The sequence below is a fragment of the Eutrigla gurnardus genome, assembly GCF_963514095.1.
Source record: "Eutrigla gurnardus genome assembly, chromosome: 21".
Lineage (NCBI taxonomy): Eukaryota > Metazoa > Chordata > Actinopteri > Perciformes > Triglidae > Eutrigla > Eutrigla gurnardus.
Window position 1 is genome coordinate 9434847 of NC_139932.1, and position 141988 is coordinate 9576834.

Here is a 141988-nt window from a genome sequence, read left to right on the forward strand (position 1 = left end):
CCAGTAGAGCTTTATGTCTAGCAACGCCCCTGCCGCCATCTAGCGCCAGGATTTTCATGCCCCGCCGCACCATAACTCAGATTGACATGAAATTTTGCACACATGTGTGGACAAGTGCCCTCTACAAAAATTCCTCTTGGAGTAACAAAGTCCGGCGACCGAAATTTCCCGCCATCTTGGATTTTATGAAAAAACGGTTGTTGCTTTCGACGAAATTTGGTGTGCATACTCGTTAGACCTAGCTGGGGTCACACTAGGGGAAGGAGGACAGATGGCAGGGAGTCATGGACATGTGTGTGAGCTCTGTGACTGAAATGTAGTTTCACTTTGGATCACACCAGATCAACAGTCATGAAACTTTTAATTCTTTTTTTTAAATTCCTCTCATTTCAGCCTGTAGAGAGGACACAGGGGGAGGGGGAGGGGTCACACTAGGGGAAGGAGGGGAGATGGCAGGAAGTCATAGACATGTACGTGAGCTCTGTCACCGAAATGTAGTTTCACTTTGGATCACACCAGATCAACACTTATGAAACTTTCCACATCTGCGAATGATTTTATGCATTGTCTCATCTGCTCCACACTTAGCACACACCTCAGACAGCAGTCAGGGAGACAGATGGCTTTGAATGTCAATCGCTTGTGTCTTAACTTGCACCACGAGGAGGCGGCCGCAGCACAGGTAGGCATCCACGACACTGCCATGTGACTGCAGGCAAATGATCGAGGGCCTGTCACGATACTGCTTGCAGTTTTAATTATGATTGTTATTAATAGTATCAACCACAGGAGATATGTTTGTAAACAGATTTAACTTTAACTGCACATCATGAGACGAACAGCCCACGATCTAGCATTAAATATTAGACTCAGACAGGAAATTTGCATTTTTTTCTAAACGTGCTGTTTGTTGTCAAAACTAAGAGCCAATCAGGTCATAGATGAGGCGAGAGCCAGGCGTTTCCCATCATGCCCCGGGGTTTGCAGTTGGTTGAGAGCAACTGCAGCGCCTGGCTCGAAAAACTGCGGCCGCCTTGATCTCGTAAGATTATCGTTGCCCACGTGTTCATGACGACAGAGCAAGTCAGAATCAAGTCGGACACAAAACTAACCAGCATGCATTGTGCAGCGATCGCTGGCTCATCTCGGACGAGCCTAAAGACTTTGCATGGGATTGCATCACATTATGCCGAAATTAATTGCGGGTTCGCTCCGTTGCATCGTTTGCATGAAAATAAAAGTTGATTAAACTTTTCAGGTGCCGATGGATCCGTCAGCCAATCAGATTGAGATCAGAGCTGGCTGCGTCCGCAAATGCATCTCCCCATGCCCCAGAAACGCCTTCCCTCGTCTGGCAATGGTCCGTCAACGTAGGTTTAGTGTGAAAATGGCCTTAGGCCTCAGCTCCAGATCCTCGGCCCCACCTCTAGACAGTGGGTGGTGCCTCTGGACACCTGGAGCCCTGATCAGCCAGTAAGAGTATAAAGCTGAGGAGGAGTCGCATCAATATCTCTGCTACCTGCGCTTGCTGCTCGGCACCCTGTGATGCTGTTGCTTGCTGCCCTGTTTCAGACTGAAACCTGTGTGTGTGTGTGTGTGTGTGTGTGGGTGTGGGTATAAGTTGAGAAGAGCAGTAGTGGCTGTTCCCTCTGCTCCCCTGTGAACTTTTTAACCGGTATTTACCCTAATACAGGAAGCCAGCTATGGGAGAGCTGCCTTTTTTTACTCCTGTTTAACTGATGCTAGGAAGGTTAAGACTTTTTACATTTTTTGTTTGTGAGACAGTTGTATTTTTGTTTAGTTAGGGATGGTTTTTGTTTGTTTTTCTTTGGCCTGAGTTTTCCCTGAGGACACAAAGCTTCCCGGGATGGCAATAAAACTACAGAACTGGACCGCTTGACTCCTGCTGTTTTTAATCTGTTTTTATGTTTTATCCCAGGCTAATTTTGGGACGTAACAGTCCCCATCATATCCTTTACATTCTCCCACCTGAAGATATGGAGTGACCAAAAACACAGTAAGACACTTTATTTATATTATGGACAAAAGAGACTGTTTTTAAGCTGGGTCCAACGCTAAAAGGAAAGCCTTTTGGCATTAATCAGCAGTTTCCTACTGAAATCGTGGACAGGAGGAAGGCTCTGCTTCCCATTTTTCGAGAGGAGAAAGCGAAGAAAAAGGAAAAAAACAGAGTAAGGCTTGTTGCTGACAAGTTATACATTGATGGTGAGCTATACAAAGATAAATCTGTTACACCCTGGCTTTATTAGCTACGAGTTGATGTTGATCTATGATATTGATGACCTGTCTAAAGAAATAAGCAATAACATATAGACCTATATTACTTCCCTTCGATTACTATTATTATTATTTCCTCCCCTCCACCGACATGGCCTGCTGGTAACTTACGTTTAGTTTTTGTGTTTTGTTGTTGTTGTTGTTGTTTTGTTTTTTTAAATCAAGGCAAATGTTATATGTGTTTTGGTTTTTTGTTTTTGTTTTTGTTTGTGCATATAATGAAAGAAATGTGGTGCAACCCTTTAGTAATAAAACTTTATTTGCAGATACTATTTTTTTAGCTCTCAGTTATGATGAACTTTGAATCCCTATGTATTGCCAGCTATAATTGCAATGGACTGGCCAATGTTAGTAAAAGAACTGAAATATTTATTTGGTTAGCTAATAAGAAAGAATTAGATATAATATGTCTACAAGAGACGCATTCCACGCAGGAAGATGAAGAAAAATGGAAGAAGGAATGGAAAGGGTCAATTTTTTTTAATCATGGTTTGAAAAACCAAAGGGGAGTTCTAGTTTTGTTTAGAGAACATCTAGATTTTTCTGTGCATAAAATAGAACGTGATATGGATGGTCGAATAATTATTTTAGATGTTGAACTTGAAAATATAGGCCTACGCTTTTGTTTGGTTAATATTTATGCTCCAAATAATAATGATCCTATTTTTTTTGAGAATTTATATTCGATGATTCAGCATTGTGATATTCCTGTAATTCAGACAGGAGATCACAATACTGTTCTTCAACCATCCAAAGATAGAACTGGTGAAAAAGATGATCATCAAGGTCAAAAGCGATACGCTCTTACGTCCATGATGTCCGCAATGGACTTAGTTGATATTTGGAGAATAAAGAATCCGGATCTAATTAGATACACCTGGCGAAGAAATGCATTGGCAAGTAGAATAGATTTCTTTCTTATTTCTTTCGCCTTAATGGTAAAAGTTAGTCAAGTAATGATTGACGAAAGATTTCGGTCTGATCATTATCTTATTACATTAAAACTAGATTTTACAGACACCATGAGGGGAAGGGGGTATTGGAAGATGAATCAATCATTACTAGAAGATGAGACGTTTATTTGTAAATCCAAGCAATTTATTTTGGATTTTTTTTCCTTTAACGCTGGTTCTGCAAATCCACATATTGTATGGGATACTTTCAAATGCGCTTTTCGAGGTCATGCGATAAAGTACTCAGCATGGAAGCATAAACAAAATTGTAACAAAGAAAAAATGTTGTTAGAAGAGGTGCAAAATACTAGGGATCGTATAGATGCAAATAAATCAGGCTGTATCGACCAAGACCTACAGTTACTAGATGATAAAGAAAAAGAATTGGAGAGGCTGAATCAGAATAAAATAAAGGGCATCATATATAGAAATAAAGCAACATGGATGGAGCATGGAGAAAAATGTAATGCATATTTCTTACAGCTTCAAAATAGAAATATATCTAGGAAGAACATTTCAAAACTGATACATGATGATGGAATGAATATTACATCTGCAAATGATATACTTAATGCGTTAATGAAGTATTATAATGACATTTTTAATGATACTTCTCATTCAACAAATCCTTCCTTGTTTGAGTACATAAAGCCATGCTCATATCCAAAACTTACAACCCCACAACAGTTATTGTGTGAAGGCCCTATAAATGAAGAAAATGTATATGAAGCTATATGTTCATTTCAAAATGGAAAAACCCCTGGATTAGATGGACTGCCAATAGAATTTTACAGAACCTTTTTTGATGAAATAAAAGATCCCTTACTTGCCTCTTATAACTTCTCTTTTGATGTGGGTCATCAGTCTGATACTCAAAAGGAAGGTTTAATCTCATTGTTATTAAAGCATGATGCAGAAGGACAGGCTAAGGATCCGGTAAAATTGAAGAATTGGAGACCCCTTACACTCCTGTGTTGTGATGCACGCATATTAGCAAAATGTTTAGCACTTAGAGTAAGAAAGGTTATAAAAGAATTAATACATTTTGATCAAATTTGATTTTCTAAAAGGTCGCTTTATAGGTGATAATATTAGACGTCTCCTGGAAATAATCGAATATTATGAAGAGAGAAAATTGCCTGGTCTCGTGTTCATAGCAGACTTTGAAAAGGCTTTCGATATGATTAAATGGAAGTACATATACCAATGTTTACAAATTTTTTATTTTGGTGAGACCTTTATAAAATGGGTTCATGTATTATATAAATATCCTTGTAGTAGAATTATGAATAATGGTCATATCTCAGATCCAATTACATTGTCTAAAGGTGTCAGACAAGGATGCCCCCTTTCGGCATATTTATTTATTCTTTCAATCGAAATGTTGGCCATAAGAATAAGAAATAATGTTAATATTAAAGGTTTGGAGATTAATGGTTTAGAATCCAAATGTTCTTTTTATGCAGATGATGCTTCTTTTCATGTTAAAGCGGATAGCCTCTCTTTAGGCTCCCTTATATCGGAATTAGAGCTCTTTGCCTCGTTATCAGGATTGAAACTAAATTATGAGAAATGCTCTATCCTTAGAATTGGATCATTAAAGAGAACTGACTTCCAAGTTCCATGTACGGTGCCGATGAAGTGTTCTGATGGCCCTGTGAATCTATTAGGAATACATATACCAGTGGACAACAGTCTTTTGGTGAAATCTAATTTTGATTTAAAATGGAAGAAAATGGATAAAATTCTCCAGGCCTGGAGAGGGAAACATCTTACTATTTATGGAAAGGTTACTGTAATTAATTCACTAATACTTTCACAATTTACTTATCTTTTACAGGCTCTGCCTTCTCCTGATACAACTTTATTAAAAGCATATGAGAAAATAATTTTTAATTTTATTTGGAATGGTAAACCTGATAAAATTAAACGTAGTTATCTGTATAATGTACAGGAGAATGGAGGCTTGGGATTGAAAAGCCTTTCAATATTAGATTTAAACTTAAAAGCTGTATGGATACAACGATTATATAATAACCAAGAATGGTTTTCATCCAAATTATTTTCTGCTCAATGTGGTCCCTTAATTGGAAAAGTGTACCCTTTTTTTCAGTTGTGTCCGGCCTCGGTGGTACGTTTATCTGCTTTTTTGCCCGATCTCTCCCCCTTTTTTAGAAATTCACTTTCTTTATGGCTTCAGTATCAGTTTTCTTTACCAAATAATTCCTTGGAGATTAGACAACAGATATTATGGCTAAATGAAAATATCTGTATAGACAAAAAACCTGTGTGCTGGCAAAGATTGTTAAATAAGCATATTTATTTTGTAAATGATTTATTGAATAATGAAGGAAAATTCCTTACTTTTGAATCTTTCATTTTTAAATATGGAGATGTGTGTTCAGAATTGAATTATATGCAGATACTTTCCACAATTTCTTCATCCTGGAAATCAAAGATAGAAAAAAATCCGGAAGATTTAAGAGTATGCCGCCCTCATATTAAGAATTCTAAATGGTTGGGGCAGAAGAAGATTAATTTTGACATGTATAGGTTTTTTATGTGTTCTAAAAATATAGCCGCCCAACCATATTATTTTCAAGCACATTGGGAAAGTATTTTTGATACCCCACTTCCTTGGTTGGATTTATTTAAAAAATATGTACAAATCTTCTTGTTCCACATATTTATGGATGTTTCAGTTAAAAATATTCTATAAGATATTACCAACAAGGAAGATGCTTAAAATATGGAGAATAACAGACAATGATAAATGTAGATTTTGTGGGGATGAGGAAGAAGACATTATGCACTTATTTTGGTATTGTCCAGAAGTTGCTCTTTTTTGGCATTATGTGGCTATTTGGTTATGTGACCAAGGACTTGTTTTGTTATTATCTCCAATTAATATTATTTTGGGTTTTCATGAAGAACAACATGTGCTGTTAAATACTGTTGTTCTGCTTGGGAAAGCTTTTGTTTTTAAAAATCAAGGAGAGCTTAATTTGAGATATTTTATATCGTTTATTAAACATCATTATTTACTAACAAAGGTATTGCCAAAAAACAAGAAAAATAATGCAGAGAGAAAAAGATGGGAAAGCCTCGCAATAACAAAAACTTGGGATGAAGATTCAATATAGTTCATTGTTTTGTATGTTTTTGTTTTGGGGATTGTTGTCGTTGCTCTTATGGTGGCTGTAGAGTGAACGAATTAATCCTTTATTTATTGAGTTATGATATGAATTAATGGTGCGTGTAAAATATGTAGTATGCACTTAATGATTATATGTTTTGATTATTTTATGCTGTTAATGTAGGTTCCTTTTTTTGTTGTTTGTTTTGTTGTTTTGTATTTTGTCCTCCTTGATGTTTTATGGTGCTGATGGGTTTTTATGTTACTGCCACCGGATTATTGTGTATTTTTTCTTTTCTTAGAATGGAAAAAAAAAAAAGACAAAAAAAAATGTCCCCATTAGGGGGGGTGGTGGTGGGATTATAAAAAAAAAGAAAAAAAAAAAAAAAAGACACTTTATTTGAACCTTAAACTGTTGTCTCTAAAGCTAGTTTTGAGGCAGGTGGAACATTTTTACAGATTGATCCGTTTAGTTTGTGAAAGAATACATTGTATATATATATATATATATAATATCACAATCAGTAGGGATGGGTACCTTTCACATTTGAACTGATACGGTAGCGATACTCAGTACATGCAAATCGGTACCGGTATATATCGGTACCCGTTTTCTGTACTTTTTTGCATATATGTGTTAATTAAAGTTATTTTGTGTATATAATAAATAGACAAAATTTCTGAATTTTGAATATTTATATCTCAATAACATCAAGGAACTCCAACATAAAACCTAACAGAACTTGAGAAAAATGTGTGTGGGGGAAAGTAAATAACTTAAAAATAAATAGTGAAAAGAAATGACTCTGTAACATTTGTCACATTAGAAACTAAAACAAACCACCCATTCAAGAATGAGTAGAAGAGTTGCATGTTCTCCCCGTGTAAGCGTGAGTTCTCTCTGGGTTCTCCGGCTTCCTCCCCCATGCAGGATTTTTATAGGTTAGTTGTTGACTCTAAATTGCCTGTAGGTGTGAGCGTAAATGATTGTTTGTCTCTATATGTCAGCCCTGTGATAGACTGCCAGTGTGAACCTTGAAACCCTCTGCCTAAACTGGGGAGAGGCAGTGGAACATCTCGGCCTCATATTAAAAAGAAAATACAATCAAAAGTCTTAGTGGTAGGAATAGGGATATATATATACACACAGTAGTTTATCTGCTTTTGTAAATCAGTCGCTGGTTTGTGATGGGCTACAGGTTTACCTGTAAACATAAGGTGTGTCAAGGCTTTAAGTTATTCTGCTTGAGTAGAAGTTTATGTTGTATTATTACGGCACAGTTTGCTTGACCTTGACCAGTGTCTGAATCATGTGAGGCTGAACCATCCACATCCACATTCAGCAAGGTAGTGCCTGTCAGTCAGATTTGAGGGGAGCGAACGTCTCTTGCAACACAATTAATGTAGTTCACCGTCTTCAGCTGATGGAATGAGTGTCAATGCATTGTCCAGTCAAATGTTGTGTCTCAATCAAATGGCTCTATTCTCTCTCCAAAGGTGAGCCATGACCTCCTCAGCCTGCCACCGGATGTCTCTGCGGCTGTTTCTCTTCAGCAGCCTGGTGGTGTTGTTCTTGTTCATCCTTTTCATAACGTACAACCCCGACATGAAGTACCCCAATTTTGGCATTAACACGGAGAGAGGCCGCCAGTTCTGTCCTAAATTCCTGTGTGCAGAGAGAGCACAGAACCAGGATTCAAACCCCAACAGTTCTACAGAGCTGCACATTGACCCACATCCCAGTCCCACCCAGAAGATCCAGGCGGCAGCAGAAGTGGACGCTGAGCCTGACACCATTGTACTGATCTGGATGTGGCCTTTTGGCTACAAATATGATCTCAGCTGCAATGATTTCAATATCACAAGATGCCACTTGACGGACGACAAGGCACTTTTCCATAAAGCCCACGGAGTTCTCTTCCACCACAGGGAATTACATGGAGATACATCAAACTTGCCGACCGTGCCGCGTCCTTTTTTTCAGAAATGGGTGTGGTCAAATATGGAGTCACCTGCAAACTCGGGTCGAATCCCTCAACTTGATGACGTATTTAACTTGACGTGCAATTATCGCCTTGATTCAAGTATTCCCGTGCGTTATGGGTATCTGTTGCCAGTGAAGTCTGAAGACCGAAGCTTCAAATTGCCAGCAAAGGACAAATTGGTGTGTTGGATTGTGAGCAACTGGAACTTGCAACATAGGAGAGTTCAGTTTTACAATAAACTGAAGGATCACATCAAGATTGATGCTTATGGAAAGGCCTTTGGCCAACATACAAGTGACCAAGACTCTTCAAAGATAGTTTCTAGTTGTAAATTCTACCTCTCCTTTGAAAACTCTGTCTACAAAGACTACATCACAGAGAAGTTATACAAACCTATGATGAGAGGAAGTGTACCAATAGTTCTGGGCCCTTCAAGACAAAATTACGAGGACCATATCCCAGCTGACTCCTTCATTCATGTAGATGACTTTTCCACTCCAAAGGAGCTGGCTGAGAGGCTTCTCTACCTTGACCGAAATACTTCAGAGTACATGAGGTACTTTGACTGGAGAAGCAGATTTGAAGTCAAATTGTCTCAGTTTGGAAGGGAACATGCTTGCAAAACATGTAAATACTTACAAAACCACAGGGAGCACCAAGCTTTTCATGGTCTCAACAAATGGTACTGGGCAGGCCCGGACTGGCCATCGGGAGAACCGGGAGGTTTCCCGAAGCGCCGGCCTATGATTGGCCTACTGGCCTGCGTCTCGCTCTCTCTTTTTTTTTTTTTTTTTTATGTCTGCCGGTCAGCTGGCGCCGCGGCTATCTGACTTTTTTTTCTAAGTCAGAGATGCAGGCCTGGCCAATCAGAGGCCACTCAGGCCAGTAGCATGTGAGGAGGACAAGGCGATTGGTTTGTTTTGATTAACACCCGCCCCAACAGTCCGTATCAACCACACAGACAGCGTGCGGAGGAAGGGCTGTGTGTGACACTGATGCTGCAGTCGCGGTGTGTGTGTAGCGAGCGCCGAGCAGAGAGGGAGAGTCGAGGCTTCGACTAGTACTGTAAACCATGGACCCCAACTCCCCGGGTAAAAAAAAAAGAAAAGGCGGTGCCGAGAGGGAGAGAGAGAAAAAAAGAAAGGCGCTGGAGGAGGATGCGGCCAAATGCCGTAAACTGACAAATTTATTCAGGCCTATATTAGAATATGAGTCAATATTATGTGATTGCTTATTAGGAACTATACTCTCGGACTGTATTATACATTGCGTCTATCAGTGTGTGCATGTTCTGTGAACATGTATTCAAAGGCTGTCCCCTCATAGCTGATTAATTGTTTGATTTGGACTTTGTTGTCTTTGTTTATTAGGTTATATTGTAGGCTACACATACAAATTATGCCAAAGAGGCAGTTGACATTGCACATGATATGATGTTTAAGTAACCTTGGCACTGCGTTAAACCTTTATTCTCTTCTAGTAAGTGTGTTAGTGGATTTTGCTGAGGATTGTTGTTACTGTACTTTACCAGCCCGGCCCCAAACACAAAAGTTACTGTATATTCCTAACTTAGTTTGTACATAGGTCCCATATTTGAACTTCTATTTGGAATGCAGTGTGTGTGTGTGTGTGTGTGTGTGTGTGTGTGTGTGTGCATGTGCGTGTACATGCGTGCCAATGCATGTAGGTGTGGGCGTGAACGTGCGCGTGTGGGCAAGGCCAGGGTGGCCTGGTTACATGACTGACTCCTGGCCTGAAAAAGTCTCCCAGTCCGCCCCTGGTACTGGGGTTAAGTTGTTGTGATCACACACTTCAAAATTCTACACATTGTGTCTTTAATTATTTCTTTGCTGAAGTTGTTATAGTGGTGGCTGTGGCTCAACCCCAAATTACCCCCGATCGGGTGTGAATGTGTATGTATGAGTTTGATCCTGACGTACATGTAGAAATATTGCAAAAGGACTGGCAGAAAAGCTTTCAATATACAGCCAATAACATTTACACCAAATTATGTAATAAACTGTAAAAATATGAAGTTGAAAAACACCTGTACAATACTGGTGGAGCTGGATAAACCGGTCCGAGGGCTTTTTGGGCGTTGGGTGGGTGGTTGTTGTTGAGCCCCTGTTAAGAGGCAAGAGTTTCAGTCGCCTATTTTTCCACCAATATATCGCCCTCTCCTGATAAAATAGATACAATATTACGGCTGAATTAGATTAGCTAGTGCTCATGAAAATGAATGATATGATAATAAGAGTGAGGGAAATTTATCTCGGAGTACTAAACTTCATATTCACCATGACATCTATAAAGAGAGCTTACAATTTAGTCTTAAAAAGTGTGAGAGAAACATTCTTTTCCAATATCATAAACAACAACACTAATAAGGCGAAAACCCTATTTGCAACTGTTGACAAACTCACCAACCCCCCAACACAAATACCAGCTAAATTCCAATCCACGCAGAAATGCAATGAGTTTGCATTCTTTTATACTAATAAAATTGAAGTCATCAGATGCGGCATCAATATCTCAAACAAAAAAGTTGGATCACCACCCTGTTGAGGCAAAAGTAACACAGCAATGATGGCAAGCTTTAATGCCATAGACTCTAAAACTCTAGTGGAAACGGTGACAAATCTAAAATCATGCATCTGCTGCCTTGATGCTTTACCTACCAACTTTTTTAAGAATGTTTTTGACTGCCTATCAACAGACGCATTGCAAATAGTTAATAACTCCATTCAATCAGGCAATTTCCCAAAGGCCTTCAAAACTTCATAAGTAAAATAATTGTGAACGTTGTCCTCCAACAACTAAATCACTTCCTGGCCTCAACGGGCTGCCACAACAACTTCCAGTCAGGATTTCAACCTTTTCATAGCAGCGAGACGGCCCTTATTGAAGTTGTAAATGCCATCCGTCTTAACACAGACTCTGGCAAAACTTCAATATTAATGCTATTAGACCTCAGAGCTGGTTCAAGTCATATCTACAAGATAGGAACTATTTTGTTTCCATTGGCGACTTTGTATCAGAACCTACCAATGTAACGTGTGGAGTCCCCCAAGGTTCAATCTTGGGGCCGACTTTATTCAACATCTACATGCTCCCACTAGGACAAATCATGCAAAATAATAACATTGACCACCATTGCTATGCCGATGACACCCAAATCTATGTAGCGCTATCACCAAACGACTATCGCCCCATAGATCTTCTGTGCCAATGCATTGAGCAAGTCAAAGACTGGATGTGCCAAAACTTTCTACAACTAAATGAGGATAAAACTGAGATAATTGTTTTTGGTGCTAAAAAAGAAAGGTTTAAAGTAATTCAACACCTTCACTCTCTGTCCCTGAAAACCTCAAACAAAGCCAGAAATCTTGGGGTTATTATGGATTCTGATTTACATTTCGACAGTCACGTTAAATCAGTAACAAAATCAGCCTACTATTACCTAAAAAATGAAGCAAGACTTAGAGGGCTCATGTCAGCTCAAGACTTAGAAAAACTTGTACATGCCTTTATTACTAGTAGGCTAGACTACTGTAATGGTCTCCTTGCAGATCTTCCAAAAAAACTGTCAGGCTGCTACAGCTTGTTCAGAACGCTGCTGCTAGAGTTCTTACAAAGACCAAAAAATGTGAGCACATTACACCAATTCTTAAATCCTTACATTGGCTCCCTGTATGTCAGAGGATTGATTTCAAAATCCTCCTGCTCACATATAAATCACTACAAGGTCTAGGGCCGAAGTATATCACTGATATGCTCCCACTACATAAGCCTGCTAGACCACTAAGATCTTCTGAGACCAATCTGTTAGTGATTCCCAGAGTAAACTCAAATCACGGGAGAGCATCATTTAGGCACTATGCAACAAATAGCTGGAATAAACTTCCTGAAGATGTAAGACTTGCCCCAACTCTGACCACCACAAACAAAACTGAAAACTTTTATGTTCGCCATAGCTTTCTGCTAAATCTTTTAATGTCTGCACTGTTTTTAATTATTGCAAAAATGTTTTTATTGTCCTTGTCTTTCTGTAATGCATTTTAATTGTGCCTTTATTTTCTTTTAATTCTTCTATTTTTTCACTTTATTGTATGACATGTTATGATGCGAAGCACTTCGAGTCTGCCTTGTGTATGAAATGTGCTATACAAATAAAGTTGCCTTGCCTTGCTCTAATTTATATATACAATATTACTCAGTCATTTAGAGAATGTTAATGATTCAAACTTGACTGGACTATATATTCTCTGGGAACCACAAATATAATTACATTACAGAAACATGCTCATCACTGCCTGTCTCATCACTGCCTGTCTCATCACTGCTTGTCTCACCACTGCCCTGTTTACACATGTTAGGCAGCCTGTCACTTTATTTAGCATGGCTGATCTACCCGTTGCTAAAAGACCTACAGAAGCATGTCTGAATGTGCGTTCACACACGTTTCTGTTAGAGAAGCATTTTAAGAAGGGGGGGGTGCTTTGTTCCACACTGTACAGTAAACATAACTTGCTAGCAAAGAGCTGTGTACCTTTGTTAGAATTGGCTCTTTAGATTCATACTTGTTCACTGAACTCAAATATATCACTGGTTTTGCTCATTAAATCATTGTGACAATTAACCTGATACGCCCATCGGAACCCATCCAAGGCCCTCTTTGTTCTAACAGTTAGGTTTGCTAGATACACACCTCAAGGACAACACTCACACAGGTTTCATATTACATTCCTTATAAGTTCACGTCAGAGATAACTGACCAGTAAGGCTCGGTTGCGTGCAAGTTTGACCTCTGTACGGGGCAGGCGCAGCCCAAGAAGATAAATTGTGACCACCAGCACCCAGAAACGGGGCCAACTCTGACTGAGATCCTGCGGGAGCTCTGCCATTCCGAGCCCAGGCCTTTACCTGTGACCTGAATAAATACTATATCTGTGAACTGAAGAGTTCTCCGGTTTATCCTTGGACTTCCAACAAAGAACTGGGGGTTAATACAATACTGACTGAATACGTCTGTATTGCTCTTTGACTTACTTTTTGAAATAAAACAGGAAATTCACAAGACAAAAACTAAGACAAGACATACCTCACTCACGGCACTGAGCCTGAGGTTAGAGTTTTGCACATGTGATCAGGATATGAACTCATTCACACCCGATGGAGTGGTATTAGAAACACTTGAGGACGACTCTTTCTACCTCTGAGCCACAGCGGCCCTTAACAACTTCAGCAATGAAATAAGTAAAGACACAATGTGCAGAATTTTGAAGTGTGCGATCACAACAACTTAACCCCAGTACCATTTGTTGAGACCATGAAAAGCTTGGTGCTCCCTGTGGTTTTGTAAGTATTTACATGTTTGGCAAGCATGTTCCCTTCCAAACTAAGACAATTTGACTTCAAATCTGCTTCTCCAGTCAAAGTACCTCATGTACTCTGAAGTATTGGCCAAGTGGAGGCTGTACGCTGACACAGATAAGTCATTCCCTCCGATGAGAATCTCTATCTCTCATATAAAACATTGGTCTCTGAACACTAGCTCTCCTAAGAGACCCTCTCACGATCCACTGAGCTTCTTATGCTGATGCCATTTTCCAAGAGAGCTGATTGGTCAGTAGGCAGTTCTTTACGTTGATCTCTTATCAGGAATATAACCTGCTCCAGAGCAGGTTAAAGCACTTTGAAATGTTGCTGTTTTCATGACAAAAGTTGAGGAACCCCCCCCCCCCTCAGACTAAAAATTGTTGGGTGACCCACCCCTCAACAAAGAATATTAAGACATAACCCCCTATTTTCCTCCGGTGGTCCATTCCATAAATCCAGAACGGTCCCTAAACAAACTAAAAAGACCAAGGCAAAAATTGAAATATATATATTTTTTATTAACACAATAAAAATAAATGAGATTACCAAGTAGTCTAGGCCTATGTGAACAAATTAGTTGTTCAAGAATTAAAAAACAAACAAACAAACAAACAAAAGAAAAAAACAGCACCACTTGGCTGTCATTATTGTGCAAAGATTTCTTTTTAAATCAAATTGAAAAAAATTACTCAAGCAGCACATTAGCCTATTAGAACATAGTACAGGACGGTGTGGATTTTGTAATCAGGAAGATAATTTAGAACGTGATATGTTTTACTGTCAGGACTTCGATGGTGAAGGAAGGGAATTGATATCGAGTAAGATAATGGAGTGAAGTTGGGAAATGATTTACGTGATCTCCTTAGTTCTGACAAGTGTTATTCATTTTTGTTTCAGTATCTTGGGAGAACAAAGTTGATAGAGAGAATATGACGTATACGTATTTATTTAAATTCTTATTTATTTATTATTTATATAGAATCTGTAAATAATAATGAGAATCCTGATTCACATTCCATACCAGTTGGTGGCGGTAATGCGCCGTAACGTTGTTTGCAAACCGCCATTAAACTCGAAGAAGACAACGACGAAGGAGGATGTTTACGTCACAGGGAGAGCTCGCGATGGCGGTTGATTTGACTCCTCGTTTCAGAAGGTTGAACAGCCAAACGAGAAGTTTTCGAGAGAATTTACAGAACGGTAAGTCCTGAGAATTGACGCAAAACAAGTTTAAAGTTAGCTTATTGTGCGTGTGTTTCACTACAGCCACACGAACAACGCGCAGTCGCGTAAAGAAACGCTAAAGCGTTGGAGTCTAGTGTTGACAGATAGACCCAACGGTTGTGTTGTTAGTCGCTGATCATGGAAACATGAGATCACAATATCCCGATATGATTTAATTGATAGATGATAAATCATCATATCTATACTGTTGATACAGCGTTTACTGTGCTACTTTCATTTTTGGTATACAGTAGAATAGAAGCAAACCTATAGTAAATATACCTTTTATATACCATTTACGTACTTTTTTTTTTTTTTTAAAGGTACGTAAATGGTCTTATCCAATCACTTAAAAAACCCATTGGACCTGTAGGAGTTCCATCATAACAGGTTACTTCTAGGATTCAACCCGTTTTAACCCCTTTCCCTCTAACCGTGTCTCCTAATAGGCTTTTCGGGGCCCTTCGGCGCCACCCAGTTGTGGCACAACATCATCCAGGCCCTGCAAACCCAGGTGGAGGTGCGCCGCTGTAGAAGGCATCTACGTGTACATGCCGAATGTTTCACAGGCTCAGACGCCGTGGACGCGGTCCTCAGTTATTTGATGCAGAATGTGGTGTTCTGCACGAGTGAAGTGTCCCGCCTCAAAGCTGCTCGACTCTGCCAGGCTCTGATGGAGGCCAAGGTGTTCGAACCGGTGGGCACGAAGCTGTTTCGCAGAGACAAGGAGGTGACCTTTGAGGACAGCGGCTGCAGCCTTTACCGCTTTCTGGAATATAAAGTGTCACCCGACTCAGCTGTGAAGGAGTGCAATAGTGACACAGAAAACATGACGCCAGAGAAACAGGGGCTTAAGAGGAAGAAGAGCTCCAGGTAAGTTTAGCTTTAAGTCCCCTTTGTTATAGGTTGGCTTAACTGACTTTTGTTCAGTGTAGAAGCCTGATTGCAAAAATAAATTGACACTATGTACTTGGCATAGTACCTAAATATGTCAGATATAATATTGGTTTTGGCATAATGCTCTGGATAACATCTTTGATTATGTTGTATCTTTTTCATTATGTCTTTGCCTGGTCGCAAAAGGCATTATAGTTGAATGATAATACATTCAGAGCTAAAACCAACCCCTAATTAATTGTTAGGTTGTTTGTAAGCACTAATAGTCCTCAAAATCTTATCACCCTTTTATATAAAGGTCCAGCTTCTCGACGGAGACTTGAGTGCTCATTAATCCCCATAATACTTCTTGTTGTATCAGGAGGCTGAATGATCTGAGGACAATCTCTAATCCCCTTGCTGTCGGACCATCGGACAGGAGGTTTGAGAGGCTGCTGAGGACCATCAACCTGCGACCAACCTTGTCTTCAGCTTTAAACACAACCCCCAAAACGACTGCCTTTCTGTCCAAAGCTGGTAAGACTGAGCAAATATGTCCTTGATAGTTTATGGTGGACAGATATTTAGAAAAAAAAAAAAAAAACTTTTTCCATTCTTCCCTAGTGGTGGATCAGGTTTGGAAGCAGCAGACGCTGTTGCAGCTGCTGCAAAAAGTAGAGTTACCCGTGCTGGATTGCATCCTGACATCTCCTGCCAGGGTTCAGCTCCAGGCCTGCAGGGCTCCTCTGGCCACCCAGGACCTGGTTTTCTCTAACACGTGCCTGGAGAGAGAGCTGCCCAACGCCCTTAATCTGCCCAAGTCAGTACGCTGATTAATACTTTAAGGTTTTTTGCACAGTGGACACTGATTCTGTTTCTGCGTATTCCAAAAGTACAGAAAAAGTGATTTGTAAGATTTGGGGTGTTGATAGCAACAACGGTTTGCCCATGTATTCCAACTCCCCTAGAATGACAGTATGTTTCATCACCCTTTACTTTCAGGATGGATGGCTGGCTGTCGGCAGCGGCAGACTGTTTGGAGCTCTTTCCCGACCAGCTGATTGTGGTTGCAGGGGAACAGCTCGGCCAGCAAGGAGTCGGTGCCTTTTCAGAAGATGACCAGACGGAGCAGGAGGCGCGCCAAAAGAGACTGCTCTTTGACACCATAGCCAAGTACTACAGTGGACAGGAAAAAGCTCCTCTTCTCTCAGGACGCCACCTGGACATACATGCTGCAATTCTGAACTTGATTGGTGAGACTTTTGACTACCCATTCTGGCACAGTTTAGATCAAATGACAAAGTGTGAGTACATAATGAAGTGAGTGACAGTGTCTCTTTGATTTTTAATTAATTTTCCTGTCATAAAGGTTGTTACTTTTTTGTCTCTCCATGAAGATTAATCCTTTGCAAAGATCCTTTTCACCTCCTGACATGACCGCATCTTTTTTTTTTTTTCCAGATGAGGAGAAGATGCAGGATGCCATCAAAGCATCTCAGTTGTGTTTTCGACTGCTGGAGACGAGCGTGAGGGATGAGCTCCGGAGACTACTGACCTTTATGGCTACGGCGGCTCACCCAGATGCTTGCCGTCTTCAGAAACAGGTTATTTTTCCCTCAAAAAAGCTGAGGAAGGAGTTGTAGCGTGATTGAAAGGCTGATGGTTATTATTGGTAACACAATACACTTCACAATCGGGCTCCAGACATACACTTTTCTAGTTGTTGAGGTCATTAAAGCATCTGATGCAGCTCTGGGATTCTTCACTCACCCATAGCTTGCTATGACTTTCGAAGATGAGATCCTAAATGGATTTAAGATGGCTGAGCTTGTAGTGTAGATTTGGCTCAAAACACTCCTTCCTGCCCCACAACTATCACCCTCTCCTTTGTTGTGCCTTATCTACTCACTTAAGGAGCAGCCTGCTGTTTTTTGTCTGTCTGGACTAAAGTCTAGCTTTATTTTGTAGTATTATATCCTGTGGTCAGAGGTCACTGTGTTTGAATCTGACGTTCTGGTGTGTTTCCTTTCAGATTGATAACAGGGCCTTGCTCTGCCGCACTTTTCAGAGAGCAATTGTCCAGAATCATGAACTGACTCGACCCCAAAGCGAAACCCTGGTGCTGTTCCTCATGGACAATAGCACTGAGCTCTTCAAGGTACCCTTCCATTTTTTACATGCTGTTTTAGAAATGAAAATGTTCACATCACCTGAAGGTCTTGATAGAAAATTACATTGAATTAAGTAACAAAAAAAAAACTTAATTCAATGGTTACTTTATCAGAATAGAAAAACAGTGAAATGACTGGTTTGATTCAACATTTGAAAAATGATGTTCACTCCTTCTTCCTGTATTGAATACAGACTCCCACATCCCTTATTGAAGCCGTGAGGAGAACACTGAGGACTATGCAGCAGGGAAAAGACCCTGACTCAATTGCCAGTAAGTCAAATAAGACTAAATGATAATCAACATGTCCAGAAAACTTCAAGTTGTTGTGTCCACTGTGCATGAAGCTTCCATCCAACCACTGATGTCCTCTTCACCGTCTGTGTCTTGTAGCGTTCACCTTCTGCCAGCAGGTGGCGCCACACGAGTATGAGGATCAGCGAGAGGCTACCACCCTGGAGAACCTCAAACAGCTTCTTCGAGACATCTCCTCAAGCAAAGCCCTGTCTGTTAAGGAGAGGAGGAGGCTGCTCAAGGAGTTTGAAAAGCATCACCCCGTGGTCTTCCTCCAGCATTTCTGCAGCACCTTCTGAAACAACTGGAGGGTTAACGCTTTGACTTCCTAGGTGCACTTCACAAAGCCAGTTTGCAGTGGTACAGCACTTACACTGGATAATAATTTAAAGCACATTATGCTCTTTTTAGGGATCGATCGGTGTAGGTATTCATAAGTAAATTGCATTGCTGTAGACTTCCCAAATGATTTTAAGTCACAAGAGGCCTACGTTAGTTAAGGTCGCAGATGTACTGACCTTGTTTTTTCTTTTTACATAATTCTTACAGTCGTGCAGCACTTTAATGAAGCATTTATGTGACTGTTAGTCGGAGCTGCAGGTTTAGTTATAGATGTGAATGGTTTTGCACTTGAAGTTGTAAACAATGAAGTATCAGCTCATCTAACGGCGGTAGTCCGCGAGCCGTGGAGGCTTCAGCTGTTGGTAGCGGATGCCATTTTGTGTCGAGAGGACACATTATTTTAATTGTACATTTATGATTTTATCTTAAGATTAATAATGTTTTAAAGAGGGCATTTCCTGCCGTTCGCTTTATTCTCCTAGCATCACTGTAGAATAAAATATTTGCAAAGTATAAAAACTGGAAAAGGGATTATTATTTATAGTATTCCGACGGCTGTTTGGAGGCTGCAGCTGGTGAACGACTTGTGTACTAAACAATGTAATTCTTGGTCCGTGTGTGGATGCTGTATTTGGAAAAAAAACACTGGAAATGCTTAGGAAATAGAAGTGTGGTTTGCAGAAGTAATGCTGTGCACTTTGATCAGGCATTAGTATTTCTGCACGTCAAATGAAGAGTAACGAAATAATGGCAGCCGCTGTTTGTTTTCCATGTTCACTGTGCCATGATGTCGTGTGGTTAACGAACAACACTGGTAAACGCAGGTCTAATGTAGCTGAATAAGGTTTAACACTAACTTTTCTGTTGGAGATGAAGACATATCTTTCTGTGAAGATTTTTAAAATGAAAACTTGAAAGCAGAAAAGGGTACGATAATGAAATAGCCTCAGGTTAATATAATACATTTGATTTTTCAGGGGTTTTAAGCATACTTTTAGTGCCAGTATCTTGGTCAAATGCCTTTTTAATTGTTGTAAATGAAAGATGTCTAATAATTGAATACTTACGTGTCTGGACTCAGTAAACATGCATACTTCAGGTTGTTGTGATCATCCTTGTTCATGTTGGATTTCAATCCCATTCATGTTTGTAACACAACTTCCTTTTCATTTGTGTATTTTCCATTCTACCATCCACAGTCATCCAAGGAGAGCGATCTTCTTTTTGAATTTCCTCTATCAAGTTATCGTCCATGTTTCTCCCATTCTGTCATTTAGTATTTTGGGAAGGTTCTCCTTAACGTAATCGGGAGCTTGAGCTCGGGTGGGAACTGTCGTCGCTGCTGCTGTTGAGACATTGACCCCACCATCAACATAACATCTACATTTTCAGTTAGTCATTCATACAAACAACGCCAAACGCAAGCCTTTAAACTCTCCACACACGACCACGTTGTTGATTTTCCTCCCCTCCAGCGGTAGAGTTGTCGCCCCCTGTGAACTCTCAGTGAAATGTGGAGACAGGGAGCAGTCCTCCGTCAAAAAGCTGGGATAAAAACAAAAAAAAATAGTGTTCTTTCTCATCCCCTTGTGCCCCACTGTTAGACCCTGTTATAATGAACTGGAAGTCATTAAGAGTCGGCAACACCACCTCACTTCCAGGTGGCGGCAGCCGGGCGAACGCCGGCACTCCCCTTGGTGCCCTTTGACCCTAGGGACTGACCCGAGCGGCTCCGCAGGTCACGCTCTGCATTCTCACTCTGCGCCTGCTCCTCATCGTACCTGGTGACACGCAGAGGGATTCGGAGCAATAATGCAGGGAAGAAATACGTGTGAGGGAACTCCTGTTGCTCCCTGAACTATGGATTATGTAAACAAGGTGCTTTATTCAAACAATACCCTGCTAAGCACTAAACCCACATTGCCCTCGCTATTGTGTTGACACAGAATGAAATATTGCTACAGCACTTTGACCGTGGAGTTGGTAGAGCGGAGGGGTGTGGTGGATCTACCAGCCATCATTCAGTTCTTGTTCAATTCTGGATCGAAGGAGTGACTTTTTAGTGAAAACCTGATTATAACTGTTCTTATTCTATAAGATGTGTTCAGTAACTCAAAGTATTTTATTGTATCAGGAATCTTTTCTTATATCAGTATCATGTCATAGTAGTTTATTTATGAATTTATGAAATGCTTAAAAGCTTCTCCTTCGAGCCGGATTTGAACCAGCGACCTAAGGATTTCTGGTGTAACATCTACAGTCCTCCGCTCTACCAACTGAGCTATCGAAGGGAACCTGTCCGCTGGGGAAAAGGATCTCAACTTGTCTTTTGACGACGTGAATACTGTCATTTATGGGCTGAACTAGACAGCTGTTTAGCCACTCTTAATGCTGAGAGAGCTAAAAGTGTTTGCCTGAGGAAACATTGAACTTAATTGCTGCAACAGTGGCGTGGGGAAAATTTCCGAGGAAGCCAAGTGACACAACCTCCAAGCAGTGTATGTTTTACGGGGTGGGAAAACGGATGTTGCAGTCTATATGTTGCTATTTCCCGTGGGCTCTAGTTTTGGTGTTGGCCGGCCGTCAGATTTAATCCGGAGTTGCTGTTGTAGAGGCAGTTTAGTAAAATTATTTTTTACTAAATACTCTAAATAAACCTTCCATAATCGCGCTTAAAAAATTAGCTAGTTTATCAAGAGATAAACACAAAGCAACGAATCTTCCGTTATTTCCTTCATTGACGTTGCGGTCAATAACGTACTGTGATTTGATTGGCCTGATGCCAACGAGTTCGCAGCTTCCCTTTACACTGTCCTGACCAATCACAGGGGAGCAGTGTCGTGACAATAGCCTCACCTGATTGGTCAATCATTCTTTTTTTTTTTTCTCCACCAAGGGAAGCCAGCGCTCCTCACAGACAACAGGGTGCAGTAACATGTTTTCAACGCTCATTCACCCCGTAACATTTAGAGGGGCGCTGTTTTACACATCATGAAACGCTCAATAATTAATGAAGAGAGACGAGGAGGAGACGACAGACACATCACAGAGGGATTACGGAAACTGCTAAAAAAGTGATTTTATTAAATGATGGTTATAATCTGAAAAAACTGAGGAAGCCTGGCTTCCCTTGGCCTCTGCAAGAAAACGCCACTGGCTATCAATGCTATGAATGACATATATTGGTCGTTTAGGTATTTTCATCATATAATAAAACTCTACAGTTTAACATGTCCTTGATTCAGGTGGGATTGTCTAATGTACCATAAGACACAGTTAAAAGCTTCTCCCTTAAGTCACATTTGAACCAGCAAACTAACGATGTCTGATATTTCCACTACCCTCCACTAGTTTTAAAATAGACACTTGCTAGAGCTAAGTAACTGTGGAAGCTACACTTTCACTTTTGACTGATACTTTTAGCAGCTACGTGGCCCTCCTGAACAGTTAGAGGTTGCTTACGTTGTCTGAATGCCACCCATAGATTTAAATGTCACTCACAGGACTTGATAGTTGCCCAGGGCCTCCCGGGGTGGGCTGCGATTCCAGCGGCAGTCTGGGATGTCCCCGTTTGGCGTGACGATGTTGAGGGTGTCGTTGATGAGGTTGTACTTCAGGATGCGGTCGTTGGCTGTGCTGGAGGTCAGCGAGGGAGAGGCATTGACCTGAGAATGACATGGACACAGATATCTGTGTTTACATTTGAAGAGAAGGTAGGACCCATACAGGCATCATCACATTTCTTCCAATCCCCACAAAGAATTTCTTATTGGCCAGGAAATTCTGCTGGTGGGTGTGAAGGAATTTTCTCTATGATTCCCTCAGTGTAAGATTAATACATATAATTTTATGAATAGGTTCACATTTAATCTTATTAAGTGTGTGCTTCTCCAGGTGAGGCAAGGTCACAAACAAGACAGCGTGTCTCTCAGGGCCGGACACAGAGTTCTTACCTTTAATGTTGTTTTAAGCCTCTTCCTCTGTTTCCTCAAATCTGGCAAAAACTTTGTAGTTTGCTGCATCCATAAGTTTTGCACAGAATTTGTTGTAGTCCTCTCTTTTTTCGAAGGCAAAAGTGAAGAATTCAGCTGGAGAATCCTCGTCACCATAGTAATTTCCCCATTCTTGCAGTGAACTGAGGATCTCCGCTTGTTCCACTTTGTCCATCGAAGGGACAGCAGGAAGTTTGAGTCTGCCTTGGAATTTTTCTTTGCTGCACCAGTCAGCTGCATTCACGCAATCCCTCAAAAGAATATTTTCCTGCAGAAAACAAAAAAATTCAGTGTGGTCAAAGTATATAGTAGGCTACATATTTGTGTTGTTCTCAAATAATGCATCAAAATTATTGAGCATTTGCAGTGCATAATTTTAAACGGAATACTGTTTTAATCAACATTTGTGTAATTCAAGACTTTACAGTTGCGAAATTCTGTATTTCAAACATCTACTTCATTCACCTCCCAGATTCAGCTTGCATATGAAATACTTAATCTGCCAACATGTACAGGTGTCTATCTAAGCTTCAAGGTTCATAATGTCAAACTAATGTTGTTGTGAACGTTATGTACAACGTCCGCCATCAGGTGTCGCCTTTGAGCAGGTGAAGTGGGCTCTGGCCACTGAACAGCTTTGATGGCAAAGCCGTAAAACCAGAACAACTTTGTTGTTGCTGTGTATTGCATTTAATAGTAAGAAGCAATTTAGTACTTTCAGCAACCCAGTTTTCTGGTGGATCAGAGCAACTTCACATATAGCTAGTTTTTGTTGCTGAGTGCAGAAATGAAGTTACTGTCAGTCAAACTATGTCAAATCTGCCTGTATTTGTCTTCAAGACACTGACACTGTTTTCATATATGAAATATATGTTTCACATGATTAATCTCCAGAGAGAGAGAGAGAGAGAGAGAGAGAGAGAGAGAGAGAGAGAGAGAGAGAGAGAGAGAGAGAGAGAGAGAGATTGCGTGTGTGTGTGTGTGTGTGTGTGTGTGTGTGTGTGTGTGTGTGTGTGTGTGTGTGTGTGTGTGTGTGTGTGTGTGTGTCAGAGAGTCTCCCGTTGTGATCTCTGCAGCTCTGGAAAAACAGTTAAAGATAAGGATCTGAAAATGAATCCATACTACATTCTGCAATTATGTTAACTTGATCTGCAAAACTAATTTATGCCAAGACAGACAGAAAAGATAAAGTAATGTTGTGCATGCACAGCCACAACACAAACCATTACCTTGTCTTGTCCTGGGAAGATGTGCTCTTCATAAGCAAAGATTCTGCTTGGTATCGGCACATGTTGCTGTTGTTTTGCAACCACTTAATCAAAATCTACAAAACAAACATGATAATCAACAATAACAATAACAATAACCATATTAACAGTTTTTCCCAAAACATATTTTGCATTACTTACCACATTTTCCTACTTATATCGGGCTTGAAATGCCAGGTAACGCCCAGACAGGTAAGTCTTCTCTGACAAAAACAGGGGTCACCCCTTTGATACAGGATAATCCAGTTGACGCCCGGCGGGGTTGCCAGGTTTGGAAGCTAATTTAAATATTTAAGCTACAAATCAAACAAAACCGTCCAAGCAGAAAGCAGTTATTACAGTACATATTATAATATATGACTAGTGGTGAATAGTTGATCTAAACAATGATTACAAGAAGTGTTTGTATATGTTGTTTAAAGGAACTGACGGTGTCAGCAATGAGGGAGGAGAGGTCACTGCTGCACACTGGAAGTGTTTGTTGTCATGGATGAGGTGATGGAGCAAAGACCTGCTATTACCCCACTACACGCCATCTCCTCAGCCATGATGCCAACCACTGCAGCAGGGTCTCTCCTCCAGAGCAGGAGGGAAATAGACCTGCAGGCCTAAAACATGAGTCAACAATCATATATATTCAGATATTTATTATTTAGATTTGTACAGAACTTAATAATCGTAAAACATTTAACAGGAAACATTTGTCTGTAAGAACTACTGTGTGGTATTACTTATAAACTGCACTACTGATAAACAAAAATAAAACCTCAACAATAATCATGTTCCTGCAACAGGATCTGGACATTTGGAGCAGACACTGCAGCTGCGAGCCTCTGAGGATGTCCCAGGACTCATTATAACCGTACTGATTTGGCTTATAAAATTAGATTGTATAAGCTCTCCACATTCATTTTAATTATGTTTTTTTTCAGCAACATTTCCTTGGAACAGTTGGAGGGGAAAGTGCAGGGAATGCCATTCGACGTATATGACGGCGAGTGGCAACAAACGATGTCCTGTCCCAGTACAGCCTGAAGGGGAGAAGGGCCATAAAGTCCTTCCGGGAACTGGCGCTGTGCAAGATTATAACAGGTAAGTGTTTATATATTGTTCACATCAGTTTTATGCCAAGCTTGACTGATGAGATTTAGATTTTAGATGAGATTTTTTTTACTTCTACCTGTAGTGGCCTGTGTGAAGAACTTCCCTGGCCAGACAGAAGCCGAGGTCGAGGAGTGCATTGGGCAAGCGCAAACTTTCAAGTCCTGCCAAATTTGCCTGTTCATTCATCACTGTCAATATTCTCAAGTAAATAGTTGTCATATGCAACCAAAACATAACAAAATACCATACTACAGACATTACAACGTTAGGGGAACATTGAGAGAACCAACGTTATAACCAACAAGGTTAGGGGAACGTTAGGAGAACATTGAGGGAACCAAACAGCTGTTTGTGAATTGTTTACAGAACGTAACAAAAACTTTCCGCTGCAACCAAGTGGCAACCAAAACCTAACCAAAGGTAACGTACAGGGAACGTTACTGGAACCAAAGGCTTACGTAGAACGTTCTGGGAACCAAAAATGGCCAGTAGGGATGTGCTTTATTTTCTTCTAATACAAGTTTATGTTCTCCCAAACAAGACTTTGCTGTCAATTTTTTTAGTGCATCTGTCCCAGTTGAGTCCATGGCTTTCCAGTGGTCCTTGTTGTTGTAATGGATCTGCTAATAAGAGACAGTTAAAATAAAAAAAAGTCTTCCAGAAGCTTTACTTTAATGGCGGTATGAAAGAATAAGATTCCCCCCATAAGATTTATAATTTCAGCCATATTGCCATCAAAGCTGTTAATGTGTGGCCCAATCTGTATAATTGGGCCTCACTTGGTTACAACCTCATAAAATAATGTAAATACTGATTTATTAATACATAACATTAATTTGGTCCCAGCTACCACATTGTAACATATGGACATTATAAATACTATTGCAATAGAACTGCAATTTGTAAACGGGACAAAAACAACAACAACAACAACAACAACAACAACAACAACAACAACAACAACAACAACAACAACTGTGTTTGTGATGTTGTAACATTTGAGTTGGTGTCCCTTATAATTTATTAAACTCTCAGGTGACGTCGGTGCGTCTGACAACCCGGAAGTAGGGTTGTTCATTGACTTCACTAGCGCACGAAGCTAACGTTAGCACATCTCGATTGCCACTGGAAGACATGGGGGCTGTGTTTCTCAGCCATTACTGACAGCGGTGCAGCTGAGAGTGGTCTTATAAAAACCACGCCGAGCCCTTCACATCAAGGTACGTAGCTGGAGGGCGACCGAGTGACACTTTCGGACTGAAATAAACGCTCTTTGACAGCAACCACCAACGTCACTACTTGCGCATTGTTGGCTAGATAGCTGGAGTATGTAGCTAACGTGATCTGTTTGTGTAAAATAAAGTCTTTAACGGTAGCCAGCGTATTTCAACGATGCTGTCAGCCTGCATATACGGGGTTCAAAGAAGGATTGGAGATGTAGCTGTGAACTGCTAACCAAAGTGTCGCGGCGATTTGCTAGTTTTGTTGTGTGCGTACAGGCTAAGTAGGGCGATTAACTTGGCTAACACCAAGCGAATTCTCAATCAAACGATGAAAAAAAATCAGATGACATTTCAGTCAAATTCTTGTTCAACAGGACACGAGTAACCTTTCAAATCATAACAACGTAAGTAAGCTGGTATAAACCCTCTGGTATCCTGGCGCCTAGCTAACATAAGCTAGCTAACGACTGGGCTAGGAAGGCTCGTCTCCTTTGCAGGTGGTTTCGGTGAGGTGGATGTCCAAAACGCTGTCCCCAGTTTACCTTTATGTCCACAAACTAGCCGGTCTGTTCGTGTAACAAACTGACTGCCATCACGAGATAACGTCACAACAATATCTGTGATATTTGGCAAACGCATCCGTCAAACCTGTTGCAGATAAACGCTCTAGACAGCCTCGTACTAAGGGGGAGATGTATTGTGTGTCTTTTAATAACTGGGCCTTGTTATATTTATAGATTGGCGTCTGGTATAGTGACTCCTTTGACGTGCCTTTTTTGACTCGCATCCTCCATCCATCCACCACCAAGTGAATGATGAGCAATGGCACAATGACGTTCTGATTCCCCTCACAGTTGAGGATATCAGGTCAGAAACACAGCAGTCCCTCCCAATACAACTCCACTTCATGAAGTGAAGCTTCCTCTATTGTTTTGGGTGAGGCTAGAGTAGATCTGTCTTTTTATAGAGAAAGTACAACATGCTTATTGAGAAAGACTGACTCATACTCGCATAAACGTTGACAAATTAATACATTAACAGAATAGGCCAGGGTGGGTATTGGCAAGGGCAAATTAATATTTTCTAATGCTGGAATCTGTAAAGAACTAGTTATGCATGCTGTATGATGTACATCTCAATTTATAGGCAAAATCGTATTCAGCCGCAGTGAAATAAACATCAAAGCGCTCAATTGAGATGGATAAATCCCCGAAGAATCCGTTCACACAGAAATGATTTGGCTTTATAACTATCTGCCGACTTCTGCTGTCTGACTTCCTGTTGTCCGCTTTCAAGTCGCTCTGAAGTATTTTGAAAGAGAGCCTTAATGCGGTATGCCTGAGTTTGCTCTGAGTCATTTTATATATCGGGTGCTTATTCTCCTCAGCCAGCACAGGCAGTTTGCTGGCACTTTGATGTGCAAATTTTTTAAGCAGGTGTATCAGAGTGCATATCGAAAGGATTGTTGCAGGCTTTCGCTCATCTAGAAGGGGCTATGCTACACCTGCCTCTTTCACTCAGAGCAGAAAACTTGTTGTTTTTGACATTCTGACTGGTGAATCACTGCATTTCTCTTTAGCTGCTTACCTGACCTGGGTGGTCTGCCACCCACCCCTCTCTCTACAGCTGCCAGGTCAGGCGTGAACATGGAGTCTATGCTGAACAAGCTAAAAAGCACCGTCACCAAGGTGACGGCGGATGTCACCAGCGCCGTCATGGGCAACCCGGTGACCCGGGAGTTTGAGGTTGGACGACATATTGCCAGCGGAGGTCCTGGCTTGTGCTGGAGGATCTACAATGGCACCAAGAAGTCCACTAAACAGGTTTGTGTGTTAATCTACTCCAACAAGACACACTCCAATTTGTAAAAGATCAAATTAGGGCTGGCCGATAATTCAAGTACATAATGAATCGATTATGTCGTCTAAATTAATAAAAGCAACTACTAACGGAGGTTTTGAGAAAGTAAAAGTATCGACATATGAAATATATGTAATACAAATTTTGGCCATATTCAACAAGAGCAACAAGGATTGTCCACAACAAGAGTAGCAGTGGGAGGTGGTGAAGCTAATTTCAGTGCCTTGTTGTTTGTCTTTGACCCACCAGGAAGTAGCAGTGTTTGTGTTTGATAAGAAAATGATTGATAAGTATCAGAAATTCGAGAAGGACCAAATCGTTGATTCGCTGAAGAAAGGGGTACAACAGCTGACTAGACTGCGTCATCCCCGTCTCCTGACTGTGCAACATCCTCTTGAAGAGTCACGGTGATTAACACACACACACACACACACACACACATATATGCACACACATGTCAAGGGCAAATTGAATGAGTTGGAACGCAAAGAGGGGTTTGACATTTATGTGAAAAGTTGCACGACGAATGTCTGCCTCTGTGCAGTTGTGAACAGAAGCTTGTCATGATCAAAAGACTCAGTTTTCTTTCTGTGACTGGTCCCTGAATAATGAATGGCTCCCGAGGGCAAAATAGGAGGCTGTGTTGTGCTTACTTTCTTTTTTAACTCTTCGTCTCTCTAAAACTTTCCTCCAGGGCAGCTCTAGATTCAACATACTTCTCTGTGTTTGCCTTTTTGCTTTTGATCTCGGTCTGTTCAACTCAACATTTCAAAAGCAGTTGTTTCAAATGATACTGATGTTATTATCTGTATTTGGGCCTCAGCGACTGCTTGGCGTTCTGTACAGAGCCGGTCTTTGCCAGTCTGTCCAACGTGCTGGGCCAGTGGGAGAACCTGCCCAGCCCCATGCCCAACGACCTCAAGGGGTACAAACTCTACGACGTGGAGACCAAGTATGGCTTGCTACAGGTGAGAGCCCAGACAGGTTAGCTTGCTGGATGCAGGGCTAAATCTCAGGATTATTGTTTATTTTCAATTAGGTTTTTCAATTCACCAATCAGTTTCTTTCCCTTGTAAATAATCAACCTCTGTACACCTGTCAGATGAATACTGAACCCACTTGTTTGTTATAATAAGCCCATTTAGTTAGTTGTCTGGCAGGTTTAGTACCGTGTAATCTACATTTAGAAGTCCAGTATGCATTCATATGCTATTACTTGTAAAAGCCAGTTGAACCAGCTTAATTTCATGCCCTACCTTACAGTGTTGTCGTTGCTCCAACATTGTAATTAATTTTTCTCACATTCACCCACATTCCTGAAGTAGTAGTTGATTTAGAATTAACCTTTGAATGCCTTTCTTGATATTATTTACGACCTCACCCTAAAATAACTTTTAATTTGAATACAGTGATTGACTAAATCAAGTTTTAATTTTTTCCCATCCCTTCAGATCTCGGAGGGTTTGTCCTTTCTCCACAGCGGGGTGAAAATGGTCCACGGCAACTTGTGTTTAGAGAACATCATCCTCAACAAGAGTGGAGCCTGGAAGATCATGGGCTTCGACTTCAGTATCTCTACTATCAACCCCTCAGATGCCGAGGTGTGTTGGAAGACGTTTGCTTTAGTCTCGAGCTCAGCGCCTTCAAGACGCTCTACCACAAATAATATCTAGCGGCGTTGTCCCGGTATCTTTTATATTCTCCTGTTCTCTCATCCTCTTCAGCCTAAGTACACATGTAAAGAGTGGGAGCCCAACCTCCCTCCGCTCTGTCTCCCCAACCCTGAGTACCTGGCCCCTGAGTACATCCTGTCAGTCAGCTGTGACTCTGCGTCGGACATGTACTCGCTGGGCGTGGTCATGCACGCCGTCTTCAACGAGGGCAAGCCTGTTTTCCAAGTCAACAAGCACGACATATTTAAGAGCTTCAGCCGGCAACTGGACCAGGTGGGTGGAGTTGTGCCTCATGTGAGGGCAGTGACGAATGACTGGATAGACAAAAGGGTTGTATCTCGCTGCTACAACCTGCTGATTTTCTCCTTTTGCCCATACTCGTATCTGTCTCATGCATGACTTGATTTATTAAGAATATCTAAAACGTGTGTCACTATTACTAATCAAACGATCTCTGTTCTGTTCCATTCTTTTCTCTGTCTTTCAACCATAGCTGAGCAGCATAAGTCCAGCAGTGTTGAACAAGATCCCAGAGGAGGTTCGGGAGCATGTCAAAATGCTGCTCAGCGTCACACCCAACGTCCGACCGGACGCAGACCAGATGACCAAGGTGTGCATCGTCACAGCGTGCATGCCGATACAAACAGTAGCCTGTTTTCATAGTGCTGACTGACACTGCTAGTCCGCAGCAATGCACCTGCCAAGTGGGAAATAAATCAAAGCAGTTCTTGAGATATGCGAAGGACATACACACAGAGACTCCTCGCTTCATAATTCGATGTGCTTGTGTTGGTAATATCCGAAGACTTGACTGAGGATCATTTCTGTCGTTCAGATTCCGTTTTTCGACGACGTGGGTGCTGTGACCCTGCAGTACTTTGACTCCCTCTTCCAGAGGGACAACCTACAGAAGTCCCAGTTCTACAAAAGCCTCCCCAAAGTCCTGCCCAAACTACCGAAGGTAATTGTTATTACTTTTTGTGTGAGAAATATCAGGTTTAACATATTGTATTACAGTTTTGATGCTCTTTTTCATGGCTTCTGGAACCCACTCTGTTTTTCTTCCCTCTCAGAGAGTGGTGGTGTATCGAATCCTGCCGGCTCTGACCTCCGAGTTCGTCAACCCGGACATGGTTCCCTTCGTGCTGCCCAACGTTCTGCTGATCGCGGAGGAGTGCACCAAGGAGGAGTACATTCGTCTCATCATGCCCGACCTCACGCCTGTTTTCAAGCAGCAAGAGCCCATTCAGGTGTGATTCCCCCTCTTTGAATCCTCGCATGGTATCATTAGTGACACTAATCAGTCGAATATAACTAAAGAGCTCTGTTTGGGTTTTGTCCGCTGCTTCATCAACACTTGTCTTTCTCTGTATTTTTTTCTTTCCACGCTTCTTCAGGCTAGTAACATGGTGAGTGGTCTCTGCTGTGAATATGCTCCATTCACATCAGCTAGTTTGTCTGTAGTGTTAAAAGCTACACTAAAGCCACTGAAAGCACCGTCTCTGTTAACTTCCACTTACTACTTTACTCATATGTAGAAAATAGCATCGAGGTGTGACTCTTGTTCTCCTAACTGGACCCCTGTGCTGTGCTGCGCAGATCCTGCTGATATTCCTCCAGAAGATGGACCTACTGTTGACCAAGACACCCCCGGAGGAAATTAAGAACAGTGTGTTGCCTATGGTCTACAGAGCTTTGGAAGCCCCTTCTGTACAGATCCAGGTACAGGATTGAACTCCATGTTGTCTTCTACCATGAGAGCACTGTAAGAATGAATGCCCTTGTGAGCTGTCATAACATCTTATCTGGGGCTGAGCAGGAGCTGTGCCTGAACATCATCCCGACGTTTGCCAACCTGATGGACTACCCGTCTATGAAGAACTCCCTCATCCCTCGGATCAAATCTGCCTGCCTACAGACCTCTTCACTCGCTGTGAGTCTCCGTCAGCGTTATTTTCTGCTCTCAGCCTTTTTTCTTCTGTATTTAAGTTGTCTCTACTTTTGGCCTTGTCCTTCTCCAACACTGTTATACTCTTTAACTTTCACCAGTGTCGACTTCCAACTGACAAATATTATACACATTCTGAATTTGACTATGCATGTATCTTCGTTTATTATCCTGCAGGTACGAGTGAACTCTCTGGTGTGTCTGGGGAAGATTCTGGAATATCTTGACAAGTGGTACGTCATCGATGAGATCCTGCCCTTCCTACAACAGATCCCTTCCAGGGAACCAGCAGTACTCATGGGCATTCTAGGTAAACGATGCGGGCGCGCTCAACCTCCCTATTCATGTGATTGAAACAGTTAATGATCGGTTATTTGACTTCCCCACTCCCCGCTTTAGGAATCTATAAGTGCACCTTCAGCCACAAGAAGCTGGGCATCCCCAAAGAGCACCTGGCCTCCAAGAGCCTGCCCCATCTGGTGTCCCTTAGTATAGACAACAACCTCAACCTTAACCAGGTACTTTACATCCAAACACCCGTGCATACATCATGTTTATGTAATTCTATTTGAATGGAATTCCTCTTGTTTTACATTCCTCTTGTCTGATGATCTGAGAGATAATCTGATGTATATTCCGTGTTTCAGTTCAACTCGTTCATGGGGGTTATACGGGACATGCTGAGTCGCATGGAGGCTGAACACAAGACCAAGTTGGAGCAGCTGCACATCATGCAGGAGCAGCAGAGGTGGCCGTCACACTTTTAAATCACCCTGTACTATAGACTCCTTTTTGTTCTCTCTGATTAAAGTGGTTAGACATATCAATTGTACCAATTAGCTAGAAAATCAATTTAGCATTTGATGGCCACACGGATATGTTAAGGGTATGACTAACCAGGCTTTAAATGCCTTTTCTTCAAATTCTTTTTGTTGATTATGTTCATTGCGTCTCTTTTAACAGGAGTATAAACATCACAAACCCAGGGAACCAATCAGAGCAGACCAAGAGTCCACCTGGCAGTAGCAACCAGGTGAGAGGTGGATTCTGTGACAACGTGGGTAGATTAACAGTACTGTGTGAACAAAAATATTTTCAGTGATTCCATTTGAATGTTTCTGTCTTTCAGATTGATGATATCTTCGGAAACACAGGGGTTAATGGGAAAGAGAATGGATCTGCAGCAGCAGCAGCAGGCCCACAGCCTAACAGAGTAAGGACAATGTCACATCTCATTTACACAAATCTTCAACTTTGTCCATTTAGCATGCAGTCAAATTGTTCATGGTCTCTCTCTATTCCTTTTCATCTCCCTAGATGTCTCTGACTCTGGAGGAGAAGCAGCGATTGGCTAAAGAGCAGGAGCAGGCAGCCAAACTGAGGAACCAGCAGCCCTTAGCACCACAGACTATCAAACCAGCGAACACCACCAACACAAAGGTAGCGCTTGGAAACATCTACATACACAAACACCTGAATAACCTATGGCTTGTGATGATTCGTCTCACCCCGTCTCTTGTTGCAGACTAAGGATCTGACAAGCAGCCTGCTCAACAGCATGACATCTCTAAACAGCATGTCCATGGGCAACACAGCACGACAAGCCCCAGGGCAGGGCAACACCATCTCTGCCTTCCCCTCCTCTGGCCCCATGCTAGGCTCCATGGGCGCCCCGGTCTCCAACGGCTTCAACCCACCCATGGGCTTTCAGACAGGAGGCATGGGGATGGGAATGCGGCCCACAGGGCCCGGCCTCTACAGCGGGATGGCCACGACTACCAGCACCCCAAACTTTGGAGCCCTCACACAGAGTCAAGGACCCATCGGGCAGACGAATAAAGCCCCCGACATGTCAGCCTTGGACAGTCTTTTTACACCCAACCACCCCAAAGTCACCCTCAACCAAATGGGTCCAATGGTTACGCCTGGCTCCAACTCCCCTTGGGGCAATCAGTTCAGTTCAGGCCAGAACGCTCAGACTCAGATGCAGGGTGCGCCGGCGGGAATGGGCGGAGTACCCAGCGGGTTTGGGATGCAAGCAAACCCCTTTTTCAACCCACAGAACTTTTCTCAAGCCGCTGCTGCCCCTAGCCTGAACCAAAGTGGAATTAAACATAGTGCATCTGTCAACAATGATCTGAAAGACTTATTCGGCTAAACGTACACTTTAGAAGAGAAAAAAAAAAGATGCCAGGTTACGTTTATTCTTTTAATAGCTTTGGACAGAAGAGCCTTGAATACTCACAGAACAAGACACTGATTGAATGTGAAGATTTCCGTCGCTGTCTACATTTTTAATACGACCTGGTATAAATTCTGACTCTCGCTCACATTCAGCTGGCAAATTAACCTGCGCCTGAATTCCATTTCTACTTGACCAGAAAGGCAAACGTCTTCTATGCTGTGTTCTTTCAATTCTGGGGTTTTTTTCCTACTGTTTTGTACTTGACGTTCTTGGGAATGTCCAAATGTTGTCGTCGGGGTTGAGATGAATCCCAAACTCGGCGTATTCAGGAAGGTTTTGTGTTCATATCGGGAGTGGATTTCACATCCTGAACAAGTTGCATCAGAATCGCCCCTCATGATTGGCAGAAGAAGAATCGGCTCAGTTCTAACCTTCTCGATCTGTGTTGCTTCTCCAGCCTATTTGAGGATGTTCTGCATGTCTAAAGTGATCAGAGAGTTGGCTTAAAAACAAACAAAAAAAAATGTCTGAGCCCTGTGGGTGGTAGCTTGATGTGTAGCACTGACAAGCCTGCAGTCATTGATCTGCATCCAGGAGGCTCCTCCATGGAGACTCTCTGAAAGGGGGTGTAGAGAATTAACACACCAAGTAGCCCCACTACAGACCGTCTCCATGGTTTCCCTGCAGTTTTGTGAACTCAAACTGACTGATGTTGCAGCCTGCTCATATTTTCTACTCTTTGGTCTCTCTTTTATCATCAGATTCTAAGGCTCTAAAACTTAATTAATATAATTCTTTTAACTTAATTTGACATCTAGGCAAGCATGTTAAAAAAAAAAGGGAAGGGTTAGTTTAGTTTGGTCAACATTTGTTGTATAAGTTACTGTAAATGCAGTATGAATGATTTATCGGTGTCTTATAGTGGAATGGGATGTGTGGAGTAGCTATTACAGCTGCTAACGATGCTAACGTTAAAGGCGATGAACAAGGAGCACATGCACTGCTTCGGCTCTCGTGCCTTACATGGGTAAACGTGTAGGACGAGACAGACACTCTCATCTGTTACTCCAGTATTTCCCCCTCCTTGTCAACCATCTGGCACTTGCTTCTTACATGACTTGCTTTGTTGCATGTTACTGAACTTGACCACAAAAGATCTAAAGTTTGATTTAAAAAAAAAAAACTTTTCCAACATTGATTCCTAACGATTCCAACGACCAACAGCATCGTTTCACGCATCCAGCTGAATTTGCTCCGCGGTTTGTGCAGCATTTCTGTTGACCAATTTGTACAACGATGAAGATTTGTCACTATATATTTTGATTTCAGCACTATTCAGCAGTCCGAGGACCTGTGCTGGCGACGTGTTATTACGAAGTGTAAATATAGTTATTTAAAGATGGTTTGCTCTGTGAGGGCCTTGGCATTTTTATGGCCTTGTGATAGCGGTTAAGAGGCCTTAGATGAGTCGTGTGCAATAATCCTTATTGGTCGTCAATTAGTCCGTTTACTTCACATCCACTGACCTGTCCGATTTTTCTAAACAGCCCGTCATAAATGTGTAATTGTAAGAAATCCTACATTTTTCAAAGGCAGTGACACCATTTTAGGGTTTTTTAGACGCACCTTGGTCACACTGTGTTTCTGCTGACAATGATTGTTGTTAACGATGCTCAAGTGTAACGTCTGTTATTGGATCGACTTACGTTTTTGTGCACCGGTGCCGCCTGTACAAGGTGAGCCCCTCCAGCCGCATGGCAGTGTTTCCCCGCTCGTGGATTTGACTCGTTAGGTTGCGTTTTCCATCCGTAGAGTGCAGTTTTGACTTCATCACAAAGTGGATGTGATCTGTGAAGCGTGCGTCACATATCCTGGCAGAACCCCAAAGCAGAAAACTAAAAGCTTATTCTTCTACGAGATTGTTTGTATACCACTGCTGTCCATATGTGTGTAGTGTGGCCCTCGTTTTCTGTGTTAAAGTGCTGCTCTCTGAGGCGGTTCAAAGGAAATCTGTACATATAAAGGAAAGTATACAATCTAATACGCTCAAAGGGTGGTCGGTATGTTTTGTCTTTGCTTTAGAACACATCAGACAGTGGAGGGTATACAAGTTTAATTAAGAAAATAAGTTTAAAGTGCACTGATTTACATGGCAGATTTAATGCACATTTGAAGATGGAAGCATTAAATGAGATATCAAAGGTTAGTTTGCTTTTAGGTTAAGACGGGTATCCTCTCAAATGGTAAACTTTTGTTTTAAGTGCTGTGATTACAAGGCAGTTTTCATGAATCATGAACATTTGAAGATGCACAAAACAGTCGTATTAATAAACATCTTTGTCTTTAGGTTTAAAGAGGTGTTTGAGTATCAAACAATTAGCATTTCATTCCCATAACCATCGGACTCCTAGGCGAGGAGTAGGTCTTCACTTCTTTGTAACGCCACACCTCCAGATTAAAAAAAAACTCCACTTGAGGCAGTTTAGCAGATTTGAGGCAGCTATCTCTAGTAGTCGCAAATACTTTGATTTGTAAAATCAGTGGACTCAACACAATATATAGTTAGTATGTTTTTTTTCTAAGGCCTTCTGTTACATGTCACATGTTTGTAAAAGTGTGAGGTCAGCCAATCAGAGACAAGGCACTTGTGCAAAATCGTATCAAAGCAGCTGAAGTGAATCTGTCGTCCCACCGTCACTGGTTAAGTCGCCGCACCGATCTGCTGGTGTTTGTGGAAAGGTTCCTCTGAGACATGGCTGCAAACGACAGGTTAAACGTAAGTCTTGCTTCACAGAGCGGTTCATTAGTGCAACATTACGTGAGAAATCGCCACCGGCGACTTCAAAAGTGGACGTAGATGTTTGCAGCTCACCTGAGAAGTTTAGCTCGTAGCTGAACTTCTTGGTGGAAAACTTCATGGTGCCTGATGGGTTCTGTTGGTACTGGAGCTCGATGTCCTGACTGGAAACGCTCCTTCTTCTAGTGTATTCCGTCCAAATTCCATCGATATCTTGAAACTGCCACTGTGGCAATGAGCCCGAACTTAAAACAGAAGGATTTAAGTTGAAATATTGTACATATACTGTTCAAATATGATTGCCAAATGAACTGAGCTGGTTCATAAGAGACAGAAAAAACAGATGTAACATTAACCTCACAGTAAGTAAATTAAGGGGTTTATTGGGGCTGTTTAGTTAATTCAATTCAAGATGTTTGGTATATTTTCATGCTTAGATCGAGCATCATTTTGTGGTATTTTAAGAGAGTCTTAAATGTTCATCCTGACCTGCTGTTCTGTTGAGTCCCAGAGTCGGCGGTCCTCCTCACTGCTCTTGTAGTCCCGATCTTGTCATTGACTTGACACATTGCTATGATAAACCAATGTACACACAGTTTTAAGACATCAAAAATAGTGTGGTTTAACAGAGGAGTGTCTTCGTAGCTGTACGTGTGATTGTTACCTGAGAAATCCAGCGTGTACGAGTATCTCTTGATGTTGAAGCGTAGCTGGCCCTGAGGATCCAGCTGGTATTGTCTCTCAATGGCAGCGCTGTCAAATGAGCATATCTACAGACATACAAACAAGTCCACCTTATAGAGCATATAAAGCAGATCATAGATAGATTGATAAAAAAGAGCCAGATGTCACTGATGACTGACGTTATTCACCAGGAATAATAAAAAAAAAATAAAAAAAATAATGATTAAAGTTAAATATCTTGCACAACCAAATACGTACCATAAAACTTTTTTTTTTTAGTTAACCTCACTAGTTTCTGCTACAACTACCTGACATGGTTAGTTGCCCTACTTACATGAGCTTTGTACTCCGTCCATACCCCCTCCTCTCCCATGAACTCCCACTTGTAGCCTCCATCGGTGAGCTGGGAGGAGGAAGCTGAGGTGGGGGGAACGCTGCAGAGAAAAACAATCTCTCATACGCGGCTTTGGTGCTAAACATTCTCTCTATCAAATGCATGACATAAAAACACGTGACTCTCTGACTCCAACAGGTGAAACGACTCACCTCGCTGTGTTGGAAATGAACTTGGGACGCCTTCGTACGTTCCTTTGCAGACCCGTGCTGCAGTTTTTTTGCTTCATGGCTGCCGAGGAAAAACGCCATCGGTTAGACCGAGCCGCACGCAATGAAATGAACAAGCTTGGAATAGAACAGAAAGGTCCCATACTGGAGAAGTCGAGCGAGTAGCCGGCCGAGCCCACCGCGAAGCTGAAGGTTCCCTGAGGGTTCAGGGTGAACTGGCGCTCCACGTCTCTGCTGCTGATGGAGGACGACAGCGTGCCGGACTGGTCGTTGCTCACCTGGGATCCGTATTCACGCCACAGCCGGTCATCTCTGAAGTACCAGCCTACGTCCTCCGTCTGGTCCCGGGGGAGGAAGCTTAGTCTCTGCACCTTCAGACCTGCAGTCTGAGTCTGCAGCGTATCGAAGTCGATGAACACCTGCCTGTGGAGACGCATACGACCTCTTTGAAACATATAGAGGTTTGTCTGCTCATAAAGAGGCAACGACCCCAACACTAACCTATCGCCCATGTTGAGGGTGATTCCTTTGGCTCCAGGTTGGCAGTAGTGGGTCTCGATCACGTGGTCATTTTCGACCGGCAGCCACTGATGTCCGTTGGACAGCTGCCACTCGTAATGTTTCCCACTGACTGTAAAATAACAGAGTAAGGATTCAAATCACGCCTTCGTGTATTACGACAACGGAAGCAGACTCTGTTTGACACTATGGCCAGATCCCAATGTCAAATGGTCAGCGGACTTCTTCAGCACTTTATGCCCCCTTTCCATAAGTCAGCATCGATGCTGTCTTTGCCTGAGGGAATTACCCACAGTTCATAGCGGTACGACGTGAAACACGGGGTTACCAGGGGACGCCCGGAGGAATTAAAAGAAAATGTAAACAGGCTGGCGCATGTGTGGAATATTACATTCAAGCAGAAACCATTTATTTTAATTTAGCTTACTGAAGCTGTTTTAACTAAAACAAGTAAATACATTATTTGACAGTTCAGATCAGGGTGAAAAACATGTCAAATAAAACACTTTTAGATAACATGTGTTGTGTCATCAAACTAAAGTGACATACCGAGTGCTGTCCCATTTGTATTTAGCATTCACACTCAACCATTTACCGGGTGACGTCAGTTAAGGCCCTGAGGGTTCAGGTTGGGCCTATTTGTGTGTTTCGTCACCGTTTAGGACAGGTGTGGATCTAATAAAAGTGGAGCCAGGTGCACTGTGGGTAATGCAGTTCAATGGATGTATTTGTAAAGGAAACTAGTTAGTTTGCCCTATTAATGTCTGCCTTTATGTAAAATATGAGTTCATGTCATAATTGTTTCCTCAAATAAAGTTACTTTTTCTTAAAAACAAAAAGGAAGTCAAACCGACCTGGACTCTCCTGCCCATAACTCGCGTCCTCTTCAAGGTCCTGTAAGCGACACATACACATATTTATTGATCGGCTACACATCACAAAGACGGTCCGAGGGGACTCCGTGAAGTGGACTCACCATGCCGGGAGAGAAATACATCTGGAAAGAGAAACAGAAGAGCACCAAAATCCCCTTCACTCGCTCTCCTTACTCAGAAACACATATTAGTTTCATTTCGGTGTTTTGCTTTCGTTTCAGGGCAGCCGGACGCGCGCACGCACACAGCGCACGTTGTAGCTCCCCTCGTGGTGGGTAGGCGATACTGCACCATTCTGTTCGATACGATATCAAGACATACTGGGCCAGAATTGCCCAGTATTTTTCAGAATATCTATTAATGACTGTGCAAATAGAAGCGAGTGCATGCTTTGTTCATCACAGTCACGTTATTTACACAGACAGCTCTAATATTTAATGAAATGACTACAACTAGAGGAGATAAACTGGTATAGATCCAATTCACACTATAAGTCTACATAAATGTGATTTTTATGCCTCTTTTGAGGTTTGCTAGTCTTTAATTTGGGAGAGTAACTATAACAATCTCAGTTTAATTGCAGTCCATCAATGCACAAGTTATATAGCGATGCATTTAGATCGATGAGGAGGTTACATCTTATTTATATAATAAGAACCAGGGACGTTTATCTGCCCTGCCTTCTGTCTAACATCGTCATTGTCTTAGTTAACGGATTTTTGTTTATAGGACAACGATGCTGTGGAAATTCTCCAAAATGAAGGGCAAAAACAACAACGTATTGTTATCAGATTTTATTGCATTATTGTATTAACACACACACACACACACACACACTAGATGCATTTTTTTGTTGTAAAAAATATCAATTTCCATTACAGACTAGCTTATTTAATATCTGTATGACATTGGTACATCATTTTGATTGACATGCATTGATTTAAGCAGAATAAACCTTCAAAATGTTAATTAATTAATTGAACAAAAAAAGTTGGCAATTTGGAGAAGCAGCTTAACACTCTTTATAAATGGCCTTGCATTCGGTTCTAATCTAAATTAGTGAGCTCTGCTATATGAGGAGAGGCAGTGTGTAGATATGTGGCAGCATGAATGTAACAATTTAAACAGCGCTTCACCCTTTGCATCTCCTGGTTTGGCACTGCAGGTTGCTTTCGGTGTATTTTGCAACCGTGTTTTAATATACAAACTTCAGATCAATTAAATCTCTTCATATACCTTTCTGATGTAAACATTGTAAATGACATTTACCAGGAAGAGGATTATTGCACGCTGGTTTATGGACTTTTGTTCTTGAGGTCGTATTTAATTCTCATACCGGCACACGCCTGATCTTGCGTGTACGCTTGGTCTTGAGGTTGGTTTGGGTCATCGCTGCAGGGAAAGAAACACAAATGTAAATAAATGCTCATAATAATTATTCAAGGAAGTTACAGTTTAGCTGAAACTTTGCAACACTTTATTTTACAGGACTGTAAATTCCTCATAATTTGCAGTTCTATCACAGAGTCTCTATTTTCCATATAAGGAAATATTGAACCCGTAAAATAAAGCATCCCACGTCCCCTCATCATTTAAAAGACAAGTCCACCTTTGAAGTCCAGCTTGTACTGTGCCTTTACTTTGAAGGTCATGCTGTCGTTGGGGTTTTGCCTGTACTTCCTCTCAATCTCGTCACTGCTTACTGAACATTCGGTCGGGGTGCCGCTCTGCAGAAACAGTCTGAGTCAGCATTGTTCATCTCAGCATTTTCATTTAAAAAAAAAAAAGACATGAAGTTGAACGGGATAACCGACCCTGCGTTTGAACTCGTGCCACGAGCCGCTGTCTCCCTCAAACTGCCACACTGGTTTGGAGTCCAGAGAAAGTTGCTGAAGCTGTGCGGACACTGGAGAAACTCTATGAATAAAAAAAAAGTTTTGCATTAATTTAAAAATAAGGAACAGTTTTGTGCTTATTCAGTGTTTTCACTCACCCTCCTCCCGCCTGTTGTTGTCGATACAGCGGTCGACGAGTCACCCTCCTCTTTCTCTTTCCCGCCACCTGTTGCATTTCTGCAAACAAAAGAATAATTCTGATAGGAAACCAACAATGTAAGTGGAGTATAGTATTCTGTGGAGGAGGCGTGAGTTCACCTCTGAATTTAATCTCGAAGGTATCAGCACCGATGATGAAAGTATAAGAGCTCGTTGGGTTACTCTGGAACTTGTTCTCTATTTCGGAGCTTTTCACAGGACCGGGGTTGCCCTTTGAATCCTGTCCAGAAAAAAACAATAAAAAAATTAAATCAAAATAAAAACAATGTCAAACTTGAGGACAAAACCAAAAGTTCCCTGCTGTCGATTCCTTTCACCTTGTCTCCGTACTTCATCCACTTGCGGCCCAGAGTGCAGTACCAGATCCACACGGTGTTTCCGTCGTCCAGACGTCTCACGCTCAGGTTCTTTCCGTGCACTCGCATCCTGTTGAAGTCCACACTCACCGCCCTGCAGAGAGAGAGTGAGACACGGAGTGAGAGGTGCAGCCACGCGGCTGAAAGGTCTTACTGCGTCGTCAACTCTTACCCGTACGGCGTGTTGTAGATTTTAATGCTTTTGCTGTGGGGCAGCGAGTACTGGGCCTCCAGAATGTGATCGTTGTCCACATCCTTCCAGCCCTTTCCATCGTTCAGCTGCCACTGGTAGTATCGGCCGTCAGTCAGCTTCGGGTCTGGTTATAAAAAACAACACAAAAGACGTCACAGAGCCACTTCAAGCCTTCTTTCCTCCCGATGTCTATAAATCTACTCTTAATATTCAGAACTTTAACGATCCTCTCCTGTATTATCATGTCTATGTATTATATGCAGTTCTATCTCATCAGGGGTGACATTTGACATGTTTTTTTAGTTCGTCATGGATGTATCACTGTAATGTCCTGGTTTCAGTGCAACGTTATTGATAACTGTGATTATTTGATTTCTAAGCAGCGTTAATTAAGATGCTATAATTAAACATTTATCTTTTCTTCTAAGTGGAATGTGAAAAGTGATGGTTGTAGTGACTCAAAAATATTAATAAAATGCAGGATCCGTCTATCAGCAGTGACCAGACCCGTGACGTGTGCAGAGAAGACAGAAGAAGCAGTAGTAAAATTAAATGATAATAAAAAATAGAATAAGCGGTAAAAGAAAAGGTATAACTTAATGGCCTCTTCTGTCTTCCTCACCATTAGAGGTGGATCGGGCCAGACCCTCTTTGCGTGGTCCTCCGGGGTGGCTCAGCTTACACTTGGACCCGTAGCGGCAGCTTCCTGATAGGGCATACTTGCAGAGGTGCAAGTAAGGGCACCTGTCGCCATCCCGACACCCGCCGCTGTTGTAATGCTTGCAGGGCTCTTTGCCGTGGAGCTGCACATAAAGAGGAGAGACATATTCAAACGTTGTATATCGTAGAGTTATGGCAGCAAACTCATCGGCATTTGAGAATAAGTCGAGACTTGACCATCGAAACAAACCTGACAGTTCAGTTCAGTTTCTACGTCTGAATCTTCACTGTCACTGTCCGACGCGCTGACGTCAGACTCGCTTTCAGAAGGTTTTTCCTCGTCAGACTCTGGAAAAAAAACAAAGGAAAAACTTGACTATCTTTCCGAATGAACTACTCTCAGTTGTTATATTATCGCGTTGCATTTTCTGTAGAGATATTTGTTGTTTTAAAGTGTAAGTAGTGACAGTTTAGATACAAGTATGTGTATCTGCTGCCCCCTGCTGGATGATTAAATGACATGCTGTTTGTTGCATGACCGTGAACAACAAGTTTGAAAAACAGTTAATAAATGAAAGTTGAGATAACAAGGGCGCCGTGGATTCAATGCTGTGTTAACGAGAAAGTCATCTGAAGCATGAGTTTTAAAATACAGGTCTGGGCTCCACCTAGACCCCGTAAAGGATCTCCATTAGAAACGAAAGTGAAACTGTAAATAATCTCAGAAGAACTGTGATCGCCATTTCTCATAAATCTGTACACCGACTGATATTTCATACTTTCAATATATTCCCATAATATAATATAACATATATGTATATAAGATTACTGATATATATATCAGTAATCTTACGAAGTTCTGGTTTGTTATCAAGATCTACTATAATGTTTCATATACATAAATAATTACATAACCAAAAGACAGCGATCACATACAGTCCTTTATATTTATAAAGGGGAAATAGCATGTGGTTAAAACACACCGCAGACAGTCATAAGTACATACATTAAAGTGACATTGAAAGGGAACTTACGATACGCGGTCGCCATTCTTCTCGCCTTACAGCCCACTTTGCATTACTTTCAGTTTCATTACACTTTAATATAGAGCCATTGCCACACCCACACAATGTTTTCCAAGAGGGTGGTCCTGCCTGCTGCAGTGAATCAGCGTAACAGCTCTATCTTGAAAGTACAAATACAATATTAACAAAGGGGTGGTATAATGAAGGCACCACTAATAACAGAAAATATACTAATATTATTAGACATCTGATCCCAAAAACACAGAGCGAAGTAAACAAAATATATCCGTATATAGGTAAAAATAAATATAGATATGCATGTATTCAAATGGACAAAATACAACGTTTGTATGAATATTCATATTATTGTGAACTATATATAACGGTGATTATTGCAAGTGTAAGTGGAGAGCTTCATTATTGTTTAGGTAATTTAAACACTACGTTAGTTAATACATATATAAACACATGAATAGTCAGCTGTATGACTAATATATTTATATCAACAGAGTGGAGTACACAAAATACACATTGGAATATTATTTTCTAGTGCGCTTAACCTCCACACCGCGGGGTGGCGATAGAGAGCTGATTCGGCCATTGCCGCCTCCCCGTCTGCAGCGCCATTTCTCAAGCGCTCCTGTTACAAAGCAAGTGAAGAAGAAGCTAGGGTCCCTCGGAAGGAGGAACGAGTAGTCTTTTCTTGCGAAGGGCACTTGATAAAAAGGTTAAAACGAAGAACAGAGACTAGGGAAACATGGAAATCAACGACCACGCGTACACGAGCACTACCTATGACAAAGTCAGCCCCGTGGAGTTCACGTACAAAAGTGAGTACAGGCAGCAAGAAATGTCATGTTTTTAAATCAAGCTAGCTAACCGTACTTGAGCTAACTTGGGCACCTAGCAAACTAGCGAGTTGGCTCCACGGCGAAAGTAAACAAGTGGATGTAGCTAGCGCACATCTTCAGCCGGCCTCCACCGGTGAAGTGGGTTGTATTTTTTTGTATTTAAGACAACAACACACCAGACTTAGTAATACACTTCTAATGAGACACCTGTTGCAAAGTTCATCTAAAAAGCTGAGCAGGTTACAGGATATGAGGGTGATAATTATTCACCTGAAATAAAAATAGGGAAGTGTCTCAAGTTTTCTGTACACCTTTTTGTAATTATACAAAAATGAGTTCCTGAACAAAATATGTAATTATAGGCTGAATTGCACAGCATACAGCTTAATAACCAGTAATGAATGTCATACAGCCTAATAACCAGCTTTGAATGCCATTTTAGTAAGTATTTATGTTTAATTCGAGTGGAGATTTGTGGATCGGTAGTCATTTTTTACACCATTTACAACTAATTTCTTCCTCTCTCTCCCCTTTAGTGAGTGCAAAGGAAATCGAAGATTTTGTGAAGCTGAGGGTTTCAAATAATTACCTCTTCTCTGGGAGAAGAAATACTTCCATGTGGGCGTGGAGGTATGCCAGAAAGTTAAAGCTCTGAAAGACATTACTGTATGAAAAATAATAAAAAAAAAATATATGTAGATCCATGAATGGGAGGTACCTAAAGAGATTTACACTGAGACGCTATAAAATTAGATAATTCAAAATGTATTTTAATATTCACACTTGAGTAGTTGAAACCAGGCATTTCTACTTTAAAGCAATGGCTGACAATCAATGCATGATCATTAGTTGACAAACTTTTCTGTCGATTGACCGCATTGGTAAATCTGCCAATTGTTTCAGGTCTTTCAGCTTTTGTGTGATTATATTTTCAGGGCCATCCTGAAACATATGGGCTTTCAACACAAGATGACCCACAGTCAAGCATCGAAAAAATGGGAGAACATGAAGAAGAGATACAAGGTACATTAAAAAAAAACACACTTTAGATTTATCATCAGTTACGACAATTCATTGTTCTCTCTTCCTCCTCAGGGGCTAAAGAACCCTCCAGATGGAATGAAGGTGTTCCCTGAAACGTGGCCTTATTTCAAGCTGATGGACGATGCCATGGAGGGTCATCTGGAAGGCAGCGCCCCCATCCTCAAGGCCTTCCCCACCGACTGCAATTTCCCACCAAAACCCAAGAAGAGGAAGGTATCCATGGCGACACACTCCCCTGCGACTTCAATATCGGGGGGACCAGAGATTGAGGTTTCCCTGAACGGTGATGAGGACGAGGACGCTGCGGATGAGGGAAGCCAGGAGATACACCGCGCCATGCAAGAGATGGAGCGCGGGAGGGACAGGATGGATAGCGAAAGACAGGTGATGGAGAGGGAGAAACAGGTGATGGAGAGGGAGAAACAGGTGATGGAGAGGGAGCGGCTGGTACTGGACAGGGAGAGAGCGGCGCTGGATAGGGAGGTCGCCGCCGTGGACCGAGAGCGAGCCTCCCTGGAGAGAGAGAGGGCCACAATAGAGAGAGAAAAGGCACTGATTGAGAGGGAGAGGGCGGTGGTGGAGAAGGACAGAGATGCTGTGAACAGGGGCCGGCTGGCTCTGGAGCGAGAAAGAACTAGGCTGGACAGACTTTCTGCAACCAAAGAAAGGACTGAGGAGGTTACAGAAGACAGCAGCAAGGCGAAAGACTCGGATCTCACGGACAGGAAGGAGCAGTTCCTCAATTTGTTTGAAAAACTAATTGAAAACTTTTGATTCGTATTTCTGAGCGGCTTTCAGCTGTAATTCAAAATGCACATACTCCACCTACAAGGTGTCAATGAACACGTTGAGCCACTCCTAGTTTGGAGAGGTCTTCAAAACAACTTTATTCACTTGTGGTTATTCCATACAGAGCACACAATAGCAAGCTATTAGCATTATTCTTAACCCCATCCACAATCAAAATCCATAACCCCCGCCCTCCCAAATCAAACAATAGTCCTTATTTGATCGACTCTAGACATCAGAGTCTTTGGTATTAGCTATTGCGCACGGATAAAACATCACTTTTTGAAATGTAATATACCAAATATTGCAGTTCATGTAAAAAATCTTTTTTCAGAATATATATTTTTATATTACAGTACAGACTTTACAACAAGTGATTGTGTTTAAATGCGTCTTTTATTGCATTAGATACTCAAATTACCTCTTCATTAAGCTCCAGCTTCAATAAGTTTATGCTAGTATACATTTCCAAAAGTGTTAGATTTGTCATTAATATTAATATTATTTTTATTTTTACAAAACAAACATATTTAAACAATATTACTGGTTGTGTGTGTTTTTTATTTTTTTATTTGCCAGTCATGAACACTGACACTAAACAGACACATACATGCCATCTGAGGGGTTTTTAATAAACTGATTTCTCTGAATGCCACATATCTTTTTCTCTTTAATCAAGTTGCGGAACAGCTTGGCTTTTGAGAAAGTCTGTGTGTGTGTGTTTGCGTGTGTGTGTGTGTGTTTGCGTGTGTGTGTGTGTTTGCATGTGTGTTTTAATAGGTGTGAACAACAGGAAGAAGTAGGGCAGTGTTTCACCAGAATCTGACTCATAACTTGTGTTTGTGGATGTTTACAGGACATACGGTAAATTTCCACACAGAGTTTTATTGATCCATAGTCTATGTCAGCAGCATGCGCATCGGTTTGTGATTGTAATTAATGGATGGCTTGAGGAGTGATAAATGGTGTGCATGTCTGCGTGTGTCAATATGTACAAAGGTGTGTGCGTGTGGTTGTATTCGTGGGAGTCAGTGTGCAAGAGTGTAGGTATATGTGTCTGTGTGGTTAGATGAGATCCCCGATGGGTATGCGGGGCAGGCAGACGTAGGCCTGCGGGGTCCTGCTGAGGTTGATGGGGTTGCCGTCCAGACGGATGTCCTCCAGTGCGTTCCTGATGTAGTTGAAATCTTTCAGGTTGCAGAACGTGTCCTCGTGCATCGTTTGAATATTGTTACGCTGCAATAGAAGATAGGGGGATGCTTAATGAATAATATTTTGCATAAGATGCATATACGAGAACTTGGATTATTATAGATGCATGTAGGGTTTTCGCAGCATTTTCTTTTGAAAAGTTATGCAGTTTGGAACTGGTTCCAAGTAAGAATATCTGGATTTCTTCATGTATCTGGTAAAACTTCAGGTTCAGTGCTTTGAATGCCACATCTTAATTCTGAAATGTAAAGTCTTTGTTGAAGCAGACTGTCAGCATTACTTGTCTTCAAGTACTTCCAAGGTGCATGGTGTAGATTTTTAAATTTAATTCAATACTATTGGATGCCAGTGTTGGATAAAACAATAACCCAATTCCACTCTCAGGGTTTCAGGGTTTTATTATTTTGGAGGGGAGTCATGAATCCATATTGTTTTATGAGCTGTTCAGTGACATGAGCAGATACCTCGAAGGATTCCTCCATTTGAGTTAGCTACTTAAAGGCCACGCACATGGCCAAGCCCCTCCCACACAGGTGTTATCAATTACTTTCCACATTGTGCAATTTCAGCGTAGCCCCGCCCACATCCACATGAGCAGAGATCTAATCAGACCAAAGTGAAAACACCCATGTAGGTAGGAAAAGCACCTTTAATATTATTCCAGATTTCCTTCACAGTTACATTTATATCAAATTACAACTAAACAGATCCATTTAGTGACTTTGTTTGAAATCAGTTTTGCCCATATTCTCAAAAAGATATTATTCAGACTAAGCTGATTACGTTGGATAATGAAAATTAATATTACACTGATTCTCTGAATTAAGTTAAACGCACCCTTTATATATATTATCCTCCTTTGCTCCACATCGTTCTGTTTTGCAAAACTGTCCTCCAAGCTATTTTTTTTACAGCTATGAAAATTAACATCAGATGCACATAACTGCAGCAGAGGAGAGGCCGTGTGTTGCAAACTGGGTTTAAAAAAAACAAACAAACACATTTGAGATGCAAAAATGCTATATAGATGTCAGGATGCTCCTAAAATAATATCAGTAAAACAACCCTTACCCGCTAAAAAACGTGATCTTTATAATGTTACACTAGGAACAAGGCCTGATAAGGGATATGATGTTATATGAGCCATATCAAATTTGGAATATTGTCATATTCGGATGAATAGTGGACTATTAGTGTGCAGTGATGTGACATGACGTAACAGACGTACCTGTAGGTGTAGAGATCGCAGGCTGTCTGGGAGAGGCACGGGGATGTAGTCAAGGTGGTTGTCCGTTAGGTACAGGTACAGCAGGCTCGTCATGTCCTGGATACGAGGAGAAAAAAGATCCAAGTCGTTATCAGGCCTCGAGAAACACAGGAAGTGCCCAACACATTTTAAGGTAATGTTGACAATACATCATTGTTTTATCAGTGCTTTTGATTTTCTATACAAAAATGTTATCTTTGCAGATAAGCACTTCAAGATATTGTGCAAATATACATGTGATACATAGATATATCTGCCTTCATTGGGCTGAAGGTGTGACAGCATGCTTGGAATGGCAGGTGTACGTACTTTGAACGCCTCTCTGTGAACACCCTTGCTGCCGATGTTGTTGTGGCTGCCATCGATCAGGCTCATGGTCTCCGGGAGAGCAGGCAGCTGTGAGATGTGATTTTCTCGAATCACCAGCTCCTCCAGCTCGGGCAGACCCATAAACGCTCTGTCATCAACGGACGCTATCTCGTTGGCGGTCAAGTCGATCCTCTTCAGTTTGTCTGGAAGAAGGCGAGAAAAAGCACCAAGATGTCAACTGTATATTTGTCCCTGATCTGCATCCGCTCTGATGCTTCTACGTTTTTCAGTCAGGCGTACTCATGAAGGCGAAGTCGGACTTGTTGATCTTGGTGATTCTGTTGTAGCGGGCGTAGAAGTGAGTGGTGTCTTTGGGGAGAGGTGGGACGCTAGTCAGCTTCAAGTCATCGCAGTAGACCGAACCACCGAGGCACGTGCACAGAAGGCAAGTGGGCATACCTGGAGGAGGGGAAGAAGAGGGAAAAAGTAAGAGGTAGAACAGCTGGTTGGTAATGGAATCAGTCTTTACAAAGCCACGGGACAAAGTCGGTAAAAATTCAGAGTTTGCGCGTTCCACCATCCTTCTCTGAATGGCTTGGAATAAATACTGACCTCTCGTGTCAGGCTCATCAGGCTCGTCAGGTTCACCAGAGCTCACTGACCCTTCTACACCGCCAGTACCCTCCTGAGGGGTTTCCGGTGTTACCGGAAGCAGCCCCTCCTCTTGTTAGAGACAAGATTAGGTGTTAAAAGAAACAGGTTAGATCAGCACGTCTGGCAGTCAGCAGCCCACTGTTTGCCGCAGTGAGTAGTTACACACACAGTATGAATAGCAGCGTTTAAAGTGTTTATGGCATTTAACTGATGGACGCAAGTTAAATGAAAATGGCATTTTTGGTGTTAACACGACAAGTAACAATGTGCTTGTTAGCAAAGAAAAACAACAACTTTTAGTGGAGCCAGTTCAAATAACTCTTTGTCTTTTCTGCCTCTTGGCGAGACAGACCACAATGGATGTGGCATGAACATTCATGTGGAAATAGTTCCTGCAGTGAATAACTCAAATCGTTGCTTCGAGTGACACTACCAAGACTTTTCTGCAGACTAGGTGCCGGTGCTGGAGCCAGTTCCCACAATAAATCTTACGCCGCAATACACGACAAACTTCTTTGGAAGTGTTTCCAAAGAAGTTTCTTGTAAACAAACATGTTTACTTTCAATGTTTCTTTTGAAATGATTTGTTTGAGTATGCAAAATCATGCAAGGTTCACATCATGGATGTATTACAGGAACTGGATAGTGGACTCAACAATAAAGACCCCTAGCCTCTGGGGTGGTTTCTGAGGCTTTTCTAGGCTCTGGGAAGGTTTTATAAACATGTTTTATAATGGCGGTCTATGGGGGAAATGCGTTTTGGGCCATAGAAGATATTTTTCATTGCAGTACTAAGAATGGCCACTGGAGGTTTAGGTCGGTGTTAGCTCGCTAGCAGTCTCTTTGTTCTTCTGCAAACAAACCTGGTCTCCAACCAAGCTAGCTGCGATATTAAAAGAGGAGAAGATGAAAAAGATTCATTGGCTGCCTGGTCCAGCATCGGCACTGGCACCTTGTTTTTTTGGTCTGTTTTTTATGTGTAAAGGCCAGCTTTTACCCCGCCTTTAACAAATCTCACACACGTCCAGATTGGATACTGACCTTTATCAATGTCAGGGACCAGAGTTACCTCAGTGACTTCTGGGTCTCCAGAGCCAGAGACACCAGAAGCCCCAGAGGATCCTGAGAACCCTAAGTCTCCGGAGACTCCGAGATCCCCGGAGGCCCCTGAGGTTCCCGAAGCTCCTGAGAACTCCCCTGAAGCACCCGATGCCTCGCTAGGGGTAGTCTCAGGAATGAGGGGCAGCTCCTCCTCTTGTTAGAGCCAAGGGTTGGGGTTAGGAGACGCGACATTAGGGAGGGTTGGAGAGTGAGATGGACAATCAATCAACCCATTAACCAGTCAATCACACTCAGCATGTTAGGAGAACATTGATTATGAGAAACACAAACAAATAAGTATGATTATAAAGCAAAATCAACATTTAACTACATTTAAAAAAAGGACGCAGTTAAATGGAATAAGACAGCAAATCAACATGAATCACATATGCAGGTTATTTCTTCACAAGCCTCGATTACAGGCATCTACTAACCTCCAGATAACAACGTTATCCCTGAGTCACCAGACTCATCAGAGTCCCCAGAAACCCCAGAGCTTCCAGAGGCCCCTGAGATCAAGAGATCTCCAGAGAACCCAGAACCAGACTGGTCCCCAGACCCTCCAGAGCCCAGGGGGAATTCAATGGAAATCCCAGAGCCAAAGTCCCCGGAGGCTCCAGAAATATCCCCGGATCCCGAGAGATCCCCGGATATCAACAGATCCCCGGATACCAAGAACTCCCCAGATCCCCCAGAGCCGAGGAGCTCCTCGGAGGCTCCGGAGATCAGGATAATATCACCAGAACCCCCGGAGCCACCGGAGGCCAGTAGGTCTCCCGAGCCCCCAGACCCAGAAGCCCCAGAAGCACCTGAGGCCCCAGACCCTACGGAGCCCCCAAAATCCCCGGACACATGAAGGATGTCAATGGGCGTCAGACGCAGCTCCACCTCTTGTTAGAGACAAGATTAGGTATTAATAAACAGACAGATGAAATGGATCATGAATCAGTTCACAATGATGATCAGGTTAAGCAGTCGAGTGTTGACAAACGGACACCGTGATTGGACAAAAAGACACATTTAACCATGAGCAGCTCGTTAAATGGAAGACATGCACATTGAAAAGATGATTGTTGGAGATGCAGACGATGAGTTTAGCCAACAGATTAGTGCCTTCGTTGTGGACGCGTTTTATCATTATGGGTGACGCTGTTTTAACAACTCCACGGGGAGAGCGAGGCCCTCTCTCAAACCCAGCGGACTTACGTGTCTCTATATTTTACGGGTGTGTGCTTTTTCAGACCTTTCTGTGTGTCTGGACCCATGAGGACCCCGGATCCCCCTGAACCCTGAGGGCTCAGTTGGGGTGTGAGGGGCAACTCTTCCTCCTCCTCTTCCTCCTCTACTTGCTCTTCCAACGAGGCCTCGGGTACAGGGTAGTTATAGTCGGGCGGGGCCAGTGTTCCAATTTCTATCTGAGGGAAAGATGGCAGCAGTGAGTCAGAAACGGTTGAGAGTTTGGCTCGAGATCGAGCCTCAGAAAGTGACATTTAATGTTTGTCTGTACATGAAAAACTCCTGTGTGATTATTCCATGTTTGCTGATCCTGATTACTATTTTTCTTAAGCAAGCTAACTTTATCCTGCTATTATTGTATTAAGGAAAAATACAGGCCAAGACATTTCGCTCTATTCCTAAATGAAAAGTTCATGCTGTATAATGAAGCATCAGATGATACAGTCTAGACATTAAAACATCTTCCACTGATTTCAAGAGCATAATAAGAAAAGTAGCTCCTTTATTCAACACAGTTTATGTACTGTATATGCCTACTACCTAATATGGGCATATAATGATTTTGAAATCTTCTGCATTTCATAGTCAAACTCTATTACCAAGTATCATTTCATAAATAAGTATTGTATTAATCCCATCCACTATGTGTCTTTCATCCATTCCATCTCCATAAACGGGAATATATAATAAGTAACAATAAACTAATATCATAAGTGGATACAGAAAGGAGAGGATGGCTTGACAAATACAAGGCAGGCAAGTCAGTTTGATTGTCTTTCTGGAGAAGTCTCCAGAACTGAGATAGTAGGATCTGAGGCGACACAGTCCAACAGAACCAAACAAAGAGCCATGATAGAACCACGAGATGGCAGCAAAGTGTGCGGTGACCGCTCACATGCAGCCTCTGGGATGCACTATAGTGGATCTTTTAGTATAATTGACAACAGGGAGTAACCTTTTTTTTAATGTATATCTGTATATCTGTATATGAAATGTGCTCCCTATATCAACAAGAGAAGACTGACAGAGATTTTGCCATCGAATGTGCAAAATAACTGTCTTTTCAGACTTTTGAGCTCTTGTATTCTATGTAATCAGTTAAATTGCTTTTCTGTGAGGACAGCAAATGATGATTTTCAATCCTGCTTAAACCTCAGACGTTAAATTTGGTATTGAAAGGCTTTCAAATCATCTCATGGGAAGAAGTGTTATATGCTGTATACTAAACTGGTAGTAGTCAGAGCAGAGGTTGTATCCAAGCGCGCTTAGTAGCCTTTGTGTTTATTGTCAGGAAATAAAGCTTTATAAATGGCAGCGCTTTGTGGTTCCTTCATTAAAAGCTTCAGGTATATCTATGTGGCATTATAATGGCATTTGCAGTCATTGCAGTCACTCTTTGATGTTTGAGCAAACCCTGCAGTTCTATCATTTTCCAAACGAGGGCGATGAACGCCCACGCACCGCCACAGGTAATACCTGACACTCTCACGCCCAGCGAGGCCGACTCAACCCTCCCAACAGGGAATGGTCCTTGTGGAACCAAGACACACATGGTAGCTCCACCAATCCATATTTTAGTCCTTTCAGCTACTTTGGACACAGTAATCAGGTGTCGTGAGCCAAGAGGTGCCAAAAATGAATGTTTATCAGTACAATAAATCCGGTCGCAAACAAAGTGCAGCCTTTGAGTGATGAGGTTACAATAAATATAACCGAGTTAAAGTCCTGCAGAGGCTTTAAATGCAGCAATGAAGAGATGTCCAGTCAAAATTTAAAGCTTGGCAGAGACACAGTTTGGGATACAACAAGGTAGGCCTTTGAAAAGTGTTGTGCAGAGTTTGCTCGCTGCAGTTCTCCCCTTCATTTCCCCCTTTCCCCAAAGCAAACATACACCCGGGGGGGAAAGAAGAGGCGAAAGGCTGGCAACTAAAAATACTGAAAAAAAAGCCCTGGAAACAGCATGGGAATAGAGAATTCACAGGGAGAGATGCTGAATGTGAGCATCAAGCTGATGCCAAATTCGTGTTGCTGCTGTAGTGTATAGTGTATCAATCAGTAGGCGCATTCAGCACGGTGAGAGCAGTTTCAGACTCCAAAATCCTCATGCTGGTTCGCCAGCTGCTTCCTTTACAACAAACAAGTGATCACCGCAAAGAAATGAGCTCCACGATATCACCCATCCAATGTCATTCAATTCATACAAAGTCTGAGGCACATTTCGAGACACATTTACGAGGCTCTCCTGTTCAGAGAGAATGCTAATATTATATCTGCACTTTGTACCCTTAAAGGAATAGTTCAACATTTTGGGAAATATTCTTATTCGCTTTCTTGCTGAGATTCAGAGGATCGATGACCCTCAAGTCTGTACTTGATGTTTAAAAGTCTGTTACACAATAATATGTAGTTTGTTCATTCATTTTTGGATTGAACCTTTATTTATCCATATATGAGATTCAGACTCTCTTTACCAAATGAGTCCTGACCAAGATGGCATTGAGAAAGTTTCACACATGAAAAAAATAAAAAATAAAAAAATAGACACATCTGGTCTTTAGAAATGCTGATAGGCAGATTTTGGACAGAACAAAGCTAGCTAGCTGTTGCACCTGTTTCCACTCTCTATGCTAAGCTAACAGGCTGTAGCTTCATATTTAACACACAAACGTCAAAGTCATATCTGGGACCAACACAGGAACAAAAGCCTATAATAATATAATACAAATAGAAAGGATTATGATATGAATTATTGGATAAGGGTGAAACATTGTATTTGTTTAGCTTATTATGTACTGTATTACAACCCAATACTGCAGCACAAAATTACCGACCAGAGATGTACAATTCTGGCTCAAAAGGACGAAAAGCTTATTGAATGTAACTAAGATGACACCAAAATTAATCTAAAATCTGTGATTAAAGGACTTTTGAATTCAACAGGCTGAAGACAATCGGCATCACAGATGAGCCGTAACTCCTCTCCAATGAGACAAGCCCTGAGGAGGAAGAACCCAAATACCTACAGAGAGCTGGATGTGGAAAGTAAAGAGTCAGCATTCCAGAGGCACGGAGGTCATCATCGCTCCATTTCTCCCCTGACATCTGATGTGTGTGAGTGAATAAAATCCATTTAATCCTCACTTCTTCTTAAAAAAAACATCTGTCATGCCCTCTCACCTTTTACTGTGCAAAACAAAACAACATGACAGATTGTTGCAATATGTTTCTCGACACGAAAGGCTGCAATGAAAACTTTGTGTTTATTCAGAGTGAACAAGATGGGAAACATTCTAGTCACTACTTTTTACAGTTTTTCCTCTTTCCGCTCCCACAACATCTTATGCAATGTGCTGTGTCACATCCAGGCTTGTTAATAAGCAGACAGCCATTGCCCTGCAACACATTACAGCTTTCCCCCCGCACCGACACCGCTGTGCACTCGTGTGCAACACTCAGCTGTAAAACACTGCACCGCAGAATTCAACGGTTTTAAATATAGGCAGAACTTCTTTTTTTTTTGCAACGGCGGTGGAAATAGTTTACTGCTTTGTGTCGTTTAGTTCTGCTACATCTTGTCGTATCTGCTAAATCTGCAGTGGGTTGTGGGGGTAGGTATTTGATAACAGCAGTGGTGTGGGAGCAACATGAGGTTCAGATTAAATCGCTGGCTCAGGAGAAGCCTCATGACGATCCGGCATCTCGACAAGCCTCGGCCTAAATTCCCTGTTACAGAGGTATAAACGGGAACATGAAGTTGGGAGGAAAAGCTTGCCATCCCAGCGTGCCCTGCCTTCTTGCCACATGGCACTTCGACTTCGGTACTCCATCATCCAGATAGTGAGTCCCAGAGGGCACAGCAGTCCAGGAGTTTGAGCACTTTTGGATAATGTTCCCCCCTTGTTACTAATAGAAAATATATTGCAGGAGCACCTTGGCACCTTGGGAACTTGGTTGGATGTCAATAAAAATCTGAAAATGCCCATAAAAATCTGAAAAAAAGGAAAAACCTCCAAATATGCACAGCAAAATGTGCAGTTGCTTCTTTCTTGGATTTTTGTAGGTAAATAAAAAAATATATATCCATCATTGGGGCATAAAACATACTCCAGATGCAGAAGAATTCAACATGTGGAGACTTTATTCCATGTAACTTAAATGGGGGCTGGCCAGGGTATGAAAGTGAAATACTTTGGCCACAATAGTGCGTAAAGCCGAAGAGCAGTTTGTTCAGTATCCAAATGGCCGCAGTTGGTATCAGCAGGATGCCTGTCTGCTTCATGAACCAGGTGACCTTGCTTTGACGCCGCTGTTGCTGTGATTTGTGTAAATGGAGAAAACCGTGACTTCTGGGAAGTTGCAGCAGTCTGCGTGTATTAAAACGTGAATCACGTTGCACCAACTCATTTACTTGAACTGCCATTAAAGGTGACCAAATACAAGAAAGATAAGTGTAATAATGTAAATGTGATAAAAACACAAGCTTTCCTTTGTAATGACAGTAGGAGACGTAAGGGCCAGTGTATTTGAATGTTTGGGACAAATACATTCTCTTGACCGATACGGTTTCTTACCTGAGGATCATCAATTGTCAGCCCATCTTCGTAGTCGTAGATATCCTGGTTCTCCAAATTTAAATTATCTAGATCCACGTCATAGTTGGCGCCGTCGTATGTGTCCAAGTCCACCTGTCGGGAAAATCTGGGGCCGGCCACCGCCGCTTTGAGGACGAAGAGTCCCAACACAAGCCGCACGAGCATCCTCATACTGTATCCCACCTGGACACGGACAGAGAGATGCACAGTCAAACGGGGAACGTCCAGTCAAAGATTTACGCTTATAGACGCAGGACAGGATGTTAACTCTCTTGTCCTTTGTCCCACATAATGAAAAAAGGAACAAACAGGCAGAAACTGACCTTCTTGGATACATGTGTACTAGACTACTACAGAACAAAAGCATCTGCTGTTCGAATGGAGGGCAAGTTATGTATTAAAACACAGTTCCACATGTTCAACAAGGCATGTCTTCATGATACTGGCTGCATAGCTGCATATAGTCAGACCAGGGCTTGACATTGTGTCACTTCCCTAAGGTCAGTGATTTCATTACTGAGGTGCAGACAGCTGGAGGGATCCAAATATGAGGGCCTCTTGCTTCGCTGTAGCCAGAGGCTCAATTTTCCAGGGAGCAGCCATCTTGGCTCAAGTCAGCGCTGGCTCATGTCAAAGGTCAGAAGTCAGAGGTGATCTGATAAGGAACCATGAGAACTTTTTCATCAGTCTGCAGTGCTCAATTCGTTTTTTTCTTTTTTTAAGAAATCTACTTTCAGCTTTGGATTTAATGTATTTAAAAAGGAGAGCTGGTTCCTTTCCAATTTGAATTTGTGTTTTTGGCTTCAATTATTCCCCCCCCCAAAAAATTACACCAAAAAGGCTTTGGCAGAAAGATGCAGCACAATTGGGTCACAGACAACAAGTTCTTTTCTACTTGAATCTAAAATGAGCGTGAATGATGTTCACCGGGAGCAGACAGGCCTCGGCGCATAGACCTGACCCAGATAGCTGCTGTTCATAACGTCGCTCATTTCTCCGGCAGAACGGATCTGCTGAGCCCAACAAGGTTGGTCAAATTCATAAATGTGACTCCCTCGTGGGAAGTGCAAATAATAAGATTATCATATGTCCATTAAGTCATTAGATGGCAGCACGGGCGTCATGCGTTGGGGATGAATCATCTGTCGGCAAAGGAATTTCATTACTCGCTAATAGCAGGTGTAGCCACACGTGAGCTGGATGATGTGAAATCTAAGGAACGAAGACGAGTTTAAAGAGAGTCCTCCAGGCAACGGCAGAGAAACGGAGCGCGAGGGAAGAAGAGTGAGAGGGAGAGAGAGAGAGAGAGAGAGAGAGAGAGAGAGAGAGAGAGAGAGAGAGAGAGAGAGAGAGATGTGGACAAGATGTTGGCCCTCAGGGTTAGATGGAGATAGAGAGAGAGAGAAAAAGACTGAGTGGCACAGAGAGTGAGTGAGAGAGAGAGAGAGAGAGAGAGAGAGAGAGAGAGAGAGAGAGAGAGAGAGAGAGAGAGAGACAAGTTCCTAAGCTTACTCGACCCCTCGCCCTTTACAGAGGGCCTTTATGAGGCCCGGTCACTGCCTGTCTCAGCACTCAAACTCCAAATTCCACCGAGGTTTGTGGACAGGATGGCAGTGAGTTACAGCTGCAAGCAAAACCTTCATTCAGCAGTGAGGGTGCTCAAACACACAAACACACACTCACACACACACACACACACACTTGGAAAGACACGTCTTCTCACAGATACACACTGTCTTAACACACCTATCTTTCAGAGAGAGAAAATTGAGAAACCTCTGCTGCTATTTTGGGGATGGGGACAGTATATATATGTTTTATATGTATATAAAACACCCCCACAAACCTTCACCAGCTATTTAAGTCCTGAATCAAATCTTTGTTGGTATCACAAGGATATAGACTTAATTATACAAGCCAATCCAAGCCATTATCTCTTGGAAATGTCCAACATGAACTGGGTGCACTCTGTTGAGCAAAAAAGTTGAGCTGACTGGTCAGCATCCCAGCTGAAGTGGCCCTTCTGTCACGAGGCTGTGAAATCCAGCGTGGATACACTGTAAGAGGGACTATACTGGAGACAGAGGTGTGCTTATACAGGCCATCACAGCGTACAGTGTGTGGAGACCGTGTTTGTGTGTATGAGTGTAGCCTCCAGACTACCTCCGTGTTATGCTTGGCTTCGTGTTGGGCATTCCTGATAGCCAGTGATTCTACCCTTCTTTACCTTTAAGCAAACTTGACAGACGTCCGTTTGCTGCCGGTTGCTCAGCAAACAGGCGACTGGTACATTTGTATCACTTAGCAAAAAAAGGCTTTTAACGCAACTTAAAAATCCTCAATCAAGCAGGTGACAAAAATGTATATATTTGAAATATGTACATCCTTCAGAATGTATACACATTTGATCAACTGAATAAAATTCTCATCACATTCTCGGAAATTGGAGAGAGCTTTATTTTAGCAAAAAGTGACAAAAAAAGTGACAAAAAAAAGTTCCACTCTTGTAAAATCTCTTGAGGTAAAAATGAATGCATGCTTGATTAGATGTTGCATCAAAAGCCTTACAATGCTGCAGTTGTCAAATCTGCAAAATAAGTCAGTATCATCAAGGTCGTCAATATATATAAAAAAAATAAATTGACACCTGTCGACTCCTGAATCACATCTCCTGAAGCTTAAAACAAACCAGCCAACATAACACATCCACTAGGTTTGCCAAAGGGCGACAATAAAGGTCCATATTTTCGGCCACCAAAGCAAATCCCTGAGTGGAAATAAAGCAGCTGCGCCACCAAGCAATTAGCCAAGTAGCCAAGTCCTGAATAGCAGTGTTTCTGGAGGGGCAAGTCGAGCCTAATCCCCCCGTCTTACAGAGCCATTGAGCAAGCACGAAGATAGCACCAAGAACGCTTACCTCTGTCTCCTGCTTTCCCGAATGGTCCCTTCAGCCGTGATGGAGATGCTGAGGGCTCCGGGACTTGGCCAATGGTGAGAGGTCGCGCAGGGTGCCTTGAAGAGGGGAGGGTGCCTGTGTGTGAAGTGTGTGAAAGGTGTGTGCGTGTGTGTGTGTGCGTGCGTGAATGTGTGTGTGTGTGTAGGTCCGTGCGTCTCTGGCAGACCCGAGTGCCCTGCCGCTTATGTGTGAAGGTAGGCACTGAGGCTGATTGGACCAGAGCACATTGCTTTTTGTCAGTCGGACTGCACCCACCCTACACCGTACACCCACACGCACAACCAGCGCAAACACCACACACGCGTACACACACACACACACACACACACACACACACACACACACACACACACACACACACACACACACACACATATACAGACACCCGATGCACAGAGAAAGACAGACCGAAGCCCCCCCTCAATGGCAAATGCCTTTTTTATCCCCTTACAAGAGTATCCTTTATTTTTCTAAGAGTGGGGCTCAATCAGACTGAAATATTTGTCCGCCTTTTCCTGAGGTGAAACTCTGGCATGTGTTGCTTTCATGTATGGGGGGGATCCACGGGGCCCTTGTACACAATGGGACCTCTGTGAGGAGCCCCTGTTAGCATGGTGCTGAGAGGAAGTCCCCGCTTGGAGGAAGGCCTCTGCCCTCCCTTTTGGTTGAAGCTGCTTTTCTCTCCGTTTGCTAAACGCTAAAACCGCCTTAACTACAGATTGGAGTTCAGTCGTGGGATACTATAAGATGAGCGGACAGAGAATGAGCTGATCTGGGGAGAGAGCCGCAGAGACCCGAGGGAAGTGATTATTTTGCTGCTCTGCACCAATGTGGGTGTGAGATGCTACATACGCTCATCCACTGTCTTCAGTGTGCATTGTTAAAAGAAAAGAAGAATGGGGACACACACACACACACACACACACAGGATGCTCCTGGCTAGCTTTACTCTGTCGGCTGTTTTTGGCCACACTGTTGTCTCGACCTGCCCGCCCCTCTCTCTCACTCCCATGGTAACTCTAGACCTTTTGATGAGTGAGGGGAAAAGGACGTAGCGGGAATGCCAGAAATCCTTCTGCACCTGCCATATAGGCTGAGATTTACATTCAGGGCTTCTCTCCTGCGAGACATTCTCAAAAGACAAAGGACTGAATGCCCCAAAATATCTTGACACAATGATTGATGCACAGTGATGCAGTTTATTGTCAAAGAGCCTCAGAAGTCCTGCACTCAACTCTGCTGAATAATTCATAATTGACCGATAAGATAAGATAATACTTTATCGTCTGTTTCACGAAGGTTACAGATTTTTTTTCTTTGACAAGGCTCATCACAATATGAAGCATTCACACATATTGTGTGCTGTTCAGTATGGCTAGTGCAGAGGGGATGAAGGATTGGTTGTAGATGTTTTCACTGCCAATAGTACGTTATTAAGTCTGCCTGATGGTAGTAGCTGGAAGGAGTGATTGAGGGGATGAGAGGGATTATTATCATAAAATTATTTTAGTTTTTAGACAATGCAGAATGAATTCGACATGTAAAAAAATATGTGATTTTTAGTCAAAAAGTCACGTAGATGGTAGATTTGTACATTCACCATCTCAAGTCATGGCGGGCCCTCGAACTGTGACAGGTGCACGTGTAGAATTGAACTGCATTGCTAGGCAACAGCTTGGGGCCATGTTTACTTCCTGTCAGCTTATGTCATTCACATAAGCTTGAGCAGGAAATACACTGAGACACATTCGGAATGTTTACGTTCGCAACTGTGGAGGAACTGTTCATGTCACTGTTTACAGGCGAGGGGTAACCTGCGTGTTATGAATGAGCATGCATAATGATGATGGCGTGGCTGTTTTGTGCAGGTCTTTTCTTCTTTTCTAGGAAAACCCTCACAAATCTCACATATTTCAGTCATATTTTTTTCATTTCGCCCCCAGGCTTGAAAAACAGATTTGATTTTTTTGGCCATATCACCTAGCTCCATCTGGAGCCCTCAAATGTTTGGGCAGAGCATGTTAATTCAAAGTAATGTAATGTCATAGGTCAGAAGGATCATTCAAGAGAGATTAGTGTTATAGCTACACGGGCTGGATTCTACTGTTACTGGTTTATTTAGATCATTTATTCACTAGTTCTCTTTACAAGTACACCTTGATTTTTATTTTTTATTTCATGTTATCCCCCTAGGTTCTCCTGCCTGAACCCGAACCCTAACCTTAACCCTCACCTGCCCTGCAATCAGCTCATTCCCCCCACCTGAGCTTCCCCACTCATTTCCCCAACTGGTTCTCATTAGCCTCATCAACCACTCTTTCATATACCAGCCCAGATTGCCTAACTCTGCCGGATTGTTACCTGTTGGGTCTTGCCTGCCCGACACCATACCTGTTGTATGATGTTAGCCTGTCCTTCCTCACCTTTGCCTTCCTGACTTGCCTGCATGTCTGGTTTGTGACCTCCACCTGCTTCTTTGGATTATTTAAAGAATTTTGGACATTATTTGTATTTGTGCATTTTCAGTGATTTCTAAGTTATTATCAAATATATCCTGAAATCAGTTTGGAGGAAGGAACAACTACCTCACACCACACATATTGTTTAAATGTGTACATTTATGTTGCATTCAATCAACTGTAATCTAAATGCTGGAGAAAAGAGAAAAAGAGACAAAATTGCACCAGGACATGGTTCATTTTCAGATATTTTATTCAAATTGAAGACAGTTAAAATGAAATATCTTGCTGAGTTTATTCAGAAAAATAATGCCCAGAATTAAAAAGTGTGTTGGCATTCTTCTTTTTTTTTAAAACAATTTCGTTTGCATACAAAACATTAAGCAACATTTTCTGTGGATATTCTTTTTTCTAAAATATTAAATAAAAATAAATTACCTACAGTAAATATGCATATTTGGAGAAGTAAATAAAAACAAAGCTAGAACACAAGACATTCATTTGGCTTCAAGTCTACATGTGTAAAGCAAAGGTTTTCCTGAAATAATAGGAAAAAAATAAAAAGAGTGATGAGCTTTGCCTCCTGCTAAAGACAACATGCCAATTTACACATTTTCTTCTCCAATCCATCAATCACTGTCATGCTGAATCATAATCAAATTCTGAATTGTAAATGCAGATGTTTTCATGTTGTTTACATAAGGCACAACGAGTGTTCAACATATTGTAGAGTCAATAAAGTCTCTTATCTGTCAGTTCCATGTCAATTTTGTACTTTTTAAAAATATTTTTATTTAACTTAAAAAACAATGTTTTCTGGAACCGAAAGGAACTTCTCCCCAAGTCACAGCAATAAAACAAGTTTATGCCAACGAACGTCAAACATTTGAGCTTCACAAAACAATCAAATATTTCTTGTGTCACCATTGTTGTTGCATAGATTCACAGATTATCATCAGTTGTGGGAAATTAGAATTTGCGTATAACATGCTAATGATTTTTTTTTTGCCTTAGATGACGATGGACCTCAGCAGACGGAAGCACAGGATGACATCCCTGGGGATCGGTGGCTTGATCTCGTTGCCATCCAGTCTGAGGTAGCGCAGTCGAGGAACGCTGTTGTCGACGGAGTCATCCACAGCGTCGACGGCAACAGGACAGACGTCGCCACTTACATCTGTAAATATGCAAAGGCAGTAAATCACTTGCAACAGCATTACAGGATACTACTGTGTTAAACAATCCAATTAAATTGATGCATATAAGAAACGCTATGTGTCGGCAGCTCAGATTAATTATTACAATTAGACAAAAAAAACAGGTGCTTAAGGACTTACTTTTGATGTTGTTGTGGTCAAGGAGAAGGTGTTCAAGGTCTGAGGAAATGAGGGGAATCTCAGTCAGATGGTTGTGGGACAGCTGCAAGTCCAAAATGCTGGTGACATTGAAGACATTTTTGGGCACGCCGTTGCTGCCAAGCTTGTTGTGGTTGAGCCTCAGAAATGCCACTTTGGGCAAACCTTTGAAGTAGGCGGCCGGGATACTTTCAATGTTGTTGCCATCGAGGAAAAGCTGGGTCGTGGTGGGTGGTAAACCAAGAGGCATGTTGCTTAGCTGGTTCTTGGCCAGATTGATCTGCACCAGGTTGTTCAGACCCTTCAGGCTGGCCTCGGTCACATCCTCATCCATCAACTTGTTCCCCTGGAGGTCCAAAAGGTTAAGCTTGTCCAGACCGACGAAGACACCAGCAGGGATCCTGGAGATGCGATTGCGTGAGAGACGTAGATGCTCCAGGCTAGCTGGCAGGGGGGATGGTACGGTGGACAAGAGGTTGTCGTCCATGTAGAGGTGTTCCAGGCGAGACATCGCCCTCAGGACACCTTCTTCAACTCCCTTGCGGGTGATTTTGTTGCGGCTCAGGTTCAGCCAGCGCAGCTGGGTGGCGTTGCGCAGGGCATTGGCTGGCAGGACTTCGATTAGATTGTTCTGCAGGTGGAGATACCATGTGTGTGGAGGGATGTTGGGAATGGTCTTCAGGCCTTTATTGTCACAGTAGACAGCACGGGGGAAGTTGGGGGGGCAGTGACACTCTTTAGGGCAGGCTTGGATCTGGGCCATATATTCCTCATAGGGCATGTCCTGGCTGAAAACTTGTCCAACCAGGAACAAGGTGCACAGAAGATTCAGGAGAAGTGCCATGTCGCTGCTCAGCCTATGATGTGAAAGGGAGACAAAACAATATTATAGATGGCTGTGTAGTGTGTTTCATGATTCTACATAATCAGTGTTAGTAAGACCTTTCATATGCTAGAAATCTGACATTAACATTTTGAATCCTGCAAATTATGTGGAATCAAATACGGATGAATCCGTTGACTAAGCATTCACTGAATGCACTCATTAAAACTCTGGCCCAAATTAGCCACCACAAGCATATTTTGCCGTCTCGACTACTAATTCAATTCCAGTGGCAGCTGCCCAACAGAGTAGGTTAACCTGCTTTTTCTGGGTCATTTCTTTGCCTGAGCATGACACGCAAAGCTCCGAAGACAGGATGCAGGTCAACTTTAATTGTATTAGGACAATCCTTTTAAGATCAGACTCAAAGACTTTGCATGTCAGTTGTGAGATGCACACCCTTCATTGGGCTTTAATTGCAACGACTAAGCATGCCACATCATCATACATTTGCACAGCTGATACAATCAATCATGGAAATGACACATGCAATCATTCACTTGATGAGAGCTGAATTCTTCCCACTAGAGATGAGAAGAGTTAGAAATGGAAAGGTCAGGGAAAGGACAGCTGACCTGATACAAGACATCGACAGGGGCGAAGTTAGATGCAAAAGGTGGGATACAAGGGATGCCAACAGAGATGCAAAACAAAAAAAACGAGAGGTCAAATGCACAAAATCTGAAGTGAGCTCTACCATCTTCTATCCATCTCTCAAGACTCTACTTGATTCCCCCCAGCCGCCATCTGGTACTCGTTTAAATTCTTGATGCACTCCACGTTTGTCTGGAACTCATTTTCGAGTAGACCAAGCTCTTCCATGGATGGACGCACATCAAAGACCAAGCCGCCACACCTGTTTTGATAGATATGCCCCTGCTTTCTCACTGTAAAAGGGTCAAAGCTTCTCGTCACGTCGTAGGAGCCAAAAGGCAGATTGTTGATGATTGACTAATAAGCAAATGGCCATGATTGAAATCCATATGTAAAACAACAATAACGGGTATGTTCCCATTGAGTGAGAAGGAACTGAAAGTATTTGACAGCTTAAAGTAGTGGCAGCTCATATTTTCAGTAATATGAGTTAAATGTTTGATTCCTTTCACTTAAAATTTATTTAATGACCTCGAACTTGAACTTGTCTCTCTCTCTCTCTCTGACATGATTCCTTGCTTGAATTGGATAACTTTGTAACTTTGGAATTGGACAATTTTTTCCCTCTCTTTTCTCAGGTCAAAGCAAATTAATGAAACACTCTAAAAGCATTATTGGAAACCCACACCTGGCTTTGGGATACCAGGTCTACCGAAAATTATAAAAAAGAAACATGATCCGTAGCATAAAAGTAAGACCCAATCACCTTGTTTCCAGACAAACATCCCCCAAACTACCAATCCTCTCACCCAGCAGGTTTACCCCAACTTACCTTCAACTCTATTTGTTCCCTCTTGCCTATGTCCTTCCTTCCGCAAGTTATCAGGCGTAGTCCAAACGATGAGGCTGTACCTCTGTCCTACCTGTATTTATACCACTAGCTTTTTCATTCAACCTGTGCCAACCTGTCACTCATGATGACACCAAAGCTTGTCTTGGCCAATGAGGTTCTCCCTGGATCAAAGGCCAATCCCATGCTGGTGTGTAGTGTCCTGAGCCCTTTCAATACTTGAGACATGACCCACTTGCAAAGGGGCTAATACAAGCCTACCTGTTTTTTTGTCTGATGACTTCCACACGTAAAACCCTTCCTTCTTTGGTTTGCATGCAACTCCACTCACAAATCCCTTAGTATCCTTCGCTGACCCTTTGCGCTCATTTTGTGTTGCTGCCGTCCACGGTGCGATCAGATCAGTATTCATTAATCTGCTTTGCGCAAATGATGAACTCTTAGTGTGTTGCTGTTGACACAGAATTTGGACTCTTTGGACTTTACTTGGGAGGATGAGGCCTTTGGCACATCCTGCCTTGTTTCAAACAGATTGGATGTGGAGGTGGTGGCATGCGTTGCATCCCATAATACTGACCAAAATATGAAGGTCACAGCAAGACTTATATTGCCACACAACAATACTTCAAGGGGTGTCAACACTTTCGTCTAAACCTAATGATGTACTTTTGTAGTGTTTTTTTTGTTTTTGTTTTGTTATAACTGCGACTGAAAAAAAACGTGTCGATGTAAGAGTGCAGTTTAGTTTAGCTGAAGGGTTGAACTTCAGTTCGAAGGCGGCAGTGAAGCTGGATCTAGGGCTGTCCTCTGTGGGCTGGTTGCTCAGGCCCTTTTATTGTGTTTTATGGTAAAATATTGGAATTTTGGGGAGTCCCTCAGTTCACATTGTTGGGAGAGAAGGCACATTATTCGGGCTTGATGTTGCACTCTACTTCAGTACAAAACATTGTCTGCAGACATGAAAGGTGATGGTGAGAGAGGTCAGGTTTAATCTGGGGGGATTTCACTGCACGTTTGCCAAGGCAAATTGTTTTTGTGCAAGCTTGCCAGCATAAGGCTTGGTGACCTTTCAACATGCCAGTGTGAGATTGCGCTAATTTCCAGTGATGACGGCAAAGGCTTGAATGCAGCAGGATAATCCCAGCTGAGTTGGGTGAGCATAGGAGCAACACTTATCCGTGATCTGCCACGCAATCGCACCAGAGCTCCTCCTCTGTTTGCCAAGGTGCATTTGTTGACGGTGATGTAATCTTGTGCGATTGGTTACTCGTCCAGATGATAGTTCAAAGCACATGTATAGGAACTGTACGTCAAAGACAAATTAGACTGTAGTTGAATGGACGCATGTTTGCACACGTTTGCATACAGTCCTAACAAGCTTAGCTGGTCAGCCTAAGGTGATTTTGCTTCATTGCATGCAATTATCCATGCCTTTTATCTTTTAAAGTCCTAAGATGACCACAGAGCTGAGCTGAAATAAAACAAGTGCCCTTTTAACACTTTAAAATCACGACCCATTCATATTGTGCACCTATTTAACTACAAAAATCTATGTCTTTGTATTTTTATACAAAAAAATCAAATAAAACAATATCATCACATCCATCCATCAGCCTATTTCAACTTCTGCACAGAGGTAGAGAAGGTCATGAGCTTGTCCAATCCCAGCTAAGATACTACCACGATCAAATCACGTTTCTCTGAATGTTATGTCCTGCCTGCCAATCCTGTTTCACTTGGAAATACATCACTGTACGGAAGCTAGAAACTCCCGAAATGCCTATTCAGCCTGACTTTAACGACAGCGGTCTCCTTATTTACAGACAAACCTAATATTTGCTCTTGAATTAAAAGGCATATAATGCCTTTTTGAGCTTATAGTCAATTAATGAAGACACATGTCCTTGCATGTCTCTCAGCATAATGCAGTTAGCTGTCAGGCAACTGACAGTTACAGTTACTTGGCTTGCAACTCAGGCTGTTAAGCAACAGGACAGCAGCTTGTAATCTCCACACTAAGAATGTACCTCAATTCAGCCTCTCTACTACTATTGCAGCAGTATAAAGGGTTTGGGTGCATCTGTGCATCTTTGTATTTGATTTAAATGAAATAAGTTGTGATTTGATAGAAACAGTTACTGACTTGCACAAAAACAAAAAATAAACGGAGTAGCCTATCGTTCCAGTCTCATTACAACACAAAAGTTGTTAATAATGTGTGTCAAGATCTAAAATTCAATAGTCCAACTGTGGAAAATGGTGATTTAGGGCTTCACATATCTCCGCAAGATGGAACTGAAAGCAAATGTTGGCTAGCATCTCCCTGAAACACTAAGGAGAAACACATGCAGAGGAATATGATAATGCTCATTTCCTGCCAGGCGCTTTGTGTTGGAGCCAGCTATGTTAATTATACAACGGATTGTATTTGTGCTGCATGGGTTCTTTTTGCCGGATCGGCTCCAGTCGATGGCTTTGCTGAAATCCACTTCATGACTTTAAAACATTTGGAAGTGTTTGCATGGCTTACTGCATCCAGAGCTGAGAAAGAAAACTGTGTTTATGGATAATTATTATGTGGAGAAAAAACAACAGGTTTGGCAGCGTAAGTGACTTTCCAAGACATTTGTCATTTCCAAACTTGAACAGCCACAGTTGATTTTTCTTGGTTCATTCATTTCCAGGCCTGATTTTTAAAACTACTGCAAATTGATTGGATGTGTCCATCAGTCAATCAATGAGCCAATCAGTCTTGATCCTGACATTAAGCATCCTCACTCATAAAATAAAGTCTTTCTCTGACTGAAAGAAATACTGCATGTTACAACTGAGACATTTTACATTAGCCTTTCAGAGTCCTTAATTTTCAAAGGTTACTTCACCACCTTCACCTGCAAGTTCTGACACTGAAGCTAGTAAGAAGATCAATCCAATCAGATGTAAACCATATAGAAAATGCACTGTCCAAGCCTTTCACCCCTCCTTTCTCAAACAGATTAAATACTTAAGAAAGAAAAGATCATCTTTACCTGCTCCTCCACCTGCTGTGAGTGGTCTGCATGCAGCCAGTTGTGTTTTGCTTCGGCTTCTCCAATGAATAGTTCTGCTGCTTGTCCCCAGTGTCACAGTCTGACCCAGTAAGACTTCTACTGTTGTGGTTTGATTCCCCCAAGGCTGCACCTTGGACACCGGATGAACCGAGAGGATGGTGCATGTGTTGTTGGTGGGGGGAATGACTTGATGTGAGTTGGGTTGTCCTTTGAGAGTTTGTGTTGCCTACTTTTCTGCCAGCCCAGCAATTTTGTCCGCCTCTTTTCTTACTTTCTTTGTATATTTTTTTTCTTTCTTCACAGTCATCAGTGTGATGTTAAGTGTGAAATTGCTGTCACTCCACCCAAATTAACCATTTGGTCTAAAATGGAAGATTTGCACTTTTTTCTGATTCCTCTGGGGGTGGGGGGGTGCACAGACGTTTTTACGACTCATTTCAGCTAACAGGCCTTGGGGTGAGTTTACTAGGCTGTCAGGTGAGTTTATAGAGAAGCTTAGAGGGGTTTCCTCTCAGACATTCACACCAAACTGTTGATAGGAAATTTCCCCCAAGTCTTTTGTACTTTTACCCATCATGCCTATATAATCAGTGACATCACTATAGGGAACTTTTACACCTGGTCATGGCCAGAAACGGCTTCTCAATACAACACTGTCCACTGCAAGAGCCCCAGCCTACTATTAAAGTTACCATTTATAGATCTGTTGGCAACATAACCTTAATGTTAATATGGCACACATGATTACCAAGAAAATTAAAAAATGGCCCCTCATATGAAAAACGTTGCTAGCCCCTGCTCTTGGGTCTATCTGCCATTAGCTCGGCCCAAAGCTTTGGTAAAGATTTTAAAAAAACGATTGGATAGATTGCTGTGAAATCTCCATACAGACATTTGTGGTTCCCAGATGATGAATTCAAATTACTTTAGTGATCCCCTGACATTTTATGAGGTTGTTTTGTGGAAAAGACAACTATGGTCATGCCGTGAAATTTGGTACACACATTCATGTCCCTCTCAGGAAGATGCTAACATGCTAAACTAAGCATGTTAGCATGCTGCCATTCACATTTAGCTCCTTACGTTGGTGTTACTTAGCCATTACTGCTCTTCAAGTATCTGTTCTTGTTATAAAACTTATTTGGCATTCAGAGCACAACACAAAAGAAGAACCTTTGAAGATGGATTATGTTGATGCCTTTTGTCAACCCTCCCCATCTTCTCAGCCCGGCCGTGTGCGTGTTGGCATTAAGGCCACAGATGGGACATCTGGCGCCGGAGTCTACACTTTTGGGACAAGTGTGAGAAAAATACAAATGTGCAAAAGGTGGGGAGAGAGCTTGAATTAAAAGAGGGAAGGGAAATATCCAGCAACAATTTGGAGAGAACTGAAAAGTGTCAGTGTGGAGGAAAATCCTTAGAGAAAAGCACGTGAATAGCATGAAACAAAGAGATAGATGAGCTGGAGATGGTCTGGACTGAAGGTGGGTCTTTGGAGTTGGGCTGCCAGGCTGCAACAGCTAATTATACTTTCACTCACCGTCTCAGGCAGGAGGACGTCAGGCTTAAGGCTTTATAAAAGGACTTTATTGTCTAGACATGGGCAGCAGGAGCTCCACTCGGGATTTAAATAAGGGCGACCCAGGAGGAAGAGGAGGAAATTGTCCAAGATTGAGAGTAGGTACAAACGACTGTATGAAAACATGTGTAATGTGAAAAAAGCTGTTAAAACAAACATGTAACATGTTGTAATGGTAGTGGCAGTGAGTAGACTAGCTAATATTTTTTGCCTCCTGATTTGTATTGGATGACATGGAGAAGTGTTGGGTGTCTTAATTACCTCCCAGCACCACCAAGAACGGCAGCTCCTGACTTTCATTTAATATAAGTGGGTCAAATTTGTAGTAAAACTCAACTTTACAGCTGGATCCAGTTACAAACACCTAGCAGGAATCAAACACCCACATCTGGAAGCCATTTACATAATAACTATAAATGCCATGACGCTAATCAACTATCCTACCAATTTTGAAAATAGTGTCTGCTCTAATAAGGACCTCTTGACTCTTGCGCTGAGAAGAAGCACATGTGGAACACATCAGCCAGGATTAGTTGGGCTCTTACAGTTTTACAAAGCACTGTTGATACTGTAAAAAGAAGTGACGAGTTAATGTCAAGTAATACGCCCAAAGAGAGTGACCGTGAATCTTTGTTCCTGATTTATTATCCGCAGTGTCAGTGCATTAATATATCACAAGAAAGCTCTTTAGAGGATGTAACAGGGTTTTAGTGCAATTCCCTGAAATGATGACTGTTATCTGTCTTGTCTTTTACTGTATACAGTGAAACGGTGTATACTAGAAATTGCGTTTTTTTCTTTCAAATTATTAAGTCCAAAAACTTTTTGGAAATGATCCTGAAAAGCAGACTGTTTAAGCTTTTACAGCATCCAGAGCTTTTTGTGATGATGTGGGCACAATGTGGTCCACTTTGGTGGGTATTAATACTAAATAATACAACTTGACATACACAACAGCTTGTTTTGAGCTGCAGTTCAACACACAATATCTATAATTTACCATGTATAACTGCGTTTTAGTTATAAATGTCACATCTGTTAATGAGCTCTTGCTAAAAACATCAACATTAATTCCATTTAGTGATTTATTCAGCCTTCCTGTTAAATTGGACGTTAGCCCTTTTGAAAGATGGTGCAGAAACCGAAAGGAATGTGCTGATTTTTAAGTTTTATATCCCTCTGGCACACCATGAAACACATTTCGTCTGATCATAAGCCGAAAACTACCTCACCACTATGAAGGGTAAAAAAAAAAAAAAAAGAAATCTCGTACGAAATACAAATTTGTATTTCTAATTTGGTTTGAAGTGACCTGTTGAGATGCTAAACAGTGGAGAAGAAAATTGCTTGGCTATGGGTTCCTTTTCAGGAAAAGACGTTTTGATGAACACCGCACGAATCATTCTTAAATACGGTTCAGCAAAGAAATCTTTCGACGGAGTGTTTTTCAGAAACAATAACATTTATCAATTTTCACCACAAGTGAGCCTGACAAGCCAAATATGCAGAGTGAAGTGTTACTGGAAACTGTATGCTGGGACAGTCCGCTTTAAAGACAACACTGACTGTTTGTATTGAAGCTCCACAGGGAAGCTTCGTCAAAAGAAGAAAGCACTTTCCAATGATCATGGGATACTTGTGGTTTCTGTCTGAGACGGTCGGAACGGTGGATTTACACAGAAAATATCTCAAAGCTGCGGTATTGTGCAAAACCCTGCAACCCCTGCATCCCTTCAGGACCCACAGTTGTTTTTTTTTTTTTTGGTTTCACATTGAAACATGGGACAGAACAAAGATGAAAGGTTCTCTATGTACAGTAAATACTATAATGAATGACAAAGGAAATTTGGGGGATACAAGCTACAGACGAAGACCACAAGGAATAGCTCTCTGCAACAGTTGGGGCCACGAGTGTAAACAATACAGCTGAAGCTCAGTAACAGGCCTCGAAGAATAAATAAATGCATCCTCCATCCGTCTTAAAAACATTTTTCACAGGAAACATTATGACATTATCGCAACGGAAGGAAGGAAGGTGGTAGCAGCCAAAAATGACAGTAGTATAAAATGTGAGACAGGCTGCTTACATACACAGGACTTAAACCAGGAGACTGGTTTCCCAAACTGTTGTCGTTTAAGTTGCATTGGTTACATGTGTTTTCCTTGCGTGTTTCAGTTTACGTACTTATCTTAAGCCCAATCACAAAGTATTTTCCAAACCTAACTAAGTGGTTTTGTCACCTAAACAAAGGCTCAACCCATTCCATGTTTGAAATGTGGCGTTAAATGACGCAAAAAAAACCCCCTAAAACGCATGTGTTGTGTTGCTACTTATGTGCCTTCCCATTAGCAACTAATTATGCCCAGTCTTAAGTGGCTGTGGACTGCAGCATGTATCATTTCTAATGTTTATTATTCATCACCTATGTGTTGAACCATTATTGAATAAGATTCTTAGTATTCTAAGTTTGGGTACAGTAATCAAATCAGTGCAGAGATTTGCAGAGAATACCAAAATGTTCTTTACAAACATATACTGTTCATGGTTTTATTACACTAGCCAAATGCAATTTGTGTGGCCCAAAAATACAAATTTTGCTTATTTTTCATCGGCAAATACATTTAATATACAAGGCCATCCTTAAAAATAATTACATGTATACTGAGTCAAATAAGACGGCTTTATCAATTTGTTTCCAGACATACTTGAGATTAATTGCAGCAGGCTTAAAAAGTGATATCATACAAATTTGTTGGAAACATAGTTTATTCAACTGTATTTGATTTCCTCACAGCAAATCCAAGAGCAGTTACCGAGTCAAAGACCACATAAGAAATCACGATAAAATGGAAAAAAAGACAAAATATGATATTCTAATAACATAATTTCAACCAACATGACACTGCCGCCAAGTTGACTTTGCAAGGGCAAGAAGCATTTATCCAACATGTTGAACAACAACGTAACAATGAGAGCAACTTAACTGCAAAAAGCTGTAGTTTATTATTAAAGAATGGTACCATTGGTTGCATGCAAGTAATGGAAATGTATACAAATCAGCAATGCACATCAAAGTGGACAGCCAGGAATTAGGTAACGAAACAATTTGACTTGCGATTTCTAGAATACATCATCCCATCATCTAAAGGTTTAACCATAAACCTTTCTTTGCTGAAAGATGTGACTTCTATGTAACTGCTATTTTGCATGTGTTCATCATTTCTCACATAAGGCATTATACACTGAAATCTGAGTATGCAGTCTTTAATCGCTGGTCCTTTGCACAGCAATGGAATAATTATTGTACCTAACTTATCCTAAACATGCTAAACATTGGAACATACAAGACGGACAACAAAATGATGACTGATGACTGAATTGAGACATTGGAGCCATTGTTTACTCCCTTGTGTCTGCATTCAATACCATCAAATGCAACTTTGGAATGTTTAAAGTGTGTGTTTTCTCAATAAAAGCATGTGAATGCTTTTTATCCGTAGAACTTTTGGTCCTTTTTATATAGAGATTTTTTTAATTATGTGTTTCCTTTCAATTTTTTTTTGCTTTTGTGTTTATTTGAACAATGACAAAACTCATCCATGTTTAGAGCCAAATGTGTAAAAATCTAAATGTTGGATGAATTTAACAATCTATAGCTTGCCTTGCGACCTACTGCATCGAAAATTTGCCCAGCTCTTGAGTCATTCAAGATATATATATGATTGATGAAGATACCCTTACAGTACCTCAGATTTCCAAACTACTTATGTGCAAGAACATGTGAGTACTAGGACAGGAGAGATATTACATCATTTAAAATCCAGAAGGCTTTGGGCTGAGTTGTGTCATGGTAGTGGAGAAGGGGGGTCATGGAAAGGCCATAGATTTGAGGGGAGGTCCTTAGTCAAAGATGATCTCTAAGACTTGGCGCAGGCAGATGGAGTAGTCATGGGGCATTTCGTGTTGCGTGATGTTGTTGCCATCCAGACGCAGATGCTTCAGGCGGGAAAAGTTGATGGATGTAACAAACTTGCAGAACCTTGACAGGTCAATCTCTACAGAAAATCAAAAGTGGAGAGAAAGTTATGGAAAGACTAAATTCTCAAAAGTCATCATGTATTTTACAGTCATTGTATACTGAGGGTCAATGGTACCCTGTGGAGTTTTTGACCGGTAGTACAATTGCATATGATACACATTCCTGTGGTTTCATGCAAGCAAGTATGTAAACAATGCACAATTGGAAGTATATAAAAAAGTTGGCTTTGCAAATGTTTTATGAAGAAGGAAATGTGACCCTTTTGTCATACATGTGTTTTGGGGATGTAGTCACAACATTAAAAGATATCCACAATGCACCTTAGAGAAAATAGACCAATAAGACATTCAGAGAGAAAGATTCCCATTTGCCACTCACTGTTGATCTCGTTGGCCTGGAGGTAGAGTTGCTCCAGTTGCTCGTTGATCTCGGGGACGGACTGCAGCTTGTTGAAAGACAGATCCAGCTCCACCAGCGTTGTCACGTTGAACACGCCAGCGGGGAGGCCGGAGTCCACCAGCTTGTTGTGGGCGATCCTCAGGTACCGCAGTGAGGGCAACTTGCTCAGGTATCCTGCTCCAACACTATCTATCTCGTTGTGATCAGCGTAGAGGATTTCCAGAGAATTGGGGACTCCAACTGGCAGCTTCTTCAGCTTGTTGTTGCTCACATCCAGGGACAGCAGCTTCTTCGGCCCTTTGAACGCTCCCCCGATGCCATCGGTGGTCAGCTGATTGAACTGTAGGTTAATGGAAGTCAAGTTCTCCTTGTCAGTCAAGAGTCCAGAGGGGAACTTGGATATCTTGTTGTGCATCATCTTCAGCTCATCCAGGGACTTTGAGGGAGGGATGACAGGCTCCGTCAATTCATTGTTGCTGAAGTATAGCTTCTCCAGGACTGTGAGCTTGTCGATTGTGCCCTTCTCTATCTTAGCGTTGGTAATCTGGTTGTTGTCAAGTACCAGCCAGCGAAGTCCATCAGTAACGTTATCAAATACTCCTGCCTTGATCTCTTCTATCTGGTTGTTCTGCAGGTACAGGTACTTGATTCCTGTTGGAACCATGGGAACAAATTTGAGCTTCCGGCTGTCGCAGTACATGGCACTGGGGAAGTTGACTGGGCAGTCGCATTCTCGGTCACAGTTGGGCCCTGAGGGTCCTAGCATGGAATAAGGCTGGTAGTCGTCCTCATACTGGCACAGGGCCACGGCAACCAATATGGCCAAAAGGGGTACACGGAGAGTGATCATAATTTCTGTGGAGCCAACAGAAGGGAAGGAGAAGCGGGGAATAAGATGTAAAGGTTATAGGGGTCAACAGCAACTAAATACAAATAACAAATGAGACATAAATGGGTTTGTTTTTGTTGAAAGCGCCTAGTAAGAATTCTTTTGGCAAAATGGCTCAAAGGACAAAAGAGCTATAAAACACAATAATCCCCAAACAAAATCCATCAAGAGTTCTAGTCAACCCAATGGGAACCAATGAGTCCAAGATTCAATTCTCTATATCCACATCCACGGGCCACATCATTACAGCTGCATTTTGCATCAAACTGCATTTCTCCCAGCACCACTTCATCCATTAACTTGATGTCTAAATAAACCAGCAATGAGAGCAATAATGCAACACAGATGACGAGGGTGGCCAATATATGTGCACATGCATAAATGGTACCCAAAGTTAGTTTTGTGAATGAAACACCAAATAAATGTGTTTTTCATCCTTTTTTTCAGAAACAACGAAGCAAACACACAGAACAATGAATTATAACCAGATATAAAACTGGTTTAGGATCGTGACTGTACAACATCAAGCCTGCAGATGGTGCAGAACCAGAATGATTCATTCCAGACACATGAAAAATGCAGATAGGAACTGGATCCAAGTGCAACAGATTGTTTCCCAAAGAATCTTTGAAACGACACTGCAAATCTGTGTAAATGTGCAAGATTCAGGCTAATACCCTGTTTTCTTCAAACAATATGCAAATCTTAAAAGTTCTAGCAGTTATTTTTTTTGTTCCATGCACTGGTAATCCTCCCTTCACTGTTGTAGCACTAGCCACTGCCCAAAAGCCGAGCAATGACAGCTGACAATCCCATCCGGGTAAACAGAAATAAAGAGGACCAAACAAACAGGAAATCCCAAATCCGTGCTTCCACAGACAAGCTTACCTGTGGTCGTCTCTCTTTGTGTAGGTAAGAACAGTGTGGTGTTCAAAAACTGGAGGTCTCTGGAGAAAAATACAGAGGGAAAGAAGGAGAGAGGGGGAGGAGAGAGAGAGAGGAGGGGGGAGATGGAGAGACAAAGAGGGAGGAGGGGAGGCTTCTTCAGCAAACTGGAGTCAGGTCGTCATATAAATTGAAGGTGTCATCAGTGAAATTTTCGGGGAGCATCATCTGAAAACTGCTGTTAACTAACCAAGAGCAGGTGCAACACGGAGTGGTAATAAAACACCACGAAAAGGGATAAAAACATGTACGACACTCCTTAAATTACCTCTTTGTTCTAATGCGTATCACCTTTGCAGACGGCCACTTCTTCTGGTAATTGTCCTCCAAAACAACAATCCAAAAGTATATGTGCAAGCAGAAACCTCAAGCGCGAGTTGGGGAGGCTGGTCATGGAAAAAACTCTAAAAGAGTAGAGGAAGCTATGTGTGGAAAAATGGGAAAACGATCTCTGGCAGCCATTTAATCCAGACGCCAGTTATGAAGAGGAATAAATTCACCTTTCAAGCTGTGAATGAGGCTTTGGAAAATCTGACAAAAAGGGTTACGAGACGGCCAGAGAAGAGTTGCATAACACTTGACGCAAACATTTCTTCTCCTTTGTTTTTACCATGGCACGGCACTGTAACGGATGAAATCAGACCCAATTAATCACATATGTTTTTACAATTATTTACTCTACTTTTCATTCTTTTTCTCCTGCACGAGCCAATGACAAGACAAATGACGCAAATGGACAAAGGGTGGTGTTCCACTCATCTGATAGGTGCGGTTGAGGAAGGGGGGATCAATGGCCAAATGTTTCTCCCATTTGCCTGTCGGACGTCCATCACACCATCCCAGCATGCCGGGAATTGACGCCTGGATTCAATTGGTCGCAGTGCGGTCTGTTACTCTACTCTACATACCTTTCGTAGAGACTACTTTGGACAAATTTCTCATGTGTGGAAAACGCTCATACCTCAAATTCTGACTCATGATATCTGATTTGCCAAGTTATTTCTCCCACACCAGACAATCAGTGAAGCCGTCATTCAACTGCCTCGTTAGAATTATTATGTCCTCGCTTGCATCCGCAGACTCGGTTGACTCACAGAAGCAACTTTTTTTTTGTAAGAAATAACACCCCCCAATTTCATTGATCTAAAAAATATTTTTTGGTAATTTCAAAAATCATTTTTGTTTTTATGTTCATTTCAAAACTCACTAAAGCACTAAATCTTTGTCTGTCTCTGTGTTCTTTATATATTAACAGTTCATCTGATCTACTTCACTCTTGGTGGCTGTATTGCTGTAATGTTGAAATTAGTGCATGTCAACACGTGATATGTTCAACATGAATACATTTTGATAAAAAAGCATCAGTGCATTGTGCAGCTGTGGGGGCGGGGCTCCAAACAGCCCCCCCCCCCCCCCACCCGCTCTGAATGGGTGTTTTTCGCGAGATGGTCATGCCAAGAATGGGCACCGTGCTAGTACATTTAAATCTTAGTAAACGTGGTGAAGTGGGTGATAATCTCACGCAGCACTGAAAGTAATTTGTGAGCTATTTTGTTTTCATGGTCTCCTACATGCATTTTAACCTGAAGAAAAATGAGGCATGAAGGCAACATCGAGGGTTGTGTTGATTGGCCAGAAGGATGCTTTTGCAGACTCCCCATGCGTCTCCAAAATCGGTGGATTCAAATTGCTTAAACTGTGGTGAAATGAATGGAATGTTCCTTTTCAATATAGATGTGGAGAAAGTGTATGGAAACAGTCTGAAGGCCAACATTAATGGTTTGTTATTTGAGTAGTATCACAAAACCTCAGTCATCAAAGCAAACTTCCTGCATCTCTCTGGAGCAAATTTCGGCCTATTCAGCGAAGCTTTATTTTCTTTATCCCTGCCTGATTTCTCTCTTGAGAACTTTTGTTTCTGAATAATAGATAAGACACTCCATCGTTTTACTCCCTCGTGTGTCATTGACGTTCAGTGATAGATGCCTTTAGAGTCAATGCTCCAAAGGCCATGTGAGCAAGTCATTAGTTGGGTCAATAGTTTAAAACCCCTTAAAACACTTTACACAGGCAAGAAATTCAGAATCCACACAAACGTTGAAACCCACTGAGTTCACTCATTTCAGTTTATGTCCTTCATATTCAGAAGATTCAACCCTTGAGATCGTTCGAAAGGTCGTTCATTAGAGTTAATGAGCCACACCTGGTGTCACACAGGCTCATAGAGCACAGGTGCCTCATAATGAGTCGCTCTTTTCTCCGCGGTCTGATAACACCTTTCACGTTCCATCTATTGTTGTCAAATTATTATTGATCAGAGCCATTTTAAATAAAGAATCATTCTAATTTTATATGCACAAAACAACCATTGATACTTGGTGTCGCTGTATTTTAAAAGGCAAAAAATGGACCATCCCCTCAAACTGAATAAAAACAGCTTTCCATTGGTCCACACACAGTTCACATTTGTGCCTTTGTCATGAGTAACATTTATTTCTTTGAGGTTGATGTGTTTTTTTACCACCGGTACTGGCAGTGTTTGTGTGCGAACCCAGACTTGAGTTGTTCCAGACGGCAGGCTGGAAAACAGACAATTTGCTTTGTCACCCGAGCTTCTTCCCGTCCAGCGTGTTGATGTCTGCCGTATGCTCTCACATCCTTTCCATTAGGCCAGATGGCAGACGTTGGCTTCCAGCGCCATTTTCCTAATACTTTTGTTTGTACTTAACTGTAACTTGTTTAATTTCCCCCATAGCAATGCCAAGTAATGAATTATATTACAACATAAATTCACGGAACAGCAAAACATGGATACAACTGTTTCTCATGCATTGAAAGTATTTAAGGGGACGACCCAGATAGATTTAGATCTTTGGAGTAGACTCCGTCTGCAGCTCTGTTTAGCTGCTTTCAGTCTTAGTTGAAGAACAAAAACAATAGTTTTTTTCTCAGTTGGTGTCCTGTTTTAAGGTTCATTGAACCATACAATTTATTTTCTTTATTTTCAAGTTTCAATGAACTAAATAATTAATTAAATATTTTTCTAGCTCATACAGTGAAAACTTTTTGTGTATAAACATTATGTTCTGTTATTTCACTTTAACTGTGTCCCAGAAGTTATAATAATAAAAAAGATGTGACATATTTTGTTTGTTTGAAATGTTTATTTTATTTCATATGAGTTCCATGAAAATGGCAATGTTCCAGATTATGCCTTATTTTTGTCTCCAAGAGGTAAACTCAACAAAATCCTCAGATAAGAGAAACTAGTTTAGCCTACATTCAATCCTCTTTTTGCCCTTCATCTGTTACAACGTGTCCGTGGCCTTTAACTGCTACTGGCTGTGTTGTTTTGTGAACCAGAGTGAAGCTGTTCCAAACTGATTTTATTTATTCATTCTCTTACAGTCCGTTCCTTGTAATAATGTCATGTGATGGATGACATCCTTGAACAAAAACGTTAGAGATTTGGATTTCTTAACTAATAAACCTACTCCCGTTTCAAGTCTGATTATTATCATCCTTTCTGCAGAGATTGAGTTTTTGTTCACAGCAAAGCATTTTTCTTATATCCTCCAAGATCGTATGGTTTTTCAGGGAAAGAGTGACTAGTCAGGAAAAACTTGCTGGTTGTTGGGTCAGTAAACACAATAATTTTATTAATAAATCACACAGGCTGTCTCGTTAAATTCTCAAAAAATTGTCTACTACTGCAAGTACATTTATGACTTTTATTCAACATCAACACAACATAATTTTGTAGTAGTCTTGTGTGTAATTTCTGTTTTCTCAGTTCATTTTAGCTGAAAGTCACATTCCCTCTGAGTTGATTGGGGGGGTTATTCAGACCACCTGTTGTCCAAAATTAAGAATTGAGTGCAGCTTGGTGCTCCAGAAACCTTTGAGACTCCCTGCTGTCTTTTGCTTTTCTGATTGAGGGTGATGTTTGACATTCTGAAACATAGAGGGAATTAAAACGAGACGTTTCCACGTGGGTAGACCTTAGTGCTATTAGTCTGGGAGTTTGCCATAAGTAGCTCTGCTCACACTGTGCTGTGTGGCGTGAACCCTGAACTCTCCCCTGAATACGACCTGAGACTTACGATCTACAGCTTCTGCGGAATAAATATTTTATAGGATATAATGCTAATTTTGTCCAAAATGATGGGTGTTACTCCTGCGTAGCCCTTCAGTAGTAGACTGAACATATAACAAAATGCCCACATAGGATAGTTTGTTGTGGGTGCAACTATCCATAAGGCATAATTATTTTTACCAGACTTCCTGAACACACAAGCTGAATTTGCTCACGTTTGTAATTTTTAGGAATACATGTGTGACAAATCATCATTCAAGAGTTTTCTTGCTGTGTCCCAACAGTTTAATATCTATCTTTTGTATTATTATTTTTATTAACAACTGTATTTTCACACTGACTTCTGTATTTCTGGAATCTTCTTTCTTTTGCTGGGTTATTGGTTGCCATTTGAAAGAAAAACTTGCCTGACAGCATCTTATATAAATCTATATCTCAATACATGATATGAGCACACGAGCAAACAAAGCAAAAACTATATAACTAACTAAATACAAGTGCTCTGACAGTACACAGGATGGAGATCCGAGCAAGAGTATTAGCAAACAGGGATATTTTTGGACCTTGGCACAGACACACAGAGGCTACTAATAAAATCTCAGACAGCACCCAGACACCACCTTCTGTTCCTACCATGTGGCCGTGCGGTAAGCACTGCACTTGAAACCAGAGGGACTCATCCCCAGGAAGGCCGACGGATTCCCTCACCTTGTCGCTCATGGGCTCAACATGTGCTGCAGGAACGAACAGGAGCCAAAACCTGCTTTACGCAACAAGACCTCTGCTCCTGTGCGTTCAAATGACTGCATTTCACAAATCAACCTTTTTCTTATGATCCCAAAATCCAGGGATACAACTGAGGTGTATTGTTTCCATATAAAAGCTTTCTGCACATAATAATAGGGTTTAACACAGTGTTGTGGCGTTGAAAGGAGGATTTGATATCAGACAGGTATAATCCCAGGCATTTGTGGGTACGTTACCTTCGATTAATTTGGATTTGCAGATTGACGTCCATCTGCATGAATGTGTAACACATCTGCTCTTCGGCAAGATCTCACCAGTCTTTGCTTTTCAACACAGTGAAGCGGCTCAGCTTACGTTGGTTACATAAGCGCCACTTCACACACACACACACACACACACACACACACACACACACACACACACACACACACACACACACACACACACACACACACACACACACACGTGCATGTGAAAACACTCACACTGCACAGTAGGCCTATGTGCAAATATGCTCTGGATTAAGTCGTTGGAAATGGATTTGCACACAACTGATTTGTTTTACAAAGTAGGCCTACTTCTTCTCAAGCTTTTTTTTTTTGCACATTAACAAGAACCTTGCAGACTACATGCACCAACACACAAATACTGGCAACTAGCCTAAAGCAATATGTCTTAAGTGCTTCTGGTCGAGAGAAAATAGACGTTCCGGGGTTGAGAGACTGACAAAGAATATAAAATGCTCTACTAATATCCGCCACATGGGGGCAACAGATAGAAGTACATTCACATTGCTGTATTCTGACTCTGAGGTGCTGGGATGAGAGCCAGAGCTCAAACACTGATGCTTTTCAGTCTATCCTTGTCCGAGAAAAAGACCAGTCATATCAGAGGGGGAGGATTTTGTACCAATCATAACTATGAAATATTCTTCTTTTCATAGCTCATTTTTTTTGGGAAGGCTGTCTACATTATTTCTAATTGAATGCCACGCAGTCCGCATTTTAAGTGAGGGAAGACATTCTATGGAGGCCCAAAGATGACAACTTTGAACAGTTTTTTGATCAGTTAAGTTGATGAAATAAATGAAAAGTTATATACTTTGTCAGTCTTAGCACATATTCTATCATTTATCTGCTTCTACAGAGCATTCTATTGATCCCTCACACTTCCCATTTTTGTTGTTGCTGATATGATAATAAGAATTGTTTGAACCACGTGTCTAACATTAGTGGCAAATCAATAATAGAGAAACAGAAGTGTGTTGAAAATAATTAAATAACTCTTATTGTGTGTCAATTCTAAGAATCCAAAATGCAGCACAATGAAAAATTGTTGAAAGTCAGAAAACTATTCTTATAAGCATTGATCATTGCATGCTGTACACGTTGCTTCCAGAGGCAGGAGTCTCAACCACCATTTTATTTCTTTAACCCAAATATTCCCATTACAGTTTCTTAAATGACTGAACGACTATAAATCACTGGTGGCTCAGATGCCAGAAATGGTCCTTGTGCAAATATATATACAGTGTGTGGTATGTGTGTGTGTGTATGTGTGTGTGTGTGCATATATATATATATATATATATATATATATACCTCAGACCATAGAACGCATAAAACGCATCAATAAGGGTTGGAGGCTGCAGAAGTAGCTTGGAATTTATCTACCATGAGATGGATTTTCTTTTTTTAACCTTCTTTAGACCCTCCACCCAAATGTTCTGACTCCCCACGTGACCTGAATGTGTCACGAAGGCTTGGTGATTCACATTGTCCACCCACAGCAAGTCTGTTATCGAACCTGCTGGCCCTGGTGGAGTTTGCATGTTCTCCCTGTGTCAGTTCGATTCTCCTTGGGGAGCTCTGGTTTCCTCCCACAAACCACGGAAACGGTGGACTGGAGACTATAAATGTGTTGTCTGTCTATTTGTGTGTGTGTGTGTGTGTGTGTGTGTGTGTGTGTGTGTGTGTGTGTATAGAGGCATATGTCCTGTAAATGTATACAGTACATCCTGTGATGCACCCTGACTCTTGGCCAATGCATGCTGGGAATGGCTCCACCCCTTATGAGCCCTGCACAGGATCAAGGAAAAACAGCATGTATATTATAACCTAATCAACCACACAATAAGTACTGTATGTTGTCTCCCAGTGGTAATATAATTAAATATTTTATTATAAAGGAAACTGAAAGTTCTCTAACATTCTCACACCCAACTTGTCAAATACCGATTTTTGGTCAGTGGTCAAAGCTTCAAACTGTGACGCTCTAGGTTCCCTCTCTAGTGTCAGTTATGGACACACCATCTACTCGTTACATGTCTTTTCAAAAATAAACCCTCATATTCACAGGAAGTTAGGTTTAGGTATCAAAACTTTGATTAATGTAAAGAGCGAAGTGACATTAACTTGAGTGACTAACGACTCACGTGACTCTTGTGACAAAAAGTCATTGTTTTCCTTTAGTTTCCTACAGGACATGAACAGTGGTCTCCTGGATGAAAGTCCTTCCTTGTTTGACTCATTTTTATTCTTTGACAAGTCTTGATGCTGAGTTGCAACATCTCTAATGTGACTTGTTACCAGATAACAAGAAACTAGTGTTTTGTGAAGACAAACTAGATGAAGTGTCTTTTAAAGTTATAATTTCCACTTTTATTAAAGTCCTTACCAAACATTAATAAGCATGAATACCTCACCCTTGCAAACTTATTAGACATTTCAAGTCTTTGTCGAGGTTTCTTTTTTTTTATCATCTAAAGTGTATGTTTAGTGTTAAGGTGTCTCACCTGTCTCTCAGTACATTTTTAAGTACCTGTGCCTCCTCTTGACCTTGTTCGCCGGGAAGCCACTGCCTTCTTTGTATTTGCGCTCTATTGCAGCGCCATCCAGTGACCGGAAGCACAAATCTCCATTCACTGTCATTGATCATTAATTCACGTTCTGGTCATTACATCCATCAAAAACGGTTACTTTTTCCATTAGTATTTTTATTTTGTTCAGGACACCTTAGCTGGAGCCCCTGCTCCGGGGAGAGAAAAAAAAGAGGAAAACCTTTTGTTGCTGATATATTAAGTCTGAGCTATGGTAAGTGCTAGTGCCTTTAAGCAAATGAAAGTTTTTTTTTTTTTTATACAGCATTTATATACAGCGTCTATACATACAACATTCACACCAACATGGTTGCAGTGGGCATGCCAGTCCACATACACCATCTTTTTTTTTTTTTTTTTTTACTTTGAAAAAAAATAAAAATAAAGGGCAGGCAAACATGGAGAGAAATACATACACAGATTAAAAAAGATATTCCAGAAAGCACCAGGTTTAAGTTGAAAGAAAAAAAAAAGAGCATGCATATAAATCTTTGGGAATGGCTTCTGTTTTAAACATGGTTTATTCTACATTTTTATAAGCTATTTTCACCTTTTTTCTTCGTTCTTTTTTTTAAAATGGAACAACATACACTGAGAGGAACATGAGAGGAAATGCGATGAATGGAAAAAGTGTAAAAACACCCGGAAACTAAATGGACACTGAAGTAAGCACAAGAAATCACAATGTGATAGAAGTCACGGTTGCTTTTTATCTCTACTAGAATCGAGTACAAAACAAATAGAAACCCAGAGTTCTTTCAAGAGTGCGGCGTGGTATTGATACACTCTGAATGGTAGTCCTAGTACACAGGTAATATCTAGTACACTCTAATATACCAGTTGTTACAGGTATTGTAAAACACAAGTCAACCCCTTGCTGCCTGCTCTACAGGTCAGCTTTCTTTATAATTCATAGCTTGGCTTAATTTCGAGAAAGTTGATCAAAGTGGGATTTTATTACATTTTCCACTGAGTGAGGTTTCAAATCTTTTTTTGGTCAGGGATCATCTTCTGAATGTTTTTAATTTGTCCACTGAAATGAGAATAATATTGTACTGCATGTATATGAGAAAATGACTGTAATGATAACTGGTTGCTAAACTGCTTCTATGAATGATGTGCTGTGTGTGAGAGCATCACCGTGGTACGCTGGTGTTTGCCGTAAGCCATGTGTGTACTACTGCTGCTCCAACCTTGAAGCTGAATAATGAAAAGGACATGTCCCGTTTTGAGGTCCACGTCCACTATCGATTTGAAATGAGTGCGCGGTTAATGACATCATCGTTTGTGCGGGAGGGGTCAGTGTTGTGGGGCTGCGGTCGAACACGCACACTTAGAAAACTTTCACACACTCATTTACAAAACACACACTTCCTCGCAGAGGTGTGCGCGGGGGTGGGGCGGGGCGCTCTACTTCTTCCTGTAGTTGCCGAGCTGGATGGCGGAGCGGTCGAAGACACAGCGGAAGGTGATGGGCTGGACTTCCCAGTAAGGCACAGGGTTGCTGAACAGGCTGATGCCGGAGTACATGGCCTTCTTGTGGTTGAGGCCAGGAGGACAGAAGTCTTCTGTTCCCACAGCAGCGATCTTGTTGGCATGGAGGTAGACCACCTAGAAAAAGGGATTTAAATAATGACAACCCTCGGTCACTGAGTGGGACGTGCATGGCAACAATTTAGCTTTTCCAAAATACGGCAGATAAAGAAGATAATCATAAGTCACCCAATAAATAATAGTTAGAGAAAGCCCAAAATGATTTTTCCACTCTTTCGGATGTACTATTATTACATTACATTACATACAAAATTATTCATCCAAATAAATTAGAGTTGATGCTGCTTGATACTTGAGAACAAGTTCAGCTTTAGATGCATATGAGAAACAGACGCACATAAAAAAAATAAAATAAAAGAGCATAAGAATCATGCTGAGTATTGTGTGCACAGTAGTTCTCTGCATTATGGTTAAGTGGGATGAGATGGATCCTAGAAATAAGAACGAAAAGGATGGAAGCTCTCACTCACTGGGTCAGACAATATAATGCTAATTACAGATTTCGAAAACCTCGCAAACTTCACATGGAGAAAAGAGTGAATTAGGGAAGTAGAATTGCCATCTTATACAACGGAATATGCCAAGAACAGAAGACCACAAAAAGAGCTAAAATCTATATTAAAAAAAAGAAGAAATCACCAACGTGAAAAAAAAACAGAGCACATAAGTTCCACTTCCGTTGTGCGTTGTGTTATAATTGTTATGGTGAAGTTTTGATTTCAACGTCCTAATTTTGAGAGTGCAGGTTATTATTATTACTATTATTATTATTATTATTATTATTATTATTATTATTATTATTATTATTATAATAATAACTACTTCTTCCACCACTACTGCAATCCGGAGTTATTTCTCCAAACTTTTTTCTTACCATACTTTTGTTTGTTCTGGCTGCAGAGAACAATACCATGAAAACGTCAGTCCCCGACAGCAAAAAGGGTTTATGGTGATGTGATAGAAGCAGCAGTAACTTAGCCATGAGAAGCCGAATGAAAGCATGAAATAAACTGAGGTCAAACTACAGTTAAGAACCTTGACTCAGGTCTGCTTTACACTCTACTGCCAAAAGCTGACATAGCACGACAGGCTACTAACACTCAATAAACAACCTAAATGAATCCATGTGTCTTTTGTTATGGAAGCATTCGTTGACTTGTAATCGAGCGGTGTGAATCTAAGCAAACCAATTGCAAAAAAATGAAAAGTCAACTTTTCCAGTATGGTTGAGATCAGAGTAAATGAGCTGTGTGTGTGATCGCGCCATGAGAAAATCAGTGACACTGACGAGTTAATTTACCGAACCGGTACATACCTGGATGTACTTGTGGTCGGACAGGCCGGCAGGAACGCTGGTCAGGGCGTTGTTGTCGAGGTGCAGCTCTCGCAGGTGGGGGACGTTAACCAGAGTTCCATTTTCCACAGAGCTGATCTCATTGTAACTCAGACCCAGCCTGCACGGAAAGAAAAAATCAGCAATAGATGAGACGTGGAAATGTGTAGCAGCACAAAAGCACAATCAGGCTGCCAAAATTACCATTAGCTAACAATATGGGAGGAAAAAAAATGAGCTGAGGAAATGAGGATACCAAAAAAAAAAAAAAAATCTACCTGTCATGGAGGCCATTACTTTCCCAGTCTTTTTCCTAAATTATGAGTGAATGGAAAATAAAAACTATCCTTCTCTCACATCCTCTCCAACCTACTCGAGACTTGATGCATCAAAGCCCTCTTTGTTCTCGTCTGGTATGTTTGGCACAATCGGGGCAGTAATCTTATAAACTGTGTATCCACAATTTTTGAGCAAACCGGTTATTTTGATAAAACTACTGCTGAGGTCTCGGGTTTTGTTATACAGTAAATCCCAATAACTCTGATACATGTCAAGCCGGTGAATAAAAACATGACACGGCATGAAAAACCGAATAACAAATGTGCCTCGTGTTTCTGGAGGGGAGACGATGTAACATTCGCAAGAAGAAATGGGGAAATTCTCTTACAAGCGAAAAGCTGAGCTTGTAAGTACTAACTCGCACCTTGCCAAATTCAACACAGAAATGCTACGGGTAGCTAACAGTGGCTAATGCTAACACACTTGAAAATGAATGGAACAAATGAAAAGCTCAAATCATACTAATATGTAAATACAAAATAAAATGGGGTTTCTGCTACAACACACCTGGTCTGGACCAGCAGATCATAGTGGCTACTTGCTAGCAAATGTTAGCTATCTTAGATAGACTGACACCGTTAGCAAACTTTGGATAGCTTAGATAGAGCTAACTGACATTGTTAGCTACATTGAGATGGAGAGAGCTGTGTAACTGACATTATTCAGCGAATGTGCTACCTGTGCTACGTGTTGGCATAGCACAGAAACGTTGAAATGGTTATATATAAAAAGCTAACACATCGTACGTCACAAACATGACTCGAAAATATTAGGGAACCGCAATGGCATTGTAATTGCCATGAGTGGCCACGATGGCTGGAGTTTACCTATACTGTAGTCTTTCTGTTAATGTAAGTTTAAAATAGAAGACAATATTAGGGAGAGAATGATAATTCGGATTACTTGGCCAGGGTCTTCAGGCCCTTGAGGCTGCCCGCCGTCACCTTGGAGATCTTGTTTCCATCCAGGTGGAGCTCAGAGAGAGAGCTCGGCAGACCTGTCAACCCACAAGACGAGTTACCACCATCAATCAAACGATGACTTAAGGAAGTATAGTATTTAGTTTGTTAGCAACTTGCAACGTTGACTTTCATCAAAAAAATACAGATTGTTTATCAAGGGCATTAAGTTTCCAAGTCTATTAAGTCCGTACCCTTTCACTAAATACACCAGACACGTTCCCAGCCTGAGAGAGGCCAGTTTTGAATTACCATGCTGCACAGTTTGTGCGTTTCCACATTGAGCCCATTGTTATGCAGGACACTTAAATCCAAGCATGCATAGTTGTGTTTGGTTGACCCTGACTGGATAAAACCTGGATTAAGCCAAATCATTCGGGGAAATAGATATCAGAGATTTACCTTTGGGGATCTCTGTGATGCCCGTGTCTGCAATGCGAATGTAGGAGACTCTTTTCAGGTCAGCAAAAGCACCGGCCTCGATTCCTGCACTCTTGAGAGGGTTGGAGCCGAGCTCTGAAAATATAAATGAATAAAATAACAATTGTGAGCACTGACTGAAAGGAGAGAGAGAGAGAACAGCAGTAACTGATCACATCTGTGATTCCTCTGCTGGTTTGTTACAGGAAAATAGAGCTGAGTCATGAATAAACAAAGGCTTGGGGAAAGAGAAACGCTTGTGTAATGTGCCTTGCACCACACCGGAAGGGCCCTATTTGTCACGGATCCTAATTCTGAAATAATTGCATTTTAGGTGATTGAAACCATACATTTTTTAATTGATGACATGCAATGACAGTTTTTTAAATTTGTGGAACAGGAAGTTAGAGAGGAGTTGTCGAAGTGACAAGGAAGGAAAATGAAAGGACTAACAAATCTCATAAAATGAAACACATGCTGAGTAATCACGCATGCAGTCTGCAGCAGTCATCACTTCCAGACTGTGACGTGTCAATCTGGTCTCTGCAGTGAAATAAAGCAAACTTAATTCACCATTCCCACGCAAGTGCCTACTTGAACAATAAATAAAATTACTGGATAAAATGCTTTCATCCTTCACAGCTGGTGAAGGGGACCAGTGTGACCTGAGGCAGGTTGTGTGTTTGCAAAACTCTTATTTGCGCCATTCGAGCGGGGCCATTGTTTGCCTTTGAACATGTTACACTGGTGACATGAATATTTCTATATATTCTCAAATAATCCTCAACTTAATTCTGAGGCACTTTGATCAAAATTGAACTACGGCTAAACGAGGATGTGGTTTTTCACAAAATGACTAGAAAACTCGGCACAGACTATGGAAAAATGACATTTTAAACATAGGTTTCACTCCGAGCAAATGTTATTATCCCTCCTGCTGAACTGTAGCATTCTGCGAAACCTCGGGAGATGTGACCCGCTGCTAAAAATATAGACCTCTTGCCATCCAAATAAATATCTGCATTTCTTTGAAGGAATCGGGAACTATTTTGTTTTCATACCCATGACGATGACATAGGACATGCCCTGGAAGGAGGACTTTTTGATCTTGGTGATCTGGTTTTCATGGATGCGCAGCTCCTGCAGGCTCTTGGGCATGTTGGCGGGCATATCCTTCAGCATGTTCTTGGACAGGTAGAGACGCTGCAGCTTGGTCAGAGGGCTGAGGGCCTTGGCGTGGATGATGGTGATTTGGTTGTTCACCAGGATCAGAGCCTGTAATGGAGATGAGATGCTGTTTTTCGAATTCTTTCTGCATGGTGTGTTATGGCTTTTACCACTATTTCCACAACATTTTGGGGGGAAGTGAAAGCACCGCATGAGAAGATGAATTCAAGGAATTCAGTCTGGCATCTTAACTGCTGTCTGTTTATTTAAATTCACATCTATTATTATGGAATTTGAACTTTATTTGAAATGTTACACCTCAGTTGCTCTCGTTGTTTTTGTTCCACTCAAACACTTCCTGCCACAAATGCACCATGGGACAATTGAAAAGATGTACTTTCCAGATGTGATTCAACCAAAACAGGACATTTTCAGCTCAGCAGCTGTTTCAACCAGGTGCCTGTTGCTGTCAAGATGGAGGGCCAAGTTCAAGTCCAGTCTAGAGTTATCCCTAAAGCATTTTTTTTAAGACGACTCCCCTGCGGTTCCACTTTCATATAAAGCAGACACAGGGCAATGTGAGGTATGTGGTCCATTCCCTTGAGAGGCCAGTTACATTACAGAGGAAACAGCTCTGGACGTCAGACGGAGGTATTTATTGCAAACAAGAAGCCAACAGGAGTTTGAAGGCGTGAGGGTATAAGGCCTACGGGTGAATAGTTTCCATGCACCTGGTGACCAGCAGAGTGGAGGATATGTGGAGGAGGATTGAGGGAGGATGAGGATGGGAGGTGAAGTGGGGTCCATGTTTTTGGGATGAGCAGTTGCTCTGGGGTGGGTCACATTGAGCAATATGGTACACAACACTGAGTACTCAGGAAATGAAAGGGGAAAAACAACTAATGAATCATTTAAAAAGATTTGTGTCCCCATGGGCTTCATATTGAAGGGTTGCCGTTATGGTTACATACCGTTAGGAATAATAATCAACCCCGATGCTCTGCAGATGGAAATGAAATGTCTCTTACATGTAGTCCTTTGAGATTCTTGAAGTCGTTCTCCTTGATCTCGGTGATCTTGTTGTTCTGCAGGTCCAGCAGGGTGGTGTCGTCTGGGATGTCCTCAGGAACTGACTTCAGACCTGGAGGGGAATTTTTTGAGAGACATTGTGTAATCAGATGGAGAGTATGACTGCAGTAAATCCATCAGAATGTTGCGTAATAGGGAGCTAAGTTAGAGGTGAGCTGTTGACAGCTGTGGGTTTGTTGACGAGACGTAACCCACTAAATGTGGTTACCTACTCGTCTCCATGACCACAGAGAGTCTTTGATGGTCAGTTTCCAGCAATTGTAGAGTTTAAACTAAATACTGAAGACCTATTAGTCCTTCACAAGCAATAGTCATTTTGGCTTTGGTGAAATAAGCACTTTTGTTTGTTTTTCGCTTTCACAGTGCACAAATTGAAATATTGGATCAATGTATTCAATATTGGATGTAATAAAAGGTTCAATTGCAAGGGCTTGTCCAAAAGGAGTGGGGAATTGTGGACTTTGAGATATTGCTATCCAAGTTTTTTCATTTTGACACTGTTCTACTGTGCACCATTCACCTCCATTCTATCTCAAGTAGATGTTGTAAACATCACTATTGTCTTTCTTTTGTAATCTTTTTCATCAGACTTCTGCAGATGTCCCTTGCATGTTGGTCCCTGACATATACAGGATCTGTTGATCTGGTCTGCACCAGAGTATGATTGCTCCATTCACAATTGCCCAAACCAACTGCATCAGCATTCAATTAAAATGTTCTTAATTTAAGTGGGAACACAAAATGCCAAAGTTGGAACCGTTTTGGTCATTTTGCTCCAGAGATGTTTGAGTTTGTTTTTTTTCTGTTAATGCTCTTGTCAATACTTTTAAGTGAGCTGTTGGAGTAAAAAAAAGTGATTTACGTGGCTAATGATGAATTTGCATATCTCACTCTACCTCATGGCATTTACCAAAAACTGCAACAAATTTGGATGTCACCCTTCACTTCTTAGTGTTTATATGCATTGGATAACCTGCTGCTGGAACTAGAGTTTCCCAATTTGTTTTAAGGGCTGGGAGCTCTTATGATCTGTTATGACATAATGAAATCTGGTCGGGCAGGAAAGAGAAACAGAGTTTACAGAAGCGACACCATAACAACGTCTGCTTTGTCAGTGTAGCATGCAACCCAAAGTCCCGACGATAGGGACTTGGAGCTGAATGGGTTTCTAAAGGGACCAAATAAGTGTTTGATGTGCTCCGAAGCACACATGGTGGAATTGGACCTTAAAACAAATTTCCTTTGGAGTAAGTAAGGGACTGCATACCTGGACACTGAGCTCACACTGGATCACTTTGCCTGCATGTGAAAATGGCATCTGTAGTGAAAGGCTGATGAAGTGGTAGAGCAAAGACAGCTGGGAGTCATAGTGTGTGCTCTTGTGCATCCGTGGTAACCCCCCCCCCCCCCCCCATTCATAATGGACAGTTTACAAAAGGCGTAGGATAAACTGTTTAACAAAGACGCTTACGTTCTGCATCTCTGGTCCACATACGTACGTACGTCTGGACACATTCTGTCCTAAAAGCTTGCGATGACTTCAGCTTGCCCCAAACATTACTTCAAGCCAGCTTTGCTTTTCTGTCAGCTTTTTCCTAACTCGGCAGTGGACGACCCACAAACCGTCACAGCTGTTTGTGGCCGCCATCATCATTGCAGCGCCACACTTTATACCTCTATGCTTGCACAAACATTTGTTTTTATTACTCTCTAAAAGTCAGACGCTCTTAATACTTTTTTTTTTTAAAGCACCCCAACTTTATGGGAATGCAAAACAAAACTCCAGCTTGCCATTGTTACCAGTTTAGAAAGGTAATTGGCTCAGTTTTTTATAGATTTTTGTTGAGGAACACCCAGCTTTCCTTAAGAAAAAGGACGAGATGCTTCACAACAATTTACATTATCTACATTATTTGGTGACAGAGTTTAAAATATTCTGTCCTGTAACAGAATATGAGGTGGGAAACACAAATTACTTGTTAATTATATACCAGAGTATATCTTAAGAAAAGTGAAAATAGTTTTAATAAAAGTTTTTTTGCAGTTAATACCTGCATTTATAATAATTAAAAAACAACAACCCTGAAAATAAAATTAGTCGGGTCAAAATACCCCCTCAATACTACTAGAGGAAATCTTGTACAAAGGGTCATCTTTTGGTGGGGTTATAAAACAAAATGATTAGTACAGTGTCATGATGATGAAAACATAAACACAAATAAATTATTTGAATGTCATGCTCCGGTCAGTATCTCGCTTCCCAGAAATGAACAAGAAAAACAACACTTTAAGTTTCGCCCCCACTATTAGTGTCATCGCTATTAATCACCACTTTAAAGCAGATCGATTAATTACGATTGCTTCGGGCTATGCTGGACATTTTGAGCAACCTCCTAGCTCTTTGTCCGGACAAGACACGTTGATCTGGATGTTTATAGATCAGCTAAACCTCTTTCAAAACAGTTGGCAAACACAACCACAACTCATTAGAACTCAACTTTCTGTTTATTTAGTCATCCTGCCAGCTACAAACTCTGATATATCTAGAAAAGTGAAAGGGTGTTGTGGCGAAATATATCTGTATAGTTTTTAATCCTGTGTGTGTGTGTGTGTGTGTGTGTGTGTGTGTTTGCATGCAGGCCAGCAGATCTGGGGAACAGATGGAGGCGCGGGGGCCAACAGTGCTGATGCAGGAGTTGGGAGTCCAGCCGTCTGACTGGGGCCCCGCTGGAGGACTGATGTAATGGAACAGGTCTTTTCCTGAACATCACTCTCTCCAACTGTCTGTCACTCTGTTGAGCCACCTGGGCCTGCCTGTCTGTCTGCAAGCTCTGCTTATACTTATTCTATAACGCCATTTGGTTTGACCGTCTCAACCCTGGCCCTCTCCAAAGCTCATTAAAGTAGTTCTGAGCTGCCTACTCCTCCTTTTTATTGTATCATGTCCATCTGTGTCACTAATTCCTCTCCTTCATCTGCCTCCTTGAAGCTCCTGCACCATCCTTTCCAAATAAAAACTGGAGCCAAAAAAGCCACTGCGTAGCGAAGCGTTTTTATGTAATATACAAGAATAAATGAGCTCGGGGACTTTTTCCTGTGACAACGTTTTGTGAGATGACTCAAGCTGTTTTGTATCAGAGGAGACTAACAGAGCGGATTGGCCCCAAACAACAGAGATGGCAATCGCGTAAATTGTTGTGACTGTGCTGAATTAAAGAAAAAACAGTGAAATAATTGGAGTCTTTCAACCTTGATGAGTAAGCTTTGACTTTCCGATGCCCGATCTAACTTTTAATCTCCACTATACTTAAAAAAAAAAACAATTCGCCAAGAAAGGGTAAATAATGAAATTGTTACAGGAAGTGAACTAAGGGCTCACATCATCTGTGAGCATTTAAGGCGTCAACATCAGTGTCATGTTCTCCGGAGGACTTTGCATTAATGCTTAACATAACCCTGAAACGAACATGTGGGTTTGGGTGGATGGTGGAGACGGTTTCTAAAGTCGGGGAATTTTCTGCTCTTAAAAAAAAACGGTTTGTCACTCAGCATAATAAAAGTACAGTAAAAGTATTGCAGACACCCATCTGACCTCATCCATTTAAGCTGTGTGAGCTCTTGTTTGAAATCCAAATGTGGATAAAAACAATGTATGTGAACAAGAATCAGGTTGCATTTAGTCTAATACTGAAAAAAAGAGTTTGACCAAGTCATGAGATCAAGATGGCCAATGTGTGGGATTAAGAAGGTACCATATGAACCATCAGTGCCTTTTTCTTACCAAGGTCAGAGCACTGGATCACTCTCAGGTGGCACTGGCATCTGAAGGGGCACTTGGGTCCCGTCACCACAGGGAAGCCCAGGTCTCGTTCCTCATGAATGACTGGAGTCCCAAGAACGTCTGGAGTTGCAGCAACGGCCGATCCTTCATCCTCCATCATGAAGTCCAGAAAGCCGGACTGGCGGAAGGGCAGAGCCCAGCAGGCGGTGACCAGGAGCAGAGAGAGACATGCTGACCTCATGGTGCTGCTAGCGGGGAGCCTGGAGGACAAGAGGGCACAGTTCAAAGGTTTTGGTTGGATACACTTTCAAAATAGTCTGCCTATGATTTAGCTCTGGAACCATCGTCGTGGTTTCTTTCTCATTCGCTGTGAAGGGGTTTGATTCCCGCCGGACAGAGAGAAGGACACAGTGAGAGAAAGACAGAGCAAGAGACACTGATTGACATCCAGAGAGGCAAAGAGTAAAAGGTGAGAGGTGGGTGTGAGAAGGTCAAACACTAGGGTGTAACAATTTAGTGAGGTTGGTCAAAGAGGCTATTAGTGGTCCGTTTTAGACAGAAGGTGAAAGGTGATAGTGCAGGGGTGAGCACAAACCAAAATGAAAAAATGACACAGAGGTACTTTGTCGGAGGGGCACCTTCGGGGTACCGCATGATTATGTTACAAAGCAAACAGAGCAAAGACCTGCAGTAAAAAGTAATGGTACTGGATACAGGTGTTAAACTGGAATCTAACACCTATAATTATAGAGAAAGTAAGATTTTACTGTTTTTGTACATTTGAAATTGGACAATTTAATATTTCTTACTACCACTTTGCAGAAGTTGGATGTTAGCTATAAACCATTTATCCATTTCCTTTAGTAACCAGTTATCAAGCATGGATCCATTGCTAACTATGTGTATGTTAACTTTACAAAGTTTAACATTAGCTATTTTGCTTTTCAAACACTCTTAACCTGTAGTTTTTAGATGTAAATGTGGATAATATATTTTCCCCAATATTTCCACCTACACCCAGCAGGAGAAAAGCCCCTATGTGACTAAACTGTGTACTCATGTTTTACTGTTGGTGCAATAGTCTAGTTTTTGCTAAATTAACATCTGCATTAGCTTTTCCCGTCATACACCGGGAATGCATCATGGGGGATTTCAGGGCTGCCTCTGTGCTACATTTTCGATTCAAAAGTCATCAATCACATTAATCATTTAGCAATTAAAGTCCTTTAGGGCGAATGCATCTATGGTTCTAGTGGAGTCACTGGGAGAATCCTGCTTCCTGACGCTAGCTTCTATTTCTAAACACAACCACAAAACCAGTTGACACATCCACACACTCTCTTAGACGCAAACTGCATGGAGATACACAAAACTCCCTGACCTTTCACAGAGCCACACACACACACACAGACACACACACACACACACACACACACTAGAGTCTAGAAGACCCAGCAATCTGCCTGTCATGCGTACAGCCCAACGTTGCTCCTTCCCTCTTGGTGCCACAATAATTGAAGGGCGGATTTGAGCCGCAGCTGCTAACAAATGATTTGAAAGTAGCTGGTCTGCAACGGACCATGACCTGAACATTGTGACCAGGATGATGAAACTGACCCAAAAACATTAGTAGGCCAGAACCGTAAATGACTCTGGGCTGGTTTATATGATTTATATGGCCAATACTGTATGTGTGTATATACTGTGCAAATAAATATACTAAATTCACAGTTTTTCAACAGTATGTGTCTTTACGAGAAAGCAAGAGACAGAGATGCTCATGTTGTGTAAAACCAGGTTAGGGTTACGTCAGGTCACGGGATCAGGTCTCAGAGGGACTCTCAACACAAGCAGTAATTATAATCGCTGTGCACAGAACAGCCACCACTTTGACACACTGTACAGCTTCAGTCCAGTGGTTACAGTGCTTGCATACAGTACAACCGAGCTTGAAATCACTTCCATCCAGAGGAGAATTGTCTTGGGACAGCTCTGCCTTTGATTGTATCTTGTTTTAATTATCTTGTTCTGTTGCTCTGAAGTGGAAAAAACTTTCAAAAGGGGGGATTTCATAAGTCGGCACTCAGAGCCTGGAATCGCGTCACACGATTTTCGGTGCGTAAATGTAGTTTTCCATGCAAAACGTTTGCCATTTTGTTTCACTTGGAAACATGGAGTATGTACTGTAGTGGGAGGTGTTGAAACAAAGAGCTCTGGACGTACAGTAGATCCAGAGTACACGTTGTTCCAGTCATCGACAGGCTGAGTAACCTTGGCTGCGTCAGGCTCTTATCTAAGTGCAGCTGCAATCTCAATCCAACAAAAACCTTGTCTGCAGACTTGGCAGCAGCTGTAATTTTTGGGGATTTAGGGCTGCAAAGCACTCTTGGGTTAAAAAGTGCTTGTAGATGCCTTTTTGATGGCCTGTTTTCATCCCGCCTGAGTGCCAGGTAGGTTTGTCTCGTAGTATGAGACATTAATTGCCAATACTGGAAAGTATGTGAAAGTCAGTTTATCACTTTTTCAGAGGAGGTGCTAACATCGTGAACTCCTCACATCTGGCACATCTTGCAGGCTGGAACATTCAGAATGATCTTCAAAGCCAGTGTACGAGCGCTCCTCAAAGGAGAAGCAATGCACATTAAATAACAGGTTTGACCGCCGTTAGCTGAACCTTATCTCCCCGCTTTGACCCCGTGGCCACAAGCACATACACAGAGATACATGTGCATCGGTGCAGGATTTCAGATGGCCCTCCATGCGTCCTGCCATCAATCCATCAACCTTCTGTCCGTAAATGCTTCAACAGCTTCAAATGTGAACCAGACAGGCAAGAAGAAGAGAACCAAGCTCTATGGGCATTTAATGGCTCAATAAGAATTACTGCTATTGTTAGTCATAATCAGGTCCAGGAGTTTTTGATGGTGAGACTATGAGACAAAACCAGGGAAGAAGGAACATAAGAGATATTCAGGGATTATTGGTTGGGACATTGAATACAACTTTTATAACCACAGTTGCAGGATAAATATATGTGGTATTAATATTATTGAGTTAGGACCTTCTGGATCTGGAGATAGAGGCCTGTACTTTGTAGTCTTATTGCTCTGTAGAGTGGTGAAATAATTGGTACACGGTCAACAGAGGCCCATCTGAGCATAAAAGGCCGTTCTAACTTACAACAGAACAAGGAATTCTGGTCAAATGCAATCTTTTTCAGGTGAAATTCGAGGCTTTTCCCAGCTTTATGCATGAGACGACCTACTGTGCCCCAGGCGGTGGTTCTTTCATTACCAGTGTGCTCGGATGTGACCGGCCCTGCAGGCTGGCTCGCTGTAAAAAGGTGCCCCCACCTCCATACACACACACCTGATGGATCTACTGACACACAACACAGGCTCCTCTAACACACGGATATGTGTGTGTGCATGCTAAACCCAGAGGGCTGCCAACAGAGCATGCTAGAACATGACCTGACCATGCAAACTCTGTATCTCAACATTTATCATTCCCTCAAAGAGAGATTTGGGATGAAAAGGTATTCCTCTTATCGCTTTGTGTCCAAGATCACACCAAGCTGGAAGTCAAAGCTGGAAGTCAAACCTCAAGGTTGTGCTCTGCAGCTTGGTAAGAAATCACACATTGCTCAGATTCAACTTTGATGATTTTTTTTCTGTTTGAGTTTTGTTTGTAACTTATTCATGACATTCTTTAAAAAAATAAAAAAGTGGTTTTAACATTTTGGTACACCAACTGTACCATTATAAACTCCTAAGTTCTTTTTATTATGTATCCTTATGAAATTATATTGAAATGATACGGGAGAGTTTCACTGGCTTCATCACATCATTGTACGGCTACATGCCAACTTACAAGATGAAAATGGGCCAGGCTTTATTCACAAGAACTGGACTGACACTAATCCGTGCTAATGTGGCAGGAATTGCTACACAGTAGTTTCATACTAATAGACTTTTGTTTTGAGAAACAGGATTTGGGTGAGGATGTTCACGCACTGGTGAAGAAAGTTGGAAACATGAACCCAAGCCTTCCAAAGAGACCTTGAAAGGTCAGCACATGGAAGTATGGTGGGTAAAGATAAATGATGTATCAAAAAGTAAAAAGCGCAAACAGCTGTGAGAAAGTTTAGTCTGTACTTTTCAAAGGATTTACAATCTGCCACATCAAGAAAAGGACATGTGGTAAATTGTCCACAAACCATCTCTATCTTCTCCGTGTCTCTGAAACCTGCGAATCATCATCCCCATGTCTGACCAAGAAAAAAAAAGGGGGTGGAGGTTGACATTTCCTGTGGCGGCGGCATCCTTGTCAATTCTCCTGTGTCCCTCTTTTGTCTCTTCCCTCCCTCCGATCTTCCCCAAGTCTGGCCCCAGCATTACTAATGATTCCCAGACAGGAAGCAGCGCGCGCATGAGGGAGTAAAGTAATTTTCCTTCCTTTGCTTTGTCACATTCTCCTCTTTGTCACTGCCTTTCATTGAAATGCTGAGAAAACTCAATGAGACACCCACAGGACGATCATCATATCTAAAAAAACCTTTCACTCGTGAAAGAAACACACTCGGGGGTTCAGCACCATCGTGACGTGATTTTTTGGAAACAATATAAAGCAGACACCGGCCCCCGTCTACCACCTCCCCCTCCACCCTTCTAACTCTCCACAGGCCTGCGTCTATCTCTCCAGAGCGTCTGTCAGCAATGAATCACCGAAAGGTATTTACAAGGCCACGGGACGTTTAAAACACGTGTGGCCCTTTTAACCCATCGCCAAATGAACGTGGGTTCCCCTCCCACACAGTTACAGCACAAGTATGATCAATAATAACGCTGAAATGAAAAGATGCAAGTGATTTTTATGAGCCGTTCCTTAAGGTGGTGGCAGTGAGGAGCCAGTGGGCGTTATCTTCAACAGATTTCTGATATATCGGGGGATTTTGTGAGCAAGAACATGTGTATCCTAAAATATGCAAAGACATGGCCAACAAACAATTCCAGAGCCAAAAAGTTCTTGTAATAATAGGAGTTAGGCCAAATCAGCCTCGTCTGGAAAATAGGCGTCCATGCTCCCATGCGTTTTTGCACGTTGTTCTGGCTTCAAGAATGACACTTTTTTGACTACAATCGGTAATTTCTTTGTGCAGAGAAAAGGCATGAAGTGGCAGAGGCAAAGCTACGACTGAGAGATCATTTCAGGGTCTCTAAAGGATGCCTGTTGTGCGGAGCCATAGCATGAGAAAGCCAACGAGTGGTTTGACCACATTTCAGCTGTTCCATGAGAAGAGCTGTCAGTCTGCCATCAACCTCAGTCCCATTATCAACAGTCTGCACAGACGTGGACAAACTTCCCAGCCTTCTCTCCCTTTCTTCTCTTTCCATCTCCTCCTCCCTTTTTTTGTGCTCTTTTCCTTCCTTCCCCGGCTTCTCTCTCAGCTCATGGTATTTTCTTTCTCTGTCTGACCCTTAAAACTTTGGCCAGAAAGACTGACATGTGGAACTTTCTGGTATCCCAGTGAGCGAAGAGGGGGGGAAAAGCCTTCATGGCTGATGTCCATTCAATTCCATTGTTCTTTTTCCTTCTTTTTTGACCCAGAGAGTTGAAGTCCAGATGGGAAAAAAATGCAGCCCCTGAGTGCAAATCTGGGCCTTGTCTCCCCCCTAACCTTTCCGTTCACTCATTCCTGGTTCAAATGTTAAACATCTGCTCAGCTCAACTCAAAAGTATGAACTCCTGAAGTACTTTTATTGCTTTTATGAGTGTATTTCATACAGTGTTTGTGCCTCTTTTAGCCTGTATTCTAAGTCTTGTCTCAATTCTTCTCTTGTTCAGTTTCCCTTCAGTGCAGCTGAGCATTATTAGGGTTTTTTCCCTGCTGGCAAAAAAGGATGTAATGAGTTAGCTTAGAGTTGTGTGGTGGCTTGCCGGGAAGCCTTCAGACCACTCTTTGATAGAGGAAGCCGTACCATTATGGGATTAATGGCACTGTGCATTGCCAGGTACAGCTTTTTTTTCATCTCATCTTCAAAGCTCCTTACTTTAAGTTGCCCCTAGCAATTTGGGTCCCGTTCTGATCCTGTGAAAACACAGCAGCAAACGCCACAGTGGGCAGAGAAGGTTAACACTGAGAAGAAACAGGGCCGCAGAAGCAGACAGATAAGAGATTAGGGTTGAAACGGTCTGGTTGCATTCTAAGATCAACTGCTGGAATGGAAACAAGTGTGAAAGCAGCAGAAACAACTTTTCCATATCAGTCTTCACAAGCAACAGTGGGCTGAAAGAACATGTAGAAATCCGCATTGTTATTTCAGCTTTTCCTCCTCCCTCATTTGTTTGTAGACTTCCCAAAAGACACAGTGAAAGAAAAAGAAGAAAGTAATGGAAGAAAGCTAAACAGAAGAGAAAAGGGGACAAATGAATCACACAAAAGCATTTTTCCACTGACGCAAGACGAGCACACAACTTAACTAGAAAGTTAGTTTCAGCCTTCCCCTCACTCTACCCCTTTAATATAAGTATCACAAGTATTACAAATCTGATTCACTTGGTGTGTATAAAACTACCACACTCACAAAACTAGGTTGAGGAATGCACTTCCATATGGGTTACATCCAAACAATCACACAAGTGTCACTAAAAGCAACAAATACAAAAAAGGCAAGCTGAAATTGTAAACTGGGAGAGTGCTGTAAACATCACATGGTGGTGGATACCTTGGAGATTAATGATGGACCAGGAGAATAAGGGTTTTTTTTGGCAGAGGAGCGAGGTACCAGCATCAACTGCACTACCACACCCCCTTCCCTAGCCTCTGCTCTTTTCACTGAGCTGTATGCAGATTGAACTGGAACTGATTAAAGGTCTCTCATCACAGAGCCAAGAGAGTGAGAGCTGGCAACACATTGGTTTTATACATAACATACTTGAACGTATGAAGAAGGGAATCAAACAGACAACAGTTTCACAAATGGAACTGCAAAACAAAAGAAGAAAAACACAAGCTGTAGTTTTATCTTTATAAAATAAAATCAGCAAATTATGTGACTTTAAAATCATGACTCATAGATTTTGTCATGCAAAGAGTCACAATCCAGCAAAAAAACAAACAACTCTTGTAAGACATTCTCTGTTAAATGAGTCCATGGTGAAACCTAGCTCACTATCACCCACTGTTTCTCTCTCATAGAGTTAAAGGATTAACCTACCTGTTCTCAGAAGAAGCGAGGCAAAGAGAGTAGAAGCGTGCAAGATGAGCTTGACTCCCAAAAATCCAGTCGAGTGGGGGATGAGACTGTGAAGTGGCTGCGAGGGCCTATAGGGTAATTGGACTCGGAGCGCGTGCAGCCAAGATCAAGCAGGTGTGCTCTGTCACAACAAGGGGAGGAGAGAGAGAGAGAGGGAGAGAGACAGAGGAGAGAGAGGGGAGAGAGATAGAAGGAGGGAGGGCCCGACCGCCGAGCTCCTCTCAGGACTGAAACAATTGGCGGAGAACTTCCCCCCGTTCTCGCTGCATGCTCCAAAAACAGCTGGAAATGGAAAAGGGAGAGAGAGAGAGAGAGAGAGAGAGAGAGAGGGAGAGGGAGAGAGAGAGAGAGAGAAGAAGAAGAAAGAAGGAAGGAGAAGAAGAGAAATAGGCAGGGAGTTGGAGTTTAAAGCAATAAGCAGTGATTCGGCTGGCAGCCACCCTCACTGTGACATCTGGTAATGATAGGTACTGTGTAGAGCTTAGCAGAGAACGCTGCACACAAACTCTTTCACACTCTCTCTGTCATTCATCCCCATTCAGCCCGACTCCCCCCAGAAAAAACCCCACCACACACACTTGTCTAATCTATTAATTTTGGCACCTCCTCCCAGTCGACCTCAGTCTGTTTTAACCCCATTCCCCAAATCTTGATTGGATTTGTTTGCCTTAATGGAGTGTTGGTCTATTGGACTTTATTAGCCCACAACAGAGGAGGCACTTTGAGGGGCTTAGAATACTGTGGAAGGTAGAAGGCTCCAATTTTTCAAACCTAGAACTTGGGAAAAAAACTTCAATATTGGACCATTCACTACCATATAGTTTGGTTAGGTTGTTGGTAAGAAAAATGTCATTCGATTCAGGCATTGCGGCAAAAACGCCAGTCCTCCCATTCATTTGAATGTGGGTATCCGTTTGGTCTGTGGCAGGGACTGCAGGAGATGCCAAAAAAAAGAAAGAAAAGAAAAGAAATGCAACGAAGAGTTGGAACAGAATCAACTTTCTCTGGCCAATCACATAACTGGCAATCAATGGGCCGTTGACATCAAATGAATACCACACTAATTGCTGCAACACCTCCTCTGGGAACCATGAATGCCTGTAGCAAATTTTGTCATCCAGAATATATGTTGAGATATTTCATCGGAGAGTGAAAACTTTCTGGTTTGCTTTGGGCAACTGCTGAAACTCACAGGGACACTAAATTCATCAGGGCACTACTTCCTGCATTGGCACTGAACAGTGGCATTTGATGTAAATCAGGAGAAGCAGCGGAAATGGATGTAATATGGAGGAAAATAGAAATACTTGAGAAAGTACTCTTCTTTTCACTCTCGAATGAGCAAAGTTGCTTGAAAGCAAGCTTGGATTGGACCTGCCAAAGCTGGATCTAATCAGGGCAAGGGTGGGAGGTGGGACTATGGTCTGTTTTTTAACCCCAAGTGAACCAGACCTCATCCTGTCATCGTGACTGGATGGTGTTTAGGGGGACTGTGTCATGCTGTTGCAGGAAGGTCACAAGTTTAACTTGAGCTTTAGCCAATGTCTCCATCAGCAGCCATGTGTTCAGTGGGCGAGCAAGTCTCGGTCTCTATCTGCTTCTTTGTCGTTATTCCCTCTGGCTTTGAATGGAAATGCTGATACGTGGATAAAGCCTTTCATATCAGTTATCTCTACTCCTGTGTCAATCCAGACTTAGTTCTGCTTTGGTGCCTCTAATGAAGTCTGTCATTTCCATACAGAGAGCGGTCTCAGATTACTTGATGGTTGTTAAGATGCAATTTCTAATCATATTCCAAAATACTTTTTAAACCTCTTTTCGTAGTAGATTTGTTATGGCGGTTAATGCAGTAGGGATCTCTTAGCTGTTCAGGTGTTAGAGTTGTTTTTAAGAGAGTGTAAGCAGTACAGCGAGGGTAATCAAACCGTGAACAGCTACTCTGATTGAAGCTGCTGCCGCCTTTCAGAATGCTATTTTGAGAAAATCATGTCTCAGCACTGCTTGATTTGAAAGGACATTTGCTGCATGAGTTTTAGCCCTGAAGAAAGACTCCATTTCTCCGCGTTCTCCCAGTCTTCTGCTCTCTTTTCAAGACTAAATCGAGATCAGATAGCAGAAGAGCAGGTTCCATCCTGTCTTGCTTTTCCTCCCTCAACTTGACTGCCTTTCCCGGCAGAAGGCAAAGGGCAGACCACACAAGCGGTGGCCTCAAGTGTGTCGAAGTGGTCCATCTCTGTCTCAAGACGGATGGATAAGTACTTCTTCTACTACTACTTTTGTTGTTGCACAGAATAACAACTATAGCTGACGTGCATTTTGTCGCCTGAGGTTCAAGTAATTCTTAGCAGACGTATAAAATCTCAAATTGAGTCCACAGATGGAAGGAAGGAGGAGGAAAATGCTAGCATGGAAAGAGGTCAGAGGCCAGGAGGATTACAGCATGATGTGAAGTGTCGGATAAAGCCAAGTGTCCAACAAAAACCATGAGATCATACATGGCGTATTTTACGAAAGTTTGATTGAGAGGAGAAAAAAATAAATAAATCGGACTTCGTCCTTCAATATCTGGCAGATGATTGAAAGCAGATCCCTTATAATGGAGTGAGGAGGCCATGACACGTGGCTGTTGCGGAGACGTGGGCGTAGAGTGGATGTCTAACCTGTGACCTCCTGGTTACCGGGTCTGCAGGAGAGTCTTTGTAGCTGAAACTGATGTCTGGCCTCCCTGTGGGAGACAAAAGTAGAATACCTTTTATGAGTGAAGGCATTTGTTAAAGTAACACTGCCACCTTTGTTCTCAGGTGTTAAAATCCCACCACAGAAACAAAAAGGAGAGGGAGAAAAGTTTCAAGAGAGTGTAAAGAATCAAAGATATAAAGAAGATAGATAGATAAAGGTATCAAGGCAATGTACTCTTTTTAAAGTGGGATTTCAGGTAGCCTAAAGTTGAATGTGTGTCTGAAAGGGTAGGGGAAGATGAGCCAGGGTTTTTACAGGCATTATTACTTGGTTTCAATGGAAGGTCAAGGGGTCTATCAAGTTGTGACCTCAGCGTTTCTTCATTTGTCTGTAAACTTCAAAAGGATTTTTCAAAAGCAAAAGGGCAATGTGATGAACTAGATGTTGAAAGTTGTGATTCTCTGGGCAGAAAATCACCGTAAACGTGCCTCAAGGACGCTACAGTGTGTAAATGTCGTATCAGGAGGATGTGGTTTTAAATATAGTCTTTAAGTCAATTTATGAACAGGACAGAACAGGAAATTTCACTCTCCCCAAATGTTGGTTTCAGCTTATATTGAAGATAGAACTGCAGATTAGTTTGAGTGTGGAAAAGTGGCAGATAGAGACCTATAGGAACTTCTAGGCCTGTTTAGACATGTTGGGTAAGGACCTCATTGCCCCATCACTCAACATATAACACTATCCACAATTTTCTGAAAAGAGCTGGAGGCTATGTCTATGCTCTGTTTCACCTCTTTATATCCACAGTATCTCTCTATTATTTGGCACTCTGCCCTTCATTTATACAAGTTCTCTGTGTAAAAAAAGGAAAGTTCTTTCCTTTTCTCTCACTTAGACCTGACACTTTCCAAGCCAAGCTATACCAGAGCACTATTCAACACACCACTTACCTCCATTCTCACGCAAACTCCATCGAGTGTGTTACAAATGACTGGGCGGGAACAAAATTGTTTTAGGGTTATTTAAGTCGGTCATTGATGCCCCAGAGTGAAATGATATAGGGGAATGCCGTGATAAAACAGTTAAATTGATGTAAGAAAAAGCTATTAGAGGTTACATCCTTAGGTCTGAACATGTTTGATCGATGGGAGCGAGGCGACGGGTGTGGCTCAGGTAAAAGACGTAGCCTCGGGGGATGTCTAGATAAACCACTTGTTTTAACTCCTTGTGCCTTTTTGTGTGTTTCAGCTGTGGCATTACTTCTCATGCTGATAATAAGTGGAACGTTTAATAGATTCATTCGCTTTCATAAAACATTTTGAAATCATGTTGAGTTCACGGGATTTGTTCCTACTGCAATAGCTTTTGTGAGGAGTGAACATAGAAGACGATAGTATCGGGCCCGGTGCAGCCTTCATTGCCTTGCTCAAGGGCACACTGATGGCAGTGAAGAGAAGGCCAGTCTTAGGTTTGTTGTTCTTCCAAGCTGCTTATGGACACAAACCGGTGGTATTCCCATCAAAAGCCCTCTTCTCCGTAGCTGTATGCTTGATTTACCGAAACAAGACCGCCGTGGAAGCCGCACAGTTACCAACTGTGAAAAAAAAAAGAGTCCTCGTCATGTTCTCATATACCGAGAATGAGCCGGCATGTCGTTTGTGGTCGGCTGATTCTACTTGACCATAAGCTGAAATGATGTTTCATTTAGAGAGTCAGTACAAGGGGGAGCCTTGATGTGGCTTGATTTACCAGTGAAGGGGGATGTCACAGCCTCTGGATTGCTGCATGTGTGAAACCATAAAGCCAGATGGCATATAATGGAGTCCCCGGTTACCAGGTATGGTTCACTTAGTTGCATTTTTCGGACCAATGCCACAGAATTAGCATTAAACTTGCTTTTTGTAGTATTCTCGCCCCCGTTGTAAATATTGAATTATCTGGAGAGCCTGTTTCCTGCATTAAATCAACCTGCACATGAGTAACATTCCTCTAGAAAGAGAGAGTTTTGTTTGTCTGCCATCTGTCATACTCAATGACAAACCAATGGGAGCCTTTAAAAAGTACTGAATGCAGGACTGTACTCACAAAGCTCATCTCAGACTCTTAAGTCATTTACCAGCAGTGAGACGGAGGAGCTCTGTCTTTCCCATCTCTGACTGGAGCGTCTCAGCCGTGATGGACAAAACAGACCCTGCACACACACACACACACACACACACACACACACACACACACACACACACACACACACACACACACACACACACACACACACACACACACAAATGCAAAGTAGAGGCACCAACGATGGCAGTGACAGGCAGACAATTGGGTTCTGGGCCAGTGGTACTGTGGGAAATGACCTTATTTGGACCAATCGAAGTGAGGCTGAGTTGGTACTTATTCATATGATAATCACACTGGAGGAATCCCGTCGGTTTGGTTTACCATTTACAGCCTTTCCTTCAAATCACGAGGGGCCACACACACATTCACACACACACACACACCCACGGACGCACACACACACATTCGCACCCACACACACACTCTCGAAGACACACCCACAAGTTTGGCCAGGCAACTGCCTGCTTTAATGGGTATTTTTCCTGTTTGGGGGTGAGAGGAATGCCTCGCTGCCAGTTTGATAAACCAAAACTGCAAAATAAAAAGCAGCCTCTCTACCATTAGTGGCTTCTGACATTTTTTTATGCGGAGAGTCAAAGTATCGAAGGCCATGCTCTTACCATTAGCGGCCATTACTCAGCCAGTACTTGACACTTAATCCATTTCTGCAGCAGCACAAACATGAGGGCTGAAAACAATGGAATGAATAGTAAATAAAAACAATGCTTTGTGCTGATAAAATGGACCTGACTCTCCGTTTCATATGAAAGGATACACTCTAAAGTAGTCCCGGTGAATGTCAGAGAAGGTGCATGACAGTGATGCTCCGTAAGGAAGCGTTCATCACCTCTTGTCATAATAATGTGTAGACACACAAAAGAAAAGCCTTTTCAGGGAGGCGACCCTGTTGTTCACCAGTCTTCCTCACTCACCATTTGGCTGCACATGGCTCTAGAAAAGAAAAAAAACAAAACAGAGAGGCACACAGGCGACGGAAACCCTCGCTCAAGTGGTGTTTTGGTATAAACGTGGCCATTCAGGGCCTGCAAGACTTTTTTTTTGTCTCCATGGCGACAGACTCCTGCTCGGCAGAAAGCGAAGTGGAAGAGGGAACACTTCCCAACTGACCAAGTTTTACATCGCACCCTGTAATAAAGGAGAGGGATATGTTGAAATGGGCAAAGCTGCCTGGCTGGTGAGCATGCAGCGTTATATTCAAACACTGATTAATTACGATTGCATGGGTCAAAGAAGACGAGGAGGAAAACTAGTCGGTAGAATAAAAAGGGGATAATAGGAAGCAATATGAGTTAATGTGCAGTCCTCGGGCAGTGCTGTCTGCCCAGCCTTAACATAATACGATCATTCACATAGTCTCATTATAAATACCTAGTCAAACACAGCTGCCTGGCAGCATAATATCATAGCATTAAAGCACTGATTTAATGGGATTGCATGGTTTTAAAACGTGGAAGTGGGATCAGGTTTATGAACAAGAACAATTTTACAATGTGAAATGGAATATTTGCTTGGGCAGAAATTTTGAATACCTTGCAAACAAATAAAATGTTAATCTACCTTATTATTATCCAGATCTTTTTATTCAGGTTATTCCCCACTCTTTGCAGCCCACGTTTGTGCCAGTTCAACCTCTTTATGCATTTTGAATTTAAGCTGCAGGGAATGAGTGGGTGTATCTAAATATGCTGCAAGGCTGGGCTGGAACTTCTTATCAACACGACCAGAATGGAATGCATTCTGCTTTGGCGTCGACAAATTAACCAAATCACATCTTGTTAATTTGCGCATGAATCAGTAGGAAGTAGATGAAGCCCATTAGCGATTTAAAACCTTGTCTCGTGAAATGTTTGCTTTAGTTTGATTATGATGAGAAGTGTCTCGGCGTTGGAATCGGGTCTCTGTGCAAACTTGTGATTCTTTTAAAATCTCTCCATCAGATAATTTGAATCATTGCAATTGCAATAGTAGCTTTATTCAAAACCAAGACGTTTTGTGATCGAAGACATTTTTACAGGCAGGTTGCCTGTAAAAATGTGGACCTGGAGGAACCCAGGCTGCTTCTTCTACAGTTGAGTAAGTGTGCAGTCTTGAAGGTAATTCTCTACTTTGAATGAAACTGTTTTCTTTGTCAGTAAATTTTATTTTCTGGGTAGTTGAAAGCATTTTTCAGTATGTAGGTTTGCCCATTACTGAACTGAATAAGAGAGCCAGGAAAACTGCCTGAGTATGTTATTTTGCAAAGGAGGATGGCTTTTTACAGAACTACCAATGTTAAAAAACCAAACCAAATTGAATGTCAGTGCGGAGGAATTTAGGCTTATTAGAGGAAAATAAACACATCTATTGGCAGGTTATGGATTAACAACATGAAACCCAAACTTTAAACACTTTGAACTTCATTATTTTTTTGGCATTCCAGCTTTATTAGATGGAGTAGAAATGAGGAGGGCAAGAGGGGTGTGACATGCAACAAAAGGTCCAAAGGCTGAAAACAAACCCAGAGCGGTTATTATATGGCATGCCCTGTCACCACTCAGCTACAAAGGCGCCATATCCAACACTTTGAGGCAGCTATTCCACAAAGAAAGAAAATATTTTATTATTAAAATATATTTTTATTTAAAACATTAAAGACACGACGAAAAAAGGCAGTAAAGTGACACTAAAATATCATGTGGAGGTCAAAGCGACCAATTGTTTTTCTTCTTTAATTATCTCATTAACTTTAATTCTAACCAATGTGGTCTGAGGTACCAAACTAATTGTAACCTTGACCAAAGCTGCTTTATTCCTCTATAAGCGTGGCTGCCAATTACCTCTTTTTTACACAAACATTTGGTGAGGAATATGTGCTGCTGACACATAATTCTTTCATTGTGGCGGGACATAATTTTCTCATTATAATGTCCACAAATCTGCAATCTAAACTTAGCGAAGCCCAGGCATCATAAGTTGCTGCTAATATGAGTGTTCTCTGGGCGTTTGAGAGACTTAATTAATCTCTGGATATGTTTGGTGGGCATTTTTCCTTTCTTTCCATTTCAGTCTGTTTCTGATTTGCTGGGATGAGGTGAGCAGCCAAGCAGCTCCGTTGTCCGCCAACAAAGCGAGCGGGATCCTCCCGGAGACGTTTGGGTTGAAGCAGCAAGTAGGACGTGCCAAGTTTTTTTTGAATGAAAAGAGCTTTGAGATCTACATACATTTTCCTTCAATTTCATAATTTGATGTCATGGAAACAAAATAAAGTGTAGCGTTAACCCTGTGGTCTATTTACAGTTGCTGATCATCCCCAAAATCTCTGCCAAATGCTACATGCTAGTCCGTAAATGCAACGATTTTAAAAGGGTGGGCCACTGCCAGAACCATCATTTATAACACACAGGATCGGGACATCTATAGGCATCTCAGCCTATAGGGCTTTGGAAAAGTTTTATACTCTGTATTTATGAGGCACAACAACTGATTCTTTACAGATCTCCGTTGTGGAAACTGAATACACAGCATCAAGTGATGTCAAGCAGCCTGGTGTACATTTCAGTTAGCTAACGATGCCTGTTTCGTAATCATACCTTCGGTATTGAATGAGCTGCTGAATTCACAAACAGTTCATTCTCACAAAATATTACAAATGAGAAGCTGGTTTAGAATTATTTTAACTGTGAGGAAGCTCCACATTAAAACATGTGCTTGTGTTAAGGCTTTTAATAAAGGAAGGATGAAAGGAATCTGCTTTATTGAATTTCATTCCAACTGTGGGGGGAAAAAAATGAGTATCCTGTCCACATTTGTATAACTCTTGCAACTCTGCTAATTCTTCTCTCATATAAAGTTGTTGTATATTTTCCATTGTATCCTTTCAAAACACATGTCCTCCCCCAGGGACAGCAAAGCAGTCATGATTGCCAACGGTCCAGATTTAAATTAGGGAACTCCATTGAGAAGTTGAATTAATCCATCATGACACATGGATAGACAGTAAACAAGGGCACCACAAGTCAACATTTTGGGAGGGTGGAATAACAATGTCAGGTTTTACATATAAATGTGCATTTCTGATATGATTAACACAGGATTATTATTCTGGGATTGGGATGGGATTGGGATTTTTTTTGTGGGATGGAATGGGGTTAAAATCCACTCGTCCGCCAAGGTTGTTGTGAGTAAAATTTAATGAGTGCATCCACCCCGAGATGCAGATCGGTTCCAAACTGAATGTGTTATTCCTTGGCCAACACTACAGCCTTCCACACAGTTTCATAAAAATCGGGCCTCTGGAAAATCCTGTTTACAAACAGACAAAGAGAACAGAAAACTAAATGTCCTTGACTGAGGTAATAAAGAAGGCAATTAATTTTGATGTGTGCAGGAACTCCTACATTTTGCCCCCTTTGGACTTTGGAAAACAAATACATTTTTCTTTCAAGATTCATCCAATAACAGTCAATTTTGATGTCCATCAAGGTCAAATTAAAGGGAGTTCAAATTGTCCTATCCAGGTGAATCTTAGCATTTAATATTTTAATAGCCATCGTGTCCACATGTTTCCCCAACTCCTTCTCGGATATTGGCTAATGACTTTGAGAAGGTTGATTTACTGCAACATTTTGTGTGAGTGCAGGTTTTATTTATGCTTGATGCAGGGTTATATTCTTCTGGAATATGGTGAGCATATAAGATCTGCTTTAGTGGAAACATTCAGGCTGTAAAACAGGATTTCTTCAGCCAAACCCCTCCATCAGCTCAGCGTGACTCTGGTCCCTATAAGGACCGGCTGGTTTCTGGTTTCCACTTTGGACATGTGACTAATCATTTATGGATGCATAGAGTGCTAGTGTGGTGACGATATTAGTGAAAGAGGGTATGTAACATACTGGCGAGTGGCAGAGTGAATGAAGTCACGATTTATGAATATGACATTACAGTAAAATGCAATTAGCTTGTGTCCATTTGGAGCTCTGTTACTTTAGAGGAAACTTAAATAAATATATAAACGGCTGTTGGCATCACACACGCACACGGTCTTATTAAGCAATAGTTACACACCATTCCAACGGAGACAAGTCCTGTCTGGGCAGATGTGCATGTGAAGGGCCGGCCAGTTCTTTCTTAAAATATAACATATCGTCAGTATTTTTCATTAAAGCACAAATGTAGCATCACATAAAACACAGTACCTCCAACAGCATACGGCTAGAGGACATGGATTATAAACAAGCTGTCAACGAGACAAGACCAAAATGTTCTCGAATCCGAACAGCAACACGCGGGACTGCAGTCTCTTTATTTTCCATTTGGAGAGGGGATTCTACCAAAGGGGAACCGCGGGAAGCTAGCAGAGAAAACATTGTCTAAATAACGGAATGGCTGTAAACAAAGAATTATGATCCAAATGGAAGTATTACGCTCTAGTAAACAACCTAGTTTCCTTTATCTCATCCTTTCCATGACATTCACTGAACGTTAAAGATATTAGAAACATTGCTTGGATCAGGTTGCAGCATGTTTTTGACTAACAACTGAAAAATCGTCAACATTTTAAAGTTTTCTTTTATTTCTGCAAAAACCTAGACCTGTGATTTATTCTGAAAGGATAGTATGCGTGTAACATACACGTTGAAAAGTAACTCTAGAGGCTACCTATTGCGTCGATCTCAGATGCCAATTGGCTGTGACAAAGCGTATTTGATAAGTTGAGAGTGAGAGTGTAGAGCCAGCTAGCGTTGCCAGTTAACTCCTTAGAGGGTTGTCGTCACTGTGAGGTTGCCAAGAAATAGTCTGGAGCATCAAATGGCAATATGTCTGTTTTTTTTACACTTTTTTTTTTGGTACAGATTCAAACAACAATGTATAAGGCTTTAATAAGACAACTTTTGGATTTTATTACATTTGAACATTACCTTTTCCCCTGCTTTCACGTGTTCGTGCTAAGCTAAGCTAACTGGCTAAATGCTGTTACAGAATGTCAAACTATTCATTAAAAAGCCTTTTCAACAGTAATTGGATTTTATAAGAAAATTAGAAAGCCATAATGGGTTTCAAGCATTTTCACATAACTTTTTAATAGGTTTTTGGATACTTGTGGTGTTTTGTTTTTTACACTTCTTTGCCAGAAGTATCTACAGTGGATCTTAGAAAGTCAGCTGCACATTCAGGAGTGTTCAGCTTATTTGGCCATTACTTTGCTGTTTCAGTGGGATCGTTGAAATTGGGTTTTATGATGTGTGCCACGGCGGAGAGTCCCTGCCTGGTTATTGTAAGCAGACCACTGCAGACCCTGTGGATTTTATCACTGACTTGGCAAAGCTACATTTGGCTAAAATTTCAGCAGATCCACTGGAAAATTCTTACCAAGCATCTTGAGTCCTTGGAGTATACATGGAGAGTGGAGCCTTGTTTTTGATCTATTCATAGACCAGGAGAATTGACTTCTGCCATCGGAGCACGGCACAGTTCCAGGCTGTAAAAGTAACAAATTGGCTGAAAAAATAGGGAGGAAAAGATATTTTAATAGTTGCTCTCAATTGTCAATGTATAAACAATAATATCTGAACTTCTCAAACTGCAGTTGAACCCGTTTCTGCCTCTTGTTCAGACATGCCGATACCGAAACACTTGGATGTGGTATCTAGCCTACATATTCCCTCATGAGCCTTCATGGCGTCCACACCCTGCACTGGCAGGAGCCACTGGGCCTTTGGTGAATAGAAGGTCAACTGTCTTTCTGCACTGTGAATCCAAGCCAGAGGAGAGTGCCGGGTAATTGTCTTCACCAGGCAAAACGCTCCTTCCGAATACGTTGGAGGCATGTTTTCAGCCAGACCGACGGTACGACAGACAGATGGCACTGTTTGTATCCTGAGCAAGCTTCTCCTGTTTCATCCACATCTATCATTGTGCGTGCCAGAGGAGAAGCAGTCCAACATCCCTTTATTTATCTTTTTTAAGTTTATTTCTTCAGAGTGTGTGGTAGGAACCTGCAGACTTGTTACTGGACAGTTTGTAACTCTGGGGGAAGAAACTGAGTAACAAAACACACACACAGGAGACACTTGTTTTGGATATTTGCTACTTCTGTGAATAAAATTCATATCCCAATGGTTCATGCTTGTCTTCACAACACAGCCCACCGGATGAAATAATGTTTGTGTATTTTGGACGGAGAGAGAGAGGGGATCATTCATTTCCAGTGTTTTTCATGCGATATGGCATGCTTACTTTTCACTCCCCAATTCTTCAGTGACATCATAGCACAACTATGAAGCCGTATCCTATGTCACGTACCGCTACGCATGCATCCGCGCTTCGTGAATCCCACAAGGGAAAGAGAAGGGATCGGTAAGAATCCCTCCATGGTCCGTGTGAGTACATTTCAGGTGGTAGGAACAGTTTGTACAGCGACACCGGGGAACACTCTCCAGAAGATGGAAAGAGCTTTAGAGTGCTTGTAATGTGCAAGACACATGTTCAGGTCAGCAAAACAGTGATTGATAGATAGATTTTCTGGTGAAAAGGAGAAAGTAAAAGCTGCTGTCAGAGGGAGGGAGTAGAACAGAGGTGGAACATGGCGAAGGGAGGGGAGCAGACGGAGAGAGAGTTGGTGGAGCCTATTAGGTGTTGGCCACATCTGTTCTGTCCCAGACTCTTGATAATCTATATGTGGTCGATGGCACAGCAGCTTTGCATGGAACGGATGAGATGTGGTCAAACTCCTCTCCAGTGTTCTCATGAAGCTTTCCAAAACGCAACGAACGTTCCCAAAACTTTTCAAAAAGTCCAGTGTGTATTTGACGTGAAATGCAATATTCCTGGAGTTGGCCATCTCTGACCAACTCACTGGGGCTGCAGCAGCCAGCGTGTGGCAGCGAATCAGACTCGGATGACGGTGATTAAGTCTCAGACTTTACTCCTTGGGCCCAGCAGTCCTGATCCAGAACCTCCGCCTGACTGGTTAAATCTGGATATTTACGCTCTTGAAAGACCAACAGGCCAGAGGATCATTCCGTTGCTCTTGGACCAGTCTAAGTTTACTCAAGAGTCTGCCCCCATTCTTTCCACATACTTCACATCATCACGTGAACCAGTGTCTGTCCCATTTATAGTCTACTATGGATAGGAAAGACCAAACCAGAGGTGTTGTCACGATGTTTCCACCTTTATACTGGGCAAACAAAGGTTCAAATGTTTCTATTTTTGCGAAGCAGTCATAATCTCAGGCTGCAAAAATGACTTCAGTTTAAAGTACCTTCTATTAGTAGAGAGGCTGGCAGAAGGAGCCTGTTCCCCCACAGTCCTTGGTTCTGGAACGTTAGACTTGAAACCATTATTTCTAAATGATTTAAAACTTAGAATAACTCTCTTTAAGCTTTAGTTGCTCTAATTAACTGACAAACACATGACTTGATCCTGCTATGTGTTGGATTCTGCTATTGTTTGTGCCGTCTGGTAAAGTAGACAGGATTAACTTAAAGTGCAAGATTTAGGTGATTAAACCTCCTGCCAGACTGTAAAACACGTCCTGAATGCAACAAACGCACTAATTCATGAAGACACAGAACAGATTTGATTTATGTTTTATTAAACAATGAAATGTTTTCCTTGTTATACACCATTTTGCAGTCACCCTGACTCAGATGTCAGCATTATGGGAGGCCTTGACCATGGAGAGTTTGAGCTAATGGATGACAGTGGAGCCAAGTCATACCACATCATGTTCTGATTTAAATTCAAGGAATCTGGAAAGGTACAAGAGGTGGTTAGATCAAAAACAGACTCAGATGGAGTGACTTGCAAGGCTTCAGAAATTCCCACAAGTGGCTTTTAGTCATTGATTATTATTATTTATGAATGAGCACACACATCTTCACAAGTTTTTTTATGACTAAAATATGTATAAATTACATTTATAATGAAATGACATTCCAATATTGGCGGTAATTATGCATGCAAGCTGCAGCAGTTCGGCGAAGTAGCCGTGGGGCCCCCAGACGTAATGTGACAAACCACCAGAGATCCATCAGCTGCCCAGTGTTTTTAACCTCTTCCAGCTAATGTTTGTGGTTCAGTCCCACGGCTCTCATCAACCTTGTTTCCAGCCACAGCAGACAGCTGTTTCAGCAAAAACAAAACAGGCCAAACACAGTTAAAAAAGTGAGTGAGAACATTTGTGACCGGCGACATGACTCCATATAAATGAAGTTGCACTGTGTCACGAATGAGCAAATAGGCCTCTGCTTGCTAACATACACCTTAAATCGTTATAAAGTGATAATACTTCAATTTTACATTTACAACTTGTCAACATATGACCCAAATAAATAATGATGGCTTTGAGTGCAGATTTATGTGTTTTGCTCATTCTGTGCCAAGACAAGCATCGTCAATTTAGATTAGTCTTGTTCTTAAGATTTGAACTCCTTCAGTATTGAAATCATAGATAAGATAAGATAAAACCATCTCTTCAGCTGCTGCAGCAGAACAAAAACATGAAGCCATAAAAGAGAATGTCACGTACAACACCAATACTGACATGTCCAATCCAGATATTGGACACCAATGCACATTACCAGGTGATTTGAACAAAAAAAGTTACAGCAAGGTTCTGATGAAAGTCTCCAAAGTGTAGTTCATGTTTCCACAGATGTGAACATGGAAAAACAGACACTACAAACTATAAATATTTGGACTTGAGCTGCAGTCAAGAAAACTAAATGCTCCACTGGAGTGGGATGTGAGACGTCCAGGTCACCCACTGCGTTGTTTTGCATTCTGTAGCATTCCTTTGTAAAAGAGAAAAAGGGGAGAGGTTTTACTTGGCTATTGCATTTTAGCCCAAAACATGGCTGGAATATGTGATTTTAAATAAAAAGTTAGTGTCGGTTAATTGATGTACAACTGCCATGAAGTGTTTGTGACCATCACAATACCTGGCACAAACAGCTGGCCTGTCCATAAATGCACATTAACTCAACGCTAGTTTTTATATGTTGATTTAGATGCATTTGAAAAAAAGATCACAAAACTGGCATCTTAATTTCACTGTAATAAGTGTGTCAGTGCCAAGTGATACAATGATTGTGAAAAAACAAACAATGTTATGTCTTATTTAATAAGTCCAATAGCTGTATTTCCTGTAATTTCTATAGACATGTGATATTGAGGAAAATATGCTAGGAAAGGCACCCTATATTACTTTCAAGAAATATTATCTTGCATTGAAAACACTGTATTTTCCTTTTAACAGCGACAAGAGTGTTAAAAAATGTCACGACATAGAGTAAATTTATTAGAGTGGATATGTTTTTTTGAAGTGCGCAACATCACTCACTGGTCTGGTCTTGTGTCTATGAATGTTACATGTCACACATTTGACATCTGTTTTCTGTCTCCCATCTCCTTTCTGGAAACTTTTCCCCTGATGAAGAGTTAAGTGCATTATGTTGTTGCCAAGCGCTGCTTCAGTCCCTGCTGATGCAGCAGTACTGTGAATCTTTGAAAGGAGGATCAAAGTGACCTTGGGTGAATGTGTGTAATTGGAGTAGCGATGTCAAGTAGAAAACAAAACAGGGGTCACAAACAAGAAAATTGGGAAAATGAATCATTCGTTGTATGCAGAAAGTGCTGTATAAGCAAATTGCGACAGAATTAGACAGAATTGCGCAGGAAACACCCAAAATGAGGCTAAATAGAAATGTTTGGCTATTTAACGGCATGAAATAAATGTTATGAAATGTTAAAATGTTACATTTACTACTGCAAGCAATGTAGGCTACTGCAGACTTATGACTTTAACTCTAACTTTTCCTTTAGTGCCACCATGGGGCTGACATTTTATCATTTTAGTGAAATGTGGACAAGTATATTCGATAATTGCCATGAACGTTTGCTACAGACATTAATTTCCCCAACTTTGGTTGTACATGCCGTCATCAGGGCGGCAAATTTTTAATCTGTCCACTACTTTGGTTTCTGGCCAAATCCTTGCAAAAGGAATGCCATCAGCCTCGGCTGTACTTAGCATTGCGCTAATTTGCAAATGTTACCATGTTACCACATGTTAAACAAAGACCATGATCGTAGTACAGTTATACCTCGAAAACATCCATGTGTTCTCATTATGAGCATGTTAGCATGCTGATGTTAGCATTTAGCTCAAACCTCTGCTGGGCTGCGAGCATGGCTGTAGACTCTTGGACTTGGCACAAATAATGAATAGCGCTGTGTGAAGCTTTGACCTTTTGACCTACATATTAATAGCCTAAAGGTAATATTTTTATCACGTCCTCCCAACATGTTCTCATTCTGACCCGTTACATAGCGATCCCTTGGTGTTACTTTCTAACACACGGTAGCTCAAGCCCATGGTCGCCGTTAACATGTGGTTAATGTGAATTAAACAAAAACACATGCTTAGGTTTGATTCACAAAACTGAGTAAAAATGGAAAAGCAATGTAACATAAGTACGTAAAACACACTAGCCTGTGTTTGTTTTACCCATCCACCTCCCCGCCCCCGGGTTGCCTATACCCCATGTGGGTTTTTTCCATCTTTTGACAACATCACACCCTCGGAGGATTTTATCTTAGCGTCTAATAATGATGTGGATTGGGTTGTAATCACTTGAAAGTCCGATGTGTCTCATACAGATGCTAAAGGGTGTCTTGTGCATCGGCATCAGGTGCCGAGGGTTGTTAGAAACCATCCACCAGTCACTGCTTTGCCTTGAGAGGCTGTCATGTGGGATTATAACCAGTGAAAAGCAGCTGACTAATTTTGCTGTCACATTAATATGCAGATGATCTAGCAGGTCAGTCGTGTGTTTGTTTACGCTATATCAAATGTGTCAGTCTCACTTAAGTCATTAATGGAAAAGAATGAGCCGTGACAATCCTTTTGGACAATCTCCCAGGATAATACACGTCAACTCCATTTTGGATCTTCTTGCGTGTAGACTTGCCTCCATTTCAAAGCATTCAGCCTCCCATGTTCCTCGTTCAGCTTGCGTCACATCCCTCCCCTGCTGCTCACAAAGCTGTGACATACCCTCTGTGGTCAGAGAGAGAAATCACCTCTAATTTGCCATCTTGTTGCCAGTGCTACTAATCCACTTTATGGTAGTCAAATTAGAGGCAAAACAGGAAGTGGAGCCAACTCTCATCTGAGAAGTTTCAGTCCGAGGTGATGACAGAAAGTGATTTCTGGTGTCAGGAGAGCGGTTGACTGCTGTGTGAAGCCCTTGTGTATGTGGGTCATATGAATAGGTGCTGCAGAACAATCTTTGCAAGTGGTCTTGGAGAATTTTTAACCCCCCCACTACTACCTTTTTAATGACTCTCTTGCCTTTGTTTGCCTCACTTGGGTTCATTGACATTCAAAACAGTCATCAGTAAAAATGGGAGTCAAGGAATCATTGCTTAGGTAATGTCTGCTGCTTTGCATGGAAAACCCTTTTCTCAAGTTTTCATTCTCAGGAGACCAGTCCTTATTAATTATTTATTTGAAGGGCTCATTGTAGTTTCACTGTCTGCCTCTTAATGCCACTATTTTAGGCTCTTTGAACAATGTTTTGTTTTTAGTGACCTGGTTTGCCTCATACCAACCTGTCTAGACTTTGATTAAGGGTGTTTCCATGGTAATAGCCAGCCCAGGAAGCAGAAAAAACAGGGGAAGTGCTTCCTGCAGTGACCTGGTTTATAGTTTTCAGAGTGTCCAGTGCCTGGGGCAAACAGATGGTTGAGGACAAAAAAAAGTGAGCTGTGACCACCTGAATGCTTGCAGAGTGAGAACTGAAGTGATCAACACACGGCTTATTAAGTTTCCCCAGATAGAGACAGTTCTTTCATTAGATTCTGAAAGCAAAATACTCTTCCTAAATAGGAGTTACTAAACCCTATAAAATGCATTATAGGTACCAAGCGGAATGCCAATAAAGCCCATCTGTGGTATTGACTTCGTTCAAGTTTGGTGGACACCTGAAGGCTTAAGGGGTTTTCAGTTTCACTGGTCTGCTAGTGTAAAGCCAGGAATTTCAAGAAGGTCAATACGAACCCTTTGACTGACAGAACAGGAGATAATAATAAGCTTCTTTTTAATTTATTGAATTACTCTCTTAGAGCAGTGTCATCTTCAAAATATATTGCAAAAAGCAGAAATAAAGAATGGTTAAAGAACCCACAGGCAGGAAAGAGGTTATTCCAAAATATAAAAACAAAAAGAGTCCATCCTAAATCATGTTATGACTTTAATAAAACACGAGTCCATCACTGGATGAGTTAAGTATGGATCAGTGTGTTTGGCTTTCTTAACGATAAAACCTACCGCAGAGGCAATTTATTGTAATCTGTGACAATGATCACAGCAAGTATAGAGTGAAATGTTATCAAGAATTTCTTATAGTACATTCAAAGAAGAGAGATATAATATACGGATTGGAAATTGGACAAAATAAGCAACTTGATAAGGACAGTATCATCTGCATGAAAAGGTTTATTTGACAAATCTTACATCTGATATACTGGACTTGTTGAACATTACAGGGATAATTACAGACACACCTAACCAGCAGGGATTTAGATTGTGTGTCCACCTTCACAAACTGTCGGTCTGCTTATAAACATAAGGAATCATCCACTTAAGGATACGTTTTTGATTTACAAATAAATCTGAAGGTAGAATTCATGTTTAACTAAGGGTACGCTTTATAGCGAAGTCGCAACCGGGGCGTCGCTACCACGCTATTAATGCAATTAGCTACTAAGATTAGTTTAACACTTAGCTGTAAAGTTGACCTCGTTATGGGTGCTAACTTTGTTAACTTCACACCAGAAGCCAGTGAAGCTCTGCCGACTGTGGTCATCAGATCCAGTCACACCTCCATGGTCACTTCACTGGTTGCAAAAATCCAAGATGGCGGCCGCCAAAATGCGGAACTCGAGGCTTCAAAACTGGAGTCCACAAATCAATGGGTGATGTCACAATGACTACGTCCACTTCCTCTATAGTCTCTGCTTGCAAACCTCCATGCAAGCTTCTCCGTTAATGGAAATTCTCTATGAAGCCTGTCTCCTCTGACTGGTAGGTAGTTGATGATCTAGACATTTGTGCCACCCGCATAATAAGCAATACTTTTAATAGGAAAGCAAAGAAGGAATTGGTACAATTTACATTATCTCTATTTGAATCTACATTCTCCTTATAACCAACTGATAAAGATGCAGATCTCTTTACAACAGTAAGATTATTGTTGCCCCCCTCATCTATAGCTACTGATGTGCTCTGCTTGTTTGGGATTCAGAGCAAGATGAGCCGCCTTTCTGCAAAAGAGGAACACTTATACTGTAGGCCCCCTTGTGGAGCCTCTGAATCAAAGATTGCATGTGTGTACAACCTGTGCTGCACGTGTTTAATGGCAGTGCAGAGGCTTCACGGGAAATCTTCTGTGTGCAAACTGCACAATTACACAATTGCCAGTTTTGCATATGTGCTTGTCCCGAGTGCAAAAAAAACCCTATGCTCCTGCATGTGTGTGTTGTCAGTGCAGGTCCAGACCAGAAGCAGATGATGGTGTGTGTGTGTGTGTGTGTGTGTGTGTGTGTGTGTGTGTGTGTGTGTGTGTGTCTTGAGGTCCCTCTGGCTCCCATGGTTTCTCTCTCTATCCCCTCCTCCCTCTCATTCTCCCCTCCCTCTGTTCCTTCTCTCCTTCTCCGTTTCTCCCCCTTCTCTCGGCTAACTCAAGCGCCACCTCCCTCTCACACATGCAATAGCACTCTGCTCCGGCTCCAAGGCAGTCTGCCGTTTTTAACCCTTCGCAGGGACTTTTCTATCCTTGTGGGATCGAGTTTCAGAGGAGAGTGAGGCCATTATGGTCAATCCTAATTTTGGAGTTCAGGTTTAAGGTTGGCGTTACGATTAGGGTGGCTTTGATTTAAAGTGCGATGTTAAATTGGCAGAGATAGCTGGGTTTAGGGTTCGGATTGAGCTGACATTCCACTACACTAATGTGTGAAAGAGGAGAGACACAGATGGGGATGCATCCCAACATACAGCAAAAATGCATCCGTTTGTGTGCACTTTTCTCACAACTGCATTCAATTACTGTATGTGAAAAAGAACAGCCGCAAATTATATGTTGCCAACTACAAATATCTTTGCAACAAATCCACTTCCCATGTATACTTTTTTGCAGTTTCACCCAGTCTAAGAATTGCAGCATGTTTGCAAGCTGTTGATATTGATACAGCCCAGCAAACTTATAGAGAACTTTTAACCAGATATCCAGCTCCTAATGCATCATGGGAAGGAGGCCTCCAAGATTCATAAGCACCAGACGAGGAATGACAGCTAAATAGTCTGTTGCTCTGTTCTTTTGGCTAACTGACATGTAGGGTGCGGTTTAATATCCTGTTCTTTCTGTTCTTTTTTGTCTTCCTATTCTCTTTTTTTTGCGAAGCCTAATTCCTCTAAGAATGTGGTCAGCATTAGAAAGAAAAGAATCTCAAAAGGGTATGGATTTTGTATTTTCAACTGACACCAAATAGAGTATATGAGCAAAATATTCGCATGACAGAGAAAATACAAAATTAATAAAAGACAATGCATCACAAAAAAATACTTTTTATCGTTAGTTTGGAAAGCATTGAGACAAAAACAATACAGCGAGTCTTGCTGTACAGTCGGGCAAAGAAACAACCCACAGAAAGACAAAATGCTCGAATGTTACCACTTGCACTCTGAAGAACTGTACCATCTCCTTCTAAGGAAAAGAGCAATTGTTGATTGATCGCGTTGTGGTTTTGGCTCGAGCATCGCATCTGATGCCTTTATAAGTCATGTCTGAGTGGCAAAGAATCAGAGAAAGCCGAAGTTGTTTTTTTAAAAAGTACGATTTTTATTTGAGGATTTTATTTGAGGAAATGAATGAGATAATTAAAGTTTACATAACCAACACAGGTAACCGGCAGATGGGTGAAACACCTCGCAACAGAGTGGCGGTAAGCAAACTACTACTAATCCTGCAAACATCCTGTTTGGGATCAGCTTAAATATCAAGACTGCATCCAGCGCAGGATGCAGAGCGACACAAATACATTCGCCATCTGCCAAACGACTTAAAACGAGCACATGGATTCAGACTGTCATGGGAGCAGATCACATGATCATTATGTATGTGACTCACAGACTGACTTACTAAGGCAGTATGAATGGACACACTGATATATTTGGGTGAAAAGCAGAAAATGTAAAAGAAGACGAGAGAGAGAGAGAGAGAGAGAGAGAGAGAGAGAGAGAGAGAGAGAGAGAGAGAGAGAGAGAGAGAGGAGACACAAAGAAGGGAGGAGGGTTTTCAGTGGATCCAGGTAGACATGTGGTGTTGTGATATGGGGTCAGGGTCCAGCTGGACCGTAGGGAGGTGCTGGGGAGCTCCCTGCCCTGCCGAAGCTCTTCCCTTCTGGACACGCGCTGAGCCAGCGGAGCCTGGATCCATCCTTCAAGCCCTCCCTCCTCCTCCTCCTCCTCCTCCTCCTCCCTCCCTCCCTTCACTCTCTTCTCCTACACTTCCCCCTCCTCCCTTCTCCCAGCCCTCCCTCTCGTCCCCCTCCTCCTGCTCCTCTTTCCCAGGCCCTATGGATGCAGTGCCACGTTGCTCAGTGAACTTATTAGAGCGAGGGAGAGAGGGGGGGGGGGGGGGGGGGGGAGAAGGCGAGAAAAGTGCTAAGCACCTCCACGTGGGCTAATGCATTTCGCCTTCCTTGTGCTTCCACGCTCCTTTTTTCCTCTGACTTGTCAAGTCGACGCTCTCACGTTATTGAAAAAGAATTCAGCAAACATCTTAGCTTCCCTGTGAAACTCTTATGATTCATGCCTGTGTGAGAGTAGACATGTTTATGTGCATTTAAAATACATTTCCTGAAGCATACGCTTTTTAATTGCCACACTTTCTTTTATGTCAAAAGTAAAAGAGCTAACTTCAAGCTCCTTCTATTTCCCATATCTCATTTTAAACCCTTAAAAACAGAGGTGGTACAGGTTAAACTATTCTCTAATACATTATTGCCATCTAGTGGAGGTTTTTGTGAACATTGCATTCATTCTTTCACAACTCAGACTTATATATTGGTATGTTTACATAGACCCAACTACGTGGGAGCTCTGTAAGAAAACAAGGTATATGCTGCACTAGCAAATAAACACACATTTGTCTTGGCACTAAATCTTTTTCGTTTGTGAAAAAGGCAATAACATAATCTCATATTCCTCATAGTTACTGCTCTTTATACCTCAATATGATATGTTTTATCTTGCAGTTTTATAGAAAACGTGCAAAATGGACTAGCTTCATTTGACACAGATCCTGACATGTTAATGACATCCTTGTTCCCATATGAATCCTCCAGGGAAACCTCGTTGCACACACACAGTGGAAAAACAACAACCTTCACTGATTTGTTTTTGGAAACGGATGAAAACCCTTTACAATGGAACATTTGAGCCAGTGTCCATTTATTAGGTTGGTAAAACCTGACTTTAAACTAACTGCCAGTTCATGTTTTCCACAATTTTTTTTCTTTAATCAGCCAGAGACTTATAGCACAAACAAAGGGAAATTCAAATAAACCCAACTAAAAGCTCAGCCAGAAGTCTGTAGGTTTCGTGTAAATGATTTCAGACAAACGTTTATTTGTTTTTTTTGGCCTTTTCAATGTTCAAATAAACAATATAACAGACTGCTGAGTCACTTCATTGTTGAGGACATTTGATAGATGTTACTGAGCAAGACAAATCATTTCAGTGAAATGTTTGAGGGTGGCATTTCACAAGATACACACAATACATGTTTTTGTTCATATTGTATCTCAGTACAAAAACTTATAACTCCATCTTAAATATTGTACATGTGATATTTGTGTTTTTTTTAATTCTGTTAACATATAACTTAATAAATGTGTGCATCCAGATTTTCTTCTTACCATTTTAACCTGTGATTTTCTATTTTTAATGTGCTTCTTTCCTACAACGTGGACACCTGGATGATGGACGGCTCTATAGGCTTCACTATGTTCAAGCTGATTGCTCACTCATTGGAATCACCTGTCCTGTCTCTATGTAGATCACTCAGAAGAGTTGCTCAGGTTTGTCCTGAAGAAAGCAATTTGTTGGGGGGAGATTTGTGGAATACAAAACCAAAGAATTCTGTCTGCATGGTTATAGAGAACTTTATTTCATCTACATCAAGTTGACAACATGAACATAATTAACAAATGGCAAGTCACATATAGAGTATATAGGGTGAATGTGATTAGTGAGCTCAAAGGGAAATATGAACATGGAGATGGTCAGTGGAGAAAAGGCCTCAAAATCCATTCAAAGTTCTACATTCTACAAAGATGAAAAATAAATATTTTTCAGGCAAACGTTTCCAATTTTGTTATAACCAGCTGAGCTTGCTTGTACATATCTGGATAACTTCACTTTCATCACATCAAGTTTACAATATTTACACCATGCGAATGTATATACACAGTGTTACAAGCAAATGTATTTCCCTACTTACATGTTAAAAGTATGCCTGAGAGACAATATGTTTATTATTTTGTCAAAGTGCAAGCAGTGATCTTTTGAAAACTCTCCCTGTTGGTGGAACTGCAGACAGAACCCCTAAACACATCTGAAATTCTTGTCATGAGGGAGAACAAAATTAAATTTTCTGGCAAATGAAACACAAATGGATTTGTGGCGCTGACTCAAATGTATCACCAGGGATGGATAAAATATATACAATAAATATGATTACGTGTCTCATGCCTGTTTCCACAAATTGCAAATGTGATAAATGGAAACCGAATGTTGCCTGGAAATAATTTGAAATGGTTTTGCTTTGGAAAAATGGTCATGGGAAAACCGCCGGCAAGGTCCATAATGGATTCCATACGTTTGGTTCCTGATATCTTTGGCTAGTCTATTCCTGTTGCATGTAATCCATTGTTCTCCAACCCTGAAGAAATATTGGGAAAAACAGCCTGCAGGAGGAGAATTGACATTATTAAAGCAGCAGAACAATGAGGCATGGGTGGGTTACACACAGTTAATTGAATCTTGCACACAATAGATCTTTTTTTACTCAGTTGTTCGGTTTCACCACAGGTCTCGGATCAGGCTTACAATGTGAAAATGCATATTTTTGTTCATTTATAGTCTTCACAGCACGACTGTTTGTATCTTCCTGCAAGGTTCAATAGAAGTGCACCACCTGGAACCCTCGCAAGCACCTGAAAGCCCGTGCATCCAACTTCCCCATATCAATTAAGTTGTTTCCCAACTGCACTCGCACAAGCCTGCTGAGGCTCTCGCTTTTATTGCCCCAGCAGAAAGCATCACGAGGCACCGATTGAATCCTGTTGTGGTCGAGTGCTACCGAGTGCAGAGCCTCCGGCAGCTGTCTGGGCACCTGGTGCAACGTGTTATGGCACAGGTCTAACTGGTGCAGGACGGGCAATGTCCCGAATGCCCCTGCTGTCACTTTGAAGATTTTATTTCTCGCTAGACCCAAATGTTCCAGGTTTTTCAAGGAGCTGAAAGCCTCTTTCTTTATGGACGATATGAGGTTGCCCTCCAGATTTAGCGTTTTCAGCGAGTTGGGAAGGTGGCGTGGCACTTGTTTTAGTCTGTTCCCCTCTAAGTTGAGGCTTTCCAAATGAGTTGCATTGAGAAGGGAGTCCCTGAAGAGACCCTTGTTCGTCAGCCTGTTTGTGCTCACATCCAACACCACCAACTCTGACTTCCCATTGAAGGCTCCTCCACGGAACTGCTCAATGAGGTTCCCTTTGAGGTAGAGTTCCTTGATGGACAGCGGTAAGTCCAGAGGAACCGATGTCAACTGGTTGTGACCCAGGTTCAGCGTGCGCAGGTTGCACAAAGGAGAGAGCGCTCCATCGGGAAGTGACTCCGATCCGTTCCCCAGGCTGTTGTTGCTGAGGCTCAGAACCAAGAGGCTGGGGCACCGGACCCAGGCCGCCTCAGATATCACACTCAGCCGGTTATTGTCCAGGCGAAGCTCCTCCAGAGACGCTGGAAGATCAGTTGGCACACTTTCGAGCAGGTTCCTGTCCAGGTAGAGGCGCTTCAGGGCCGGGATCCCCTCAAAAGCCCCCTCTATGGTGCCATCTGTGAGCCGGTTGTTGCTCAACACAAGGAACTCCATAGAGACGTATTCATTGAGGAGGTCCAGCTGAATGCTGTCGATGTGGTTATTCATGACGAGGATGTAGCGAGCATTATAGGGAATACCGTAGGGAATCTTGTCCACACCTTTGTCTGAGCATTGGACCACTCTGGAAAAGATTAATAATGAAAATAAGCAAGCATGTTGATCTTCTAACCTCCCAGTCAAATACCCATGAATCATTTTTTGGAAAAAAAAATTTATATTTCAGTTTTTATATGGAATAAAATAGTGAGCTGGTGGTCGATGGATTTGGTAACCTTCTTGTACAGAGCCAAGCTAGTGGTTACCACCTAAGATGCTACGCTAAGCTAGTGGGCCGCTGGGTGTAGTGTCATTTACTATGCTGGCATCAATCTTCTAATTTAACTATCAAGAAAAAGCAAATGACAATCTATTCCTTTTAATGCTTTTGTTTGGGGTTTTTTCTGCTTTGCCAGTTTTGTCTGACCGGCAGTCAAAAGTCGAGAAATTTCAACTTAAATCTGCAAACGGTCACACTAGAGAACATAGTAGCAGTGCATCTCTAAATTAACTACTGAATAAACATTTAGCTTGGAATATGTTGAGTTTAAATCAATATTTCAGTCTGATACTTACCTTCCATAGCAGGCACACTCAGGAGGACAGTAGTTGTCCTTAAAATAAGGAAAGTGCGTTGGCGTGACGATCTTCTTCTTCTTCTGCCTTTGGGTTTTATTGTCCTTTCTCCGTTTCTTTTCCTTAGACTTATTAATTGTCTTATTTTTACTACTTCTGTTGAGTTTCATTGGCCTCATTGAACGTGCTTTGGCAGTTGTCAGCCGCAGTCTGGCCGAAGGTTTGGTCAGTTGTGGTTGAGGAGGAGATGCTTTATTTAACCTCGCTGTAAGTTCGGCGTCATATTCCATCAGTTTAACGGCCCTGGGCTGAGTCTTGTTCGCTTCAAGCTCGACCGTGGGATTGTTTTTATTTGATTTCGGTGTAGGATTTGACTTGTTTAAATCTTTGGTAATAAATGTAGCTTCTTTGGGTTTTGCTGTTGCTGCTTGCATCTTGGGGATGTATGCAGTCTCAGGTTTTGGTGGAAGAGCTGTGGTTTCTAGCTCCTGCCGTGAGGATTTAAACAAGATATTTTTCACCATTACATCCTCTAAATTTGGGCTAGCCTCTACTTCCAGTTCATTCTGCTTGAGATGATGTCCGGGCCTCTGTGACACCTCAGTAACCAGATCTTCATGCAGCAGGAAGGCCCTCTCCTCGCCAGGAAGTGCCGTTGAGGTGGAGATGTGATTGATGGTGGTGGGATCGGGAGCAGACAGGGGGAAGGAGTGAGGACTCACTTCGGTGTGAGGGGTGGGAGGGTGTGATTGAGGAGGATTATGATGATGAACAGGAGGAGGAGAACCAGAAGGGTTTTGAGACTGGGTGATGATTTGAATTGGGGCAGGAATGAATTCTTCCCCCAGCCTCCTTAAAGGAGGCGGGATATCATGAACTACCGTGTGATCTTCCCTTTGTCCCTTTCCTCCTTTCTCTTCCACGTTTTCTTGATTTACAGTTAACATCTTCCCCCCTCTGGTCTCCTTGATAAGATTAATCCCTGCAACCAGTCTGCTCCCTTGTTCCTCTTCCACTTCTTCTTGCTTCACTTCGTCCATTTGATCTGTATCTAAACCTGTCGCCAGATCAGTTGTGGAGAATTCCCCACGTTTTGTTTCTTCTCTTAAATACAAAGAGGTCTCCGGAGCCATCTTCACCTCTGTTGTCCTTCCTTCAGTGGATTCGGCAGCATTTTCTTTCTCCTCCTCAGACCGGATGCCTCTGTCCAGCCCAGATATCTGGGTGAATTTCAGTTCTATGGTACAAAACAGAGCAACCACTTCACTTAGGTATCAGTCATTTCTGCAAAATAGCATGGAAGTGTTTGCACCTGTTGTTTGTAGGACTGTGATAATTAGTAGGAGATTATTTGTGTGTTGAACTCACTCGGTTGCAACACGTGTGCATATCCAGAAACTGTGAGGAACAGGAGCAGCAGTGTGAGAGCTTCCATTGTATCTGTTGAAGGGCGTGAATACAAAGACAAGAAAAGAGTTAGAATGAGCTCATAAAGGACAATTTCCAGAAATTGATGTCTTTTTAAAAAGCTATCCTTCAAACAATTTGTGATAATCTTGCAGTTCTGTTTCAGACTGAACATCAATTTATCAGCTTGATACTTAATTACTTTTTCTATTTTTTACGATACGATAATTGCTTACAAACCTATTTTTTTTTTTTTAAATTGATGGTTGTTTCAGAAGTCTATTATAGAAAATGATGCATTGCCGCTGTAAAACAGGATTAAACACAATGCATCTACTCTATACGTGTGATTGTTGTTGACAGTGCCATTTTCACAGCAGTAACCATCACCAATAAATCTATTTGGATTTCTGTTGTTGGACTTTTATTAGTATGTTCATGATTAGAGAGAGTGATGTCAAACACAATACATAAAACAAGTCTGTGAATGACTTTAACAAGGAGTGTGTGTGTGTGTGTGTGTGTGCATATATGTGTGTGTATGTCCACATATAGTCCAAAGGTTTGTCATGATGTCAAAACAAAAACACACAGGTTAAAAGACATTAGAATACAGCCCAAACTAAAACTCCAGATATTAAATTGTTCAGCATGATTTTATGAGTGTTTCCTACCTGCAGCCTCCTTTTTATATGCCAATGTTGAGTTTCTGCATTCATCCAGTTGACCCTTCACCTGCCACTACAGACTGAGAGAGTCTAGAAGAAATGGTTGCAACCTTTGAACCGCTCACAGACGACTTTAATGATAGAGTGGCTCTCTCTGTGTGGAGATTTTCTCACACAAACAGTCTGAGCTGCAGGTAAATTACTCCCCAAATGCCTTTATCTGGAAGAGGATTGTCACACTTACCCTCAACGTCAGAGGAATCTGAAGGATCAATAGCGGGAAATAGGGGCAACTTTAGGGGAAGAGGGGTCAGAGGTGACAGTTGGTTTTTACAGTGGCTACTGTTTGCTCCGCTGTGGGGAGACGTTAACATCCCGGTGGTTATACGAGGGTGACACGTATAGCTCCTGGAAACTGCTTGGCCTTTGACCCATATGCTAATACTCTGGAGTACATCAGGAAGTCTGGGGAATGCTGATGCTAATGAATGACTTTAAAGAAATGGGTTTCTTGTGGTTAAGGTTAAACTGTGTTTTTATGTTGATATGATAGTATTGATAATATTTGGTCATAGATTAAAAAGAGTGGAAGGGCCTTCAGTGACCTAAACATTAGGGTTTAAGTTATATTTATTTTGAAAAATGTACTTTAATATCTGATTACATTTAAAAAAAAATTAGGCATATGTCATTGCATGTGCTTCCTTCTTGTTTGTAAATGTCAGATAATATTGAAAAATATCCATGACGCTTAAGGCTTAAACTGTCCTATTTTGTCCGACTAAAGCCCAAAGATATTCAACTTACAATGATATAAATCTGAAAAAAAAAACAGCTAATCCTCACGTTTGAGAAGCTGAAACCAGAATATGGTAATAAAAAAAAGAATCACACAAATACACCATTATCGAAAATGGCTGCAGATAGATTTTTCTGACACTGGTTTTATGAATTGATTCAGCTCTAGTTCTGGTCTAGTACCTTATGTAGGCCATCATTAATCACTCACCTTTATTCATTTTTCCCTTCAATTTCTGAGATTGATCAGGTTTATCATGTGTACGACGTTCCAAATTCATCGATTCCTTCAACTTGTATCTATTTTGAATGCATGAGAAAGGGACTGCGTGAGAAATCACAGATGTTTTCTTTCCTTCTCAGCTGCACTAGAAAAAGTGCACATCTTGTTCCAACAATCAGGGTTATTACAACTCAGAATATCAAGTTCCCCGCTGTGTTCTTTTGTTTTTGTCACATCGTGCATCATCTCGGCTCACACAAGGCCAAGCAGTCCTTTCAGACTGTCCCGAGTTCCAACCCTTCATTTTGCATGGGGATGCATATCTATATCACAAACATTGATATGTCTTCCTATGGAAAGGGTTGCACACAAAAGTCTCATTGATACAGTTTTAGATATATCTGGATAGCTCTGCTGAGGCAACGCTTAAAATCTGGATCATGAACTGATGCAAAACAGCTGATCTGTTCATCCAAATAAAGGCAGCGCTCCTTCCATACACACAGAAACACAGACCTGCTAAATACTGACATCTAGTGTACAAACAAGTGTGAAAATACCCTTTAAAGACCACAGAGAGGCAGCATATACCCACACATAAGTGCATGAGTTGCCAGAGAGTCTTGTATTCCTCAACATAAAATCATAATAATACAGCAAATGGGTTTTGATGTTCTTCTCTGTGTGTGTAACCAAATGGATCGTGTTCTTCTGGACCACGATGAAGAGAGACCACTAACAAATCCTGAGTGATTGAACTGAAAGGAGACTTCTTTTCTTAACACCTTGAGCCGCGGCATCTCATTTCCTGTCGAAGGTGACGTAATGTAAAGAGAGGGGGTGTGAAAAGCAGCAATAACTGGAGAGGGGAGGGGGAGTCATTTCCTATTAGACCTGCACCTGTTTTAGGGTAAAAAGAGAAAAAACAGTGTTTTCCTGTGTACACAGGCTGACTGTATTTTAATTTTGAGGGATTTAAATTGCTTTATTTTAACCTCCAATCAAGTATTTTCAGTTACAAAGCGACTTAATCTGTATATCAGGCTTTCATACCTCATCTATAATATAAAATCTGTGTGTCTGGACATTCGGCTTCCAGCTAAACAACCGTTACAGTTGAATGGTTGTTCCCCAGCGCATCCAAAAGCCCTGACAGCTGCCCAGTGGCCTCACCAGTTGCCCTCAACCCTGTTTTTCCTTTGGCAAAGCCCCAAAATCCCATTAAATGATGAATGCAATTTCCCAACTAGGTCACTCTTTATAATATGCAGGGTCTCCAGTTACAGAAGTGACTAAAGCTTGAGTTATGATCATTTCTGCCTTAAAAGTTACTTTGAAGTTCTATGTTTTTTTTATTTTTTATGTGGCTTCAACGTTAGAAAACAACCTATTTGCAGCCTGTCTCCTGACCTCACTGGACAAACAGTGTCCTCAATGCTGAAGACAGAACTTATAGTGAGGTATGTGTCATGAGTTTGTCATCGAAAAAACCAAGGTCAGGGCAGGTAAGTGTGGAATTTGCATGAGGTTTTGGGCTGTGTGTGTGTGTGTGTGTGTGTGTGTGTGTGTGTGTGTGTGTGTGTGTGTGGTACAGTAAGAGTGAGTAATAAGGGTGTGTGTTTTTAGTTGTGTGCAGGGAACGGTCGAGGTTCTGTATCGATGTAGGTTATGGTAATTGGACAGATAATTGATGACAACATTAGCACTGCGTGCCTGTTTTTTTTTCTTCTTTTGAAAAACACAAAATCTAATTTACAGTAAACACACCAAACATCAATATTATGTAACCAGAGGGCATCAATCCAGGAGACAAATGGAGTAAAATAAGGGACATACAGGCAGTAGGAGAAGGCTTGACTGACAACACGGCTGTGTAAAAACATAAACCCTCCCCCAAACTATCCCATCTGCTCAGAACCTGACTGCTGGCAATATAGCGGCGGCGGTCTGCGGCGGAGGGTTAACAAGGGCAAAGGGCAAAGGTCACAGACTGTGATCAATTTGTTGGCTGAGAGCATCAGACCCACATTTGTGTGCAGTGCGTGACTCTCCGGACATACGGTACACAATGGAAATGGTCTTTGATCCTTAAAGGAGCATATTCCTCCTCTGTGAGCTTCAGAGTTTTCACTTTACATTTATGTAGTTCTTCTATCAGGCATGTGAGGATAAAGCAAACATTAGAGGTTCAGAGGTATTTGGCAGAAGACACCATCGAGGATCGTTAATGTTTTTTGGGTGATTGATTAAATGTTGAGGACGGCCCAAATGTTCTTTTGGAAAAATGTCACGTCGAGATGAGCTAAAGTGGAAGAGGACTGTAAGCCAAGTAATTTCTGGGAGAGATACTTGAATATTTTTCTTTCTGAAACCGTCCAAATATTTTCTCCGGAGAGGGAGGGAGTCATCGCGAGCAGAGGCCCCTCGACACTGTTGTCTTAACCCCGGCCTGGAATAGCTCCACCAAATTAAACCGGTGTGTTTGTTTTACTACGGACTTCTTGTGTGTCAGTAAATTCAAGATGGCAACAAGCTTTAGGGAAAACATTGATGAAGGCTTGAAGAGGAGGAAAAAGGAGAATTTCAAGCAGAATGTTTTCACGTTTCTTTTTTTTTTACATCCAGCTTTGAAGTGAGCGGCTGCTTGAAATCAAAAAGCTCACACTGGCAAGGAGGTTATGTCTTTGGTGTTGATGAGGCTTATCTAATCTTCAGGTCAGCGGTCAGAGAAGCCTCAAAACAAGACCAGGTCAGGAAAGACTGGCTGTTCAGGGACACCGCGGTACACTGCATACAAGAAAAATCATATAATTTAATTAGAAACCTGATTAAAATATAAATTAATCTAAGTTTTATCTTGTCTGTTGTTTGAAGAAGACTCTAAATCCGACCCTTCTCTTGAGCATCACGTGTACAAGCCTTTGCAAACATCCCCACAATTGATGTTTCCCATGGAAACAAGATTTTTTTTTCTAAAGGCAACAATTATAGGAAGCTTTTGACATTTGGCCGCCACATATTGTGATGAAGCAGGATCAGAACCGAAGCGCCGCAGCAGAGCGGCTCCTTTTGTCCTTTTTTAAATGACTCCATTGTTCCTCCAGAGTGACTCATATGTTGCTGAAAATCTCCTTTGAGAGCAGAATGGTGATATTGCTCAATATGTGCGCTCAGCAGATTATTGATGCCATCAGCTTAGAAGGTCTCGCCATATGCTGCAATGACTCATATGTCAGCCCAGTATATCCCAGTCAATCCACTGGTCTGGATCTTTGTTTTGTCTTTCCTCCCCACCTGCAGGGAGGACTTGCTGTCTGCCGAGGCAACAAGTGTGACAAACGTGGCTTGAAAAAAGCACAGGAAGTGTATATATATATATAGGGGTTGTATTGTTTCAGATGGACAGCCGGTGTTTTGCTGCAGTGATGTGGGTCATTGGGTTAACAATTCTCCAGTGCCATTAAGCAATCTGTCAGACTGCGAAAACACAAAAAAAGGATGTGCACTGATAGACAAGGTCAGAGTTACTGTTGAGATTTGTTTTTCTCTCTCTCACTTGTGATTTCCTCTTTCAGTAGTGACAAATACACCGTTCTTTAACCTCCTACAACCACCGCTTTATAAGAAATACTTTGACCTGCATTCAAAACCTTAAGTAAGAGTATGTAAATATTATCAGGGGAAAAAAAGTTGAAAAATTGTCTCTGGTTAGTGTTTCTCCTATTAGATATATGTTCATGTGTACGTTGCTTTTTACTGCTGCAGATGTTTAAGTTGGGCTGATTTCAACTTCTTTAATATACCTTTGGGTCTTTTAATTCTACAGCAATCCACCCTATTCTGAGATCATCACATGTTCTTAGCCATGTTTTCCTGTAAGAAACACCCAAATCTGCAGTTCACCTCCACTCTCTCGAGCATTTTTAACATATTTAAGCTCATTGTTTGGGTTTTCTGGCCCTTAACTTTACTGGTTTGGATCATTCTCACCACTCTCATTATCAGGCTGTTTTCTGCAACAATAAGAAAGCCATAAAAGAAACACTACCTGCCCAGCAACGAACGCCAGACTGAGAGTAAGGAAAACAGTGGAGCATTAAGAAGCTAAAGAGCCAGAATTTTCGCTCAAAGGTTGGTGGAGATTAAAACGAAGTAAAAGGAGAATATTGGACTTACATTTGCCAGATGGCAGAAACACGAACACAAATGAGTACTGATGTTGCCTCGTATCTGCTGGATGTGTCAACGGGCAACGGTAAGCCAACAAATTCACCTCATCACCATAAAAGGTGAAAATGTATCGGTTTCATGGTTTCCAAGTTCACAAACTAATATGCAGCATGCAAGCAAATAATGAGCTGAAAAAATACTGTTCCTCTATTTCTCTTGACATTTCTCATTTAAAAAGCAACATTGATTCATTCTATATGGATTTACATCACGACTTGGGCAACCTTTCAAACAAGGTTACATTTACATTTACATTTAGGTCATTTAGCAGACGCTTTTGTCCAAAGTGACTTACAATAAGTACATTTGTCAAAAGAAGGAAACAAAGAAACCACAACGTATCATTGCCGATAAAGTAAGGTTAATCAAGCTGAATAAACGTACAGCAATGTATCGAGATGGCTTTCCCCCTCTATCTCTGTATAAAAAACAAGAACTGAAAAGCGGAAAAACACAGAGAAAAAAAATCCCAATGTTATGTTTTGCCCTCTCACCCAACTTCTCAACCATGAAACTCATCCGGAAGTCTGGAAAGACAAAGAACAGTTTGAATACAAACTTATCTCAATCGTAAATTAACTTTATTCTGGTGTTTAAAATAATTGATGCCGACCAAAAAAGGAGTGCAGATAACTTTTTTTTTTTACATAAATACCAAGTCAGCCTACTGTGTGTGTGTGTGTGTGTGTGTGTGTGTGTGTGTGTGTGTGTGTGTGTGTGTGTGTGTGTGTGTGTGTGTGTGTGTGTGTGTCTGTCTGTCTGCATGGCGAGGGGCCCTTGTTATTATGCCCTGCTGCTTTTTCAATGGAACAGCTGTGCGGAAACCTTCAGCTGCCTCCAAACAAGGCACAGGCTGCCTGGCAACTGCCCTCCCATTGGCCAACTTTCCACCTTCCTCTGACCAATCACACGGGCCGGGGCGATGAGGAAGTGAATGGGGGAGAAAAGAACACAACAGAGGGCGAGCAGAAAGGATTGTGAGAAAGTTTGCAGTGAAAAACATGTAAGGGGGTTGAGGAGATGGATAAGTTTCCAACAGGGAAGATTGAGAAAGCAGATTGAGACACGCATCACATTTAGAAGGAAAAACCCAACGTTGACCTTTTTTCAGACTGATTTGCACGTAAAGCTTTTAACGTTCCTCAAATCCTTTCTTTGGAAAATTCCAGCCTTCTGCCTTATTAGCTGTGACCTTTTTAAATACAATGGAAGTATTCTGCAAGGGAACAAATGTGCGTGGTGATTTTTTGTGACAATCGTTTCCTTTTTATGTTGCATGAAAAGTGTGAAAGTTTCCTCAAATCAGTCTTTGACAATAAACACGAGAGACCGATTTGAGAGGCGAGATGTGAAAAAAGATGTGGGCGAGAGAACAGACTCCTGATGACGTGTTTTATGTCCGGATCGGCAGGCTGAGACACGCCACTGCAAAAACCTGCGTTTCCAGGGCATTGAGTGGGCTTACTGGAGGGTTTGAGTCACATCTCCTGGGGATAAAAGGTGTTTGTTTTACAGTAGATGTGGCGCATGTGGTTGCTAGATGATACGGATGGAGGGATGATAAACAAGAGTGTGTGTGTGTGTGTGTGTGTGGTGCAGACACAACTTAAAGCCTCCTCTGCGGGGGTGCCATGTGTTTATGAGGCGGTAGGGCTCCATACATCCTGTAATTACCAATCGGTGGGCAGGTCTTTTGGTGAGCGACATGCAGCTCTCCTCTCCCCCTGGAGGTCACGCTTCCTGGGAAATCTCGAGAGCAGTTTGTCTCGGTAAAAAAAACAAGGAGACCCGTGCAGAAGACGAAGACTCGAGCGAAGTTGGCCTGTGTGATGTGGCAACAAAGGAGGCTGTAAACTGTTTAAAGTCTGCTTACGTACAAACAAAACATGTGCAAACGTGTGTGATTGCAGATAGACCCAAACACACACACACACACACACACACACACACACACACACACACACACACACACACACACACACGTAAGCATTAACCGGGTCTGAACACATCATCTTGTGTTCACAGTGTAAGATAAACAGATTTCGCTGACTTGGCGACGAGGTGGGCGAGTCTGCGTATTTCATAACGACCGGCATGATGAACACTGGTGCGGTTTTCACTGCTCATATTACAAACGGTGAGATCAGTATCGGCCACAGAGATGAGTAAAAGTCAAATCCTCCTTAACGTCATTTATTTTTTAAATATCAGTCGTGAAGAGGTTAGTATATTAACTGATTGGTTGACAGTTTGACATTTAATTTAAATAAAACAAATTCCATCAGCTAAGATGTGATAATGTGCTGCATTTTATTTAATTATTGATTCATTCATTTCATTGTAAATTGAACCTCTTTATTATTTAGGCTGTTCAGACAAAATTGTGAAAACTAGATAATTAGCGTCATGGATCTTGTTGCAAGTGTATTTCTAATTATCTAGGAAATATTATAAAACTTGTGGTATTCATCTTGGGCGTACACGATAAGTTGAATCACAGAAAGTTCTGGTGATATGTTGCATTCATCTGTTCTGTGCATGGCAGCAGGCTCTGACATGCAAACAGATTAAAAAACCAAAGCATTTGCTTTCAAACACAGAGATGGCAGTTTTATTAGGCAACTTGCCCATGGCTAGTGCGTTTTACATTGAAGTAAAAGAAAATTTACCCCACTTGGAATGAAACCTCGGGCCTTCAGGGCTGCAGCTGAAAACCATTCAATTCCTTTTCCTGTTTATAATACATTGAAAATACTGAGGGCTTTTTAGCACAGAGACAGCTAATTTAATTCAGACTGACCCTCTTTTCAGGATCAACTATTGTTTCGTTTAACAATAAAAAAATACCCATATGACATTAACATTTAGTTATTTCTGCCAACTGGAGTTGGCAAAGTGTTCGGGGGTCCTGCCCTTTCACAAGGACACGCTGCAACAGTTGTCATCCATCTTGATGAGCCGTCTGTCTTTGAAATGGCAGCTCCTGTAGCCCGAGGCTGCAACTGCCCCCGATGGCAACGTCGCCCCAGCTGTTGAAGAGGCAGACAAGCACTGGCAAGCTTTTATAAAAACTAGTGATGCAGGTGTTAACCAAGGACTTTTGTCTGCTGTATGATGATGATGATGATGATGATGATGATGATGATGATGATGATGTTCCTGCATTGGCAGTAGACGAGCCCTACACGACTCAGTATGTAAAACCCCAAAAGTTAGTAGGCCTATTGAAAAGCACATTTTGGACGTTTAGCATGAACTCAAAAATACAGACTGTATAGGATGAATGACCTTATTCATTTTACACCTAAAGGGTCTGTTCACATAAATCCCACAGGGAGCATGTGCTTGCTCTTCCTTTGTAGCTACGCTAACTGTTAGCGGTCATGCAGAACAGAAAGTCCAAAGAGCTCTGAAGGCTTACTCCTTTCTTCATAAAGTATACCCGACATTCTGCACACACTTCACGAACAAAAAAAGTATTTTCAGTTGTGCACAGTGGAAATTCTGCAATATACAACAGCTGGCCTGGCGGACAATGTGTCACAGTTGTTCATTTAGCATTCAGTTAGCCTGCGCTTGTGCAGACTCATAAGTAGTGTGTTTAGTTTAAAAAGGTATCTGACTATCAATTAATGTTAAACTTAATGTAATCCTTGAAATAATTGCCCCCCATCCTCAGGGAAACGCCTATCGGAGCATAAACACGCTTCAACGTGGGGAACACATAAGGGTCCCGGTTTGGTCAGGGTTTTGCTAAATGTTGTTAGTAGCCTAGGTTTAAAAAAAAAATGTATTTCACTTAAACTTTTGTTTAAATACTTTCAGTAACTAACACATTTAAATTGTGGGACAAAAATATATTTCACCCCGCCAGGAGGCGGATCCAGCAGAGGTTACAGTATCATTTTGTGTGTGTAATGATCAAGGTTTTATCAGATGGAATCTGAACTGTGTGCTGTGTGATTTAGTTTATAATGGCAGCTCACTTAAAAAAACCTTGAGGGATTGTACAATGCGTATGTGGGTGTGAAAGAACTGTTTGTACCAGCATAAATTAACACTTGGCACATTTTTAGACATTGCGGTTTGTTGTTTTTTTTGGGGACGGCATATGTGCGGTCTGGCATCTCGGGGGCATCGACCCAAAACTACCCTCGTTGTGTAATGCACAAACATCTGAGGGGGCGTTTACCCAAACTGACCAATCAGCAGTTCAAATCAATAATGACCGAAGCTCTTTCCGAGGCTACGTGTGTGAGAAACCAGCTTCAATCTGCTACCACTGAGCTGCCCAGACAATCCCAGCATAATCCATGGAGTCCAGTTCTGGATTACAATGTCTGCTCCACCCATCTCTGCATTATGGAAATTAGACAGGATTATATGAAGTTGCTCGAGCGCACACACACACACACACACACACACACACACACACCAGGAGGACACAAGACTCCTGATGTAAAAACCTGTGCAAAAAAAAACACCCGACATTTTTCTGTTTTCCTAAAAACAATGATTGCACCTGTCACTTCCCCCAGATTAGTTGGAGTGGAGTAGATTTTGAAGAATAATCTCCACACAACACAAACAAAGCATTTAGGCTGATTCCTCCTGATCTGGCAGGAGTGGGAAGAACATGGCAAGTCTCAAACATGCAGATTTGTTTTGTTTGGTGGATGGGAACATGTTGCCATAGTGACTGCGATGCCTTTTTCTCGGCGGATGTGTTATGCAGGCACATGAGTTCGAGCTCCGGCAGATGGTGTTAATTGAGAAGAAGGTGCTTGTGCGTCTCTATAATCAAGAGCGAGTGGGTGAACGAGGGAGAAAAGGAACAAGGTGTGTGTGTGTGTGTGTGTGTGTGTGTGTGTGTGTGTGTGTGTGTGTGCGCATGTTCGTGTTCTAGTAGATTCAGCATTATGCGTTAATGCTCCTGAATGGGCCAAACTAGATGAAAGCCCTATTATTAGCAGATGGTTCAGCGACCGTTTCCGAAAGGACCGGCGGCTATGGCAGAACTTTCATTAGCCATGTGATCTTTCCATTGGTCTTATTTTTCTTCCCTCAATCCAGCAAAAAAACGTGCTCAACCATCGATGTGGTCTCTGTTCCCTTTTTTCTGCAGCAGACAAGCAAGCAACATACAAGTATGAGCACAGATGAGAGCACCTTGAGTTGTTCTGACTCTACGGCGTCAAAAACATAGCAAGGCGAATAACATGCGATGGATTGCACGGCGTGTTGGAGCGACCTTTCAGCAGGTGGAGGAGCGAGCAGCTGCTAGAGAGACCAGTGCACTACATCCTGTCCTTTTGTTTGGAGAATATATTGAAGGTCATCAGTGAAATTCTGAGCATGTTACCGCAGCAGCCCGAGGCTCATTGGAAAAGCTGCAAATAGTGACAACGTGATTGCTGGACATTAAGCCGTCATTCTAAACTGACTTGGCGGGGGACCGGATAAACCATCCATCAATCAAACATTTACCAAAACCAGTCTGGAGAAGAGAGAATGTATACAGAAAGGGGTCTAAAAGCATCAGCCAGGCTTAGATGTTAAATTCTACCTCTCCAATTTTCTCAATACTGCTTCTGCTTGCGTTTTCCAGCCATTTGTGTCTTTTCTCGCCATTATCTTTGAGCACAGCCCTCCGTAGAAGTGGATGATGAGTGGTTTAGTGTAAATGATCCCGAATTAAAAGGTGATTTACATCCACTGGTTAAAGACTCAGTGGTCCAGACGCATTCCCAGGCTGCTCACAAGCTGGACTCCCCCCAACTTCTGCAGGTTCCTGTAATCCTCTGCAGGCAATAGACATTAAAGGGCAATATATTCTCTATAATAAGACTGGGAAATAACGAGGCGTGTGTGTGGGAATGTGAATATATGTAAATTTAAGATTTTATGCAAGAGAGACCACCTCCTCTCCGACACATAGGATGAGTGGTCACCTCGATGGGCGCTAATGCTGATCCTAATGAAAATAAATCTAAAACTCGTGTTCCTTTGCTTGAGGGAGGTTGCATATTTGTGTGTGTGCATGTACAGTTTTGGATGCTCCGACGCTCTGATCCTCGGAGAAGGAGGCCTCGTTGACCAGATAGTTTGAGAGCAAATCTCAGCCAATTACTGTCAGAGTTAAAACCCCGGTGAGTGGGGGGGGGGGGGGAAGTCGGCGTGATTTGTGAAATTGGCTGCAGTCGAGGAGCACACACACACAAATGCTTCTTCAAAGAGATTTAAAGTGTTGCGCTGGACTTTCGAAGCAGAGTTAACAAACACTGTTGGGAGTGCATATATCGCCGTCAGAGTCACTTAGCTTAATTAACAGAACAAAAAGGTGCACACTTTGCTATTTGGGGGGAATGTTTCTATTGTATGAAGTAGAAATAACATGCAGCATTCGGTTTGGTTTGAGATTACGGAGGAACACAATCCAAAGCTTTGATTTGACTAATTGAATTCTACGGGAACCAACGGGGGCCAGTGATCTTTCAGCTGAGCCCATAATCCTGGTGAGATATTGACATCAGTGATGCTACAATCAGCGGTAAACAGAGCCGTATACACTGTGATATATATGAATACCTGAACTATACCGGTACCTCCAGACTACCTGTTCTCCCTCACTAGAATTATAAAGCAATAACTGTCTGTTTTCTGTGTGCGATTTGTTATCTATCAGACAGTCAGGATGTGTCAG

The 141988-nt window shown here is 41.7% G+C and overlaps 10 protein-coding genes and 1 pseudogene across 16 annotated transcripts; 4 read left to right on the plus strand and 7 right to left on the minus strand.

Moving 5' to 3' along the window:
• The first annotated feature begins 7891 nt into the window (after window positions 1–7891).
• On the plus strand, window positions 7892–9246 carry LOC311032178 (4-galactosyl-N-acetylglucosaminide 3-alpha-L-fucosyltransferase 9 pseudogene; annotated as a pseudogene). Its single transcript has one exon. The product of its transcript is annotated as a 4-galactosyl-N-acetylglucosaminide 3-alpha-L-fucosyltransferase 9 pseudogene (transcript).
• Window positions 9247–14850: 5604 nt separating this feature from the next.
• depdc4 (DEP domain containing 4) lies at window positions 14851–19685 on the plus strand. The gene is made up of 9 exons (XM_084038778.1): window positions 14851–14951; window positions 15425–15848; window positions 16234–16388; window positions 16476–16671; window positions 16854–17104; window positions 17313–17455; window positions 17884–18009; window positions 18216–18294; window positions 18415–19685. The coding sequence occupies exons 1-9, from the start codon at window positions 14876–14878 to the stop codon at window positions 18612–18614; spliced, it is 1650 nt and encodes a 549-aa protein (XP_083894904.1). The 5' UTR covers window positions 14851–14875; the 3' UTR covers window positions 18615–19685.
• A 6424-nt stretch (window positions 19686–26109) lies between these two features.
• Window positions 26110–35951, plus strand: scyl2 (SCY1 like pseudokinase 2). Of its 3 annotated transcripts, none has more exons than XM_084038962.1 (19): window positions 26110–26241; window positions 27824–28067; window positions 28354–28511; window positions 28928–29072; window positions 29556–29705; window positions 29829–30050; window positions 30271–30387; window positions 30613–30738; window positions 30851–31027; window positions 31175–31186; window positions 31377–31499; window positions 31597–31710; window positions 31903–32035; window positions 32125–32243; window positions 32373–32473; window positions 32689–32758; window positions 32855–32938; window positions 33043–33165; window positions 33251–35951. In XM_084038962.1, the coding sequence occupies exons 2-19, from the start codon at window positions 27891–27893 to the stop codon at window positions 33881–33883; spliced, it is 2784 nt and encodes a 927-aa protein (XP_083895088.1). In that variant the 5' UTR covers window positions 26110–26241; window positions 27824–27890; the 3' UTR covers window positions 33884–35951. The 3 variants fall into 3 exon arrangements, with proteins under 3 accessions (XP_083895088.1, XP_083895087.1, XP_083895089.1); XM_084038961.1 differs by having other exon boundaries at window positions 26115–26241; window positions 27871–28067; XM_084038963.1 differs by lacking the exon at window positions 31175–31186 and having other exon boundaries at window positions 26115–26241; window positions 27871–28067.
• Window positions 35952–36008: 57 nt separating this feature from the next.
• On the minus strand, window positions 36009–39567 carry LOC311032292 (protein mono-ADP-ribosyltransferase PARP12). 2 transcript variants are annotated; one of them, XM_084038965.1, is made up of 10 exons: window positions 39451–39567; window positions 39329–39368; window positions 38457–38586; window positions 38101–38378; window positions 37938–38016; window positions 37726–37825; window positions 37372–37477; window positions 37197–37278; window positions 36783–36952; window positions 36009–36666 (listed from the first exon to the last, which is right to left on the minus strand). In XM_084038965.1, the coding sequence occupies exons 1-10, from the start codon at window positions 39469–39471 to the stop codon at window positions 36605–36607; spliced, it is 1068 nt and encodes a 355-aa protein (XP_083895091.1). In that variant the 5' UTR covers window positions 39472–39567; the 3' UTR covers window positions 36009–36604. The 2 variants fall into 2 exon arrangements, with proteins under 2 accessions (XP_083895091.1, XP_083895090.1); XM_084038964.1 differs by having other exon boundaries at window positions 37197–37477.
• A 561-nt stretch (window positions 39568–40128) lies between these two features.
• Window positions 40129–43738, minus strand: LOC311032059 (uncharacterized protein). The gene is made up of 10 exons (XM_084038668.1): window positions 43647–43738; window positions 42863–42960; window positions 42575–42755; window positions 41932–42076; window positions 41721–41853; window positions 41503–41623; window positions 41343–41421; window positions 41164–41266; window positions 40959–41076; window positions 40129–40741 (listed from the first exon to the last, which is right to left on the minus strand). Exons 1-10 carry the CDS (start codon window positions 43660–43662, stop codon window positions 40680–40682), a joined length of 1056 nt encoding a protein of 351 aa, XP_083894794.1. The 5' UTR covers window positions 43663–43738; the 3' UTR covers window positions 40129–40679.
• A 580-nt stretch (window positions 43739–44318) lies between these two features.
• LOC311032444 (uncharacterized protein) lies at window positions 44319–46306 on the plus strand (the record flags this gene model as incomplete). Of its 2 annotated transcripts, XM_084039218.1 has the most annotated exons (4): window positions 44319–44467; window positions 45025–45118; window positions 45424–45511; window positions 45584–46306. In XM_084039218.1, the coding sequence occupies exons 1-4, from the start codon at window positions 44395–44397 to the stop codon at window positions 46304–46306; spliced, it is 978 nt and encodes a 325-aa protein (XP_083895344.1). In that variant the 5' UTR covers window positions 44319–44394. The 2 variants fall into 2 exon arrangements, with proteins under 2 accessions (XP_083895344.1, XP_083895345.1); XM_084039219.1 differs by lacking the exon at window positions 45025–45118 and having other exon boundaries at window positions 44332–44467.
• Window positions 46307–46325: 19 nt separating this feature from the next.
• Window positions 46326–59967, minus strand: epyc (epiphycan). Of its 2 annotated transcripts, XM_084039216.1 has the most exons (10): window positions 59610–59967; window positions 56672–56875; window positions 52108–52279; window positions 51299–51754; window positions 50805–51017; window positions 49722–49832; window positions 49410–49568; window positions 49110–49312; window positions 48762–48857; window positions 46326–47557 (listed from the first exon to the last, which is right to left on the minus strand). In XM_084039216.1, the coding sequence occupies exons 2-10, from the start codon at window positions 56861–56863 to the stop codon at window positions 47387–47389; spliced, it is 1773 nt and encodes a 590-aa protein (XP_083895342.1). In that variant the 5' UTR covers window positions 56864–56875; window positions 59610–59967; the 3' UTR covers window positions 46326–47386. The 2 variants fall into 2 exon arrangements, with proteins under 2 accessions (XP_083895342.1, XP_083895343.1); XM_084039217.1 differs by lacking the exon at window positions 51299–51754 and having other exon boundaries at window positions 59610–59961.
• Window positions 59968–62962: 2995 nt separating this feature from the next.
• kera (keratocan) lies at window positions 62963–65858 on the minus strand. Its single transcript, XM_084039290.1, has 3 exons — window positions 65772–65858; window positions 63445–64319; window positions 62963–63284 (listed from the first exon to the last, which is right to left on the minus strand). The coding sequence occupies exons 2-3, from the start codon at window positions 64304–64306 to the stop codon at window positions 63118–63120; spliced, it is 1029 nt and encodes a 342-aa protein (XP_083895416.1). The 5' UTR covers window positions 64307–64319; window positions 65772–65858; the 3' UTR covers window positions 62963–63117.
• Window positions 65859–73167: 7309 nt separating this feature from the next.
• lum (lumican) lies at window positions 73168–77020 on the minus strand. Its single transcript, XM_084038361.1, has 4 exons — window positions 76960–77020; window positions 76635–76693; window positions 74837–75712; window positions 73168–74474 (listed from the first exon to the last, which is right to left on the minus strand). Exons 3-4 carry the CDS (start codon window positions 75705–75707, stop codon window positions 74320–74322), a joined length of 1026 nt encoding a protein of 341 aa, XP_083894487.1. The 5' UTR covers window positions 75708–75712; window positions 76635–76693; window positions 76960–77020; the 3' UTR covers window positions 73168–74319.
• Window positions 77021–84508: 7488 nt separating this feature from the next.
• dcn (decorin) lies at window positions 84509–102505 on the minus strand. Its single transcript, XM_084039220.1, has 8 exons — window positions 102275–102505; window positions 95055–95314; window positions 91213–91325; window positions 90079–90292; window positions 89000–89113; window positions 88542–88635; window positions 87282–87420; window positions 84509–86023 (listed from the first exon to the last, which is right to left on the minus strand). The coding sequence occupies exons 2-8, from the start codon at window positions 95293–95295 to the stop codon at window positions 85823–85825; spliced, it is 1116 nt and encodes a 371-aa protein (XP_083895346.1). The 5' UTR covers window positions 95296–95314; window positions 102275–102505; the 3' UTR covers window positions 84509–85822.
• Window positions 102506–125937: 23432 nt separating this feature from the next.
• On the minus strand, window positions 125938–128159 carry LOC311032021 (podocan). The gene is made up of 2 exons (XM_084038627.1): window positions 127960–128159; window positions 125938–127468 (listed from the first exon to the last, which is right to left on the minus strand). Exons 1-2 carry the CDS (start codon window positions 128136–128138, stop codon window positions 126370–126372), a joined length of 1278 nt encoding a protein of 425 aa, XP_083894753.1. The 5' UTR covers window positions 128139–128159; the 3' UTR covers window positions 125938–126369.
• Between the last annotated feature and the right edge of the window lie 13829 nt (window positions 128160–141988).

Excerpts from the sequence above, each read along its gene's own strand:
- depdc4 (XM_084038778.1), top strand. The coding sequence starts at position 14,876 with ATGGCGGTTGATTTGACTCCTCGTTTCAGAAGGTTGAACAGCCAAACG. Across the intron at positions 15,849-16,233 it reads AAGAGGAAGAAGAGCTCCAG|GAGGCTGAATGATCTGAGGA; the intron begins GTAAGTTTAGCT and ends TTGTTGTATCAG. Across the intron at positions 18,295-18,414 it reads AGACCCTGACTCAATTGCCA|CGTTCACCTTCTGCCAGCAG; the intron begins GTAAGTCAAATA and ends TGTGTCTTGTAG.
- scyl2 (XM_084038962.1), top strand. The coding sequence starts at position 27,891 with ATGGAGTCTATGCTGAACAAGCTAAAAAGCACCGTCACCAAGGTGACG. Across the intron at positions 28,068-28,353 it reads CCAAGAAGTCCACTAAACAG|GAAGTAGCAGTGTTTGTGTT; the intron begins GTTTGTGTGTTA and ends TTGACCCACCAG. Across the intron at positions 29,073-29,555 it reads CCAAGTATGGCTTGCTACAG|ATCTCGGAGGGTTTGTCCTT; the intron begins GTGAGAGCCCAG and ends CCATCCCTTCAG.
- LOC311032292 (XM_084038964.1), bottom strand. The coding sequence starts at position 39,471 with ATGTATTTCTCTCCCGGCATG. Across the intron at positions 37,826-37,937 it reads TTCATTTCCAACACAGCGAG|CGTTCCCCCCACCTCAGCTT; the intron begins GTGAGTCGTTTC and ends TTTTCTCTGCAG. Across the intron at positions 37,478-37,725 it reads GGACGGAGTACAAAGCTCAT|ATATGCTCATTTGACAGCGC; the intron begins GTAAGTAGGGCA and ends GTATGTCTGTAG.
- LOC311032059 (XM_084038668.1), bottom strand. Across the intron at positions 42,756-42,862 it reads AAACTGAACTGAACTGTCAG|CTCCACGGCAAAGAGCCCTG; the intron begins GTTTGTTTCGAT and ends CTTTATGTGCAG. Across the intron at positions 41,422-41,502 it reads CTTCGAGATTAAATTCAGAG|AAATGCAACAGGTGGCGGGA; the intron begins GTGAACTCACGC and ends TTTTGTTTGCAG.
- epyc (XM_084039216.1), bottom strand. The coding sequence starts at position 56,863 with ATGAGGATGCTCGTGCGGCTTGTGTTGGGACTCTTCGTCCTCAAAGCG. Across the intron at positions 51,755-52,107 it reads GGGTCCAGACACACAGAAAG|AGGTGGAGCTGCGTCTGACG; the intron begins GTCTGAAAAAGC and ends GTCTCTAACAAG. Across the intron at positions 49,569-49,721 it reads TGATGAGCCTGACACGAGAG|GTATGCCCACTTGCCTTCTG; the intron begins GTCAGTATTTAT and ends CCCCTCCTCCAG.
- kera (XM_084039290.1), bottom strand. The coding sequence starts at position 64,306 with ATGGCACTTCTCCTGAATCTTCTGTGCACCTTGTTCCTGGTTGGACAA. Across the intron at positions 63,285-63,444 it reads TGACCACAACAACATCAAAA|ATGTAAGTGGCGACGTCTGT; the intron begins GTAAGTCCTTAA and ends GCATATTTACAG.
- lum (XM_084038361.1), bottom strand. The coding sequence starts at position 75,707 with ATGATCACTCTCCGTGTACCCCTTTTGGCCATATTGGTTGCCGTGGCC. Across the intron at positions 74,475-74,836 it reads CCAGGCCAACGAGATCAACA|AGATTGACCTGTCAAGGTTC; the intron begins GTGAGTGGCAAA and ends GATTTTCTGTAG.
- dcn (XM_084039220.1), bottom strand. The coding sequence starts at position 95,295 with ATGAGGTCAGCATGTCTCTCTCTGCTCCTGGTCACCGCCTGCTGGGCT. Across the intron at positions 90,293-91,212 it reads AGAATCTCAAAGGACTACAT|GCTCTGATCCTGGTGAACAA; the intron begins GTAAGAGACATT and ends TCTCCATTACAG. Across the intron at positions 86,024-87,281 it reads CCGACCACAAGTACATCCAG|GTGGTCTACCTCCATGCCAA; the intron begins GTATGTACCGGT and ends CCCTTTTTCTAG.
- LOC311032021 (XM_084038627.1), bottom strand. The coding sequence starts at position 128,138 with ATGAGGCCAATGAAACTCAACAGAAGTAGTAAAAATAAGACAATTAAT. Across the intron at positions 127,469-127,959 it reads GAGTGTGCCTGCTATGGAAG|AGTGGTCCAATGCTCAGACA; the intron begins GTAAGTATCAGA and ends AATCTTTTCCAG.